The sequence below is a fragment of the Erythrolamprus reginae genome, chromosome Z, assembly GCF_031021105.1.
Source record: "Erythrolamprus reginae isolate rEryReg1 chromosome Z, rEryReg1.hap1, whole genome shotgun sequence".
NCBI classification, from domain to species: domain Eukaryota; kingdom Metazoa; phylum Chordata; class Lepidosauria; order Squamata; family Dipsadidae; genus Erythrolamprus; species Erythrolamprus reginae.
In genome coordinates this window covers 8595334-8739512 of record NC_091963.1, presented here as the reverse complement: position 1 = coordinate 8739512, position 144179 = coordinate 8595334, and positions in this window count along the sequence as shown.

Below are 144179 nucleotides of genomic sequence, written 5' to 3'. Positions count from 1 at the left end.
ATTACCACACTGTGGGCGTGACTTATTTTGTGGGTGAGTCTGGATGGTCATGTGACCAGTTAGGAGTGACTTGCTGGCCATGTGACCAGGTGGGAGTAGCTTGGCGATCATGTGACTTGACCAAGGATTTTCCAAGAACCTCAAAACAGTGCCCATATAAATGGACTCAAAACAAGCAGGCCATCGAATTCCCCCACATCTTAGAAATGAGCAGCTGTAGAACAGTGCAACGACAAAAACATCTCACTTAGAATTTTGAAAGCACATTTTCAGCATTGTCATAAAAGTGCCTTCATGATTAAAATTGCCACTCACAAAATAATCACTTACTCAAAGGCAACAATCTAAAGTGTTCCCTGCTACTTTCACAGCCTAAAATCCTCCCTTCCACATAACAGTCTTAACCCTCCTCCTTGCAGACTACCGAACAAAATCAAGGTTTCTGGCAAAACATTAGGTTTCAAGCATTATTCATTTTACTTTTTTAGAGTAGGGGTCACCAAACGTGGCAACTTTAAGACTTGTGAATTTCAACTCCCAGAATTCTCCAGCCAACTATGAAGACCTCTGTTCTAGAGAACACCATAGCCATTTGGAAAGGAGGGGGAGGCAGAAACCCAGGTCACATTGAAGGCATGCAGCCTTCCTTCAGTGGGTCGCCCTCAAGGGAAGGCACTGCATGCCATGATTGTCACATCAGAATGAAATGACAGAGAGAAAGTTTTCTCGATGGGAGGACGACCTCAAATAGATCAAGGTCTCTCCTATTTATTGTGTATTCACAGTTCTGACATGTGGTACAGAATAACCAATTGCGAACGCCACATACATTAAACCATTCTCCAGCAACTATTTACTTTTGTACCTTATAAGGCAAGCTTCTCAGAAGCTACATTCCTTGCCTTTTCCCTTGATTGTGTGATTGCAAAGGAATGTCAATAATGCATACCTTATATGGAAGTTTAGCTATAGGTTTTTCTTCACATTGCATACCAAGTCCATACATGGTCTGCAGCTTGCTCAGCTTGGGCTGCCTTTCCATAGAGGAAGAATTAAAGTTTTATTCAGCACACAATTTAGGCTTAAAACATCACTCTCCAGCAATATTTTATTTCCAAATTCCAGTGCTTAAAAACCTATGATTACAACATCAGATAGACTTAATTCCAAATTTTATCTCCTTATACTTTTCCTAAACACTTTGGTTTGTAGCAGAATCGCCGGCTTTGGGTTTTTTAAATGCTTTCAGGAAGAACACAGAGGTTGCCCAAACAGAACACCCTGCATTTTCTTTCAACATCTTTCGGTGCAAATTGGATGCTCTGGGGTGGTGCTCAATTTTCGCTACCCCACTATGTGTCCCCCCCCCCCAGTCCGGGCAGCAGTCCACTTCTGGAGTGGTGTTTAAGAAAGGACATTTCCGAAAGAAGACGGCTAGGATCACAGCAGGGTTACTTTTCGTTTTCCGCTGTTTAATTCTCACATGCGTCTTTTGCTAAGTTCCAGTTCTTTGGGTGTTGAATACCAAGCTGCAGCTGTTCTCTTTTAACACCTGAAACTCACCTCTAATCCATCTGCAGAACGTTTTATTGATTCTCCAATAAGCTTGACACAATGAAAAATTATTTTCTTTGCTGCTGAAAGTCCTTGATGGAAATGGAGAGAAACGGTGGGGCTTCCTGGAGACATTTGGCTTTTAAAGCATTGACAAAACTGAAGCATCAGAGCAGCTGGGGGTTCAGGTTGAGAACACACAATTCACGGGGATGGGGCTAATTTTATCCTTGCTGGTTTCTCTTCAGTTTTACTGCTTTGGGGATCAGTGAATTCAATTTGAATTGAATTTATTAGATTTATAAGCCGCCCTTCTCCAATGGACTCAGAGTGGAGTACAAGGGGGAAAACATTATACAGTCAATAAAACCCCATAAGAATAGAATAGAATAGAATTTTATTGGCCAAGTGTGATTGGACACACAAGGAATTTGTCTTGGTGCATATGCTCTCAGTGTACATAAAAGAAAAATATACATTTGTCAAGAAACATGTGGTACAAATTACCTCTATAACTGTCTGGTTTGCTTCTGCAACCCACCAGGTTCAGAGGATAATCAGAACTGCAGAAAAAACAATGGCTGCCAACCTGGCTTCCATTGAGGACCTGTATACTGCAGGAGTCAAAAAGAGGGCGGGGAAAACATTTACTGACCCCTCACATCCTGGACACAAACTGTTTCAACTCCTACCCTTAAAATGTCGCTACAGAGCACTGCACACCAAGACAACCCAGACACAAGAACAGTTTTTCCCCGAACGCCATCACTCTGCTAAACAAATAATTCCCTCAACACCGTCAGAATTTTTACTAAATCTGCACTTCTATTGCTACCAGTTTTCTCTCATCATTTCTATCACCCATCTCCTCCCACTTATGAATGTATGACTGTAACTTGTTGCTTGTATTCTTAAGATTTTTATTAATATTGATTGTTTCCTCATTGCTTATTCTATGACAATAATTAAGTGTTGTACCTCATGATGCTAGACAAATGTATCTTTTTTCTTTTGTGTACGCTGAGAGCATATGCACCAAAGACAAATTCCTTGTGTGTCCAATCACACTTGGCCAATATTCTACTCTACTCTACTCTACTCTACTCTACTCTACTCTACTCTACTCCTCTACTCTATTCTAAACCATTCTAAATAAAACATTCACCAGTCAATCATTTATCATAAAACCTTGGTCATAATATAAAACATTCATCATAAATACATTCATCTATCAATCATTCATCGATTCAAGAAGCAAGAAGCAATGAGTGGCAGATGAACAAGGAGAGAAGCAACCTAGGACTAAGAAGACATTTCCCGACAGTTAGAACAATTTATCAGTGGAACAGCCTGCCTCCAGATGTTGTGAATACTCCAACACTGGAAGTTTTTAAGAAGATGTTGGATAACCATATGTCTGTAGGTTTCCTGTCTAAGCAGGGGGTTGGCCTAGAAGTCTTCCAAGGTCCCTTCGAAATCTGTTATTTAATTATTATTATTATTATTATTATTATTATTATTATTATTATTATTATTATTAGGATTCAAGTTGGAGCAGTGTGTTGTTGCCCAACAGCCCCAGGCATGGTGGCCAAGCAATGTTCTTAGGTCCTTTCAGAAGGCCAGGAGGGTGGGGGTGGTGCCGATCTCTGGGGGAAGCTGGTTTCAGAAATCTGGAGCACCCACAGAGAAGGCTCTCCCCTGTGGTCCCACCAGCCAACACTATTTGGTCAACAGGTCTCGGAAGAGGCCAACTCTGTGCGACCTGATCAGTTGCTGGGACATTTTATTTATTTGTTTGTTTTGTAAAGAATATATTGGAGTATGTAAAGATATAATAATATTCATATACATAGTACTAGTAAAAAAAAAAAAAAGAAGAAACATTAGGACATTCTCTTCTCTCCTTTCCTCTCCTCTTCTTGTCCAGTGTCTGTATTTTTGCAAACATTCTGAAGTGTAGTAACACCTTGGGGGCGCAAACAAGAATTGTGGAAGGAGAATCTCTTTGCAAGCAATTTGTGAGAAATTCTCACAGCCCAGGTGACTACTGGTCTATTCAAACAAAGTGTGTTATTTGTTTCCTCCTGCAGTATTTGCTATGATTGAAGTGGGTGACTATTGCTCTGGAACCTATATATTGGAAGAGATCAAAGTAGAGGAATAATTGGTACACACCATCCCCAGAAAAAACTTGTCTGAGACATGAATTGAATACTATTTAGCTGTTAGGCTCACAAATGTCCTGTAATCTTATATTTAGAGTTATGTTGAATATTATTCTCTACATTCTAGAAAGAGTGCAGAGAAGAACAATAAAGATAGTTAGAGGACTAGAGGGTAAAGCACATGAAGAATTGGGTATGTCTGCGGTAGTTTAATGAATTGGGTATGTCTAGTTTAATGAAAAGAAGGACTACGAGAGACGTGATAGCAGTCTTTCAATATCTCAGGGGTTGCCACAAAGAAGAAGGAGTCAACCTATTCTCCAAAGCATCTGAGGGTAGAACAAGAAGCAATGGGTGGAAACTAACCAAGGAGAGAAGCAACCTGGAACTAAGGAGAAATTTCTAACGGTGAGAACAATTCACCAGGGGAACAACTTGCCCCCAGAAGTTGTGGATGCTCCAATACTGGAGATTTTTAAGATGAGGTTGAACAACATTTGTCTGAAATGGTATAGGGTTTCCTGTCTGAGCAAGAGGTTGGATTAGAATAAAGTGGTACCTCTACCTAAGAACACCTCTACTTACGAACTTTTCTAGATAAGATCTGGGTGTTCAAGATTTTTTTGCCTCTTCTCAAGAACCATTTTCCACTTACAAACCCGAGCCCCCGAAACTGTAACTGGAAAAGGCAGGGAGAAGCCTCTGTGAGACCTCTCCAGCAATCTCCTGGGAGGAAACAGGACCGGGAAAAGCGGGGAGAAGCCTCCGTGGGATCTCTCTAGGAATCTCCTGGGAGGAAACAGGACCTGGAAAGGTGGGGAGAAGCCTCCGTGGGATCTCTCTAGGAATCTCCTGGGAGGAAACAGGACCGGGAAAGGCAGGGAGAAGCCTCCGTGGGGCCTCTCTAGGAATCTCCTGGGAGGAAACAGGACCGGGAAAGGTAGGGAGAAGCCTCCGTGGGGCCTCTCTAGGAATCTCCTGAGAGAAAACAGGGCCAGGAAAGGCAGGGAGAAGCCTCTGTGGGCCTCTCTAGGAATCTCCTGGGAGGAAACAGGGCCGGGAAAGGCAGGGAGAAGCCTCTGTTGGGCCTTTCTAGGAATCTCCTGGGAGGAAACAGGGCTGGGAAAGGCAGGGAGAAGCCTCCGTGGGGCCTCTCTAGGAATCTCCTGGGAGGAAACAGGGCCTCTACTCTCCCTGTGGTTTCCCCAATCGTATTATTTGCTTTTACATTGATTCCTATGGGAAAAATTGCTTCTTCTTACAAACTTTTCTATTTAAGAACCTGATCACGGAACGAATTAAGTTCGTAAGTAGAGGTACCACTGTACCTCTAAGGTCCCTTCCAACTTTGTCATTCTGTTGTATAGAAGAGTGGATTTTATATACTCCTGCATTGACTAGTTAGTCTATGGTTTATGGTTCATTGCAGGGATGTATGTAAGGTTGCAAAACCTCCCTGGAAGGACTAAGAAGAATAAGGAAAGAAAGTTTGGGGAGGAAGAACTACATTATTTTTCCAATTCTGGCTGTGACGCTGATATGAATTATCCCCAGAAGTTATGATCTAGAAAACAAAACCTGATGGGCTGTCTCATCTTCTGGTCCTATTTTGGTCTGGAGAACAACTCTTGGCTCAAGGAATGTGATGCTCCATGCTTTGGGTTCACTGCCCTTCCCTTAGGAAGCATAATTGGGTTACACTGATCAATAAAGTATCCTTGGAGAAAGTGACTCCTTTGTTATTCGTCCAGCCAACAATCTCCTGTCTTTGGTTTGACTGAGATCCACCCAGTGAGACTTTGAAGTATGGCATTCCACCAGTAACGGGCTGCTACCCCCATGGGTGGGTGGGACACAGTGGAGGTAGTAAGTTTATGCACTATTTATTGAATACTTAACAGCTTTTTTTATTGTCCTTCCTTCTCTAGTACCTTCGTATAATCCTTAATTACTTTTAAAATAGGAAGTAATTAAATAGTATGCTTTTACCCATAAACATACAATTAAAATCAATCATTTTAATCATTATCTAGAATTTAAACATTTATAGCAATTAAAGAAAATTGAACTACTTGCCTAATCTGTTATCATACTGAACCTTGTGGGTTCAGTACAAAAATGTTACTGTACTGCTCAACCAATAATGCTGTCTGTCATTTGCCCTTTTTGTGGCGATTCAAATAATGTGACTTAAATCCACTGAAAAAGAGTCCAAGCACCTACTTGAAAACATATCTTGGTCGGAAAGCCTACCCAGAAAGTCACATGACTTTTAAGGCACCTCCGGTCACATAATTGTCAAGCCACTCCCACCTGGTCACACGGCCAGCAAGCCACTCCTTCCCAGGCACATGCTACACCCGGAAAATAAACCACACCCACAGTGTGGCGGTGAAAATGTTGGCAGCCTATCACTGTCTCCCGCCCACTTTTTGTGTGCATTGCTGCCATTTTGACTCTTTCAACCTTACGTGCAGATGCCCCCTGCTGGATGAATATGTGCATAACAGCTTGCTAAGGGAGAAGTTGGCCTTAAGTCTGATAAATTATGAGTAAGATCCAAGGCTCATGGGCAAACACAGGCGGGTTTTTGCTATTTAATCCATGCACCTTACTCTGTGAAGCTTGACCCCCCCTCTCCTTTGTTTAATTTTAGAGAAGAAATTAATTAATCCGAGAAGGTGCGAGCTGCAGGGGGGGGAATAAAAAACGCAGTGTATAACCTTGAAGGAATGAAGATCTATTCATCAGATTCCCTCCCCCCTCTCCTGGGTCGGTCCTTTTGCAAATAAGATTAATGTACTCTCCCGCCATTTGTCTCCTCCAGCGCCCCACGAAAGGAGAAGGAAAACTTAATTAGCATTTTAAAGTGGGCAGCCTTGAAGCTAATGATATTCAATAACGAAAAATTGTTTTAACCTTATTTGCACTTTTCAATTTACTTATTACAGGCCATCTGTTAAAAATTTGCACAAGTGCCATGGAGAAGGAGGGTCCTTTCGATGGTTAGATGAACCCCGGGCAAGAAGCAAATGAGGTCGGTGAGAGGGGCACAGACCCCACCCTGCCAAAAAGGTCTGCAAGCTGCATTTCAGCCATTGGTCATTGGTCACCCCCTTTAGGTTCCTGGTCAAAGTGACAGGCACTGTAATTTCACCACTGTAATTTCACCCGCACCCTTTTGATTAACGTAATCTTTTTCGGAGATTCCATCAGAGGTTGTGTTGAACACAAAACAAAATTTTTCTATGTCCATTCTGGAAACAGAATAACTGAATTGGAAGGGATCTTGGAGATTTATTTTATTTATTTTATTCGATATTTTTATGCCGCCCAGTAATGGCGAACCTTTTTTCCTTGGAGGCTGAAAGTGTGTGTGTGTGTGTGTGCTATTGTGCATGCGCGAATGCCCACACTCATAATTCAATGCCTGGGGATGGTGAAAATGGCCTCCCTCAGCTCCACTGGTGGCCCTCTGGAGGCCTAAAACAGCTCATTTCCCAACCTCTGGTAGGCCCGTTTCTCGCCCTCCCCAGGATCCAGAGGCACAAATGCCCTTCCCCATCCCTCTGGAGACTTTCCGGAAGCCAAAAATGCCCTCCCGGAGCCTCTGAGCAAACTGAAAATCAGCTGGCTGGCATGCACATGCCCACTGGAGCTGAGCTAGGGCAACAGCTCGCATGCCAGCAGATATGGCTCCACATGCCACCTATGGCACTCGTGCCACAGGTTCACCCTCACTGCTGTAGACGACTAGTTCCTAATGTGGGGCCCAAGCCCCATAGGGGGTCAATTTGATTTTTAATGGGGACAATTGGAACCCTGTTTAAACCAAGTTAATGGCCTTCTAGGCTTCCTCTGAGAGAGTAGGAGTTCACTTTTTGAATAGTAAGAATTATATATGAGCCAGGGTGGCGCAGCAGGTAGAGTGCTGTACTGCAGGCCACTGAAGCTGACTTGTAGATCTGAAGGTCAGCGGTTCAAATCTCATCACCGGCTCAAGGTTGACTCAGCCTTCCATCCTTCCGAGGTGGGTAAAATGAGGACCCAGATTGTGGGGGCAATAGCCTAGCTCTGTTAAAAAAGTGCTAACATGTTGTAAGCCGCCCTGAGTCTAAGGAGAAGGGCGGCATAAAAATTGAATGAATGAATGAATGAATGAATGAATGAATGAATGAATGAATAAATAAATAAATAAATAAATGTCACAGAAGGGGCCATCAGGATTTTAGAGATGCTTAGGTGGGGCATGGCCAAAAAAAAAAGGTTGGGAACCATTGCTCTAGACCCACAATGGTGAACCTATGGCACGGGTTAGCCATATCGGAGGACATGTGAGATGTTGCCCTATGTCAGCTTTAGCATGCATGCATGCATGTGCTAGCCAACTGATTTTCAGCCTTGGGAAAGGCCATCTCACTCTTCAAGGAAGCTTCCCTGATGCCCCAAAGGGCAAAAAACCCCAAAACTCCAAATGAACAAATCGGAAGTACGGAAAACGGACTTCCGGTTTGCCCCTTGTGCTGTTTTTTGCACTCCGGAAGGTTCAGGGAAGCTTCCTAAAGTCCCAGAGTGCAAAAAACAGCACAATGGGCAAACCGGAAGTCTGTTTTTCTCAACTTCCTGTTTGCCCGTTTGCCCGTTTTTTCCCGTTTCAGGCTTCAGTGAGGCCTATGTGCATGTGTGAGGGAGGGAAGGGATGTGGGAATGTGTACGCATGCCAGCACACCCGTTTTGGGCACATGAACCAAAATAGGTTTGCCATCACTGCTGCAGACTATTTCAGAGAAATGACTGCCCGGTCTTTTCTTAAAGCCGCCCCGAGTTTGCGGAGAGGGGCGGCATATAAATCCAATAAATCTAATCTAAATCTAAAAGTCTTCAGCGATGGAGCACCAATACAATATCTGAAGGAAATCCGTTCCACAGATTAAGATCAAATTATCACAGATAATCCCCACTGGGTTAAAGACCTTGGTATATTAATAACAAAAGACTTAAGTGCCAAAGCCCACTGCAACAACATAGCCAAGAAGGCTTCAAGAGTTGTAAACCTAATCCTACGTAGCTTCTGCTCTGGCAATCTCTCATTACTCACCAGAGCTGACAAAACTTTTGCCAGACCCATCCTCGAATACAGCTCATCTGTTTGGAACCCATATCGCATCTCAGACATTAACACCCTTGAAAATGTCCAAAGATACTTCACCAGAAGAGCCCTTCACTCCACCACTCGAAATAGAATACCCTATGAGACTAGACTTTCAATCCTGGACCTAGAAAGTTTAGAACTTAGATGCCTTAAACAAGATCTAAGTATTGCCCACAAGATCATATGCTGCAACGTCCTGCCTGTCGGCGACTACTTCAGCTTCAACCACAATAACACAAGAGCACACAACAGATTTAAACTTAATATTAACCGCTCCAAACTTGACTGTAAAAAATATGACTTCAGTAACCGAGTTGTCGAAGTGTGGAACTCATTACCGGACTCCATAGTGTCATCCCCAAACCCCCAACACTTTACCCTTAGATTATCCACGGTTGACCTATCCAGATTCCTAAGAGGTCAGTAAGGGGTGAGTACAAGTGCACTAGAGTGCCTTCCGTCCCCTGTCCTATTGCTCTCCTATATCTCCTATACCTTTCTTCTATTCCTATATCTCTTCTTCTATTCTTTCATTGATATGTTCTATTACTACACCTTCTTTTCTATTCTTTCTTAGATATATTTTACTATGAGTATATCCTCTATAACCTTCACCATGTATTTTACTATGTGTATATAGATATATGTACCCACTAAAACCCTCATTGTGTATTGGACAAAATAAATAAATAAATAAAATAAAATAACTGTTCTCACTGCTAGGAAATTTCTCCTTAGTTCTAGGTTGGATCCGTCCTTGATAAGTTTCCCTCCATTGCTTCCTGTCCTGCCTTCAGAGGTTGACCCAACTCTTTTGGGTGGCAACCCCTTAGACATTGAAAGACTGCTACCGTATCACTTCTATTCCTTCCTTTCAGTTAAGCTATACATAATCAATTCCTGCAACCATATGTTTTAGCCTCCAGTCTTCTGATCATCTTTTTTTTTGCTCTTCTCTTTCTTGTTCTATCAGAAAAGATGCCGAGTCCCTCCCTTGTTTGAAAGCACTGGAAAATGACCTCGAATTTCTAGTCCCAAGTCACGAAAAGGATTCCACAAGTATTGTTGAAAATCTGTTTAGCAGAGATGGCTAAATTGACTGCTTTGATTAAAGAGAAGAAAAAACCCCACAATTACTTTTGTTTCTAATTGAAAACTGCTTTCACACTTAGTGCTTGAGGTGGGGAAAAAAAATGAAGCCAATTTTGTGTTTTACCAATTGGATAGGTTTGTTGTTATAGCAATGTCTAGTTTATATTGTCATGTAAAAGTAAACATGCCTTTTCTCTGTTTTTCCACTTTTACCTACCCTTTCCCTTTCTCTATCCTCTGCTTTCCTACTGTTTTATTTTGTATTTCATATTATAAAGATAATTTTAAAAAATAGGGGCCAGGGCCCCTGATGATATCCCTTTATAGAAGCATTGGGGCTACAGCTACCCTAAAATAGATTTCTTCTTCATGTGTCTAGTGCAGTGTTTCCCAACCTTGGCAACTTGAAGATATTTGGACTTCAACTCCCAGAATCCCCCAGCCAGCAAATGCTGGCTGGGGAATTCTGGGAGTTGAAGTCCAAATATCTTCAAGTTGCCAAGGTTGGGAAACACTGGTCTAGTGGAAGGAGCCTTTTGAAATTAGCTGAACCTTTTTCAATCAGGTATTCCCAAGATGCACTGGGGACTCATCTATCAGAATTCCTATTCCCCATGCTGGCTGGAAATTGTACAGGTATTGCAGCTCCAACCTCTGAGTTTTATTCTTAATCTCCTGCTATTGTGAGTGCTCCTTGTCCACCTCAGGTCATTTTTGATCCTGAAGAGGATGAGCCAGACCCCTCTGGATACCCTGGGCCAGGTGGGTTGCCAGCTGATACAGAGAGAATGAGGGAGAAAGTGACCTGAGTGAGCCTGAGGAACCACTAGAGGGGGCTGATGTGACAATGGGGGAGTGGTCCTAGTCAGAGGATGAGGAAGACATTAGAGTGGAAAGTCAGTGGATAGACCCTCGCTATAGGAAATTGTTGAGAAGGCAAGAGGAGTTGCATAGTAAAAGGTATTAGACTTAGCCTCTTTGGGGTGTGATGTCACTTCCAGGCAGTATAAAGGCAAAGGATCTTGGGAAATTGGGTGTGACGTTTCAACATCGTCCAGTGGAAGAGATAGGGGTCTAGAAATCAAGACTTATGAAGAGAGACTGCGGGAACTGGGCATGGATAGCCTAGAGAAAAGGAGGGCCAGAGTGGACATGATAGCAGTCTACAGGTATACGAGGGGTTGCCACAGAGAGGAGGGGATCACTTTACTCTCCAGGGCACCGGAGGGCCGGACAATGAACAACGGTTGGAAGCTGACCAAGGAGAGATTCAACCTGGAAATAAGGAAGAACTTCCTGACAGTCAGAACGATCAACCAGTGGAACAACCTACCAGCGGACGTTGTGAACTCCAATACTCTGGACATTTTAAAGAGGAAATTGGACTGCCATTTGGCTAGGATGCTATAGGGTTCCTGCTTAGGCAGGGGGTTGGACTTGATGACCCGCATGGTCCCTTCCAACTCTAACAATAAATAAATAAATGAATGAATGAATGAATGAATAAATAAATAAATAAATAAATAAATAAATATTAGACTGGGGTATGTCATTGAACAAGGTTATAAAAATATGATTTCTGCTTCAAAAAGACATTCTCTGCTGGATGCTTGTTGGCAAGGACTTTGGTGAGCACTTTCCTGGACATTGTTTATGTTTAGCTCCAAAGAAAGAAATAACTCATTTTCCCTTGCAGTTTCAAATCTGCTTTTCGTTATGCATGCTTATATCAATAAAGAGTTTGATTTTATTATGACATAAAGGATTTTTGAGTCGATGGGTTAGCTCTGTGGGCTGTGCACAGAACACCTACTCAAATGCTCTTTTAAGAATGGATGCATTTATATATGTGCATGTATATATTTAAATAACAGCATTAGGAGGGACCTTGGAGATCTTCTAGTCCAACCCTCTATTCAAGCAGGAGACCTTATATAGTTTCAGAGAAATGGTGTCCCAATCTCTTCTTAACCCCCACCCACAGCCAGTGGTGGAGCACTCACAAATTCTGGAGGCAAGTTGTTTCGTTGGTTAATTGCTCTCATTGTTAAGGAAATTTTTCCTTAATTCTGTTCTGTCTAGATGGGTCACCGATCAGAATTAAAAGCCACACACAGTCAAAGAATAGTATATAAAAAGTATATTGCTTACAGCTAAATAATGGTTAAAAGTTCTAAATTAGTCCATTCTGGCAGTGTTCACAGCTTAATGTCTCTGAGATAAGAACAGGTCCGGAAAACTCATTAGGATTTTCCTTTGAAGTGATTCGGTCAATCAACCAGACTTACATTTCACCATAGTCCTTCAGATGATTTAGATTACATGGGCTAGAGTGATCTGAAAGCAGGAAAGCACTTTTAACTCCAGCTCATACACGGCCATGATTTTAGGAAAGTTGTTCACCATGCCCACTGCTCACAAGGCTGTCACTTATATAGTGACAAGGCGTGGCCAAGTGTTCCATAGAGCTACTAACACAAAGATCCCTTCCTTCACAGATACTCCTGTCTGGCCATAGTTCTCCTCACTCTTGCGTCTAACATGGGCCCCTCCCCTATTTCATCTTCCTCCTATGACTCACTCAATACCATAACTGGGTGTGCTACAGTCTTGGTTGGTCCTCATTCTTGTTGGGCCATTTTTTGCCTTCTCTCAGCTTCAGGAGACTTCCTTGAAGTCTGGGGAGAGCAAAGAATGGCCCAACGGGCCTACTGGATGTTTGTTGGCCTGAAGGCCTAAACGCATTCATTTGGGGAATATAGGGGGATTGTGCGTGCACGCATGGGGGTGGTGGGTGGTATTCCATTATAGGTGTGGGCACATGTACTTTTGGCAACAAAGCAAAACAAAAGTTCAACATCACTGGTATAGGGTTTCCTGCCTGAGTAGGGGGTTGAACTAGAAGACCTCTAAGGTCCCTTCCAACTCTGTTATTGTATTCTATTATAATTGTACTCTAGAACATGGCGGAGGAAGGGAAAGAAGAAAGGAATTACTTCTTTTGGCCATGCCCTAACAAAATTAAGTCAAAATTTTGGGGATTTCTCCAAATCCCCCCAAGTGCTTTGCTTAGATTTTCATTTCAATTATTCCAGCATAAAACCTTATTCTCCCAAAAACCAGAATTCACTGCTTGCAATTTGGTGCTGCAGGATCCAATCAATAGCTCACAACAAAATGTTATTCCAAGGATGTTGACATTTTGAGAGCCCCGTGATTGATTGCTTTAATTCCTGCCATTTTGACTGCATGTGTTGGTGGATGTGAGTGAATTTGTTTTAAAATGCAGCCATCTCTTGACTTCTTATCCCCTATTTCTTTTTAGCGCTGGTTAAGTACAATGACATATTTATTATGTCAGATTTATTTGACAGATGGCGGCGTAGCGTGTTCCATGCAAGTGTTTTCATGCAGAGATAAACATGTCTGTGAATAGAATATATTGCTGGGTGTAATCTGCATACAGTTATGCGCCTATCTTTGTATGCATCCCCGGATCCCTGTTTCTTAGAAATGAACAATTCTGCTCTCACTGCTTTTACAAAATGCTTTGCTTTTGGTTCAAAAAGCATGAATTAAGCAGGAAAACGTTGCCCATTTCTAACCACACTTTTTGAAATACAATTTGTTTTTGTGAGCCTTTTCTCCAAATTAGGCAATGGGTGAGTAAGGCAAAACATTCCTTTTATGCTCCTTTTATCTATTTTTGCCACTTTTATCAGTGTTCTGTATGCCATGTGCTAAATAAATAAATAAATAATAAGGTTAAAAAGACAAGAGCGATCCTAACAATAGATTGTCAGCCAGGCAGAATTTGATTTAGGTTAGGCAGTTATATAAAAGTTGAATAAATAAATATATAAATAAAATTTTTTGTGATGGTTTGAAGAAAAATTTATTGCATCTGAGATGCATTCCCCCGCTACTATGTGTATTGATGCGCCTATCTATTTTTGCACGGTAAATTGTGCAAAATTCCACAGAAAGGATTATAATGTGCATTGTATACTTTTTAAAATGCACTTGGGAGATTAAATGGGACTTGGGATATGATCGAAACATTTAAATATGTTAAAGGGTTAAATAAGGTCCAGGAGGGAAGTGTTTTTAATAGGAAAGTGAACACAAGAACAAGGGGACACAATCTGAAGTTAGTTGGGGGAAAGATCAAAAGCAACGTGAGAAGATATTATTTTACTGAAAGAGTAGTAGATGCTTGGAACAAGCTTCCAGCAGACGTGGTTGATAAATCCACAGTAACTGAATTTAAACATGCCTGGGATAAACATATATCCATCCTAAGATAAAATACAGAAAATAGTATAAAGAGCAGACTAGATGGACCATGAGGTCTTTTTCTGCCGTCAGTCTTCTATGTTTCTAAATACAGATATTGGTATATTCGGACACTGTAGGCCACCCTTGTTGACTGACAGGGTACCTTGTTGTAATCAGAAAAATGAAGTTTAAAAAAGCTTTTCTTTTTTTGGCTCCATAAATAATTAAGAGCCAATTTGAGCAAGTTCGGTCTAACAGAATAACAGCATGGACTTTGGAGGTTTTCTAGTCCCGCCCCCTGCTCAAGCAGGAGACTGTATAACGACCAGTGTTCCCTCTATTTTTTGGGGGGGGTGGGCGGAAAAGTATAGTGTCTGAGCGGCAGTCCCTTCGGGACTGGGCGGCACAGAAATAATAAACAAACAAACAAACAAACAAACAAACAAACAAACAACCCACCCGCCCTGTTTTGCCTCAGAGAATTTCAAAATAAAATACTGTACTGTGTGTCTATAACAGTGGGCTCATAATAGGGCAACTCTATCAATATCAAAATGCCACTTAAATAGTTGAGCTAGTTTCAAACTAGATTTTGATTTTCTTTCTCTCTTCCTTACTCCCATTCTTTTTCTTTCTCTTTTCCTTCCTCTCTTTTTTCTATCTGTTTCTCTCTCTTCCTCTCTTCCTCTCTCTCTCCTTCCCTCTCACTCTTTCCCTCTCGGCTTCTGGGCAGGTTTGGCAAACTCTGAGTTGATGATGATTTTTAAGTGAGCGATTCAGCTTAGAGGGAACTATGATAACGACTCCTCAAACTTGGCAATTTTAAGACTTGGAGACTTCAACTCCCAGAGTTCTCTATGCTGGCTGGAGATTTCTGGGAGTTGAAATCCACAAGTCTTAAAGTTGCCAAGTTTGAAGATCTTTGCCCTGTACCATTTCAGACTAATGGTTGTCCAATAACTTCTTCAAAATTTCCAACGTTAGAGCTAGAAAGTGTGAGAATGCAAGTTAAAGTTCCACCTTAGACATAAAAGTTAGCTGGTGACTTTGAGCCAATCACCAGGAGTAACTGAGTTCTAGTCCCGCCTTCGACATGCAAACTGGCTGGATGATATTCCGTCAATCACCAGAAGACAGTAAATTCTAATCCCACGTTAGGTATGAAAACCAGCTGGTTGATAGTGAACCAATCACCATGAGACAATAAATTCTAATCCCGCCTTAGGTCTGAAAATCAGCTGGATGATAGTGAATCAATCACCAGAAGACAGTAAATTCTAATCCCACGTTAGGTATGAAAACCAGCTGGTTGATAGTGAACCAATCACCATGAGACAATAAATTCTAATCCCGCCTTAGGTCTGAAAATCAGCTGGATGATAGTGAATCAATCACCAGAAGACAGTAAATTCTAATCCCACGTTAGGTATGAAAACCAGCTGGTTGATAGTGAACCAATCACCATGAGACAATAAATTCTAATCCCGCCTTAGGTCTGAAAATCAGCTGGGTGACAATGAACCAATCACTGCGAGACAGCGAGTTCTAGTCCAGCTTTAGGAAAACCAGCTGGATGAATCCTCTCAATCCAACCTACCTCAGCATTGCACACCAAGACAACTAGACACAAGAACAGTTTTTCCCCGAACGCCATCACTCTATTAAACAAATAATTCCCTCAACACTGTCAGACTTTTTACTAAATCTGCACTGCTATTTCTACTATTTTTCCTGATCATTCCTATCATCCTTTTCCTCCCACTTAGGACTGTATGACTGTAACTTGTTGCTTGTATCCTAACATTTTTATTAATATTGATTGTTTCTTCATTGCATATTTGACCCCTATGACAATCATTAAGAGCTGTACCACATGATTCTTGACAAATGTATCTTTTTCCTTTATGTACACTGAGAGCATCTGCACCAAGACAAATTCCTTGTGTGTCCAATCACACTTGGCCAATAAAATTCTATTCTATTCTATTCTATTCTATTCTATTCTCATGGGGTTGTTGTGGGTAACTAGGTTATAGAATTGCTTGTAAAAATAATAATAATAATTATTATTATTATTTATTGGATTTGTATGCTGCCCCTCTCCGCAGACTTGGGACGGCTAACAACAATGATTTTAAAAAAAACCCATGTAACAATCCAATTTAATAAAACAACTAAAAACCCTTATTATAAGAAACCAAACATACACACAAACATACCATGCATAACTTGTAATGGCCTAGGGGAAGGAATATCCTAACTCCCCCATGCCTGGCGACAAAGGTAGGTCTTGAGTAATTTGCCAAAGACAAGGAGGGTGGGGGCCGTTCTAATCTCTGGAGGGAGTTGATTCCAGAGGGCCAGGGCCGCCACAGAGAAGGCTCTTCCCCTGGAGCCCGCCAAATGACATTGTTTGGTCGATGGGACCTGGAGAAGGCCAACTCTGTGGGACCTTATCGGCTGCTGGGATTCGTGCGGTAGAAGGCGGTTCCGGATGTATTCTGGCCCAATGCCATGTAGGGCTTTAAAGGTCATTACCAACACTTTGCATTGTGACCGGAAACCGATCAGCAGCCAGTGCAGGCCGCGGAGTGTTGCAGAAACGTGGGGTATAAATAAGTAACTATAAAACAGACTCAGAAATTTAATACACATGTTTTTGGTAAAATATGCGCATCAGCCAGAATATTAAAAGAGACCAATTTTGATATTTTTGCCTTTAAAGGATCTTAGATGCAGTGTTGGGAAGGAGCATTTTTTTCTCCTGAATGTTTAAGATTCTGATTGAATCTGTTAGTTTACCAAGGAGACAAGGACATTTTAGCAGCAAGCCCAAACCTTAAAAACTTCCCCCCCAGGGAAATCCAAGAAGCTCCTTCTGTCTATGTTTTTAAACTTTATTTAAGAGTGTATTTTATGATCCAATTTAATCGGGTGAGCTTCTATGCAGCATTTTATTATTTTTCAATTATTGCGATTGCATTAACTATTTAAAAAATCAATTATGTTAGCTGTTAATAGCTTTAATTGTTTTAAAATCCAGTAAGCTGTCCCATACGTAGTTCTGGTTAGAGATCAAGGTGTAAAGGTAATAAACAGTTAAATAAATCCTGTATCTTGAGTGAGATGCTAGAAAACTTTTCTGATAGCTTCTCCTATAATTTGGAACCTCAACTACCAGGTTGCAGCCAGTCAAATATGGTTCATCTGAGAAAACTACCAGGATGGGAGACCACCAAGAACTTCCAGGGTTATATTCGCATGAATCCCAGTGACCGGTTAGGTCCCACAGAGTTGGCCTTCTCCGGGTCCCGTCGACTAAACAATGTCGTTTGGCGGGACCCAGGAGAAGAGCCTTCTCTGTGGCGGCCCCGACCCTCTGGAACCAGCCCCCCCCAGATATCAGAGTTGCCCCCACCCTCCTTGCCTTTCGCAAGCTCTGTCGTCAGGCATGGGAGAAATGAAATTTTCCCTTCCCCCTAGGCTTATAGAATTTATACATGGTATGCTTGTATGTATGAGTGGTTCTTTAAATTGGGGTTTTTAAAGATTATTTTTAATATTAGATTTGTTTACATTGTCTTTTTTATTGTTGTTTGCCGCCCCGAGTCTTTGGAGAGGGGCGGCATACAAATCTAATAAATAAATAAATAAATAAATAAATATTCGAACATAATTTTTATTAATAATTGTTTAATCACAATAGTAAAAACTAGTACACTATAAACTTGGAGAAAGAGAAGAAAATGCAAAGAAAGAATTTAAAAAAGAGAGAAAAAGTAGTATAAAGCAGTGATTCTCAACCTGGGGGCTGGGAACCCTTTGTGGACTGAACAACCATTTCACAGGGGTCTCCTAAGAACATGGGAAAGGACAAATTTCCCATGGTGTTAGGAACTAAAGCTTCTATTCTGGCGCCTTGGAACATATTTTTACAATCTGGCCAATCAGGCGCTTACAGTGGATGTGTCCCTCTGACCTTCCTGCCAATCAGCTTAAAACCCTGTTGGGAGAATTGGCGCTAGACTTATGGTTGGGGATCACCACAATATGAGGAACTGTATTAAGGGATCGTGGCATTAGAAAGCTTGAGAACTCTGGAAAGAGTGGATTTGATCTAGCATCAGGCTAGAAGGCAAGAGAGTTCTAGTCCCGCTTTAGGCATGAAAGCCAACTAGGTGACTTTGGTTAATCACAGGTTACTCTGAGTTTTCTAGTCCACCGGTAGACTGCTCCCTAAGAACTGGTAGTGTTGGTGGCTGGAGGCTCTGCCAACCCGCCGGGGACTCTTCACCCATCCCCCGGGAGGCTTCTGCACATGCGCAGAAGCATCACATGCAAGTAAGTGCCAGCGAACTGGTAGTATTTGTTTATTTTATTTATTATTTGCATTTGTAGGCCACCTTTCTCCGTAGACTAGAGGGGTTTAGAACCCACTACTGTTTTAGTCCTGCCTTAGGCATGAAAGCTGGCTTGGTGACTCTGGGTCAGTCCCTCTTTCTCAGTCCAATCCATCGTCAGACTTGTTGTAGAGAAAATAGGAGAAGGAAGAAGTACTGCATTTGTTTGCCATCTTGAGCTTTATATACATGGATGGATAGATGGATGGGTAGGTAGGTAGATAGGTAGATAGGTAGATAGGTAGATAGGTAGATGATAGGTGGATAGATAGATAGATAGATAGATAGATAGATAGATAGATAGATAGAGGCAGGCAGGCAGGCAGGCAGGCAGGCAGGCAGGCAGGCAGGCAGGCAGGCAGGCAGGCAGGCAGGCAGGCAGATAGATACCATGTTTCCCCTCAAAATAAACCCTGCCCTGAAAATATTTAAATGCGCATGTAGCTGGTCCCTGCCATTTCCTCTGGTTAGGGAGACAGAGCTGGAAATCAGATAAGATATCAAGAGGAGCTGAAGTTGTATTTTCTGCAGTCGAGCTTCGAGTGGTTTAGAATAGAATAGAATAGAATATTACAGAACAGAACAGAGCAGAATAAAATTCTTTATTGGCCAAGTGTGATGGGACGCACAAGGAATTTGTCTTTGGTGCATATGCTCTCAGTGTACATAAAAGAAAAAGATACATCCGTCAAGAATCATGAGGTACAACACAATGATTGTCATAGGGGTCAAATAAGCAATGTGGAAACAATCAATATTAATAAAAATCTTAAGGATACAAGCAACAACTTACAGTCATACAGTCATAAGTGGGAGGAAATGATGAGAAAAAACTAGTAGTAATAGTAATGCAGACTTAGTAAATAGTTTGACACTGTACAGGGAATTATTTGTTTAGCAGAGTGATGGTGTTCGGGAAAAAACTGTTTACATTTCGTTTGAATCTATTACGTGCTTGTGTATTGCTGTGATATAATTTTCACTTTAGTCGTGCCACAGTTTCATAGCAACATAGAAACATAGAAGATTGACGGCAGAAAAAGACCTCATGGTCCATCTAGTCTGCTCTTATACTATGTCCTGTATTTCATCTTAGGATGGATATATCTTTATCCCAGGCTTGTTTAAATTCAGTGACGGTGGATTTACCAACCACGTCTGCTGGAAGCTTGTTCCAAGCATCTACTACTATTTCCCTTTCCCCTTTGAAACTGTGGTAGTGATTGGCATAGCATTCTTGAACAGAGTCAACTTCTTAATCTTGCCACACATGTCTTGGTTTCAGTCTTGGTTTCAGCTGGGAAGCTGTGAGTATTCTAGACCAAGCTAAATCCAAAAACCCGCTAGGTTTAGTCTTTTTAATTCAAAGTTGACCTTGCTGAGAAATTCAGTTTCAATGAAAGGACCTTAGTCAGCATTTCTCAGTGTCACCGACCTTCCAATATCATTGGGAAAGCAAGATGGATTTATTCATTGATTATTTATTGCATGTATATTCTGCCATAGCCTGGTGACTCACATGATAGGCGGGGGGGAAAACCTTGAAATATTCACAGTCCAGTTAAAATGCCATTTGACAATTAAATCATAAAATCCTAGGAACATCCGAAGAGTGTGGTTGTCACTTAGAAGCTGCCCTGAATCCCATTGGGAGTGGTCAGCACAGAAGTCGAATTAATAAATAATAATACATAAATAAGCACAACCTTTTGGCTTTATGTGTCCCCATCTGTTGTGGTTAGCTCTGGCCCAGCTCCTGCCCCAAGGACTGTGGATGTGGGGGAGACATCCACATGCTGCAGGCCTGTTTTGCCCCCGGTGGAAACTGCTGATGAAGGCTCCTCTGACCAAGAAGACATGAGTGACAGGGAGGAGGAGAGTGTGGCAGACAGCTCAGAATGAGATCAATTATCTAGCTCCTCCTTGGATTCAGAACAAGAGTTAATGATACAGCCACGCATGCGGAGAGCGATGCATAGGCAGCAACAACTGAGAGATTATTATCAAAGAAAATGAGGCCACCTGTAGTTGGGTGGGGCTGTGGTAATTAGTGAGGCTGCTATAAAGAGCCTGTGGGTTTGGCCATTGTGGAGGATTATCTGATTGTTGTGTTTCGTGACTGCCTTGCTGACTTTGACCTTTTGTGTGCTGATTTTTCCCCGCTTTGAAACTAAACCAGAGCAAAGTGTGTTTCACTTTGTGAAAGAAGAAGGACTGTGAATTGCCTCACAGCTGCAAGCTAAGTATCACAGAACTGATAAGGGACTTGTACAAATTACCAGTTTGTTTGGAGACGGGTGCTCTTTGCTCTACCAAAAGAGGGCTTGGTTTAAGTGAATTTTCATTATAAAGAACATTGTTTTGAATGTTCAAACGTGTGTGTGTCTGAAATTTGTACCTGTGAATTTTTGGGAGGAGTCTACCAGAGAGCCCGACAGAACACCATCTCTCAAAAGTGTGCACTAACGTGGACCTTCACCTGAGCAATGTTGAAGGTGGAATCAATTCGGGTGGAACACCTGGTTCAAAATGGGTTTCTCTTGATTCGGACCAGTTCTTCCTGAACCATTAGCAGCTTGCTGGCGATGTAATGATGACATCATGAAACCAGTTCAGTCAGTGCTGGTCCATGGACGCTGCCATTAAAAAAAAAAATTGATTTTTTTTTAGAAGGATTTTTTTTAAAATGATTTTTTTAAAAAAAATAATCAAATGTTTCCAGCTTTTTTTCCTCTGTGCATGCGCAGATGGAGAGTTTCCAGCATTGCACAGGTGTTGCCATCTTATTTTTGGCTTTTTTGGTGGAATTATTAAAAGAAATTGGCACACAATAAGCCACGTGGCATAAGTCGACGTGAACCTGCAGCGAAGTAAGTTAGAAAGCAGTGGGATAGCAAAAATGAAGCTCCACCCCAGAATACCCCATTTGCACCGAAAGATGTTGAAAGAAAATGCATAAGCCACGCCCACAGTGTGGTAGTAAAAATGTTGGTAGTCCTTCACTGGTTGTAGGGTACCATGCCAAAACCTTCCCATGTATGCAGTCCAGTGCAGTGAGAAGGGTTCTAATAAACACAGCAGAAGCAATGTATCACAGGACTAGAATTGCTAGTGCATTTTCATTTAAAAGAAAAAGGGATACTCTTTCGAGGAGAATAATATTTAAATTTTGGACAGAGAAAGTACACCTAGTCCTTGACAATTGAGCTCAAAATTTCTGTTGTTAAATAAGGTAGCTGTTGAGTGAATTTCGCCTAATTTTGCAACATGTCTTGCCACAGTTGTTAAATGAATCGGTGGATTGCTGTTGACTTAATGTTGTTGTAACATCAACAACATTATGTAAATCAATTGTTCAGCACTTGAAACCATCTATCCTCCCAGTGGTTGTGCCCAAAACACTAGCTTTCTGTGTGTCTTTGTGTCAAATAAAAAGCAAAGACATGAAAAGGTAGAATTTTAATCACACTATTTTGACATTTTAAACTACACTCTTCAAAAAAATAAAGGGGACACTTAAAAAACAGAATATAACTTCAAGTAAATCAAACATCTGTGAAGTCAAACTGTCCACTTAGGAAGTAACACTGATTGACAATCAATTTCACATGCTGTTGTGCAAATGGAATAGTTGTGCAAATGAAATATTCAATGAGAATATGTCATTCATTCAGATCTAAGGTGTGCTGCTTGAATGTTCCTTTTATTTTTTGAGCAGCATATATTTCCTGGATACCTCAGGAAAGTCAGTTCCACCAAATTCTGAACTGGAAACCCCCCCCCCCCGAAATCCTACTTTCTCCCCCCAAAATTTGAAAATAAAAGCCTCTTCGGATCTATCGTACAGAACAAAGGTGATGTAGGATTCTAAATGAACAGCAATGTACTTATATTTTCAAATACTTTTTCCCCCCAAGAGTAACAGGAGATAGAAAAGATTTAAAAACACCCTTTTCTTCTAATGAAGCTTGCTGGCTTTGGGATTATAAAATTGTAATTTATTGTTTACAACCTTACATCCATCCATCAAAAAAAAAAGAGAGAGAGACATTTATGCCTGTTTGAGCAGTACATAAATTTTACCAGTTAAATGGCGGATGATTACTCAATTTAAACCATTTTAATTGGCTGCCATTCTGAGGTGCTAACTGCTTTTTTCCCCCTTTCTGCTTTGTTTCTTTCGGCTTGGCATGGTCATTGTCAGCAAATGACATCTGCAGGTAGCTGGCAAACCTATTTACTGAGGCATCCTATTCATTTATGCACTTTATTTATGCTATTTATCTGCTGCCTCAATTCTCACGCGCAGCAGGTGATTTAGAGATACTGAAATAGCAATAAAATAAAATTACACTTACATTAAGTGTTGTACCTCATGATTCTTGGCAAATGTATCTTTTCTTTTACGTACACTGAGAGCATATGCACCAAAGACAAATTCCTTGTGTGTCCAAACACAATTGGCCAATAAAATTCTATTCATATTTATTATTATTATTTACTTATTAATTGGATTTGTATGCCGTCCCTTTCCGTGGACTTGGGGCGGCTCACAACAAACAAAGAATACATAATAAAATAATTTGATCCAATTTTATGACTTTCTGGACAAGCAAGGTCAATGGGGAAGCCAGATTCACTTAACAACTGGAATCACCTAATCTCAGCGATTTAGTGGTGCTTCCTTTCTTTGGTCTGAAGTGCCTGTGGATTTACTTACTTACTTACTTACTTACTTACTTACTTACTTACTTACTTACTTACTTACTTACTTACTTACTTATTGTGAATCAGGAGAGGGTCTGGCTAAGATGTTTCTGTAATTCTTCCCCATCATTTGGATTTCAGCAATGTTTCCTTTTTATTGTGTTGATAACAAATCTGTCTCATCATATTTACTTTCTACTATGACCATATAAGTCCTTCCTTCCTTCCTTCCTTCCTTCCTTCCCTCCCTCCCTCCCTCCCCTCCCCAACTCTCTCCTATCCTCTCTCCCTCCTCCCCCTCCTCTCCCTTCCCTTCTTCTCTCCCCTCCCCTCTCCCCCTCCTCCACTCCTCTCCTCCCTTTCCTTCCCTCCCCCTCTCCTTTCCTCTCCTCTATCCCTCCTCCTCCTCCTCTCTTCCCTTCCATCTCCTTTCCTCTTCTCCTGTCCTTTTCTTTTCTTCCCTGTCTTCCTTTCCTTTCCCTTCTCTCCCACTCTCATCTCCCCTCCCCATCCCTCTCCCCTCCTCTCCTTTCCACTCCCCTCCTCCCCCCTCTCCCTCTTCCTCCCCCTCTCCCCTCCCCTCCCCTCTGTCCCTCCTCCCCCTTCCTTTCTCTTCTCTTCCCTCCCCCTCTCCATTCCTCTCCCCTCCCCTTTCCTCTCCTGGCCATATACATCTTTATATAAGTGATCTGTATCTCTTTCAATGATGGCTCTAAGCTGTTCATAGCAAGGCTGGCCAATGAGCACCCACGGACCAGCTGGTGTTCAGGTGGTGCTCCAAGGTAGCTTTCCTGCAGGTCAAATCCCAGAACTCTAATCGGGAGATAACAGGGATCTGAGTGGTTGTCCTCGCAGCATCCTGGATCAGGGGAGGCTGCAGCTGGTGTGCCAGATGGGGCTGAGCAAAAGCCTTTCTCAGCAGAGCCTCTGTTTGAAGGACTGTGCTGGGTGAACTTGCTTTCTCTGGGGAAACACAACCCCATCAGGAATCAAAGATGACTTAGTCTGAACCATTACAGATTCCGTTTCTTGAATCCCTTAATAAATACCACAGTACTACTCTGAAGTCCATTGGAGAGCTCAGCCACTCACTATTTTCAGTTCCCATAAAGCTACCTAAAGCTGCACATTGGGTGGAGAAAGAGGCTTGGAAGAGACACTCCCTAGTGCATAGGAGACAGTGGGAAAATAGCAATTTGTCTTACAATGAAGGTGAATTATTTAGAATGGAATGGAATGGAACAGAATGGATTGGAATAGATATGGAATCAATGGAATGGAACAGAACAGCATATGGAATGGAATGGAATAGAAATAGAATCAATGGAATGGATCAGAATCAAATAGATATGGAATGGAATGGAACAGAACGGGATATGGAATGGAATGAGATAGATATGGAATGGAATGGAAAGGATCAGAATGGAATAGATATCGTGGGTCTAGAAAGCTTAGAACTACGACGCCAAAAACACGATCTAAGTATTGCCCACAAGATCATATGCTGCAACGTCCTGCCTGTCAATGACTACTTCAGCTTCAACCGCAACAACACAAGAACACGCAACAGATTCAAACTTAATATTAACCGCTCCAAACTTGACTGTAAAAAAAATGACTTTAGCAATCGAGTTGTCGAAGCGTGGAACTCCTTACCAGACTCATTAGTGTCAACCCCTAACCCCCAACATTTTCCCCTTTAGACTATCCACGATTGACCTCTCCAGGTTCCTAAGAGGTCAGTAAGGGGCGTGCATAAGTGTACCAGTGTGCCTTCCGTCCCCTGTTCAATTGTCTTTCCTTTATCTCGTATATCTTTTCTTCCTTTCATATATCCTCCCCTATTTTTATATCTTTTCTTCTATCCTTTTCTTTATATATATATTGCTACTTGTCTACTCTCTTCAATGTGCATTGTGTATTGGACTAACTAACTAACTAACTAAACAAACAAACAAACAAATAAACAAACAAACAAACAAATAAATAAATAAATAAATAAGGAATGGAACAGCACGGGATATGGAATCGAGTGAAATAGAAATGGAATGGAATAGATCTGGAATGGAATAGAATGATTGGCCAAGCGTAGCTGAACGCACACAAGAATTTGTCTTCGGTGCATAAGTTCTCAATGTACGCACAAACAATAAGTGACAAATCTTGTTCGTAATCATAAGATTCATTTATTAAAAAAACATTTACTGATCGTCGTAAGATACCAAATCAGCAACCAAAATAAATTATACTAGCATACTAAATAAAACAATATAAATCACAAGATACAAGCAACAAAGTTATAGTCATAAGACGATAAGGAAATAGGTATTTATTTTATTTATTTATTTATTGGATTTGTGTGCCGCCTCTCTCCGAAGACTTCGAAGACTCGGTAACAAGAAAGATTAGAAGAATAATAGTAATACAGTCTTGCTGGATATTTTTGGCAGTGTTGCGAGAATCAGTTGTTTAGCAGAGTGATGGCATGGGAAACTTTTCTCTACTTGTTCTAGTGTGCAATGCCCTATAGGTGAGCTACAGTGGCTGCCCATCTGCTTCTGGGTGCAATTCAATGTGTTGGTGATCACCCCTAAGGCCCTGCATGGCATGGGTTCAGGTTACTTGAGGGACCATTTCACCCACCTGGGACTGGCCTGTTCCATTTGTGCCAGCAGAAAAGACATGCTGTTGGTCCAATCAGTCAAGGAATTCTGGATGGCAGGGTCCAGCAGAAGGGCCTTCTTTGCTGTGACTCCTGCCCTCTGGAAAGTCTTGCCACCCCCATCTGAGGTTTTATTTATTTATTTTATTTATTTATTCATTTGTCCAATACAAAAATACATAGGAAGAAAAATAGACATGTAGTAATATATATGAGGGTGAAAGTAAACTTAGAGGAGAGGATATATGAAAGGAAGAGAATATTTATTTATTTATTTATTTATTTATTTATTTATTACTTAGATTTGTATGCCGCCCCTCTCCGAAGACTCGGGGCGGCTCACAACATGTAAAAAACAAATCATAAGCAATCAAACAGATGTAAAATATTTAAATATTTAAAAAACCCCATTTGCTAACAGTCACACATACAGACATACCATGCATAAAGTAAACGTGCCCAGGGGGAGATGTTTTAGTTCCCCCATGCCTGACGGCAAAGGTGGGTTTTAAGGAGTTTACGGAAGGCAGGGAGAGTAGGGGCAGTTCTAATCTCCGGGGGGAGTTGGTTCCAGAGGGCCGGGGCCGCCACAGAGAAGGCTCTTCCCCTGGGGCCCGCCAACCGACATTGTTTAGTTGACGGGACCCGGAGAAGGCCCACTCTGTGGGACCTGATCGGTCGCTGGGATTCGTGCGGCAGGAGGCGGTCTCGGAGATAATCTGGTCCGATGCCATGAAGGGCTTTAAAGGTCATAACCAACACTTTGAATTGTGACCGGAAATTGATCGGCAACCAATGCAGACTGCGGAGTGATGGTGAAACATGGGCATACCTAGGTAGGCCCATGACTGCTCTCGCAGCTGCATTTTGCACGATCTGAAGTTTCCGAACACTTTTCAAAGGTAGCCCCATGTAGAGAGCATTACAGTAGTCGAACCTCGAGGTGATGAGGGCGTGAGTGACTGTGAGCAATGAGTCCCGGTCCAGATAGGGCCGCAACTGGTGCACCAGGCGAACCTGGGCAAACGCCCCCCTCGCCACAGCTGAAAGATGTTGTTCTAAAGTGAGCTGTGGATCGAGGAGGACGCCCAAGTTGCGGACCCTCTCTGAGGGGGTCAATAATTCCCCCCCCAGGGTGATGGACGGACAGATGGGATTGTCCTTGGGAGGCAAAACCCACAGCCACTCCGTCTTATCCGGGTTGAGCTTGAGTCTGTTGACACCCATCCAGGCCCCAACATCCTCCAGGCACCGGCACATCACTTCCACCGCTTCGTTGACTGGGCATGGGGTGGAGATGTAAAGCTGGGTATCATCCGCATATTGATGATACCTCACCCCATGTCCTTGGATGATCTCGCCCAGCGGTTTCATGTAGATGTTGAATAGCAGGGGGGAGAGGACCGACCCCTGAGGCACCCCACAAGGGAGAAACCTAGGAGTCGACCTCTGGCCCCCCACTAACACCGACTGCGACCGGCCAGAGAGGTAAGAGGAGAACCACTGAAGAACAGTGCCTCCCACTCCCAACCCCTCCAGCCGGCGCAGAAGGATACCATGGTCGATGGTATCGAAAGCCGCTGAGAGGTCAAGGAGCACCAGGACAGAGGATAAACCCCTGTCCCGGGCCCGCCAGAGATCATCCATCAACGCGACCAAAGCGGTTTCCGTGCTGTAACCGGCCCTGAAGCCCGACTGCTGGGGACCTAGATAATCGGCTTCTTCCAAGGACCGCTGGAGCTGGAGTGCCACCACCTTCTCAACAACCTTCCCCATAAAGGGAAGGTTGGAGACTGGACGATAGTTGTTAAGTACGGCTGGGTCCAGAGAGGGCTTCTTGAGGAGGGGGCGCACAAGCGCTTCTTTATAGAGTGATGGAAAAACTCCCCTCCCCAAGGAAGCGTTGGTAATCTCCTGGGCCCAGCTCCGTGTCACCTCCCTGCTGGCCGAAACCAACCAGGAGGGACACGGATCCAGTAAACAGGTGGCGGAACTCACAGCTCCGATGGCCTTGTCCACTTCATCAGGTGTCACCAGATCAAACTCTTCCCAGACAGGTGGACAAGTACGTGCCCCAGTCACCTCGACTGACTCGTTGTCAGTCGACTCTGTTACACAATTGGAGTCGAGATCGGCCCGGATCCGAGCGACTTTATCAGCGAAAAACGTGTTAAAATCCTCGGCACTACTCTGCAAGGGCTCCCCAACTCCCCCCTGGTTGAGAAGGGAGCGGGTCACCCTAAACAGAGCGGCCGGGCGGGATTCCGCTGATGCAATCAAGGCGGCATGGTACGCGCATCTTGCCGCCTTGAGCGCCACTTTGTAAGTCTTAATAAAAGCTCTTACAAGTGTTCGATCGGATTCAGACCTACTCTTCCTCCATCGCTTCTCTAGACGTCTCTTTTGGCGTTTCAACTCCCGGAGCTCCTCGTTGAACCATGGGGCTCTACGGGGTCTAGCGCCATGGAGAGGTCGCAAAGGCGCAATCCGGTCAAGAGCCCCCGCTGCAGCCCTGTTCCAGGCCTCCGCGAGAGACTCCGCCGAACTGTGGACGAGTGCCTCTGGAATAACCCCAAGCGCCGTCTGAAAGCCCTCTGGGTCCATCAGGCGCCTGGGGCGGAACATCTTCATTGGTTCCGCCTCCCTGCGGGGGAGGATTGGAGCCAGGAAGTCAAGCCGTAGTAGAAAATGGTCTGACCATGACAAAGGCAACACTTCTAAGCCCCTTAGTCTCAGACCATTACTCAATTGCTCGGAAAGGAATACCATGTCAGGTGCGTGCCCCCCCTCATGAGTCGGACCCTGAACTACTTGAGTCAGGTCCACGGCTGTCATGGTGGCCATGAACTCCTGTGCCAACCCAGAGGTTTCGCCGAGTGACGGCAGATTGAAGTCCCCCAAGACAATAAGTCTGGGGAACTCTACCGCCAACCCGGCTACCTCCTCGAGTAGCACAGGCAGGGCTCTTGACACGCAGCTGGGAGGCAGGTACGTGAGAAATAAGCCCACCTGAACTCCTAAGTCCAACTTCATCAAGAGAGACTCGCAACCCGCTATTTCCGGAGCAATGAGTCCACGCAGGCAAAGGCTCTCCCTGGCTACAATAGCCACTCCTCCCCCCCTCCCCTGGGGTCGCGGTTGATGCCATATCTGAAACCCGGCTGGGCAAATTTCAGAGAGAGGAACACCTCCCTCCGGGCCCAGCCAGGTTTCAGTAATACATGCCAGGTCGGCCTCCTCATCCAGGATCAAATCCCGGATGAGGAGAGCTTTATTAACCACCGACCTGGCATTCAATAGCAGCAACCTGAGCCCAGGGCCAGAGTTACACTCATCACCAGTACCCAAGATTGGGCTCACAGAGCCAGAACAGGGGACCGTTATTAAGCAACGGTCCCTCGTTCCCCTGGAACGGCTAACTCTGTGGCCCCCGCCATATCTGCCTCTCCCCAGCAACACAGGGATATTCCGACCCCCTGTCACCCCAGAGATCGGTGCCCCTCCCTCTCCTGTCTCCCGGGCGTCAGGTGGGCCAGACATATCATTCACACTACTATCGGTACATTCATTCATACCATACCCCCCCCCGCCCCCGCCCATCCAATCGTACCAGTCATTCCATTCGTAACCACAAGTATGTTTATCCCAGTCATCCATTACTTAAAGCCCCAATTTCGTTAAAAATCAATTAAATTAATAATAGTATAAAAAGACAGTTAACAGGAATTTAAACACTAAAAACATTAGAATATAGATATATAAAATATACGCTAAAATTATAAATTAGTATAAAATTGATATCAATGATGGTATAAACAGATCTTTAAAAACTCTTCAATCATCAGAAGTTAGTCAGTCCAGGCATGATGTTCTTCTGGTCTTCACAGGTCTTAGGTCTTAGTCTAATTTAAAAGGCCTTGATCTTAAAATTTTCTCTCTTTCTGGGTGTCTTTTTAAAAACAGTCCACAAGGGGGCAGTGTTCTTCAGTTTATCCACAGTCCACTGGGAGCATAGTCTTTCAGCAGTAATATACATAGATCACAGAAATTAAGGTTAGAAAGGGGAAGGGGGGGGAAGGAGGGGGGGGGGGGGAAGGGAGTAAATAGAATAGTCCTCAGTTTTTGACTCCCCCTGGCCCCCAGTAGCTCTCACCCACTGGTGCCAACGGGAGGGGGCTAACTTAATTGCCCCTAAATGTCCTCGTTCGTCTGTTGGTATTACAGCTAGCTTCCGACACTGGACTCCATTTCTTCCCCGCTGTCTCTCTCTCTCTCTCTCCCCTCCGTGTTGTCTTTGCCGCTCCCAGTCATCACCGTCTCGGCACCGGACCTCTCACCTCCGGAGTCGAGTTGGGAATCCATCTCAGCAGGGGACTCGGCTCCCTTTGTTCCCCACAACTCCTCTTATCACCTCTCCGCCGGCGCCGCGAGCCTCCGACCTCTGTCCGGTCCCGCCGCCATTCTCCGCGCCGGCAAGATGTTCTTCTGGTGCCGCGCTCTGTCAGCTCTCCCCTCGGCACCCTCGACACCCCCTCGGCAATGGCTCAGCGTTCCTTCGTCCTCTCCCTCTCCCTTCTCTCCGGCAAGGCTGCATCTCACAGGGGTTGTATCCTCTGCGAGGCTCCGCCAAACACCAGACGCCGAACGCCGCCGCCATCTCCATGCCTCAACTGGCCACCTTTCCCTGCCGCGATCTCTTTCAGCGGCCCCCCCAACAGGCGGGAAAATTCCCGACCCTCAGGATCACAAAAGTAGGGGGGCAACGTGGCTAGTGGGCTCCGACCCATCTCCAACCGTCTTAAGCCCGGATTGACCCATTTTTCTGATGATTCCCGTCGTTTCAGGGGAGCAGCGGACCCACCATACTCCTCACCGCTCACCCGGAACCGTGTCGCTCCTTCGCCTCGCGCCGTTTCCCGCCATGTCGCCGCCGTCGAGGGTGCTGAGGCGCCGGCCCGCCCGGCCTCGCTCCCCGCCCGCCGCCGCCGCCGCCGCCGCCGCCTCGTCCTCCTCCTCCTCCGCCGCCTCGTCCTCTGCTGGCAGCGCGGTGAAAGAAAGGAGAGGTGAAAGAAAGGAGAGACAATTGGACAAGGGACGAAAGGCCCACCAGTGCACTTATGTACACCCCTTACTGGCCTCTTAGGAACCTGGAGAGGTCAATCGTGGAGAGTCTAAGGGAGAAGTGTTGGGGGTTAGGGGTTGACACAATTGAGTCCGACAATGAGTTCCACGCTTCGATAACTCGATTGTTGAAATCATATTTTTTACAGTCAAGTTTGGAGCGGTTCGTATTAAGTTTGAATCTGTTGCATGCTCTTGTATTGTTGCGGTTGAAGCTGAAGTAGTCATTGTTGGCCCCATCCCTCTGTAAGATCCTCAAGACCAAGCTCTGGCAGTTGGCCTAGGGCAGGGGTAGGCAAAGTTGGCTCTTCTATGACATGTGGACTTCAACTCCCAGAATTCCTGAGCTAACATGATAGGCTCAGGAATTCTGGGAGTTGAAGTCCACAAATCATAGAAGAGCCAACTTTGCCTACTCCTGGCCTAGGGAAAACAGCATGATGGAACTACTTCATTGTGTAATAACTGATCCCACAATTCCGCTCCTTTCTTCATCATGTCTCCTTAGATTTTAATCATTGGTTTTAATTTATTTATGTTTTGATGTATATGTACAGGTTTTTATGACTAAACACAGCTCCACATTTACTCAATGGTAAGATAGGTGGGCAATGAATTTCATAAACAAACCAATAAATAAATAAGCAGGCAAGCAAGCTCCTGTAGTCATGTTCTCTGGCTGTTCTACCTAGTAAGGCTGACAAGCCATCCTATGTACAGTCTTCTCTTACAACTTGCAGAAAATTGAGATGGGGCCCTTCATATTTATGGTGCTGCTTGAGCGCTCACATCTGCTTCTCCCTACTGTGCTGATAGGAGTGGTCGGTTTCAGCACATTCTGAGCAGTCCTGGAGAATCAATGGAGTAAATTTTGAGTAGTTCAGAGAACCAGTAGAGGAAAGCTTGAGTAGTTTGGAGAACTGATAGCAGAAAGTTTGAGTAGTTTGGAAAACCGGTAGCAAAAATTTTGAGTGGTTTGGAGAATCGTTAGCAGAAAGTTTGAGTAGTTTGGAGAACCGGTAAAGAAAAGTTTGAATAGCTTGGAGAACCAGTAGTGGAAAGTTTGAGTAGTTTGGAAAACCGGTAGCAAAAATTTTGAGTGGTTTGGAGAACTGGTAATGGAAATTTTGAGTAGTGCAGAGAACTGGTGGCAAAAATTGTGAGTAGTTTGGAGAACTGATAGTGGGAATTTTGAGTAATTTGAAGAACTGGTAATGGAAATTTTGAGTAGTTCAGAGAACTGGTGGCAAAAATTTTGAGTAGTTTGGAGATCTGATAGTGGGAATCTTGAGTAGTTAGGACAACTGGTAATAGAAGTTTTGTGTAGTTTGGAGAACCAATAGCAAAAATTGTGAGTAGTTTGGAGAACTGATAGTGGGAATTTTGAGTAGTTAGGACAACTGGTAATGGAAATTTTGAGTAATTCGGAGAACTGGTAAATACCACCTCTGAGTGCCCCCGCCCCTTCTTTTATCTACCTCTGGAATTCCAGCTGATTGGGAGGAAATGGCCATAAGATGCCATTCAATTCTTGCAATTATGAAAAACAATCATGTCACTTTTTTCAGTTCTGTTGTAACTTTGAACGGATTTTTCCAAAGTCGAGGATGACTGTATTCGATAGTTGGAGGAAGTAAAAGAATACTTGTACCATATCTCTGCAAAGCCATTCAAGTGGCCATATTTTGGATCCATCAACATTTTCAGGTGGTCTTCAGAGAACCAACCACACATGGCAATATTCTAACCTGGATAGAAACTACCTCCCAAAATAATTAATATTTTTCTTCTCCTGGCAAGCTTTCGCTTATCTTCACACTTCATGTATTTGTGAAGCTGTGGCATGACCGTGTCCAACTCTGCTAATTCCATGGCATTTGCATAAAAAACCTGAACGTCTGTTAGCGGCCTGAACCTCAAATTAGAAATGTTCTTTTCTTGTCTTCATAATAATCAGGTTTCCATTAACAACCCACTCTGGCATAATCCAATAAAGGGACTTTATAAAGGACGGACTCTAGCACTTGACTGAATCACCGAAGGCTTAAGAGGGAAAATTCAACTGATAATAAGGTTTGCTCAGATATTGGAGCACTAGCTACAGGCTGTTCCAGGGACAGAGATCAAGACCAAAGCCACATCTACACCTCTTGTGTGGCTGTTCTTTCCAAAATCTTTTCACGCAAGAGGGCTGACTTGCGTTTAAATTTGCCCTTGCTTTAGAGCAGGGGTGTCAAACTCAATTTCGTTGAGGGCTGCATCAGCGCTGTGGTTGACCTTGGGCGGGCAGGGTGCGCATGGCTGACTGGGTGGGTGTGGCCAACTGGGAGGGTGTGGCTAGCTTGATGCTACTCCCAATTCCGCTGCTACCAGTGCGCTGTGCGTGCAGCTTTGCTTCTGCTGTGGGTGCGGGCGCACGTCCCAGCGAGATTTTGCTTCTGCGCATGTGTAGGAAGCAAAACTCTCACCAGGCGATATGCGTGGCAATTTTTTTGCTTCTGTGCATGTGCATTTTGCTGGGATGCATGCACGCACCTGCAGCAGAAGCGAAGCTGTGCATGGAGCTCAATTTCCACTACCAGAATGGCATCCTTATCCATTCCAGTAGCAACCCAACACTGGTGCTAGTCCTCAAACTGCAGACATGTTACCTCAAAGACATTGAGACTCTAGAGAAAGTGCAGAGAAGAGCAACCAGGATGATGGGAGGCTGGAAACTTTGACATATGAAGAGCGTTTGGAGGAACTGGGATTGGCTAGTGTAGCAAAGAGAAGGACCAGGGGAGATATTGATAGCAGTCTTCCAATACTTGAGGGGCTGCCACACAGAGGAGGGGGCCAGGCTGTTTTCCAAGGCTACTGTAACACTCTCTACATGGGGCTACCTTTGAAAAGTGTTCGGAAACTTCAGATCGTGCAGAATGCAGCTGCGAGAGCAATCATGGGCTTCCCCAGGTATGCCCATGTTACATCAACACTCCGCAGTCTGCATTGGTTGCCGATCGGTTTCCGGTCACAATTCAAAGTGTTTGTTATGACCTATAAAGCCCTTCATAGCATCAGACCAGAATATCTCCGGGACCGCCTTCTGCCTCACGAATCCCAGCGACCAGTTAAGTCCCACAGAGATGGCCTTCTCTGGGTCCCATTGACTAAACAATGTTGTCTGGCGGGACCCAGGGGAAGAGCCTTCTTTGTGGTGGCCCCGACTCTCTGGAACCAACTTCCCCCAGATATCAGAGTTGCCCCCACTCTCCTTGCCTTTTGCAAGCTCCTTAAAACCCACCTCTGTCGTCAGGCATGGGGGGATTGAAATTTTCCCTCCCCCCCTAGGCTTATAGAATTTATACATGGTATGCTTGTATGTATGATTGGTTCTTTAAATTGGGGTTTTTTAGATTATTTTTAATATTAGATTTGTTTACATTGTCTTTTTTATTGTTGTTAGCCGCCCCGAGTCTTCGGAGAGGGGCGGCATACGAATCTAATAAGTAAGTAAGTAAGTAAGTAAGTAAGTAAGTAAGTAAGTAAGTAAGGCACCAGAAGGCCAGATGAGGAATAATGGATGGAAGATGACCAAAGCGAGATTCAACCTGGAAATAAGGAGAAACCTTCTGGCAATGATGAGAATGATCCGCCAGTGGAGCAGCTTGCCTGCGGAGGTTGTGTGACCTCCAACACTTGAGACTTTCAAAGAGAGAGTGGACTGCCATTTGTCCAAAATGGTGTAGGACAGTGATGGCAAACCTCTTTTACCTCGGGTGCCAAAAGAGAGTGTGTGTTCACTATTGTGCATGCGCAAGTGCCCACACCCATAATTCAATGCCTGGGGAGGGCAAAAACAGCTTCTCCCACTCCCGGAGGCCTTCTGGAGGCTGGAAACAGCCTGTTTCCCAATTCTGGTGGGCCCGGGAGGCTCGTATTTCACCCTCCCCAGGCTCCAAAGGCTTCCTTGGAGCCAGGGCAGGGTAAAAAATATGGCTCCGCGCGTCACTCGTGGCACCCGTGCCATAGGTAGGGGTGCACTAGTGTAGGATCTCTTGCCTGAACAAGGGGTTGGACTAGCTGATTTTCAGCCTTCTGGAAGGTGGGTGGAGCCGTTTTCATCCTCCCCGGGCTTCAGAAAAACCTCTGGAGCCTGTGGACAGCAAAACAGGGGCCCAACGGGCCTACTGGAAGTTCGGAAATGAACTTCCAGCAGGCCCGTTGGGCCATTTTTCACCCTCCCCAGGCCTTAGGAAAACCTCCCGAAGCCTGTGGAGGGTGAAACACAGCCCAGTCCAGAGGCTTCAGTGTGGCTTGTGTGAATGTGTGTGTGAGGGGGGTGGGGCTGCACAAGGGGTTGGGCATGCATGGCTGGGAGGCCATTGCGTTATGGGCCGTGATGGGCTACCCAAATTTTTACTACCTCACTGTGGGCATGGCTTATGCATTTTCTTTCGACACCTTTCAGTGCAAATTGGAGTGGAGCTCCATTTTCGCTACTCCATTGCATTCCCCCCGTCCGGGCAGCAGCCCACCCCTGATTATGGGTGTGGGTATGTGCCTGCACACTATCGCGTGCACACTCACCCTTTTGGCACCTGAAAAGAAAAAGGTTTGCCATCACTGCTCTAGCCTATCGGCACAATACAGTAGAAATCATTGTGATGTATGAGCAAATGAAGAAATCGAAAAAAACCCAGAATTGTATTTATTGGGTATTTTTAATAAGAAAATAGAAAAAGAGGTAAGATACCTAGTTATACATATACTAACAGCTGCCAGAATAGTATATGCCCAACAGTGGAAAACAGATAAAATACCGGAAGAAAACATAATAATTAAAAAAATACTAGACTGTGCGGAGATGGACAGGCTATCCGAAAGATTAGAGGGAAAAGAAGAATCAGATTACTATAAAACATGGGCAAAATTTTATGATTGGCTAAACGAAATAAATAAATAAAAATTTATGCAAAGCAATACGTCAAATAAAATAATTCAAAAATTAATATTATGTAAAAGAAGTGTAATTCTCTGATCAAATATAAAAAAAAAACACCAAAAAATGGGGAAACTTTCATTTCCCAAATGTTGTATATATATGTTTTTATGTATGTTTTTTTTCTTTGTCTTGTATGTCACATTTGTAAAATAAAATAAAAAATCATTGTGATGTAAATAAGCCACAATGGAGAGGTTTTTCATAGAAACATAGAAACATAAAAGTCTGACGGCAGAAAAGGACCTCATGGTCCATCTAGTCTGCCCTTATACTATTTTCTGTATTTTATCTTAGGATGGATATATGTTTATCCCAGGCATGTTTAAATTCAGTTACTGTGGATTTATCTACCACATCTGCTGGAAGTTTGTTCCAAGGATCTACTACTCTTTCAGTAAAATAATATTTTCTCATGTTGCTTTTGATCTTTCCCCCAACTAACTTCAGATTGTGTCCCCTTGTTCTTGTGTTCACTTTCCTATTAAAAACACTTCCCTCCTGGACCTTATTTAACCCTTTAACATATTTAAATGTTTCGATCATGTCCCCCCTTTTCCTTCTGTCCTCCAGACTATACAGATTGAGTTCATTAAGTCTTTCCTGATACGTTTTATGCTGACGACCTTCCACCATTCTTGTAGCCCGTCTTTGGACCCGTTCAATTTTGTCAATATCTTTTTGTAGGTGAGGTCTCCAGAACGGAACACAGTACTCCAAATGTGGTCTCACCAGCGCTCTATATAAGGGGATCACAATCTCCCTCTTCCTGCTTGTTATACCTCTAGCTATGCAGCCAAGCATCCTACTTGCTTTCCCTACCGCCTGACTGCACTGTTCACCCATTTTCTTTGTATATCTAAGCTTGTTAGCCATGAAGACAAACGAGGCTGCAAAATGTTTCCTTGCAATCTACAGTAGATGTTTAAAACACCTACACATCTATGGAGTATCTGTAAAACATCAAAAGTTGACAGCTACACCTGCCCTTCTCTTTACTACAACAGGTTCCCCCCAAAATTATGAATTATCTTTGGCTGAGTATTCTTGCTGGTAGCCCATCCGCGATGAAGCCATGGTTACTGCATGTTTATTTTCCCACACCAATTAAACATTGCTGATTAACTCAACTAATTAACACACACTAGCAATTACTCTCTGAGTATGTAGTAGTTCTTGCCGTTACCAGAAGATCAAACACATCAAGACGGAAAGAAGAAAGAGAAACAATTAAACACAAATGAAATAGGTAGGAAAAAGAAGGAAGGACTACATCAAAACCCATCAATTTTAATTCAGAGACATTGTGGCTACAAAAAATCTTACTTTGGCAGAAAAAGTCTTGGTCTTTTTAAGTGCATTAAAAAGAGAAAAAAAAGGCTGCATTTGTGTCAGCTCAAAACAAATACAGGTAGTCCTTGATTTACAACCATTTGCTTAGTTACAGTAGCACTGAAAAATGTGACTTATGACAAGTTGTCACATGACCATTGTGGTATCTCAAGGGTCATGTGATCAAAATGAACGCGCTTGGCAGCTGGGATGTGACCGGAATTCAGGAGCTATTTGGCATTGCTAGCCATCAACAGCAAGGTTTGGCAAGAGAATCTGGTGATCTGTCAAGGTATAAATGTACAAAAGAGATTTGCCTTACCTGTCACAGAAGGGCTCCAGGTAAGGAATGGGATGGGTTTTGTTTTTTTTTTTAAACTAAACAAAGAAAACATTTTTTTAAAAAAAAAATAGAAAATATGTAAAAAGACAGTGGCGTACTTGACTAATATTGCTCTGTAAAAGCTGTGACTTGATTAAGGACACTTTGATGGATTGAGGGGATCAGCTTTAGTTGATTAAGCTATCGGCTGAATTTGCATATAATTTGCATATTGGAACCCCTCTCCCCACAATACTTTGGAAGTAATGAATTATACTTTGATCCAAGAAGCTTCTTTGCTTATTAATCCAAAGAACCATGGGTTCCACTTTCGACTATGATATGCACAATAATATTGCAAATTTTGTTTAAAGCAACACCACGGAAAGATATTTTAAGGATTAATTGCTTTATATATTTTTGCTTTATATATTTATATCCCAGTGGGTATGGCTAGCTGATGAGGCCAAAATAAGGCAGAAATAGATCTATCCTAGTCTCCCTTAATTTTCAAATTCAGCAAAAAAAACAACAACATGTGACACATACAGATAGAATTGTCGTCTATCAATAAAATTAACTGCCTTGGAAATGGCCCTGGGTTGGGCCGAGAGGCAAATAAGGAGCTGTGATGTTCCTTCAATACACCAGGGTGATTTGACACAGAAATATGTAACCCTTCCCTGGTGCAGAGCTAAAGGGATTGGATACTGTAGCCTAGAGGATAATTCTCTGCCTTACAAGGCAAAGGTTGCAGGTTCAAGTCCCAATGGGTATGGCTAGCTGATGAGGCCAAAATAAGGCCGAAATAGATAATTTTCAAATTCAGCAAAAAACCCCAAACATGTGACATATATATGTATACGTATATGTATATGTCACATTTTTTTTGCTGAATTTGAAAATTAAGGGAGACTAGGTTAGATCTATTTTGGCCTTATTTTGGACTCATCAGCTAGTCATATATATATGTAGTCCTAAACCTATGACCCCAATTGAGTCCAACATTTCTATTGCTAAGTGAGGCTGTTGTTAAGCCGCCCCGAGTCTTCGGAGAGGGGCGGCATACAAGTCCAACTAATAAATAAATAAATAAATAAATAAATAAATAAATAAATGATTCTTTTGCCCTATTTCTTCCCACAATTGTTAAGTGAATCACTGCAGTTCTCAGGTTAGTAACATGATTGTTAAGTCAATTTAGTTTCCCAGTTGCCATCGCTTGTCAGAAGTTGCAAAAGTGGATGACATGACCTTCGAACAATGTAACTGTCATAAATATGAACCGTGACCATGCTGCAGCAATCGTAAGTGCGAAAAGCAGTCTTTAGTCACTTTTTTCAGTGCCATTACAACCATGAATGGACACTAATTGAATGTTTTTTTTAAGTTGAGGATTACCTGAGTAGACATGTCCTTGAAATCTTTAGGAGTTGGATGGTATACTGGTGAAACTTTCCATTCCCATAATTTCTGCTCTCTCTCTCTACAGATTCACCTGTTGTGGCCCACCAAGTGGCCAATGGAGCTGGCAGCAGACTCGGACAGTGAGTAGATTGGGGAGGAACATGGGCCAGTCCTGGAGTCTGGGGAAGGCTCTGATGAATGCTCTAAGTTGGAGGCAGAGATGGGGCCAGGGCTGTCCAACAGTTATCAGACGAGAGAGAGAGAGAAAGAAAGAGAAAGAAAGAAAGGAAGAAAGAAAGAAAGAAAGAAAGAAGAGGAAGGAAGCACCACAAACCCTGGCACTAGACATGGCTTCAGAAGACACATTGTTTATAAGGAATGTCCTTCTGGATTAAGTTTCAAGTGAGGGAAAAGACACTGGATTTATGGATGTTGCTTGGAAAGAAGGCTTAATGGAGGACAGGACCACATGACATGAGCTCCTGAACAGAAAAGATGGCTCACATCAGGGGTGAGTTCCATATTTTTTTTTACTACCAATATGTGGGCATGGCTTCTTGGGGGGGAATGGTCCCAAAATTATTTTTGATGCTCATGTGATGGTGAGCATGGATTTGTGGTCATGTGACTGGGTGGGAGTGGTTTGGCAGTCAAGTGATTGGGTGGGAGTGGTTTGGCAGTCATGTGACTGGGTGGTCAGATATGAGTCATTTTACAACTTTGCCGTATGTCACTTCGACACAATAAAATCTTTTTTGCTTAGCTAGCAATCATCTCCAAGCATCGCTATTAATGAATACATATTTTGCAACAATAATTAGGCAACAATTAATGTACACAGATTACAAACTGGGGAGAGTTGATTTGGGAGAAAATAAAATGGAAAGATAAACAGGCCATAAATATACCAGAAAGCTTTGACACTGCTTGGCAGTACTAAATTGCATGAGGATAGAGAACAGGAATGCAGTTTTCAATTCTGGTCTTTGCCTCCATTATCAGTTTTTGACATATTCTAGATGTCATGAGACACTTAGAATTCTTAGCCAATTTTTAGACACTGGCAAAAAAAAAATATTGTGCTACAGCTATCATGCTGGTTGGAAGTTCTGTGAATTATTGTTCCAATCCAAAACGAATCCAGATGAAACAGTTGATTGTCACAATGATGTTAGACCAGTTTCAAGTGTTATCTTACCCTGGGTCAATATTTTAGGAAGCCCAAAGAAACATTATAATGGATTCCACTTCTTCACTTCGTCTTCATTTGATAGAAAACAAAGTTTTCCAATTTTCCCAACTCTGTAATCAATGATGGTCCTCAAGTCTCAATATCTATGGAGATTCTCAATCATCCAGGTCATGGTTGACCCAGAAATATTTTTGTCCAAAAGGCAACTGAAGTTCTTGGGTATTTTTCCCCTCTCTTTGAAAACATTTTGTTTCTTCTAGGTCTGAAGAAGCTTCTTGGGTGAGAAGTGAAACATTACAACCTCATCTCATAGAATAAATCAAACCATAAATAAACAAGGAACATTACAGGCCTATAAAAGGGTGGATAGCCCTAGTTGCTTGGTACAACACAGTATTCTGGGGCAGAAAAATAATTTCAGCGTTGATAGGAGTTAGTATAAGACAAAAAAAAATCTAAAACAGAGTCAAAAAGCTCAAGAGCCTGAGCAGTAAATAAGATCATGTATTCGTCAAGAGTTTCATGATGGGAGGAAAACATTAGCAGGAGTGTGGATGGAAAGATATATATAAGGGCGCTTCAGATGTGAAGAGCAGCAAGGAGAATTAGACATCCTGAGAAAAAGACAAAACCTACTTCTAATGCATTTCTCCATCAATGACTTTGTTCCGTTCCAAAAGAGAAGCCGAGAAGAAGATTTCAAGCAACCGCTTCTAATTTTTCTTCCCCTGTTTTTTATTTATTTATAGACAATCACTTGTACCTAATTAGGTTGGAAGGTTATGATTGGCTCTCATCAGATTCTATTCATCACTGGGTCAACTTATACTTTGCACCAAGGTTTCATTTGCTAGGATTTACCGGAAAAACAACAGCAAGCCAAATAGAAGTCATAATTGATCAAATGGACGGACTGAAGCAAAAGAAGCGGAGAAATTAGAGCAGTTTAATAGATATGCAATTAAAAGGCATTTGGAGGAAGCTTCATTGGAGTAGTAGATGTCATATTAATTTACAAGGTCAGTCAAGAGTAGTTGGCTTCCCCTTTTGACTTTGATTGTGGGGAACTAATTGTGGTACGATCGCAAATGGTGACCATGTGACCCCCAGGTAAAAACATGCCAGTTGCGGAGTACCCAAATTTTGATCAAATAACCATGGGGATGCTATGATGGTTATAAGTGTGAGGACCACTACCTAAGGTTATAAGTGTGTAAACTAGGGAAGTACATCTGAAGGCATGTGTAATGTTCTAATGTACAGAAGTTATGGTTAAATGTATGGCAGAAAGTGGATTCCCTCTTTCTTTCTTTCTTTCTTTCTTTCTTTCTTTCTTCTCTCTCTCTCTTACTTCCTTTCTCTTTTTCTTTCTCCCTTCCTCTTTCTTTCTTTGTATCTCTCTCTCTCTCTCTCATACACACACACAAACATGCATACACACACTCCTATCGATCTACCTCTGTCCCGGCCCAGCCAGCGGGCCAGTGCCAGCCCCATGGCCATTTGCAGCGCCAGCATGTATAGCATCCAGCAACATGTCCAGCCACCACCATCGGTGCCTCCGCATTGGAGCTTCTGCTCGCAGCCGACCGCCTCGCTGCTACCCAATGGCTACTGCCCGGGGCCGCTCCTGCCGGCGCCCTCCTGCTCCTACTTTGACCCCTGTACATGGTGTATGAGAGAGCAAGAGAGAGAGAGAGAGAGAGATAGCAAGAGAGAGCAAGAGAGAGAGAGAGCAAGAGAGAGAGAGAGAAAGAGAGAGAGAAAGAGAAAAAGGAGAGGAAGGAAGAGAGAGAGAGAAAAAAGGAGAGGGCGGAAGAGATAGCAAGAGAGAGAGAGAGAGAGAAAGAGAGCAGGGGAAAGAGAGAGAGAAAGGGAGGAAGGAAGAGAGAGAAAAAAAGGAGAGGAAGAAAGAGAGAGAGAGAAAGAGAGAGAGAAAGAGATAGCAAGAGAGAGAGAGAGCAAGAGAGAGAGAGAAAAAAGACAGAAGGGAGAGAGAAATAGAGAAATAGAGAAAGGGAGGAAGAGAGAGAGAAAAAGGAGAGGAAGGAAGAGAGAGAGAAAGAGACCGAGAGGGAGGGAAGGAGGGAGAGAGAAAGAAAGAGACAGAGGAAGGACGAGAGAGAAAGAGAGAGAAAAAAAGAGAGGAAAGGATGAAGAGAGTAAGAAATAGGGAGGGAGGGAAAGAGAGAAAAAGATTTTTTTCTTGCGAATTTTTTTTGCGACATTTTTAAAAATCTGGTCACTTTACTCTAGGCAACATTGTCTGGTCAACAGGACCTGGAGAAAGGCGACTCTGTGGGACCTGACCAGCCACTGGGCCATGCTGTGTGGCCCCATGCGAAATATAATATTGCTATGCGCAATATTACTTTCCTGAGATTGATTAATCTGCCTTTGTTCATCTTTACTCCCTTCAATTTATTGGATGCAAACCGCTCAGGAGTTCTGCTTTCTGGCCTTCCATAAACGATGCAGAAATACAGAGAAATCGCTGGGCGAAGAGAGGAGCGTTGCAAGAGAATGCAGCTCGCAAATGAGTTTGTGACAGGGGTAGAAAACTGCTGATGGAAAGGTGGAGGGCGGAACAGCAGGAGAAAAAGGGCTGTGACTTTTGCTATTGATCAGGAATTAATAACCTTCAAGAATGCAGCACAGAGGTTCAATAGGCTAGCGAACACCCAGATTACACCGCTGTCTGGGTGATAAGTTAACCGAGATGCCAGGAGGAAGGGAACTTGCTGATTATAAATGCATCGGGAGAAACCTGAAATTTCAATTTGCAGCACAAATGTCACCAAATGGCATCCATTCCTCCAGGGAATTTATTTATAAAAGCAGCAGAATTCTGCAGTGCTTTCCCTTCCTTCCCTCCTTTCAAAAAAATAAAATAAAAATTAGGAAGACATTCATGGTATCCTCGATAAGACAACCTGGATCAAACACCTCGGTCGCCGTTTAGGGATTCTACAACGTAGGAGCAGTGTGTTGCAAAGAATGAATAGGGGTTGTGATAGTGTGCCTGCGACTTCACTTGTTTGACTCCCTCACCTGCAGATTCCTTTGAGGAGAGGGCCTTCCATCAATCAGAAATGGTCGTGTGCTAGAGTGTACGTTTCTTATACCAGGGTAGGTTCTCCAACTTAGGCAACATTAAGCCTCGAGGACTTTAACTCCCAGAATTCCCCAGTCAGCTTTGCTTGAGTTGAAGTCGCCAGGCTTAAAGTCGTCATGGATGGAAACCTCTGTCTTAGAATGGAATGGAATCGAATGGATTGGAATAGAATAGAACGGAACTGAACAGCGCTCTATATGGGGCTACCCTTGAAGAGTATTCAGAGACTGCAGATAGTCCAGAATGCAGCCACGTAAACTGTCATGAGTGTACCTAGATACACCCATATAACACCAATGCTCCGCGCACTGCACTGGCTACTAATTACCAGATTTTTTGCTGTATAAGACGCACCCTTTTCCTCCCTAAAATAGGCTGGTAATTGTTGTGATTCCGTCCGAGGCCCCTCAGGGAACGGCTGATCTTCTGTCGGTTTCCTGCTCAGAGGGGGAGGATGAGGAACAGGAGGTGCAGGCAGACGAGGAGGAGGAATCCCAGGCTGAGGGAGAGGGGGAACAGCCAGAGGCCCCCGAGAGGGAGCTCTCCCCAGCAAGCAGCCTGGATTCCTTAGAGGAAAATGCACAAGCAATAATCGATCTGCGACAGAGAAGAGCAACACAAAGAAGGGACCAATTGGCTAGGTACTTTCAGCACTAAAGAGGCAACAGCTGGGTTTGGGTGTGGTGCTCTCTGGAAAGGCTAAAAGGCAGACCCACCCTTCCTGGCTTGTGGAGTATTATCTTTGGGAGTCCTGGGACCTGGCTGTGATCTTTGGCGTCTTGGAATTCTGGTTTGTGACTTTGACTACTGAAACCTTGGGGGGTCTTATGCTCTACAGTGGTGGGTGTGCCAGCAAGAAGTTTGCTGTATTGTCTGGACATCAGGACTCTGCTGTAAAGTCTCCTAGCCTGCCTGTTGGGAAGAACAGGTTTTTCTCTGTGTTTATTTTTCAAGCTATAACGTACTTTTGCTTTTACCAGCGTGTCTGGCTGTTTTTTCCAGTTGGTGTTGAGGTCTGGGGGAACCCAGACAGAACAGTAATTAGGGTGTGTCTTATACACTAAATGTAGCTTTTTCCCCAGCCCTAACTAGTTACTAACTATCTTCCCAGCTCTTACCTTGCAGGCTCTTTCACTGTTTCTCTCTGTGAAGAATATTTTCCAAGCCTTAAGTCTTTGCAGGGTTTATTTCATTACTCTAACTTGCTCTGAGTAAATTTCTTTCTAGCCCTAACCAGATGCTAACGATGTTCCCAGCTCTTACCATTTGCAAGTTCTTTGATTGTTAATCTCTGCCAAGAATGTATTCCAAACCCTGCCTTTGATTTTTTTTCATTCTCTATTTGCTCCAAACGTTTCTTTCTAACCCTAACCAGGTACTAATGATGTTCCCAGCTTTTACCGCTTGCAAACTCTTTCATTGTTAATCTAATCTAATCTAATTTAATCAGCCAATCCCAATTTCCTTGTTTCCCTTCTTTAAAATCTAGGTGTGTCTTATAAACTGGTGCATCTTATGCACCGAAAAATACGGTAGTCTCCGGTCACAATTCAAGGTGTTCATTATCACCTATGAAGCCCTACATAGCTTAGGACCAGACTATCTACTGGATTGTCTCCTGCCACATACCTCCCAGAGATCAATAAGATCTCACAGGTTTGGCCTTCTCCGGGTCCCGTCGATTAAACAATGAAGGTTGGCAGGACCGCAGCGGAGGGCCTTCTCTGTAGCTGCTCCGACTCTATGGAACCAACTCCCCCACCTCAATGTCCATTCTGCTCCCACTCTACTGGCCTTCCAAAAGGCTGTGAAGACCTGGCTTTGCCGGGTTATGAATGTTTTGGTGTGTATGATTGTTCTGATTGGACAGTTTTATTGGGTTTTACTGCTTTTTAATATTAAATATTTGACTTTTTTTACCATTGTGTTGTATTTTATATTGCTGTCAGCCGCCCTGAATTCCATGGGATTGGGTGACAGAAGTCAAATAAATAGAACAGAACAGGACAGAACAGAACAGAATGTGGTGTGGTGTGGTGTGGTGTGGTGTGGTGTGGTGGGGTAGGGTAGAGGAGTGGAGTGGAGTGGAGTGGAGTGGAGTGGAGTAGAGTAGAGTAGAGTAGAGTAGAGTAGAATAGAATAGAATAGAATTATTTATTGGCCAAGTGTGATTGAACACACAAGGAATTTGTCTTTGGTGCCTATGCTCTCAGTGTACATAAAAGAAAAGATAGCATTAGACGATTACAAAGAGGTACAACTTGTTTACATGGATACTTTGATAGAACTGGTGCTTGAAAATTAAACTAAACCAAAGCAACTGGAGGTCTACCCAACATATTAGTCTAAAAATGAAACTGGGCCATTTGTGGGTGATAGGAACCCATCCATTACTTCCGCAAGGCAATGATTCCCTGGCCTATTGCTAAACCGCTGATTGCTTCCCTGTTGATTTTGAATGGATGAGGTTACTTCCCACTTCATTGTCTATTTTGTGACTCCAGAAAAAAAAAGTGTTAGCAACCTTTCTCTGCTAGGTTTCCTCAAGAGAGGAAGTGAATCCATCCCAAAGCCTCACAAAATTGTGGCAAAACCAAGCCCAATCTAGGTTTCAATGAGCACAGATTTGGGGGCCCACAAAACCCACAATATTTTACACATAGTCAAATGCATTAAAGAAGAAGAAGTGGTGAAACAGCAGAACAGATCATGGATCTAGCTTCAATCCTTATACGTGTTTACTAAGCTATTAAGTAAAGTCCCAATAACTTAATGGACTGAAAAACCCAGTTTAGCAAACCCACAACTGTGATATGGCACAGGACAGGGCTGGCAAACTGACGTGTGTATGTGTGTGTGTTCCCCCCTCACTAGTGCTCTTAGTATGATTGTGCAACAGAGATGCTCGAATAGCCAAAAACGGTGGAAAGGCCTCCATAATTTATTCATTCTGTTTCCTCTCGGTCCAGAGATGAAGAATTTAAACCACAGAAGGTTTATTAAGTGACTCAGTAAACAGAAATGTTTAAATTCTCCCCGTTAATTGCTCAAATGTAATTGAATTTATGCGGAACACAAAGAAAAGGAAGTCAGTATGGAAAATGTGGAGCTGTGTATTTCTCCCTCTCTCTCTCTCTCTCCCTCCCTCTCCCCTCTCTCTCTCCCTCTCTCTCTCCATCCCTCCCTCCCTCTCCCCTCTCTCCCTCCCTCTCTCTCTCCCTCTCTCTCTCCATCCCTCCCTCCTCTCCCCTCCCCCCTCTCTCTGCATATGCAACATTGTGTCGTTGCTGAACCCTAATGATTGCTCAGATCAGTGCCTACAGGTCTCCTAGCAAGATTTTCAGAGGTGGCTTGTTTCATATCGGGGAGAGAGAGTGACAGAGAGAGAATGAAGAGGGAAGAAGGGAGGGAGGAGAGAGATGAAGAGGGAGAGAGGGAAAGAAGGAGAGAGAGGGAGGGAGGGAGAGAGAGGAGGCAGGAGGAAAAGAGAGAGAGACAGGAGAGAGGGAAGGGGAGAGAGGAGAGAGAAAGAGGAGAGAGGGAGAGAGAGGGAAAGAGGTGGAGAGAGGGAGAGAGCAGAGGAGGAGGGAGAGAGAGAGGAGAGAGAGAGAAAGGGAGGAGGAATGGAGGGAGATGGGGGAGAAAGAAAGAGGGGTAGAGAGGATACGGGGAGAGAAGGTGGGAGGGAGAAAGGAGAGAGAGAAAGAGGAAGAGGGAGTGAGTGAGTGAGAGGGAGAGAGAGGGCGGGAGGGAGAGAGAGATGGGAGAGAGGGAGGGAGAGGAAGGAGAGAAAGGGGAGAGTGGGGGAGAGAGAGAGGGAAAGAGGGGGGAAAGAAAGAGGGAGAGGGAGGGAGAGAGAGGGAGGGAGAGAGAGAGAAAGAGGGAGGAAGGCAGAGAGAGGGAAAGAGGGGGGAGAGAGGGAGGGAGAGAAAGGAGAGGAAGGGGAGAGTGGGGGAGAGAGAGAGAGGGAAAGAGGGGGGAAAGAAAAAGGGATAGGGAGGTAGAGAGAGGGAAGGAGGGAGAGAGAGGGAGGGAAAGAGCAGAGAGAGAAAGAAAGAGGGAGGGAGAGAGAGGGGGGGAAAGAGGGGGAGGGAGAGGAAGGAGAGAAAGGGGAGAGTGGGGGAGAGAGAGAGGGAAAGAGGGGGGAAAGAAAGAGGGAGGAAGGGAGAGAGAGGGAGGGAGAGAGGGGGAGAGAGGGAGGGAGAGAGCAGAGAGAGAGAAAGAGGGAGGAAGGGAGAGAGAGGGAGAGAGGGGGAGAGAGGGAGGGAGAGAGAGGGGGAGAGAGGGAGAGAGAGGAAGGAGAGAAAGGGGAGAGTGGGAGAGAGAGAGGGAAAGAGGGGGGAAAGAAAGAGGGAAAGGGAGGGAGGGAGAGTGAAAGGAGAGAGAGGGAGGGAGAGAGCGGAGAGAGAGAAAGAGAAACATTCATTATTCAAAACTTTTATCAGGAACTCTGCCTGAACTTTGAAGCCTGGCAGAAAGTTCCTTCCTTCAGCACCTTCCTATTTTTAAACAGTCATTGAACTGGGTCAGAACTAGAGGAGGATTCCCAATCCCACTACTACTGGTGCGCCGTGCGTACAGCTTTGCCTCTCCTGCCCCCGCAAGCATCCCAGTGTATTTTTGCTTCTGCGCATGCGCAGGAAACAAAATCTCATGAGGGGAAGTGCATATGGGTGAGATTGCGGCAATTTTTTTGATTCCGTGCATGTGCAGAAGCAAAAAATGGCTGAACTCTTCCTCGCATGCATGCGCAGAACCCAAAACACGCTGAGACATGTGCACGCATGAAGAATGAAGCTGCATGCTCAGCGCAACTCTCGCTACTAGTGTAGTGTCCTTATCTGTACCAGTAGCAACCCGCTCCTGGTCATAGCCAGTGGTGGGTTCCTCCCAGTTTGGACCGGTAGCAACCCACTGGTGGCATAACTGAACAAGATTGCTCTTTTGGGGAAGCTCCAGGAAAAGGGCAGAATAGAAATTAGATAGATAGATAGATAGATAGATAGACAGACAGACAGACAGACAGACAGACAGACAGACAGACAGACAGACCGATAGACCGATAGATCGATAGATAGATAGATAGAAAGATAGACAGACAGACAGACAGACAGACAGATAGAGATAGATAGATAAATAGATAGATAGATAGATAGATAGATAGATAGATAGAAAGATAGATAGATAGATAGATAGATAGAAAGAAAGATAGATAGATAGATAGATAGATAGAAAGATAGAAAGATAGATAGATAGAAAGAAAGAGAGATAGAGATAGATAGATAGATAGATAGATAGATAGATAGATAGATAGATAGATAGATTGATAGATTTAGGTACATAGATGGTTAGGTAGGTAGACAGACAGACAGACAGACAGACAGACAGACAGATAGATGATGATGATGATGAAGAAGAAGATAGATAGATTTACATAAGTAGATAGACAGACAGATATATATAGATGATGATGATAGATAGGTAAGTAGGTAGGTAGGGAGAGAGAGAGAGAGATATTTAGGAAGATAGGTAGATAGATGATAGGTAGGTAGACAGACAGATAGACAGACAGATGATGATGATGATGATGATGATGATGAAGATAGATAGATATAGATACATAGATAGACAGAAGGATAGATATAGATGATGATAGATAGATAGATAGATAGATAGATAGATAGATAGATAGATAGATAGATAGAATCACCAAACAATCTTTATACCATTCCCACAAATTACTGTAATTTCATTGATTTCTTTTGCCTTCATAGGAATACTTCGGGAGATTTTATTACACGTGGCAATCTTTCAAGTCAATTTTAATGTCCCTGTTGTGATGGATGACGGGTTTGCGTGTTGTTACCAACGAAAGACCATTTTCACCCAATTTTGGGTAATTTACCCCGGTTTGAAAAGCGTTGGTCTAACATCTTGCTGGGCTTCTGTCCAACTGGCAGAACCAACCATTCCATTGGCGAGTGCCAAACCCATCTGGCTGGCTCTGGTGAGGAGCTCATCTGAAGCGGCGAGGAGGTGTGAAAAGAACCATCCAGAACTCTCTCTCTCTCTCTCTCTCTCTCTCTCTGTGTAGTAGGGAGGGGCAGGTGGTTTTCTTTTGTTTGGGGGAATAAACCAGGCTTGTTCATGGAATATTAATTAATAATAAATGAACACGCCTGAATTATTCAGGCTCCGAGGCTCATAAAAGTAAATTTGCCCTCCAGGTATAGCTCAAGGCTCCCTTTATTCTTTTCATTCTTTTAAAAAAAATAATAGGGGAGGACGGTTTGCTTAAGGCTGAAGGTTTTGCTGGATCATTAAAGGCCAAATATTCATTGACAATCAGTTGCCATATCAAGAAAAAAAGGGGGTGGGTGGGTGGACTTCCTTTACTATACAGCAGGGGGCACAAGTGAGCAAGTTGCCATGTTTTTAAAAAAAACAATAATAATAATCCAGAATTATTGTTTTTTAAAACGTATTTCTTTTTATATTATACTTACATTTGTCTTCTGCCTGGCCAATAATCCCTATTAAATTGGACCATTTAGATTCAAATGGTGATAGCTACCAAGATAATATATAAAATGCAATGTGATGGATGTGGTGGGCTTCACATACCGTAACAACCGGTTCACCCAGCAATGGAAATATTGTGTATATACGAGTATAAAATTATTGGATAATAGGTAATAGCCTACTAAATGAATAGGTAAAGATAAAAAATGTTTAGGTATAAAAACAATAGCCATAATTAGGAATATGTAGATGGGATGAAAATTCCCATGACGGATAGCTGTATTAGTAGAATTATATTTTATGTACATGTGTTTGTTTTGTAGGTTGTTTTGTTTTTAACTTGTAAAATTGCAATTAAAAGTATTTTTAAAAATAAAATAAATTATTTTATGTTGGACCTATTCTGCAAAGACCTGGCTCTCTTGAGGAGTTGATAATGTTGGAATTAAAAAAGAAGAGACTAGTTATCAGCAGGTTCTTAGTTACCAATAGTAACCTTTGGACAGGCTGGAGGCTCCTGAATGAAGATAGATTGTTCTAAAGAAAATCTCTAAGTGGTTACTAGGAGTTAACCTGATGACACCTGGTTAATCAACATGGTAATTATACCACAACATGGTAAAGTACCATAGTTAAAAATGGCCGTGGACCTGTTCCAGGAACTGAGCCCAGCCAATGAGGAAGCTTACCAATGAACTGCTAGCCAATCAGAATCTATTAGGGGGTGGGCGAAAACCCAAGAAAAAAATGGAAAACAAACTTCTGTTCCCTGAGCTGAAGGCTCCAAGCTTGCACTAGGGAGGAAGAACTAAAATATTTCCCATAAGCATTATTATATATGAATGCTATAAGATATAGTTGGGACTCTATGGTCAAAGCTCACCTATCTTTTAGGGTTTGAAGCAGCGGGGAAACCTAGCCTTCCCTACCGTCTCACACATTTTTTTACCTCTGCACCAGAGGCAGAAGGCTTCGTGCATCTGCAGAGGGTTAAAAAAAGAAAATGGCGGCATCTTGGCAGGTGGGTGGAGCTTCATGCTGCTGCCATTAACTGTTCTCCAAACCACCAGCCACCACCACTACCAGGCCGAAATGGTAGTTTGAAGATCTAGAATGTGTGTCAAGGTTTCCTCAGTGGTTATTGAGGAAGAATTTATAAAAAGAAAATCATGAAGGCCTATAGCGTGACATATATTTCCATTCAAAACGCATCGTTTATTTCATTTTTATTTCTTTATTTATTTTGTCAAGCATGGATTAGATAACAGATATAAGTATAAACATGATTATAAATACCATGGAATGGATATGAATAAGAGGGGACATTAGGACAGGGACAGTCCTAATGCTGGTGTGCTTATGCGAGTACATCACATTATGTACTTATTCAAGTACAACGCTTTAATTTCTTCTGCAAGATGGAAGAATTTGGCATTTTATAGAGGCCCTTTATTTTATTCAGTAAGAGGTTAAAAAATAATATAGGAATGAAATGCGTCTCCATATTGTTCTCTTACAAAGATAAAATGACTCAGAATAGCCTCTGTTTGAAGATTCTTCCTGGACATATGAGGAAGTTTTTAACTCGGCTGGTAAGGATTTATTAGATTGACGTCAGTGCACTTAATAGCAAGGGAAACGTATTTAGCCAGGAAAACTAAATAAAAGCAACGGCTTAAGAAATATTTGGAGTTGACCTAAACTCTTCATTCTGTTTCTAAAACATATGCATCACATTAGTGCAAGCAACTTCATTGAGATAATATAGTTGGCTTGTTCAAGAAAGTCAATTTAGTAAAAAAAAAGAGTTAAGATCTAATTAAAAAAATCAAATGATATTACCATTACCATTGCATTTATTCCGGCTTACTTGGTAAACATTCTCAGATGAGGATATTCCTTTATTCTTCCTTTATTCTTGTTTCCCTTCTGTTGTGCACATTTTTGAGTTGGCTGATCTGGAGTCGAAATGCACTGATCATAATGGCAGCATTCTCCTGATAGGAAATTATCCTCAAGATAAAAAAAGCAAAGGAAGTTGCTTCATGATTATCATGGATGAGCTGGTCACATTATGGGGAAAGAACCTTGTGAAATCAGGTCTCTGCAAACTCTTGCATCCTGGACATAAACTGTTTCAACTCCTACCCTCCAAACATCGCTACAGAGCACTGCACACCAAGACTCAAGAACGGCATCACTCTGCTAAACAAATAATTTCCTCAACACTGTCAAACTATTTACTAAGTCTGTGTTGCTATGACTACTAGTTTTTTTCCCATCATTCCTATCACCCATTTTCTCCCACATATCCTTAAAACTTTTATTAATATTGATTGTTTCCTCATTGCTTATTTGACCCCTATGGCAATCATTAAGTGTTGGTCCTCATGATTCTTGACAAGTGTATATTTTCTTTTATGTACACTGAGAGCATGTGCACCAAAGACAAATTCCTTGTGTGTACAATAATACTTGGCCAATAAATAATTCTCTTCTCTTCTATTCTATGTGTCATGATCAAAAACTCTTGGAGTATGTTAATAGATTAACTGAGTTGGAAGGGAGTTTGCAGGTCATCTATTCCAAGCCCCTGCCCAAGCAAGAGACATCAGCCTCTACCTAGGATTGAACTCACAACCCCCTGGATGTGAGGCAAGAGTTCCACCTCTAGGCCACAGCTGTGTTGCAGTGTATCTCTCCACTCCTTTGTGGTTTGATTCAGTGCTTTGCTTCTTAGAGATGCTTCAGCTCATGCTTTTGTCTAATCAAGACACTCTTTAGAAACTATTTTAATCAGCATCTGCCAGAAATGTGATAATTTGAATTCCTGCAAAGGCAAGAAGTGGACCGGCCCACTCCACTAGTGAAAGAGAAAGGAGAAGACTAAGATCTTTCTTGTATCTATGGTAAATTGTCCTCTTCTCCAATTCTACACCTGCAACGTTAAAGGAAAGGATAGATCCAAGTTTAACTCCAGCCCTATGACAGAATTATTTCTTGGCAGAATAAAATAATCAGCTCAGCCTTCCCACCTGCTGAGGCAAATCTGAATGAAGCATCAGGGCTCTAAACCAGCATTTCTCTAACTTGTATGGACTCTAAGATGTATGGACTCCCAGCTCCCAGAATTTCTCAGGCACCCATGAGGAGGGGAGAGGGAAGAGAAGAGAGAGAAAGAGAGGAGAAAGAGAGAGGAGTGTGGAAAGGATAATGGAGAGAGAAGAGGAGAGGGAGAAGAAAGAAGAGTCTTCGGAGAGGGGCGGCATACAAATCCAAATAATAAATAAAATAAATAAATAAATAAATAATGGAGAGAGAAGAGGAGAGGGAGAAGAAAGAAGAGGAGAGGAGAGAGAGGGAAGAGAAGAAAGAGAGAGGAGTGTGGAAAGGATAACGGAGAGAGAAGATGAGAGAGGGGACAAAGAAGAGAAGAGGGGAGAGAGGAGAGAGAAAGAGAGGAAAAAGAGAGAGGAGTGTGGAAAGGATAATGGAGAGAAAAGAGGAGAGGGAGAAGAAAGAAGAGAAGAGGGGAGAGAGGGGAGAGGGAAGAGAAGAAAGAAAGAGAGAGGAGTGTGGAAAGGATAACGGAGAGAGAACATGAGAGGGGAGAAAGAAGAGAAGAGGGGAGAGGGAAGAGAAGATAAAAGAGGAGAAAGAGAGGAATGAGGAAAGGATAGAGAAGAGAGGAGAAAGAAACAATAAGAAAGAGGGGAGAGGGGAGAAGAGAGGAGAGATTGGGAGAGGAGAGAGGTGAAAGAGAGGAGGAAAGGATAATGGGGAGAGGAGAGAGAAGAGAGGGGAGAAAGAAGGGAAGAGAGTGGAAGAGAGGAAAGAAGAGAAGAGTGAGTGGAGAGATGGGAGGGGACAGGGAAGCGAGGAGAGGTGGAGAGGAGAGAGGAGAAATAGGAGTGAAGACAAGATAGTGGAGAGGGTAGAAAGAAGAGAGAAGGGAGAGGAGAGAGGGACTGAGGAGAAAGGAGAAAGAGAGGTGAGGAAAAGATAATGGAGAGGGGAGGGAGGAGAGGAGAGAAAGAAGAGAAGAGGGGAGGGGAGGGGAAAGGGAAGAGAAGATAAAAGAGGAGGAGAGGAGAAAGAGAGGGGTGAGGAAAAGATACTGGATACAGGAGAGAGGAGAAAGAAGAGAGAAGAGAGGTGCGAGGAGAAATAGAGAAGTAAGGGAAGGAGAGTGGAGAGAGGAGAAGGGAGAAAGAGGAGAGGGGAGAGGGAGGAGAGAACAGAAAAGAGAGAAGTGGTGACATTGAAGGTGGGAAGATATTTTTTCCCAATAAAGCCTGCTGGAACAGAGAGGCAACTTTAATGCTTTCTTGCTAGATTTAATGCCAATGTTTATTTTTCTCTCCTTGGCTCAGTCTGAAAGAGACCTGGTCATTTTGCAGCCCACGGGCCACTTCTGGCCCTTTGACTGCCTCGGTTTGGTCCACTCCAGTCCGAGTTTTTCAAGTGGCCCCCTTGGGAAAATTAATTGCCCACCCCTGGGTTGGAAAAAACCAGGCCCTTGTGTTTCTGCTGAAGTCCATTTAAACAGTGAAAGGCCAGTTTGTAAAGAATTCCATTAGCCAGCCTGAATGGCTGCATCAACAACCCTCCACTCCCGCACAATTCCTGTAGACATTTGTGAAGTTATAAATTATCATCAGGAGTTTTATAAAATGAATTTATTTATTTATTTATTTATACTCAGATTGAATCCGCAATCTGAGTATTGTATTGGCAGTTCTGTGTTAGCAAATACTTCAGAAGAAAAGGATTTAGGGGTAGTGATTTCTGACAGTCTCAAAATGGGTGAGCAGTGCAGTCAGGCGGTAGGGAAAGCAAGTAGGATGCTTGGCTGCATAGCTAGAGGTATAACAAGCAGGAAGAGGGAGATTATGATCCCGCTATATAGAACACTGGTGAGACCACATTTGGAAGACTGTGTTCAGTTCTGGAGACCTCACCTACAAAAAGATATTGACAAAATTGAACGGGTCCAAAGACGGGCTACAAGAATGGTGGAAGGTCTTAAGCATAAAACGTATCAGGAAAGACTTAATGAACTCAATCTGTATAGTCTGGAGGAGAGAAGGAAAAGGGGGGACATGATCGAAACATTTAAATATATTAAAGGGTTAAATAAGGTTCAGGAGGGAAGTGTTTGTAATAGGAAAGTGAACACAAGAACAAGGGGACACAATCTGAAGTTAGTTGGGGGAAAGATCAAAAGCAACATGAGAAAATATTATTTTACTGAAAGAGTAGTAGATCCTTGGAACAAACTTCCAGCAGACGTGGTAGATAAATCCACAGTAACTGAATTTAAACATGCCTGGGATAAACATATATCCATTCTAAGATAAAATACAGAAAATAGTATAAGGGCAGACTAGATGGACCATGAGGTCTTTTTCTGCCGTCAGACTTCTATGTTTCTATTTTTCTTCCTGATTTTTTCGCTTCACTTTCTGACTCTGGTGAAGGCAGCTAGTATATTTAAAGTTCAAAGTCTTTTATTGTCATTGTCACTGTCACTGTCACTGTATTGTATTGTATTGATATTTATTTTATTTATTTTATTAATTGGATTTATACATCGCCACTCTCTGAGGACGCGGCTTACAATATGGAAAGGGAACAATAAAATACAGTGTCTAAATCCAATTAATAATAATAACAACAACAACAAGAATAATAATAATAATTTATTAGATTTGTATGCCGCCCCACTCTGAGGACTTGGAGCGGCTCACAACAACAATAAATACAATAGAATACAAATCCAATATAAACTATATTTAAAAAACCCATTATTATTAAAAACTAGCAATTCTAAAACAATCACACCAATCTCATATGTTAAGTCAGGAAAAGTGAGGGAGAAATTAATTAATTAAAACTAGATCAACTAATCAAAAATCCCCAATAATATTAACTATCAGAGAAGGATTTAGGGGTAGTGATTTCTGACTGTCTCAAAATGGGTGAGGCTCTTATGGAAGGTGAGGAGAATGGGGGCATCACGAATCTCTGGGGGGAGTTGATTCCAGAGGAATGGGCCCCCCACAAAGAAGGCTCTTCCCCTAGGTCCCGCCATGCGACATTGTCTAGTTGACGGAACCTGGAGAAGGCAAACTCTGTGGGACCTAACCAGCCGCTGGGATTCATGTACCACAATGCAGGCAGTCCTCAACTTACAACCATTCAAAGTTAAAATGCATTGAAAAAAGTGACTTTTATGACCGTTTTCCACATGTACGACCTGTGATGGGCTCCTACGGGAACGGTCGGGAATGCAGTCCCGGTAGCAAAATTTGGAGCTCTACCCCAGAGCACCCAATTTGCACTGAAAGATGTTGAAACAAAATGCATAAGCCACGCCCACAGTGTGGTAGTAAAACTTTTGGTAGCCCATCATTGTGTACGACCTTTGCGGGATCACTAACCCTAACCCTAACCCCAAGCTCCCATGATCAGAATCAGGACGCTTGGCAAATGACTCGTGTTTATGACAATTGCAATGTCCCATGATCACGTGATCCCCTTTTCTGACAAGCCAATTCAATGGGGAAGCCAGGTTCACTTAACAACCGTGTTACTAACTTAACAACTGCAGTGATTCACTTAATAAGTCTGGCAAGAAAGATCATAAAACGGGACAAAACTCACTTAGCAACATAAATTTTGGGGTCAATTGTGGTCGTAAATTGAGGATTACTTCAGGATAATGAATGGAATAGTATGTTTGATTGTCTGAATAAGAGTGATTGGTTTTTAAGGAATTAGGGTTTTAGATTAGTTAGTTTCATTTTATAATAATAATAATAATAATAATAATAATTATTATTATTATTATTATTAATTAGATTTGTATGCCGCCCCTCTCCGCAGACTCGGGACGGCTCACAACAATAATAAAACATTGTACAGAGAACAAATCTAATATTTAAAAATCTAAAAACCCATTATTTAAAAGAGCATACAACACAAGCATACCATACATAAAACTATATAGGCCCAGGGGAGATGTCTCAATTCCCTCAAGCCTGACGGCAGAGGATTGGATTGGCAAATTGGATTTAGGATATTTTTATTGTTGTTTTATATGTTGTAAGCTACCCCGAGTCTTCAGAGAAGAGCGCCATATAAATCCAATAAATAAAATAAAATAAAATAAAATAAAATAAAATAAAATAAAATAAAATAAAATAAAATAAAATAAAATAAAATAAAATAATAAAATAACATAACATAACATAAAATAAAATAAAATAAAATAAAATATAAATAAAATAAAAAATAAATAAAATAAAATAAATAAATTTTCCCCCGTTTCTTTTTCTTTTTTTTTAAACAGAGAATTTGAATTCTGTCATAACCAAAAAGGTGGCTGGACTAGGATATAGAAAACTATTAACAACTGTTCTGTCGGGCTCTCTGGTAGAATCCTCCCAAAAATTCACGGGTACAAATTTCAGACACACACACTTTTGAAAATTCAAAACAATGTTCTTTATAATGAAAATTCACTTAAACCAAGCCCTCTTTTGGTATAGCCAAGAGCACTCATCTCCAAACAAACTGGTAATTTATACAAGTCCCTTATCAGTTCTGAGATACTTAGCTTGCAGCTGTGAGGCAATTCAGAGTCCTTCTTCTTTCACAAAGTGAAACACACTTTGCTCTGGTTTAGTTTCAAAGCGGGGAAAAATCAGCACACAAAAGGTCAAAGTCAGCAAGGCAGTCACGAAACACAACGATCAGATAATCCTCCACAATGGCCAAACCCACAGGCTGCTATTTATAGCAGCCTCACTAATGACCACAGCCCCACCCAACCACAGGTGGCCTCATTTTCTTTGATAATAATCTCTCAGTTGTTGTTGCCTATGCATCGCTCTCCGCATGCGTGGCTGTATCATTAACTCTTGTTCTGAATCCAAGGAGGAGCTAGATAATTGATCTCCTTCTGAGCTGTCTGCCACACTCTCCTCCTCCCTTTCACTCATGTCTTCTTGGTCAGAGGAGCCTTCATCAGCAGATTCCACCGGGGGCAAAACAGGCCTGCAGCATGTGGATGTCTCCCCCACATCCACAGTCCTTGGGGCAGGAGCAGGACCAGAGCTAACCACAACAACCACGATACTCCTTTACGTATCTATGCATGTATGTATTTATATTTTTGTTTCTTTAATTTGTGCCCTGCTTCCGTTACCCGTACCAATAACTCACGACACCAAACATACCAACACACCATCCTCCTCCTATTTTTCCCCACAAAAACCACCCTGTGAGGTGGGTTGGCCCAAAATCATCCAACCGGATTCGGTGACTAAAATGGGACTTGAACTCACGGTCTTCTGCTTGCTTCTGCATAAAGCACTTTTGCGTGGTGCCTTAAGCAATTTTCATTGCAAATTGATGAACTCAGCAGGAGCCCTTGTGGGAGTATCAACCCCTGAGCATGTGCAGAGGGGCAAAAACATAGCAAATAATTAAATAGCAGGTGGCTACTGAAAATTAAAATGCTATAATCATCTTAGCCTGGCTGTCAATGAATTCCAACAGGACCTGGTGACTTACAAACTTTTGCTTAGCAGCTGTTCAAAGTTTAAAACGGCACTGAAAAATGTGATTGACGACTGGTCCTTGCATTTATGCCCAGCGTAGCATCTCCAGGGTCACATGATCAAAATTTGAGCCCTTGGCAACTGGCGCTGCTTCCAATATAGCAAAATCAATGGGATAAACTGGGCTTGCCTAACTACCGTGTGGCTCACTTAACAATTGCAATGTTTTGTTTAACAACTGGACCAAAAAAAGGTTATACAATCGGGCATGAGTCAATGAACCTCCCCTTTGCTTAGCAACAGAAACTCTGGTCCTAATTGGGATAATAAGCCAAGGACTGCTTGTATAGATTCTATTCTAAAACTGATATTTAAATAGAGAAATCAGATTCTTGCAAAAACAGAGTGATATGAGAAATGGATTTCTGCAGAATGATGAGATTATATCTGTCTGTCCGTCTGTCTGTCCATCTGTCCGTCCACCCACCCACCCACCCACCCACCCGTCTGTCTGTCTGTCTGTCTCTTCAGAGAGGGGCGGCATACAAATCTAAATAATAATAATAATAATAATAATAATAATAATAATAACAACAACAACAACAACAACAATAATAATAACAATAATAATAATATCCATCCATCCATCTACCCATCCACCCACCTACCCATCCACCTACCTACCTACCTACTAACCTACATACACACACACACATATACACATTGACCCTGTAGTCTAATGGCTAAGGTCGTCACAGGTTCAAGTCCCAGTAAGGGTATGGCTACCTGATGAACGCAAATATGCCCAAAATAGATCTATAGTAGTCTCCCTTCCTTTTCATTATCAGCAAAATATGTTACACACACACACATAGAAAGGGCAGTTTTAGGCTGTACCCACAGAAATATAATTTCCACCACTGGAGATATGATCCTTCCATTCTGTTTTATGTTGGCAATTCCCATTTTCAGCACAACATCCACTACTGGGCTCCACATTTAAGAACAACTCAAAGAAATTGGAAGTGTTCGGAGAAAGACAAGAAGATCTATCAAAGAGAGGGATACAAAATTAAAGATTTAGGGATATTTACCCTTGAAGAAGGATCCTTCCCCTGGAGTGGGGAGGGAATGGTGATTTGGCGGTATCCTTCCCCTGCCACACCCAGTAAGCCATGCCCACCAAGTCACACCACACACCCCAACCCATGCCCACAGAACTGGTAGTTAAAAAAAATTGGATTCGCTGGTTTGAGAGACTGGACAACCACTGGGCATGCTCCAATTCCCAAACAAAACAGGGGATGGATTAGATGACCTCCAGAACTTGACGGTTTTACCATTACAGTTTTACCAGCTACAACCACTTGGAACACTTTTGTGAATGATGAGTTGCAAAGATCATCTCCTTTGTGTGTGCCCCCCCCCGAAACTGATGCAAAAATCTCTTTTGTGTCATTGTGTGGCATGTCTGTACTATTCCCAGGTGAGTGGCTGGATGGCGGGAGGGAAGCAGAGATTTGCAGCTAACAAAAGCCCCTTGAGCATCACCCCCGTGGCTACCATTCATCGCTTTACAAAAAGAAGCAATGAAGCCCTTACTTCTGATTCAATGAAGAGGAATCTGTTTCTCCTCAACTCTTGCATTGCTTGGGTAGGCCTGAGTAGGTAAACAGCAAAGGCTTTGCTAGGCAGGCACTATTGTAGTGTTAGAGTCGCTCCCCACACCCCATAATTACCGGGGAGAAAGGTTGACAGATTTTTCAAGGACGGAAAAATGTGGCTGCGGGGATGAAATTTATCTCTGAGGAAGATAAAAAGCGTGGACATTGAAAGTCAGCAAGGAAAATACCACATGCTAGCGAAGAGTCCACGGGTGGTGCGTCCCAAAAAATTAAAATTAGAATTAGAATTAGAATTAAAATTAGAATTAAAATTAGAATTAAAATTAGAATTAAAATTAGAATTAAAATTAGAATTAGAATTAGAATTAGAATTAGAATTAGAATTAGAATTAAAATTAAAATTAAAATTAAAATTAAAATTAAAATTAAAATTAAAATTAAAATTAACTAAAACTAAAACTAAAACTAAAACTAAAACTAAAACTAAAACTAAAACTAAAACTAAAACTAAAACTAAAAAACTAAAAAACTAAAACTAAAACTAAAACTAAAACTAAAACTAAAACTAAAACTAAAACTAAAACTAAAACTAAAACTAAAACTAAAACTAAAACTAAAACTAAAACTAAAACTAAAACTAAAACTAAAACTAAAACTAAAAAACTAAAACTAAAACTAAAACTAAAACTAAAACTAAAACTAAAACTAAAACTAAAACTAAAACTAAAACTAAAACTAAAACTAAAAAACTAAAAAACTAAAACTAAAACTAAAACTAAAACTAAAACTAAAACTAAAACTAAAACTAAAACTAAAACTAAAAAACTAAAACTAAAACTAAAACTAAAACTAAAACTAAAACTAAAACTAAAACTAAAACTAAAACTAAAACTAAAAAACTAAAACTAAAACTAAAACTAAAACTAAAACTAAAACTAAAACTAAAACTAAAACTAAAACTAAAACTAAAACTAAAAAAACTAAAAAACTAAAACTAAAACTAAAACTAAAACTAAAACTAAGACTAAAACTAAAACTAAAACTAAAACTAAAACTAAAACTAAAACTAAAACTAAAACTAAAACTAAAACTAAAATTAAGACTTCTGCAGCACCCAATCCCAGTGGGTCTCAGGGCTACTTACAACAATAAATAGTATATACAATGAACAAGTCAAATAATTAGTAATAAGAACAGTAAAACCCATAGTAAACCCTCATGAACTATCCAACCAAACCCATATATATATAGAAACCGTTGCAAATCAGACGTGACTAGGTGTTAAATCTCGCTGCCCCAGGGGTGGGCTGCTGCCCTGACCGGGGGATGGGGACGCAGTGGGGTAGCGAAAATGGAGCTCCACCCCAGAGCACCCAATTTGCACTGAAATGTGTTGAAAGAAAATGCATAAGCCACGCCCACAATGTGGTAGGGAAAATTTTGGTAGCCCTTCACTGCACGGCCCCCTGCTGGCAAAGCCAGGTCTTCACAGCCCATTTCCATCTTCTATTACTACAATATCTGGCATACTGTATCATTGTATTGCGTGTGGCACTTCCAAGACATTTTAGGGCCATAGATGTGGACCGTAGTTTCAAGAAAATAGGAGGAGGAAGAAACATTCACTGCCTTGAGTTACTGTATTTTTGGCGTATAAGACACACCTTTTTCCTCCCTAAAAGAGGCTGATAATTAGGGTGCGTCTAATATTCTGAATGTAGTTTTTTCTCCCCGTCCCAGCCCTAACTAGCTGCTAACAATCTTCCCAGCAGGCTTTTTCATTGTTACTCTGTGAAGAATGTTTTCCAAGCCCTAAGTCTTTGCAGGGTTTTTTCCATTGCTCTGCTTGCTCCAAATGTTTCTTTCCAGGTGCTAACAATGTTCCCAGCTCTTACCAGCTTGCAAGCTCTTTCATTGTTACTCTCTCTGAATAAAGTTTTTTAAAAGCCGTAACCAGGGGATAATGTGCTGGCTGAGGATGTTAGCCAGATGAATACCGGGTAAGTAGTTTCTTTTCCCCATTTTTCTCCCCCAAAATTAAGGTGTGTCTTATATTCCAGTGCGTCTTGTACTAAGAAAAATGGGGAAGTTGAGTTGAGTTTGATAGGATGCAGCCTTTCAATTTTCAAATGCTGTAATTCTTTGCTTCTCCTCTCTTTTCCACAGCTCCATCACCCCTTTCCTCTTTTCTATTATGTTTGCTTCTAGATTTTCGGATGGATCCCTCCATCCATCCCTCCATCCACCCACCCACCCATTTACTTACTTACTTACTTACTTACTTACTTACTTACTTACTTACTTACTTACTTACTTACTTACTTACTTATTAGATTTGTATGCTGCCCTTTCTGTAGACTTGGGGTGGCTCACAACAATAATGAAACAACATGTAACAAATCTAATATTTAAAATAATTTTAAAAACCCTTATTTAAAAAACCAAACATACATACAAGCATACCATGCATAAATTGTATAGGCCTAAGGGGAAGGGAATATCTCAATTCCCCCATGCCTGACAACAAAGGTGGGTTTTAAGGAGCTTACAAAAGGCGAGGAGGGTGGGGGCAATTCTGGTCTCTGGGAGGAGTTGGTTCCAGAGGGTCGGGGCCGCCACAGAGAAGGCTCTTCCCCTGGCTCCCGCCAAACAACATTGTTTAGCCGACGGGACCCGGAGAAGGCCAACTCTGTGGGACCTAACTGGTTGCTGGGATTCGTGCGGCAGAAGGCAGTCCCGGAGATATTCTGGTCCGATGCCATGAAGGGCATAACCAACACTTTGAATTGTGATCGGAAACTGATCGGCAACCAATGCAGACTGCGGAGTGTTGGTGTGACATGGGCTTATTTAGGGAAGCCAATGATTGCACAATCTGAAGTTTCCGAACACTTTTCAGAAGTAGCTCCATGTAGAGAGCCTTACAGTAGTCGAACCTCGAGGTGATGAGGGCATGAGTGACTGTGAGCAGTGACTCCCGGTCCAAATAGGGCCACAACTGGTGCACCAGGCGAACCTGGGCAAACGCCCCCTTCTCCACACCTGAAAGATGGTTCTCTAATGTAAGCTGTGGATCGAGGAGGACGCCCAAGTTGCGGACCCTCTCTGAGGGGGTCAGTGATTCCCCCCCCCAGGGTAATGGACGGACAGATGGAATTGTCCCACAGCCACTCCGTCTTATCAGGGTTGAGTTTGAGTCTATTGACACCCATCCAGACCCCAACAGCCTCCAGGCACCGACACATCACTTCCACTGCTTCTCTGACTGGACATGGGGTGGAGATGTAAAGCTGGGTATCATCTGCACACTGATGATACCTCACCCCATGCCCCTGGATGATCTCACCCAGCGGTTTCATTCCGGAGGCTCTCTGGAAGCCAAAAAACCCCCTCCCAGAGCCTCTGTGCGAGCCCAAAATCAGCTGACCAGCACACACATGCACATTGGAGCTGAGCTAGGGCAACGGCTCACGTGCCAGCAGATATGGCTCCGCATGCCACCTGTGGCACCTGTGCCAGAGGTTTGCCATCACTATTCTAGCCGATGCCCATTTCCAATTCTCTGTGAGCTTTCACCCTCACTGAAATGGACAGCATCTCCTTCTTACCCAAGACCTCTCAAAGACCTGGCTATCACGAGCACAGTAACATTCCAGGATGTACACAGAAGATCAGCTTAAATCGTGTCAGACTAATATCATTGAGTTCTTTGACTATGTCACAAAGGTGTTGGATCAAGGTGGTGCCGTGGATATTGCCTACCTGGACTTCAGCAAAGCCTTTGATACGGTTCCACATAAAGAGCTGATAGATAAATTAGTGAAGATTGGACTTAATCCCTGGATAGTTCAGTGGATTTCAAGCTGGCTGAAGCATAGACATCAGAGAGTTATTGTTAATGGCGAGTATTCTGAGCAGAGACAGGTTACAAGCGGTGTGCCACAAGGGTCTGTTCTGGGTCCTATTCTTTTTAATATGTTTGTGAGTGACATAGGGGAAGGTTTGGTAGGGAAGGTTTGCCTATTTGCCGATGACTCTAAACTGTGCAATAGGGTTGATATTCCTGGAGGGGTCTGTAATATGGTAAATGATTTAGCGTTACTAGATAAATGGTCAAAGCAATGGAAACTGCAGTTTAATGTTTCCAAATGTAAAATAATGCACTTGGGGAAAAGGAATCCTCAATCTGAGTATTGCATTGGCAGTTTTGTGTTAGCAAAAACTTCAGAAGAGAAGGATTTAGGGGTAGTGATTTCTGACAGTCTCAAAATGGGTGAGAAGTGTGGTCGGGCGGTAGGAAAGGCAAGTAGGATGCTTGGCTGCATAGCTAGAGGTATAACAAGCAGGAAGAGGGAGATTGTGATCCCCTTATATAGAGCGCTGGTGAGACCACATTTGGAATACTGTGTTCAGTTCTGGAGACCTCACCTACAAAAAGATATTGACAAAATTGAACGGGTCCAAAGACGGGCTACAAGAATGGTGGAAGGTCTTAAGTATAAAACGTATCAGGAAAGACTTAATGAACTCAATCTGTATAGTCTGGAAGACAGAAGGAAAAGGGGGGACATGATCGAAACATTTAAATCTGTTAAAGGGTTAAATAGGGTTCAGGAGGGAAGTGTTTTTAACAGGAAAGTGAACACAAGAACAAGGGGACACAATCTGAAGTTAGTTGGGGGAAAGATCAAAGGCAACATGAGAAAATATTATTTTACTGAAAGAGTAGTAGATCCTTGGAACAAACTTCCAGCAGACGTGGTTGGTAAATCCACAGTAACTGAATTTAAACATGCCTGGGATAAACATATATCCATTGTAAGATAAAATACAGGAAATAGTATAAGGGCAGACTAGATGGACCATGAGGTCTTTTTCTGCCGTCAGTCTTCTATGTTTCTATGTTTCTATATTTCTATTTTGGAGTAGGTAGTTAGGCATTTAAGCCCAATGTAACCCTCTAATGGGGTCTTAGATTGCAAAACTAATTGCCCTGTAAAAGTAACAGTCTATTGGATTTTTTTTTTAATGAACCAGCTTACAATTTCTGTGTTTCCTCATCCTATTATCATTAATCCCACTCCTAACCCTTTCCTGGCTCCTGGTTTTTTCTTTCTTTTTTAATATGGCTCAACGATATAATAGTTTATTGCCCCATCATTATCTGTGATTGCCAATAGGAAATGTGTGGGGAGTTAAGGATGGAAACATCGGCTCACTCATTACTGCAAATGAACAGGTAAATTGTAAAAGTTATTGATTGGCCGGGTTTTACTCCCCATTGTCCTAGCTCAGTAGTTCATATCAGAATGTGGCATACAGACATTTATTCTGCGTTGACTATGGGCTGTCAGTTGTGAAGAGAAGGGTCAAATACTGGTAGTCCTCAACTTACAACCAGCAGTTAAATCTACTTACCTCCCCTACTAGTTCGGAGTTGTGCACGTTGTGTTTCGCATGCGCTTCCGCTTTGCCCGCACCACCATTGTACTCAGTTTTTTTTTACCCACTGCACGTGCGCACAGCGTTTCCTCAATTTACAACTTTTATTAGTGGCCATTCAGTTTAAACCTGATTTTATTTTACTTACTTACTTAGGTACTTACTTACATACAGTGTTCCCTCGATTTTCGCGGGTTCAAACTTCGCGAATAGCCTATACCACGGTTTTTCAAAAAATATTAATTAAAAAATATTTTGTGGTTTTTTCCCTATACCACGGTTTTTCCCACCCGATGACGTCATATGTCATCGCCAAACTAATAATTTTTGTAAATAAATATCAAAAAATAATAATTATTGTTAATAAATAATTATGTTTATAAATATCAGGATCACTAAGTGTCTTATTCAATGGTGAGTACCAGTAATAATGGTGAGTAAATGGTTTTTAGGGAATGGGAAATGGTAATTTAAGGGTTTAAAGGGATGGCTCGTGATACTGTCCATAGCCAAAAATGGTGTATTTACTTCCGCATCTCTACTTCGCGGAAATTCGACTTTCGCGGGCGGTCTCGGAACGCATCCCCGCGGAAATCGAGGGAACACTGTACATACATACAGAGTGACAAGGCTTTGACTGCAGGAGAGGCTAACCTCAAAACAGATGTGTTAAAAGCTATTGAAGATTTGACTTTTATTTTAATTCACATTATTTTAGATTTCATTTTATTTTGTTGTGATTTCCCCCCCCCTGTGGCTGGCAGAAAAGGGATCTTTTCCGCAGATGCTCCCCAGATTGTTTGTATTTCCTTGTTTATAATTTAATCGAGGCGGCCTCCCACTCAACACATGGGTTGCCCAGTGAAAATCACCAGGAAGGGATAAAATATAATAAAAACATATGGCAGAAACTGAGCAACCAGAAAACAAGGACAAACCAAGATTGGGAGACAGTCCTGGTTTTTGGAGCTGCTTGAAAGGCAGCCCAAGATGGGGAGGCCTGGATCTCGGGGGATGCTATTCCGCTGGGCAGGGGGCTACGATGGAGAAGCCACAGCTCCTGGATTCCACCAGGTGACCTGATGAGAAGGCATGTCAACTTTGTCATACCTTAAAGGATGGGCATAAGTAATCAGAGACAGGTAGCACTGCAAATAACTAGGCTCTATGCCAGCTGGACTTCAACTCCCAGAATTCCCCAGCCGGCAAAGAGGGAATTGAAGCCCAGTCATTAAGATAGGTGGACTTCAACTCCCAGAATTCTCCAGCCGGCAAAGAGGGAGTTGAAGTCCAGTCATTAAGATAGGTGGACTTCAACTCCCAGAATTCTCCAGCCGGCAAAGAGGGAATTGAAGCCCAGTCATTAAGATAGGTGGACTTCAACTCCCAAAATTCTCCAGCCGGCAAAGAGGGAGTTGAAGTCCAGTCATTAAGATAGCTGGACTTCAACTCCCAGAATTCTCCAGCCGGCAAAGAGGGAATTGAAGTCCAGTCATTAAGATAGGTGGACTTCAACTCCCAGAATTCTCCAGCCGGCAAAGAGGGAATTGAAGCCCAGTCATTAAGATAGGTGGACTTCAACTCCCAGAATTCCCCAGCCGACAAAGAGGGAGTTGAAGTCCAGTCATTAAGATAGGTGGACTTCAACTCCCAAAATTCTCCAGCCGGCAAAGAGGGAATTGAAGCCCAGTCATTAAGATAGCTGGACTTCAACTCCCAAAATTCCCCAGCCGGCAAAGAGGGAATTGAAGCCCAGTCATTAAGATAGCTGGACTTCAACTCCCAAAATTCTCCAGCCGGCAAAGAGGGAGTTGAAGTCCAGTCATTAAGATAGCTGGACTTCAACTCCCAGAATTCCCCAGCCGGCAAAGAGGGAATTGAAGTCCAGTCATTAAGATAGCTGGACTTCAACTCCCAGAATTCCCCAGCCGGTAAAGAGGGACTTGAAGTCCAGTCATTAAGATAGCTGGACTTCAACTCCCAGAATTCCCCAGCCGGCAAAGAGGGAATTTAAGTCCAGTCATTAAGATAGCTGGACTTCAACTCCCAGAATTCCCCAGCCGGTAAAGAGGGAATTGAAGTCCAGTCATTAAGATAGCTGGACTTCAACTCCCAGAATTCCCCAGCCGGCAAAGAGGGACTTGAAGTCCAGTCATTAAGATAGCTGGACTTCAACTCCCAGAATTCCCCAGCCGGCAAAGAGGGACTTGAAGTCCAGTCATTAAAATAGCTGGACTTCAACTCCCAGAATTCCCCAGCCGGTAAAGAGGGAGTTGAAGCCCAGTCATTAAGATAGCTGGACTTCAACTCCCAGAATTCCCCAGCCGGCAAAGAGGGAATTTAAGTCCAGTCATTAAGATAGCTGGACTTCAACTCCCAGAATTCCCCAGCCGGCAAAGAGGGAGTTGAAGTCCACTCATCTTAATGTTGGAAACACCAGATTTGGGAACTCCTGCTCTATGTGATGAGAAGCTCATTGAGGACACCAACCTCCTCAAAAGATGAGTGACAGCTGGTGCTGTTCATAGAGTAATAGTGTAACATGGACTTTACCCCAGAGTTCACCCATGACCACTTGTGCAGCATTATGGACTATCTACAGCTTTCACAAGGGCAGCTTCAGGTAGATCACATTCCATGGATTCAGAGGAGAGAGGACAAAGACACCAGGAGAAGAAGAAATAGATACAGTGTACACCCCCACACACACTGTGGACCGGATCGTGATGGCTTAGATCAGATCCATGGTAACCATGATCACCCAACAAGCTTCAGGTCCAAGAAGGATACTCTTGTCCCCACCATCTCATCCCTCAAGGACCAACCTTCCAGTCTGGGAGGACACCACCCATCAGAGTCCTTCTGAGTCATCTATTTAAGTCCTGCTTTAGACACGAACATTTCTGGAGGATTTGGGGGCGTCTGCTTCTTTCCAGGAATTAATGCTTCTGGGGAAAAAGATATAGAAAGAGAGAAATGCCATGTACTGAGTCCTTGACAGATGATCAGGTGTGAAATTAAATTAAAAAAAAACATTCCATGGGTTTTAATTGCAGGTGGGGATTATATTTTGCCTTGAGAACAGCTGCACACAAGCCCTCCCGCAGAAGGACAGAAAGGAGAGACGGTCAGGTTTAGACGCTCACCTGTCTGCCTGCCCACCTTGCTGGGTAGCGCCACCTAGTGGCCTGCTTTTTGAGGACGCATTGTGGCAGGTCCTGGGCAAGCTAGAGAGCCTTAGGTGGCGGAGGAGTTCCAAAAGAAGCTTTTGTGTGGAGGATCATTAGGACAGTGCATGTGGCCTAGGAGAATTCAATGAAACAAATGGTCAACAAGTTCATTCCAAGCTTCCTTTTCCTTTATTTGCATGGGCAAAAGGAGGCAGCCTTTGACTGCAGTTTAGAATAGAATAGAATAGAATTTTTATTGGCCAAGTGTGATTGGACACACAAGGAATTTGTCTTATTTATTTATTTATTACTTAGATTTGTATGCCGCCCCTCTCCGAAGACTCGGGGCGGCTCACAATATGTAGTAACAAATCATAAGCAATCAGACAATTTAAAATATTTAAATATTTAAAAAACCCCATATGCTAACAGACACACACACAGACATACCATGCATAAATTAAACGTGCCCAGGGGGAGATGTTTCAGTTCCCCCATGCCTGACGGCAGAGGTGGGTTTTAAGGAGTTTACGGAAGGCAGGGAGAGTAGGGGCAGTTCTAATCTCCGGGGGGAGTTGGTTCCAGAGGGCCGGTGCCGCCACAGAGAAGGCTCTTCCCCTGGGGCCCGCCAACCGACATTGTTTAGTTGACGGGACCCGGAGAAGGCCGACTCTGTGGGACCTAATCGGTCGCTGGGATTCGTGCGGCAGGAGGCGGTCTCGGAGATATTCTGGTCCGATGCCATGAAGGGCTTTAAAGGTCATAACCAACACTTTGAATTGTGACCGGAAATTGATCGGCAGCCAATGCAGACTGCGGAGTGATGGTGAAACATGGGCATACCTAGGTAGGCCCATGACTGCTCTCGCAGCTGCATTTTGCACGATCTGAAGTTTCCGAACACTTTTCAAAGGTAGCCCCATGTAGAGAGCATTACAGTAGTCGAACCTCAAGGTGATGAGGGCATGAGTGACTGTGAGCAATGAGTCCCGGTCCAGATAGGGCCGCAACTGGTGCACCAGGCGAACCTGGGCAAACGCCCCCCTCGCCACAGCTGAAAGATGTTGTTCTAATGTGAGCTGTGGATCGAGGAGGACGCCCAAGTTGCGGACCCTCTCTGAGGGGGTCAATGATTCCCCCCCCAGGGTAATGGACGGACAGATGGAGTTGTCTTTGGGAGGCAAAACCCACAGCCACTCCGTCTTATCCGGGTTGAGCTTGAGTCTGTTGACACCCATCCAGGCCCCAACAGCCTCCAGGCACCGGCACATCACTTCCACCGCTTCGTTGACTGGGCATGGGGTGGAGATGTAAAGCTGGGTATCATCCGCATATTGATGATACCTCACCCCATGTCCTTGGATGATCTCGCCCAGCGGTTTCATGTAGATGTTAAATAGCAGGGGGGAGAGGACCAACCCCTGAGGCACCCCACAAGGGAGAGACCTAGGAGTCGACCTCTGACCCCCCACTAACACCGACTGCGACCGGCCAGAGAGGTAGGAGGAGAACCACTGCAGAACAGTGCCTCCCACCCCCAGCCCCTCCAGCCGGTGCAGAAGGATACCATGGTCGATGGTATCGAAAGCCGCTGAGAGGTCAAGGAGCACCAGGACAGAGGATAAACCCCTGTCCCGGGCCCGCCAGAGATCATCCATCAACGCGACCAAAGCGGTTTCCGTGCTGTAACCGGGCCTGAAACCCGACTGCCGGGGACCTAGATAATCGGCTTCTTCCAAGGACCGCTGGAGCTGGAGTGCCACCACCTTCTCAACAACCTTCCCCATAAAGGGAAGGTTGGAGACTGGACGATAGTTATTAAGGACAGCTGGGTCCAGGGAGGGCTTCTTGAGGAGGGGGCGCACAAGCGCTTCTTTATAGAGTGATGGAAAAACTCCCCTCCCCAAGGAAGCGTTGGTAATCTCCTGGACCCAGCTCCGTGTCACCTCCCTGCTGGCCGAAACCAACCAGGAGGGACACGGATCCAGTAAACAGGTGGCGGAACTCACAGCTCCAATGGCCTTGTCCACTTCATCAGGTGTCACCAGATCAAACTCTTCCCAGACAGGTGGACAAGTACGTGCCCCAGTCACCTCGACTGACTCGTTGTCAGTCGACTCTGTTGTACAATTGGAGTCGAGGACGGCCCGAATCCGAGCGACTTTATCAGCGAAAAACGTGTTAAAATCCTCGGCACTACTCTGCAAGGGCTCCCCAACTCCCCCCTGATTAAGAAGGGAGCGGGTCACCCTAAACAGAGCGGCCGGGCGGGATTCCGCTGATGCAATCAAGGCGGCATGGTACGCGCATCTTGCCGCCTTGAGCGCCACTTTGTAAGTCTTAATAAAAGCTCTTACAAGTGTTCGATCGGATTCAGACCTACTCTTCCTCCATCGCTTCTCTAGACGTCTCTTTTGGCGCTTCAACTCCCGGAGCTCCTCGTTGAACCATGGGGCTCTACGGGGTCTAACGCCTCGGAGAGGTCGCAAAGGCGCAATCCGGTCAAGAGCCCCCGCTGCAGCCGTGTTCCAGGCCTCCGCGAGAGACTCCGCCGAACTGTGGACGAATGCCTCTGGAATAACCCCAAGCGCCGTCTGAAAGCCCTCTGGGTCCATCAGGCGTCTGGGGCGGAACATCTTCATTGGTTCCGCCTCCCTGCGGGGAAGGATTGGAGCCAGGAAGTCAAGCCGTAGTAGAAAATGGTCTGACCATGACAAAGGCAATACTTCTAAGCCCAGTCTTGGTGCATATGCTCTCAGCGTACATAAAATAAAATAGCACCTGCCATTTTAGAAACATAGAAGATTGGCGGCAGAAAAAGACCTCATGGTCCATCTAGTCTGCCCTCATACTATTTCCTGTATTTTATCATAGGATGGATATATGTTTATCCCAGGCATGTTTAAATTCAGTCACTGTGGACTTACCAACCATGCCTGCTGGAAGTTTGTTCCAAGCATCTACTACTCTTTCAGTAAAATAATATTTTCTCACGTTGCTTCTGATCTTTCCCTCAACTATCTTCAGGTTGTGCCCCTTTGTTCTTATGTTCGCTTTCCTCCCGAACCTTATTTAACCCTTTAACATATTTAAATGTTTCGATCATGTCCCCCCTTTCCCTTCTGTCTTCCAGACTATACAGATTGAGTTCATGAAGTCTTTCCTGATATATTTTATGCTTAAGACCTTCCACCATTTTTGTAGCCCGTCTTTGGACCCGTTCAATTTGTATGCCGCCCCGAGTCTTCGGAAAGGGGCGGCATACAAATCCAAATAATAAATAAATAAATAAATAAAATATCTTTTCATAGGTGAGGTCTCCAGAACTGAACACAGGATTCCAAATGTAGTCTCACCAGCGCTCTATACAGCGGGATCACAATCTCCCTTTTCCTGCTTGTTATACTTCTAGCTATGCAGCTATGCTTTCCCTACTGCCTGACCACTGTTCACCCATTCAGAAATCACTACCCCTAAATCCTTCTCTTCTGAGGTTTTTGCTAACACAGAACAGCCAAAACAATATTCAGATTGAGGATTCCTTTTCCCCAAGTGCATTATTTTACTTTGGAAACATTAAACTCTTGTTTCTATTGCTTTGACCACTTATCTATTAAAGTTAAATCATTTGCCCTATCACAGACACCTCCAGGAATATCAACCTTAATGCACACTTTAGAGTCATCAGCAAACAGGCAAACCTTCCCTACCAAACCTTCCCCTATGTCACAAACGTATTAAAAAGAATAGGACCCAGAACAGACCCTTGTGGAACACCACTTGTAACCAGGCTCTGCTCAGAATACTCGCCATTAACAATAACCCTCTGATGTCTACGCTTCAGACAACTGCAAATCCACTGAACTATCCAGGGATTAAGTCCAATCTTCACTAATTTATCTATCAGCTCTTTATGTGGAACCACCTCAAAGGCTTTGCTGAAGTCCAGATAGGCAATATCTTCAAGTTGCCATAGACAACTTCCTTGTGTGATGACTACATTTGGCCTAATAAAATATTTAGTCTAGTCTAAATTAGTCTAGTCTCAAATCTAGTCTAGTCTATTCTTATCTGTAGTCTACACTTTTTAGTCTTTTATAATTTGTATTTTACTCTACTCTAATTCCCTTCTCTTCCCTTCTCTTCCCTCCCCTTCCTTTCCCCTCTCCCAGCAAATATTTTTGGCAGCTGATTCCATGACAGCTGTATGTCCATCAAATTTAGGGATCTGGACTGCCAATACACGGAATAGAATAGCATAGAATGGAATAGAATAGCATAGACTGGAATGGGATAGAATAGAATAGAATTCTTTATTGGACACACAAGGAATTTGTCTTTGATGCATAGGCTCTCAGTGAAGATAAGATAAAAGATACATTTGTCAAGAATCACAAGGTACAACACTTAATAATTATGATAGGGTACAAATGAGCAATCTATGGAGAGGGGCGGCATACAAATCTAATAAATAAATAAATAAATGCACGAATGAATGAATGAATAAACAAACAAACAAACAAACAAACAAATAAATAAATAAATCAGGAAACAATCAATATTAATCATAAGGATAAAAGTAACGAAGTCATACAGCCATAAGTGGGAGAAGATGGGTGATATGAACGATGAGAAGATTAATAATGTAGTAATGCAGACTTACTAAGTCTGCGCTACTACATTATTAGTCTTCTCATTGTTCCTATCACCCATCTTTGACAGTGTTGGGGGAATTATCTGTTTGACAGTGTTAAGGGAATTATCTGTTTAGCCGAGTGATGACTTTTGGGGGAAAAAAACCCCCTGTTCTTGTGTCCAGTTGTCTTGGTGCGCAGTGCTCCATAGCAACTTCCTGCCTGCATCGTTTTTGAGGGTAGGAGTGGGAAGGAGGGAGGTTAGAAGGCAGCAACCTGCCACTCTTGGTTGCTACGTGGGGTTGTGTGCCAGGCCAGGCCGCTTCAGTGGTGCCAATTTCCTGGATCAGATGGCGTCTCTTGAGCTTCCCAAGGCCAACTTACAAGGTCTGCTTGCTTCTTAGGGTTGTATCTGCTCTGCCAATTGCCCTTGCCCATCACTATACATAAATACATAAATACATACATACATACATACATGCGTGCATGCATGCATGCATACATACATACAGTATATAAATACATGCATGCATGCACGCACACACACACACACACACACACAGAGCCTCTGAGGATTTACATACAGTAGTTAGAAATACATGAGCCAGCTGTCTGCCTGTGGCAGCAGGAAAGCAGCAGATGGGCTCGGCAGGAGTGAAAGAATAGTGACTTAAGTAGGCCAGAAGCCCTGCTAAAGAATAAACAGTTCTGCCATGGATCCTAGGAGCTAAACCCATCCCACCCCCCTGGTGCAGCCCCTCCCTCTCCGCTCCCCTGCCCCCACCCGCTGCTCGTCTCCTCCAGAGCACTCAGTCACAAAGAATTAACAGCCGGGGTTTCTGGGTTGCAGATCAAAGAATAGAAGTCCTGCTGGTGGGAGACTGGAGAGGAGCAAAAGCCCCCCAACCCAGCTAATATTTATTGTAACAAGGATGTTATGTGGCCTCTGATGTCAGCTGGAGCCCAAATATTGGTCCGTTCTCTCTCTCTCTCTCTGTGTCCCTTCCTTCCTTCCTTCCTTCCTTCCTTCCTTCCTTCCTTCCTTCCTTCCTTCTCCCCCTCTCTATTTCCTCCCTCCCTCCCTCATTCCTTCCCTCTTATCCGCCCTCCTTCCTTCATTCATTCTCCTCCTCCAAATTTCATCTCTCTCTCATTCCCTCCCTCCCTCCTCTGTTCCTTTATCCTCCTTCCTTTCTTCCCTCTCTCCCTATTTCCTCTCTCTCCTTTCCTCCCTTCATTCCCTCCTCTCCCTCCCCTCCCCCTTCCTTCTTTCATTCCTCTCTCCCTATTTCCTCTCTCCCTTCCCCCCTCCCTCCTTCCTTTCTCCCTCCCTCCTCCTCCCTTCCTCCTTATTCCATCCCTTTTTCACCATTTGCAACCATCCCAGCTGGCTTCCGACAAGAAAAATTAAAGGAGGAATCTGAATTCAGTTAAATATTCACTTAAAAACTGCAATGATCTGATTATTATTACTATTACTATTACTATTACTATTACTATTACTATTACTATTACTATTACTATTACTATTACTATTACTATTACTATTACTATTACTATTACTATTACTATTACTATTACTATTACTATTACTATTACTATTACTATTATTATTATTATTATTATTATTATTATTATTATTATCATCATCATCAGTGGCAAAGAACTGGTGGGATCATAAGCCCGAAAAAGTGGTCGAAAATGAGCAAGCAAAACTACTGTGGGACTTCCGACTGACCGAATTCTGAAGCATAACACACCAGACATCCTGATTGTGGAGAAAAAGAAAGCATGGACCATCGACATTGCAATCCCAGGGGACAGCAGAATTGAGGCGAAGCAGCTAGAGAAATTAGTGAAATACGAAGATCTAAAAATCGAGCTGCAACGACTCTGGCATAAGCCAGTGAAAGTGGTCCCAGTGATACTTGGCACGCTGGGCGCAGTGCCAAAGGATCTCAGCAGACATTTGAAAACCATCGGAATTGACAAAATCTCCGTCAATTGCAAAAGGCCGCTTTACTGGGATCGGCAAACATAATTTGCCGCTACATCATGCAGTCCTAGGTGCTTGGGAAGCGCCCGACTGGTGATGAAATACAAAATCCAGCATAGTGATCTCGTTTGCTGTGTTGTATTGACATAATAATAATAATAATAATAATAATAATAATAATAATAATAATAATAATTTGTAGATTTGTATGCCACCCCTCTCCGAGGACTCGGAGCAGCTCACAACAAGCAATACAAGATACAATCCAATATTAAAAACAATTTTAAAACCCTTATTAAAAAACAATCATAAAACCCAAACAAATCATACACAAAACGGAGTAGCCAAGGGGTATATTTCCCCATGCCTGGCGACATAGGTGGGTTTTCAGGAGTTTGCGAAAGGCAAGGAGGGTGGGGACAGTCCTAATCTCCGAAGGGAGTTGATTCCAGAGGGCCGGGGCTGCCACAGAGAAGGCTCTTCCCCTGGGTCCCACCAGACGACATTGTTTTGTCGACGGAACCTGGAGAAGGCCAACTCTGTGGGACCTAATCAGTCGCTGGGATTCATGCGGCAGAAAGCGGGTCCCGAAGGTATTCTGGGCTGAAGCTGACCAGACTAAGGACTCTAGTCAGATGAATACCTGGTAAGCAAATTCTTTTCCCTATTTTCCTCCCCCAAATCTAAGATACGTCTTATACTCCAGTGCATCTTATACTCTAAAAAATATGGTACAGTATTTAAAAATAATAAAGGTGGGATTAAAAAAAAATCTAAATAAATTGCTTCATCTAATAGCCATCCAGTCGCTTCCTTCCCGAACCTTGCAATGACAAATGTTGAGACCAAAATAATAATAATAAAAAAATCCATTCTCTTTCGCTGCTAAAGCCCCATCGAAGCATTTTCTCGCCTTCTTCTGACAGGATGCAAATAAAATTAACTATTTTCATTTTGCCCACCAGCAAACACATTAACCATTATAATTAATGGCTTGGTCCTGATCACGCATTTGCATGATAGAGGTGGTTGGCTTCTGCATACAAATATCATGGAGTCGCAAGGGTGCTACACCAGCGCTTCTCAGCATTGGCAACTCGAAGACATGTAGACCTCAACTCCCAGGACTCCATAGCCCCAAGAGTGAGGAACGCTGGCTGGGGAACTGGGTGTTGGAAGTCCACACATCTTCAAGTATCTTGGGAAATTGGTGTCAAGATAATGGGGTGTTTATGCACATATTCTGGGAATGCCTGGTAGGGCAGAACTTTCGGAAAGAAGTTCAAGAGGATACTAATAGGATGTTAAACATATAATTACAAAGGAAATGACCTATAAAGCCCTTCATGGCACCGGACCAGATTACCTCAGGGACCGCCTTCTGCTGCACAAATCCCAGCGACCAGTTAGGTCCCACAGAGTGGGTCTTCTCCAGGTCCCGTCAACTAAACAATGTCGCTTGGCGGGACCCAGGGGAAGAGCCTTCTCTGTGGCGGCCCCGGCCCTCTGGAACCAACTCCCCCCAGAGATTAGAATTGCCCCCACCCTCCTTGCCTTTCGTAAACTACTTAAAACCCACCTCTGCCGCCAGGCATGGGGGAATTAAGATTTCTTCTCCCCCTAGGCCGTTACAATGGTATGCATGGTATGTTTGTATGTGTGTTTGGTTTTCTATATTAAGGGGTTTTAATTTGCCTTTAGTATTGGATTATTATTGTATATTGTCTATGATTGCTGTTAGCCGCCCCGAGTTTTCGGAGAGGGGCGGCATATAAATCCAATAAAACTTGAAACTTGAAATGGCGGTATTAGTTAAAAGGAACGAAATGGGAGAATTTAGAGAAATAAAAGAAACAGTGATAGTAGAAAGTGCTCAAGCGGTAATAGTCCTAGGCTGGTAGGATGCGACAAAATGGACGATACAAAATTGGTATCGGTACATGGTGGAGCACATTCAGTTTGAGATAATGGATAAGAGGGTGAATTTGGCTCATGAAACCAATCTGCGGGAACGGATGGGACGACGATGGCACAAGGTAAGAGGACATGTGGTCAGTAGAACTTGAGACCAAGCTACAAAGAATAAATTAGAATCCCTTTATAATATGTAAATAGATATATTGCTCTTGAGTTAAAATGGTATACACGAAATAGGCTCAAGATCAATCCCGACAAGACGGAGTGGCTGTGGGTACTGCCTCCCAAGGACACATCCATCTGTTCGTCCATTACCCTTGGTGTGGGGGATTATTGACACCCCTCAGAGAGGGTTCTCAACTTGGGCGTCCTCCTCACTCTACAACTGACTTTAGAACACCATCTTTCGGCTGTGGCGAGGGGGGCATTTGCCCAGGTCCACCTGGTGCACCAGTTGCGGCCCTATTTGGACAGGGAGTCTTTGCTCACGGTCACTCATGCCCTTATCACCTTGAGGTTCGACTACTGCAACACTCTCTACATGGGGCTACCTTTGAAGAGTGTTCGGAAACTCCAAATCATCCAAAATGCAGCCGCACAAGCGGTTTTGGCCTTCTCAAATATGCCCATATCTCACAATCACTCCACGACTGCATTGGCTGCCGATTGGTTTCTCAACACAATTCAAAGTGTTGGTTATGACCTATAAAGCCCTACATGGCATCGGACCAGATTATCTGTGAGACCGCCTTCTGCCGCACGAATCCCAGCATACAGTGAGGTCCCACAGAGTTGGTCTTCTCAGGGTCCCATCAGCCAGGCAATGCCTAGGGGAAGAGCCTTCTCTGTGGTAGCCCCAGCCCTCTAGAATCAACTCCCCCCAGCAATCCGCATTACCCCCACCCTCCTTGCCTTTGAATTTGAAAACACACTTATGTCATCAAGCTTGGGGTCATTAGACCTCAGCTTCTGCCCAATGAATGTCTTCGATGTGATAGTATGTATGTGACAGTTTGATTTTAAATGTTTACTTTTTAAAGATAATTTTTAAATTAACTATTCTATTAATTCACTTCATGGCACTGGACCAGAATATCTGTGAGACCGCCTTCTGCCGCACGAATCCCAGCGGCCGGTTAGGTCCCACAGAGTTGGCCTTCTCCGGGTCCCGTCGACTAAACAATGTCAGCTGGCAGGACCCAGGGGAAGAACCTTCTCTGTGGCAGCCCCGACCCTCTGGAACTAGCTCCCCCCAGAGATTAGGATTGCCCGCACCCTCCTTGCCTTTCGTAAACTTCTTAAAACCCATCTCTGCTGTCAGGCATGGGGGAACTGAGACATCTCCCCCTGGCCTATATAATTAATGCATGGTATGTTTGTGTGTATATTTTAAAATAATGGGGTTTTTAGGCTTTTAATGTTAAATTGTTATTTTAGACTTTTAATATTAGATTTGTTATTGTATATTGTTTTATCACTGTTGTGAGCCGCCCCAAGTCTGCGGAGAGGGGCGACATACAAATCTAATTAATAATAATAATAATAATAATAATAATAATAATAATAATAGTTGTTGTTGTTGTTGTTGTTGTTGTTGTTGTTATTATTATTATTATTATTATTATTATTATTATTGGCTTAGAAAAGTTTTATATATCATATCTTTTTATCAAAATGTTGTAAGCCGCCCCGAGTCCACGGAGAGGGGTGGCACATAAGTCCAATAAATAAATTAATTAATAAAATATGCCCCCATTTTGGTGGAAGGGTATGAATGTTGTCTGATGGTGGGCACTTAAACACTGAGCACATTGTTATAGGTAGTGTGTATGTTTTATTTTTATTGTTGTTGATATTATAAAAATTAATAAAAATATTTAATTTTTTTAAAAAAAGTTTCTTGGGAAATCTGTTTTGTGATAGAAGAGAAATATCCACTACGTCAAGTTGTACTTTAAAGCAGAGACACTTCTGCGTTAGTAAGGTAAGAACGCCTTAGCTAGTTGCTATAGTGGCCACCCACTGTAACCAACCTGGCGTTGAGGCACTGGGGAGTTAATCTTCTTGAGAAGGCCATTCTATCCTCATGGAGACCGCTAGCTAAGAAGGGTCAGAACATCCTGCATTGGTCAGGCATATTTTTTTTTCTCAGAATTTTTTACTGACATATGCAAAAAGTGCCAGAAGTTGAGTACAACTTGAAGGAACTGTTTTGTTTACTGCTATTACTGTCCAAAGAAAGAGGCCGTTGGTCTCAAGAGGTTATCAACAGTATTTTATCCTTTTAGTTGGGACTGAATGCTCTCAGGAAATGGAACCTGTCATGTCGTTTTGGCATGTCAAGTTAAGCAAAGGCCCATCTCTTAAAAAAAACAAGAAAAAGTATCCGGAGCACAAAAAGTTTCTAGTGAAATTTACTGATTTCAGCAAAGAGCTGAGGTCAATTGAACTTTGTCAATGCATACCCTTGGCAGAACCAGCTACGATTTTTTTTTTTTAAAAAGGGGTCCTTGTTCCAGTTTTTCAAAACAGCAGAACGAAAGACGATAGCGGTCACAGAGGAACCCAGAAGATTGTTTTCCTCAGCATTGGAAGGACTAATGGAGATGCTGAACCTTCTTGAATTACTGTATAGTGGTCCCTCGATTTTCGGGGGTTCGAACTTCGCGAAAAGTCTATACTACGGTTTTTCAAAAATATTAATTAAAAAATACTTAACGGTTTTCCCCCCTATACCATGGTTTTTCCTGCCCGATGACATCATATGTCATTGCCAAACTTTCGTCCACTTTATTAAATATGTTTTTTTAATAAACTTTAATAAATAAACATGGTGAGTAATAATCTAAGTGGTTGCTAAGGGAATAGGAAATTGTAATTTAGGGGTTTAAAGTGTTAAGGGATGGCTTGTGATACTATTCATAGCCAAAAATAGTGTATTTACTTCCGCATCTCTACTTTGCAGAAATTCGACTTTCGCGGATGGTCTCGGAACGCATCCCCCATGAAAATTGAGGGAAGACTGTCTACCATATACCTTTTACTGGAGTATAAGACGCACCTAGATTTTAGGGGTAGAAAACAAGGAAAATAGTATTCTGAACCAAATGGCGTAGTAATATATTATTTAATAAAATACGAGTGTAGCAGAATACTTTTTACAACCATGTACACATTTTACAAATTTCAAACTTGACAGCTTTAAAACTTGTGGACTTCAACTCCCAGAATTCCTCCTCCAATCATGCGAGATGGGGTAATTAAAAGGCAAAACTAGCCTTGTTTTTGTGAAAAATGGGTTGGGTTTTTTGCCCATTTAAAAAAAAAAATTGGGTGAGCAAAGGGTCTGGGAAGCCCGCAGGGAGCTCCTGGATGCTGGGGGAATGTCAAAAATGGCCCTGTTTTTGTGAAAAAAATGGTTAAAAAATGGAGCCATTTTTTGCCATCCCCTAGCACCCAGGAGTTTTCTGCAGGATTCCCAGATTCACTGTTCCAAGTGCGGAGACAGCAAAAAATGGCTGTATTCGGTGTATAAGATGCACCAACATTTCCACCCTCAATTCTTCCCCCCTCCAATCTGAAAGGGAGCAGACTTTCTTTGCCCCACCCCCATTAATCCCTTCCCTGGAATTGGTCTGACCCAGCACTCTCAGGGCGGGGTTCCTTTTCCCCGGCATCTGCCTGCTAAACAGCCAAGGGAGGGTCAGCCGAAGTATTTGGAATGCTGTGTTGAGTTCTGGAGACCTCACCTACATAAAGATATTGACAAAATTGAACGGGTCCAAAGACGGGCTACAAGAATGGTGGAAGGACTTAAGCATAAAACTTAGCAGGAAAGACTTCATGAACTCAATCTGTATAGTCTGGAGGACAGAAGGGAAAGGGGGGACATGATCGAAACATTTAAATATGTCAAAGGGTTAAATAAGGTTCAGGAGGGAAGTGTTTTCAATAGGAAAGTGAACACAAGAACAAGGGGACACAATCTGAAGTTAGTTGGGGGAAAGATCAAAAGCAACACGAGAAAATATTACCAGACTGAAAGAGTAGTAGATGCTTGGAACAAGCTTCCAGCAGACGTGGTTGGTAAATCCACAGTAACTGAATTTAAACATGCCTTGGATAAACATAGATCCATCTTAAGATAAAATACAGGAAATAGTACAAGGGCAGACTAGATGGACCATGAGGTCTTTTTCTGCCTCAATCTTCTATGTTTCTATGTTTCTATGTCCCTGCATGCCCCCAGGGGATCTAAGTCCAGCCCACCTTGAATGCCTTTCTTATCTCTCTCTCATTTCCCTTGACCACTGGTTGATCATATTCTTGTAGAGAGCTTAAGCATACAATAAATCTTTATGCTCATTTGAACTTCCTGAACTTCTTGACTTCCTCGGAGCTTGAGATATGAACAAGGAAGCTGTTCCACTGGTTCATTGTACTGACTGTTACGAAGTTCATCTTCAACTCCTGTTTGTTTTTCTTCTTGATTTGTTTCCATTCCTTGTTTCTTGATCTACCTTATAATGCTTTGCAAAATAAATAGATTTCCCTCTTCTTTGTGGCAACTCTTCAAATACTGCTGGAATACTCCTATCATGTTGCCCTAGTTCTTTTCTCGAGACCAGTGTTTCCCAACCTTGGCAACTTGAAGATATTTGGACTTCAACTCCCAGAATTCCCCAGCCAGCATTTGCTGGCTGGGGAATTCTGGGAGTTGAAGTCCAAATATCTTCAAGTTGCCAAGGTTGGGAAATACTGCTCTGGACTAACCATACTTAGTTTCTGCAACTGTTCCTTATATATGTTTCAGTCTCCACGCCCTTAAATCTTCTTGGTTGCTCTTTTTTGCACTTTTTCCAAAGTCTCAACACTTTTTGGTAATGTGGTGACCAAACCTGAATGCAATATTCCAGGTGCGGTCTTACTAAGGATTTATAAAGCAGTACTAATATTTCACAGATTTAATTCTATGCCTCTGTTTATACTACCAAAGATTACATTAGCTTTTTTGGATGCTGCTGCACACTGCTGACTCATATTCATTATTCTGTAATCTACAACTTCTACACTGCAAAAACATATGGACTACAAAACTGAATCAGGGCAAAGCAATAGAATAGACGCAATTTGCATAGACTTCTGTAAAGTTTTTAATTCAGAGGTACATGACAAGCTACTTCTAAAACCAAAATCCTATGGCATCTCTGGACCCCTAAATGATTGGATAGTTGTGTTCCTGTCAAACAGACAATAAGTAGTCAAAATAGGAAACACCAATTGTTAAATTCTACCGGTTCTAACCGGTTTGCACAAGCTGTGGTGGCGGCTGCACACAGTTTAGTGATTCAGTAGCGGTGATGGTTTGTTTTTTTAAAAAAAGTTGGTCATGCCCACGCAGTCACATAATTCCTCCAACAAGCCATGTCCACTAAGCCACACCCACAGAACTAGTGGCAATTTTTTTTTACATTTCACCACTGGGGAGCGCCCTATCAAATCCTGCACCTGTCAACAGAGGTGTCCCCCAAGGGCCAACACTCTATACTTTTCGTACATGACCTTTGTGATCATTTCATAAACAACTGTGTACTCTTTGCTGATGATGTAAAACTATTTAATACCATCGACAGTGCTGCTACCCTTCAAAAAGACCTTGCTTTATGTCAAAATGGTCAAACAATTGGCAACACCAAATCTCAACCAACAAATGCTCTGTCTTTCTACATTAGCAAAAAGAATCCAAACACAAAATACAAGCTGAGCGGACATCCTCTTGTAAAGGACCCTCACTCTGTCAAGGATCTCGAAGTACTCAAATCTAATGATCTAAGTGCCAAAGCCCACTGTAACATCATCGCTAAAAAGGCATCAAGAGTTCTAAATCTAATCTGGCGTAGCTTCTTCTCCATAATATTACATTACCAACCAAAACATACAAAACATTTGCTTGACCAATTCTCGAACACAGCTCACCTGACTGGAACCCGCACTGCATATTGGACATTAATACAATTGAGCGAGTCCAGAGATATTTCACGAGAAGAATCCTTCACTCCTCTGCTCACAACCTTATTCTACCAACTTGAAATTCTGGGCTTAAACAACTTCAAACCATGCCACCTTTGGTATGGCTTAAGCATAATTCATAAGATTATCTGTCACAGTGTCCTACCTATCAAAGACTGCTTCAGTTTCAACCACAACAATACAATAGATACAAAATAAAAGTAAACAGCCCAGAGTTCGTTGAAATTGGGCAGCATATAAATACAAACAAACAAACAAACAAACAAACAAATAAATAGAAATAATCAATCAATCAATCAATCAATCAATCTGCTCCAAACTCAATTGCAGAAAATATAACTTCAGCAACAGAGTGGTCAATGCCTGGAATACACTAACTGACTCTGTGGTTTCATCTCCAAACTCCCAAAATTTTAACCTTAGACGGTCTACTGTTGACCTCACTCAGTTTCTTTAAGGGGCATACATACATAAGCACACCAACATGCCTACCGTCCCTGATCTAATGTCTCCTTTTTGTTTTTATTTGTTTTTATTCCATACTTATACTCATATATCCCATCTAATATTTGTTTGACAAAATAAATAAAATAAATGTTTAAGTGATCATCCATTAAGACTCAAGGTCTCTCTCCTAGTGACTGCTTTTGAGACAGGTTTCGCCTAATTTGTACCTATACCTTTGGCTTTTCCCACCGAGGTATAAAACATAGAAACATAGAAACATAGAAGACTGACGGCAAAAAAAGACCTCATCATCCATCTAGTCTGCCCTTATACTATTTCCTGTATTTTATCTTAGGATGGATAGATGTTTATCCCAGGCATGTTTAAATTCAGTTATTGTGGATTTATCAACCAGGTCTGCTGGAAGTTTGTTCCAAGGATCTACTATTTCAGTAAAATAATATTTTCTCATGTTGCTTTTGATCTTTCCCCTAACTAACTTCAGATTGTGTCCCCTTGTACTTGTGTTCACTTTCCTATTAAAAACACTTCCCTCCTGGACCTTATTTAACCATTTAACATATTTAAATGTTTCTATCATATCCCCCCTTTTCCTTCTGTCCTCCAGACTATACAGATTGAGTTCATTAAGTCTTTCCTGATACGTTTTATGCTTAAGACCTTCCACCATTCTTGTAGCCCGTCTTTGGACACTTTCAATTTTGTCAATATCTCTTTGTAGGTGAGGTCTCCAGAACTGAACACAGTACTCCAAATGTGATCTCACCAGCGCTCTATATAAGGGGACCCCAATCTCCCTCTTCCTGCTTGTTATACCTCTGGCTATGCAGCCAAGCATCCTACTTGCTTTTCCTACTGCCCGACCACACTTGCTTTCCCCCCCTAACAAGAAAAAACTATGGATGGATAATAGCTTTTTTTTCTCCTTTTCTTTTTAATGGATGAAATGCCTTTGGAAAATCTGTCGTCCGTCCCCCCCACACTTTTTCCTTTTAAAAAATAGTCTTTTTAGCAAACTACTGTGTTTTCTTCTCTTGCTCCACCTCATCATCTAATCATCATCTAATCATCATCCCCTATACTTCATGTCTGTGAAAGTGTAGCCCCAATCCAGGTCAGAGTAGTGAATATTCCAGTTGTTGTTGTTTTTTTAAATAACCATATAGGCCAAAAATAATGTCCGAACAGAAAATAGAACAAAGCAGATTTTTGAAGATTCATTCGTACTTAGATAGGGCCAAGATTCTACTGGATTTGCCATTTTGCCCCCCAATAGGCATGCATTCGATAGCAGAAAAGATTTCTCTCCGTTCATAAGCTATTCCCCTGTTCCCAATTGCTTTAAAATACAACTCCAGGATTTGATTTACTACAAACTCTTTGCTTCCCAGTGGATAGTTGGAAATATGCAACCATAATTAAGCCCACTGAGTATTATCTTGGCATTTGTAGCTTGAATCTCTCTCCAAGCACTTCTTCCTTCCTGTTATCTTGCTGGTGTTTATTTCCATGATACTACTTTGGGGAGGGGGAAAGAAAAACCCTGTAGATAGATGGGGTTGAAATAAATTTTTAAAGATATTTGGGGGGCATGATGGATTGATAGAGAACTGATTCTAATCCCTGTATGGATTATTGACAGACAGATGGGGAAATGGCTTTCAGATTTTTGAATCTCATCAAACTAAGCCTACCTTCCCTGCCTTAACACTTGCCATGTTAGTAGATGTTGCGAACATTAATTTGGGGCATTGTGGAAAAAGACTTCCAGTAGTACCACTTTCGTATATTTAATGAATATATGAGAAATATATTCTTGTCCAAAGTAAAGGTAGAAAAGAAAATATGGGGGGGGGGGGGGGGGGAGAGTGAGAGTGGAAGGGCCCAAGTTAATTCAATTCCCAAATGGGTATTTCCTGGAAATCCTATATATTCCACATCAAATATCAAACACAAACCAAAAATGGATTGTCAAAATTTTACATATATCCATATCCATCACTCAGTTCCCTTCTGGAGTAAGAGGCATTAAGTAAACTATTTAATATCTACATGAAACCGCTGGGTGAGATCATCCAAGGGCATGGGGTGAGGTATCATCAGCATGCTGATGATACCCAGCTGTACATCCCCACCCCATGTCCAGTCAACGAAGCAGTGGAAGTGATGTGCCAGTGCTGGAGGCTGTTGGGGTCTGGATGGGTGTCAACACACTCAAACTCAACCCTGATAAGACGGAGTGGCTGTGGGTTCTGCCTCCCAAGGACAATTCTATCTGTCCGTCCGTTACCCTGGGGGGGATTATTGACCCCCCTCAGAGAGGGTCCACAACTTGGGCATCCTCCTCGACCCACAGCTCACATTAGAGAACCATATTACAGTGATGGCGAGGGGGACATTTGCCCAGGTTCGCCTGGTGCACCAGTTGAGGCCCTACCTGGACCGGGAGTCACTGTTCACAGTCACTCATGCCCTCATCACCTCGAGGTTCGACGACTGTAATGCTCTCTACATGGGGCTACCTTTGAAGAGTGTTCGGAAACTTCAGATTGTGCAGAATGCAGCTCCGAGAGCAGTCATGGGCTTCCCCAGGTATGCCCATGTTACACCAACACTCCGCAGTCTGCATTGGTTGCCGATCAGCTTCCGGTCACAATTCAAAGTGTTGGTTATGACCTATAAAGCCCTTCATGGCATCGGACCAGAATATCCCCGGGACTGCCTTCTGCCGCACGGATCCCAGTGACCGATTAGGTCCCACAGAGTGGGCCTTCTACGGGTCCTGTTGATGAAACAATGTCGTCTGGTGGGACCCAGGGGAAGAGCCTTCTCTGTGGCGGCCCTGATCCTCTGGAATCAACTCCCCCGAGAGATTAGGACTGCCCCCACCCTCCTTGCCTTTTGTAAACTCCTTAAAACTCACCTCTGTCGTCAGGCATGGGGGAATTGATTCCCCTGGGCCGTTTCCGCTTTATGTATGGTTTGTATGAGATGTATGTCTGTTTTTATATTAATGGGTTTTAAATTGTTTTAATTTTGGATTTGTATTGTTTCAGTTGTTGTGAGCCGCCCTGAGTCTTCGGAGAGGGGCGGCATACAAATCTAATAAATAAATAAGTAAGTAAGTAAGTAAGTAAGTAAGTAAGTAAGTAAGTAAGTAAGTAAGTAAGTAAGTAAATAAATAAAAAATAAATAAATAAATAAATAAACAAACAAACAAACAAACAAACAAACAAAGACAAGGAATAAGAAATAGCAAGAGAGATTTAAGATATGAATTGCCCCCCCTCATCTATCTGTCTGTCTGTCTGTCTGTCTGTCTGTCTGTCTGTCTGTCTGTCTGTCTATCTATCTATCTATCTATCTATCTATCTATCTATCTATCTATCTATCTATCTTTCTATCCATCTGAAGGTAAGTAAGTAAGTAGATAGATGAGTAGATAGGTAAATAGGCAGATAGGTAGATAGATGATAGAGATGATAGTGATATAGATACATATGGTTGATAAATGATAGATGACAAAATATAGATTACAGATTGATAGGTAGGTATATGTGTGTGTGTGTGTGTGTGTGTGTGTGCGTGAGAGAGAGAGAGAGATATGAAAAAGGACTATGTAATTTTTAGTTTCAGGTATTATGGCAATCAAGGGTCTCTTTTCATGTGACATTATCCATGTCTCACATTATCTAGAAAAAAGGTTAGCTTTGGGCACGTATTCTGCTAAACTAATTGAGTTGTCTGTTGTGTGAGCCACAGAAGCTAAAAGAGGCTATTCACTAGTGTTGATGGAAAAAACTGTTTTTTGTATGGATCCTTTCATAGTTTTCCTGTCTCCTAAGGAAGAGACGGATGTTATAAAATCTCCTATGCAGGACTGTGAACACAAACACATACACAACACCAATGACATTTCCAGCTTCTAGAGTCATTAGCAAGGGATCAAATGAACTCTTCAGCTGTTTTGCCACATTGCAAGTTATTTTTATAAAAACCTGTATCAAGTGGAGGAACTGGGCAGCCTTGGGGTGATGAATTGAATCCAGCCTTGATATAATTGACAATAAATATCATACAGAGGACATTGTGCGGTATTTCAACCCGAATTCCGATTCAGCATTTGTACTGCTTGGAAGGATTGATGCTAGTAAATGTTAGGGTAGAATCCCCAAAACCATTTCACTATTTTTTTTGTCCTATACTCCCTTTCCTTCAAAGGGGAAAAATAACAGAGAAAAGAATTTATTTATTTATTTGATTTATTTATTTTGTCAAGTACTATGCAAAGATATAATAATATTCATATTCATGATACTAGTAAAAAAGAAACATTAGGACAGGGAACGGAAGGCACTCTGGTGCACTTATGCAGGCCCCTTACTGACCTCTTGGGAATCAGGAGAGGTCAACAGTGGATAGTCTAAGGGTAAAACTTTGGGGGTTGGGTGAGGATACTACAGAGTCTGGTAGTGGGTTCCATGCATAACCTACTCAGTTACTAAAGTCGTATTTCCTGCAGTCACGTTTGGAGTGGTTTACATTACGTTGTGTGCTTGTGTGTTGTTGTGGTTGAAGCTGAAGTAGTTGCTGACAGGAAGGATGTTGTAGCAGATGATTTTATGAGCTATGCTTAGATCATGTTTAAGGCGACATAGTTCTAAGCTTTCTAAACCTAGGATTGTAAGGCTAGTTGCGTAGGGTATTCTGTTGCGAGTGGAGTAGTGAAGGGCACGAATCCCAGCGACCGGTTAGGTCCCACAGAGTTGGCCTCCTCCGGGTCCCGTCGACTAAACAATGTCATCTGGCGGGACCCAGGGGAAGAGCCTTCTCTGTGGTGGCTCCGACCCTCTGGAACCAGCTCTCCCCAGAGATTAGGATTGCCCCCACCCTCCTTGCCTTTTGGAAACTCCTTAAAACCCACCTCTGTCGTCAGGCATGGGGGAATTGAAACATCTCCCTCTTGCCCATGTAGTTTTTGTGTATGATTAGATTATGTGCTTGTTTTTTTTTATATATTGGGGCTCTTTTGGATTTTTTAAAAAATTTAAAACTGTAATTTAGATTGCGAAATATTAGATTTGTTACTATGTTTTGTTTACCATTGTTGTGAGCCGCCCCGAGTCTACGGAGAGGGGCAGCATATAAATCCAATAAATCTAATCTAATCTAATCTCTTCAGGTGAAGTATCTCTGGACATTTTCTAATGTCCGAAATGCATTGTGGGTTCCGGACAGATGAGCTGTGTTCAAGTATTGGTCTGAGGAAAGTTTTGTATGCTCTGGTTAGTAGTGTGAGATTACCGGAGCAGAAGCTACATAGGATTAGGTTAACACAAGTCTTGAAGCCTTTTTGGTGATGTTGTTGCAGTGGGCTTTGGCACTTAGGTGCCAAACACTTATGAGATGTAGAATAAGGAAAGAAGCACATGTGTCTGAAATTATTTTTCAGAGCCTTAATACAATTTTTAGAGACTTAATACAATTAGGAGCATGAACATGAAGTGGAATCCAGAGTATGATACCTGTTCTGTCTGGGTTCCCCCAGACCTCAACACCAACTGGAAAAAACAGCCAGACACGCTGGTAAAAGCAAAAGTACTTTATAGCTTGAAAAATAAACCCAGAGAAAAACCTGTTCTTCCCCACAGGCAGGTTATGAGACTTTACAGCAGAGTCCTGATGTCCAGACAATATAGCAGCCTTCTTGCTGGCACACCCACCACTGTAGAGAATAAGTCCCCCCACCTTTCCCCCCCAAGGTTTCAGTATTCAAAGTCACAAACCAGAATTCCAAGACGCCAAAGAGCACAGCCAGGTCCCAGGACTCCCAAAGATAATACTCCACAAGCCAGGAAGGGTGAGTCTGCCTTTTAGCCTTTCCAGAGAGCACCACACCCAAACCCAGCTGTTGTCTCTTTAGTGCTGAAAGTACCTAGCTAATTGGTCCCTTCTTTGTGTTGCTCTTCTCTGTCGCAGATCGATTATTGCTTGTGCATTTTCCTCTAAGGAATCCAGGCTGCTTGCTGGGGAGAGCTCCCTCTCGGGGGCCTCTGGCTGTTCCCCCTCTTCCTCAGCCTGAGATTCCTCCTCCTCGTCTGCCTGCACCTCCTGTTCCTCATCCTCCCCCTCTGAGCAGGAAACCGACAGAAGATCAGCCGTTCCCTGAGGGGCCTCGGACGGAATCACAACAGATACCATGGTCTTTTGAGACTGGAGGATGCCAATGCAAATACAATTAGGAGGAAGTTTCAGCTGACTTTTATTAATCAACTTTGTTCCAAGATCTCATTAACTTCAATGTCCATTTTACACCTCCGGTCTCCTGAATCATGAAAGGCTGATGGCTATCATGAGATGTTGTCTTCTATGGGTTGTCATTTTGTGAAACAGGTAAATCTTGTGCAGATATCAAAATGGCAACCAGTAGATGAATCTACAGAAGTCTCTCTCAACCTTTTTTTTTTTCCTTTAGAGGAATGCCTAAAATTGATTTTTGTCTCTTGCTTCCTTTCATTTTAAGACCAGACTTGGAATACTACATCTAGTTTTGATCGCCACAATGCAAAAAGGATGTTGAGACTCTAGAAAGAGTGCAGAGAAGAGCAACAAAGATGATTAGGGGACTGGAAGCTAAAAGATACGAATAATGGTTGCTGGAATCTGTCTAGTTTAGTGAAAAGAAGGACCAGGGGAGACATGATAGCAGTGTTGCAATATATAGTGGTACCTCTACTTACAAACTTAATCCGTTCTGTGACCAGATTCTTAAGTAGAAAAGTTTGTAAGAGGAATCAATGTAAAAGCAAATAATGCATGCAGTTGGGGAAATCACAGGGAGGTTGGAGGCCCTGTTTCCTCCCAGGAGATTCCTAGAGAGGCCCCATGGAGGCTTCTCCCAGCCTTTTCTGGCCCTGTTTCCTCCCAGGAGATTCCTAGAAAGGCCCCACAAAGGCTTTTCCAGCCCTGTTTCCTCCCAGGAGATTCCTAGAGAGGTCTCATGGAGGATTCTCCCTGCCTTTTCTGGTTACAGTTTGGGGGGTTTGGGTTTGTAAATGGAAAATGGTTCTTGACAAGAGGCAAAAAAAATCTTGAACAACGGTTCTTATCTAGAAAAGTTTATAAGTAGAGGCATTCTTGGGTAGAGGTATCACTGTATGAGGCATTGCCACAAAGAAGAGGGACTCAACCTATTCGCCAAAGAACCAGAACAAGAAGCAATGGATGGAAACTAGAAGAATGGATGGAAACAAGAAGCAATGGATGGAAACTAGAAGAATGGATGGAAACAAGAAGCAATGGATGGAAACTAGAAGAATGGATGGAAACAAGAAGCAATGGATGGAAACTATTCAAGGAGAGAAGCAGCCTGGAACTAAAGAGAAATTTCTCTGATTAGAACAATTAATCATAGGAACAAGCCTCTAGTAGTTGTGAATGCTCCAACAGTGGAGATTTTGGGCAGCCAGTTTTCTGAAATGGTATAGGCCAGGGGTAGGCAAATTTGGCTCTTCTATGATATGTGGACTTCAACTCCCAGAATTCCTGAGCAAGCATGATTAGCTCAGGAATTCTGGGAGCTGAAGTCCACAAGTTACAGAAGAGCCAAGTTTGCCTCCCCCTGGTATAGGCCTTCCTATCTGAGCAGCGGGTTAGACTAGAAAACCTTTAAGTTTCCTTCCAACTCTGTTATTCTATATAATCTATTACCTTCTCATATTCTGTTTCATAGGTAAGAAAAAAAATAGCCTGTAGTAGATAGGACCCATTTATCTGCTAATTTGTCAGTTTACAGCTTCAAGGACCCAACCTGCCTGTTGCACCGTTTTGGCTTGGAGAAGTAATAAATAAATATCATTTAATCAGTGCCACTCGCGGAGTGCTGTGCAAAGGCCCTGTGACTTGATCCGAAATGCTGGAGATTGGGTCTTTTGGCTGAGCACCAAAATCACCGTGCTTTTCCACATGGACCGTTGTCATAAAAATGTTCTGTTTAAAAAAAAAAAGTTATTCCTCCGTCGGTGCTGACAATCTATTGGTTTCCGTGGCTGCGTGCAACCAGATGACATCGTTTCAGTAGATTTCAATTTATTTGGAATGCAAAGGTCTCAAGGCAGGATTGGAAGCGTAGCTAGAGAGCGTTAAAAGAGACCCATTTCTGACGGGGAATGCTAGCTGTGATTATGCAAAACGAGGCTCAAAAGAGACGTTCTGGGGCTGCGGTGCGCAAAATTTCCCTTCCACTCTCTTGGCCTGCCACGCAGAAGTGAATTATTACTTTTTGATCATCTGCAGAGGCAGTAGAAGAGATATTTGAAACCCACTGCACCATGGGGGTTCGCCCAGCCAATGGGTAGCCAAGGTTATTCATAAATCTAGGGCCAAAAGAGCCTTGTTCCGTGAAAACACCAGCGAAAAACGTATCACGCATTTGCATTGCACAGGTCACATAAATCTCTTCCATTTGCATCATTTGATTGGAATGCAAGGGAAAATGGTTTGGGCTATCAGGCTATCGGAGAGACAAGGATAGGGCACTTGGATGGGAAAATGCTTGAAAACACTGACACTGCTAAGTAGCCAAGCACATATTTTTTCCACGCAATTTCTGGATCTATATCTCTGTTTTTTCAGGAAACCCACCAAGGTTGGTCAAGACCTTGGGGTTTGGATCAGCCTTGGATAAGCTGGTGTTTTCCTACGCAATCTTGTTTTGCAATGCTTATTTTAATTCTGCTCATATTATTGGGAAATAATCAGATTCCACTGAGTGATGGATAGCTTTCAAGGTTGACAGTTTCTCCACAAGGGAATTGTATGTGGATGGGTCTAATAATTTTGGAAAATAGTACACAGACATATTCTGCTAAACCCCAATCCACATGCACAGAATACACTCTCAAAGATCAACTCATCGACAATAACCAACAAAACCAAATAAAATAGAGAAGGAAACAATGAATAATCCAAGTCTATGACATTATAGCAAATATTTAAACACTGCATAAACATTCATAAGCAATAACACAATAAGAAAACAAAAAGATTCTTTTGTAGTAAAAGTCATGAGATTTGTGCCAAAAGGGAAAATGTTATAGTTAATTTTATTCCTTTTGATGGGGGGGAGGGGGGGAGGTTGACTTTTTAGTAATTGATAAATTATACATACATCTCCTCGATCTAATCTTTAATAGGCAGAAGAATGTTACTTTTAATTCTCTTGGCATTTCTCCACACATGATATAACAAAGGTCCCTTAAAACAGTTAAATTTAACACTTTTGGAATGTAATTCAATATAATATAGTTAACATTCTGATATTTCCCCATAAATCTACTTAAACATATTAAAATGTTAGTTTAAAAATGTCAATAATTCAAAAGAGAAAATCATGTGACTAAATGACCTCTTGTGATATCTGTTGTCTATGCTTTCAAATATATTCTTTAGGTCATCCAATAAATCTTTTGATATATGCAATTTCCCTCTTAAATCTAATGGGACTGATTTGACATTCTTTAAAATATATGTAAATAATATTGTATTTAATCAAGAGGCAATGTGGATACCCTCCTAATTTCATCGATAGGATGAGAAAATTGAGATATACGAGGGTCGCCCAGAAAGCAATGCACCACATTTTTTTTCTCAGCCTACAGTAATTGTACGAATGTAAAACTTTAGATATACATTATTTGAATTGTCAGAAGTGCATGTGTAAATTTTGTGTTTCTTCAGACAGATAGCGTAGCTGCAGCAGTGTTTTGAAATGGCGTCTGTAAGTGATGTACGATACAAACAGCGTGTCGTCACTGAATTTCTCACTGTGGAGAAAGAAACTGTTGGGAACATTCACAAACGTTTGTGTACAGTTTATGGAGAATCTGCAGTCAACAGAAGTACGGTTAGTCGCTGGGCACAGAGGGTGAGGCCATTAGAGGTGAATTCGCATAGTGCAGAAATGACTTCATGACCAGAACAAGGAGTGGTACCAATAGGGCATATATTAGATTAGATTAGATTTATTGGATTTATATGCCGCCCCTCTCTGCACACTCGGGGCGGCTCACAACAATGGTGAAGAACAGAACATAGTAACAAATCTAATATTTAAAAATGTAGATTACAGTTTTAAATTAAAAAATCCAAAAAAGAAACCCCAATATATAAAAAACAACACACAATCGAATCATACACAAAAACTAAATGGGCAAGGGGGAGATGTTTCAATTCCCCCATGCCTGATGGCAGAGGTGGGTTTTAAGAAGTTTACGAAAGGCAAGGAGGGTGGGGGCAATCCTGATCTCTGGGGGTAGCTGGTTCCAGAGGGTCGGGGCCGCCACAGAGAAGGCTCTTCCCCTGGGTTCCGCCAGACGACATTGTTTAGTCGACGGGACCTGGAGAAGGCCAACTCTGTGGGACCAAACCAGTCGCTGGGATTCGTGCGGCAGAAGGCAGTCTCGCAGATATCCTAGTCCGATGCCCTTGTGTCTCGCTGGAGGAAGGCCATAGAATGGGATGGAGATTGCATGGAAAAATAGAAAGTGTAGAAGAAACATCTTTCTTTCTTGTGTGTAAATTTTATTGTGGTCAATAAATATTTGTTGAAGAAAAAAAAATTGGTGCATTACTTTCTGGTCGACTCTTGTATATTCAAATATTTTCCTCTTGGTAGCATCTTTACTGCATCTTGCAGGAATCTGACCCAGATAAAAGGCCAAATATAACTTAATTATAATAATTATTAATTATATTATATTATTAATTTATTATAATAATAGTAACGATTGGATTAGATGATTAGATTATAATCAATTATTATTAGAGTGGCAGTGGAGAGTGCAGTGACTGATATGGTTAGAAGGCTGGGTTGACAATTTTTGAGCCACGCGTGCAGCAGTGTGGTGGAGCGATCTCCCATCATTCGCTCCAGTCAACGATGCTGCTGCTAGCTGATCCTTTCACCATGGAAACTCTTTGGTACTTCTGACACAGAAGTCTTGCATAGTACAGAGAACCAATTTGGTCTAGCTAGAAATCGTGAGACTGTGAGTTCTAGTCTTCCTTAGGCTTGAAGGACAGTCCAGAGACTCTAGGCCAGTCATTTTTGTCCTCTGGCGGTAATCCATCCCACAGGACTGTTGTGAGGGAAATAGGAATATATGAATGTTATGTACATTCACTACCCTGTTTCCCCGAAAATAAGACGTACCCCGAAAGTAAGGCATGTCAGAGGTTTTGCAGAATTTGCTAATATAAGGCATAGTCAAGTTTACATACACTACGGTGGAAAAACATACGGTACCATTCAAAGCTGTTCATAGCGGTACCGTAATAATGTGGCGTCCCCTGCTGGCCCCTTCCATTGCTTTGTACCATCCAGTACAGCAGACACAGTCTGCTTACTGTCTCACCGCCATTACAGTCTCCACCACAGTGCATAGACTATAGTTCCTCTGGTGGCCGGAAGCTGCAATAGCGGGAGTATACTGTTGTACCATATAAGTGCTGTCGTTTGTGTGTGTGTGTGCCATACTGACAGGTACCGTACCGTAATCAGTGTACCGTACGGCACACTTTCTTTGGGGGTGTCAGCTTTTCTGCCTGTGAATTTGTCTTATTTGAGAAATATAAGGCACCCCCCGAAAATAAGACGTAGCACAACTTTTGGAGCAAAAATTAATATAAGACAGTGTCTTATTTTGGGGAAAACACAGTATCTTGAGTTACCGGTATTTGTAAAAATCATAGAGGTGAGACACAAATAAATAGCAAAAGCACCTAGCCCTACTTATTGATTGGTTGGTTGGATTTATATGCTGCCTCTCTCCGAGGACTCAGGGTGGCTTACAATGTATAAAAACAACAGAGTACAATTGTTAAATCCCATTGATTAAAACTAAATGAACAATCTAAGATCCCCAGTTGTACTGAAAGTCAGTCATATCCATTCAAACAACAACCCTACAAACATTCGTCAGTCAGGAGGCTGAGATCTAATCGCCCCAGGCCTGGTGGCATAAATGAGCCTTAAGACTCTTGCAAAAGGCGAGGAGGTTGGGGATGGTGCGAATCTCTAGCGGGGGGAGCTGATTCTGCGGGCCCCCTGCAGAGAAGGCTCTTCCCCTAGGTCCTGCCAAACGACATTGTCTAGTTGACGGGCCCCAGAGAAGGCCAACTTTGTGGGATCTAACCAGTCGCTGGGACTTGTATGGCAGAAGGCAGTCCCGCAAGTAATCTTTCTTTCTTTCTTTCTTTCTTTCTTTCTTTCTTTCTTTCTTTCTTTCTTTCTTTATTTATTTATTTATTTATTTATTTATTTATTTATTTATTTTGTCTGTCCAATACATAATACACATTGAAGAGAAAGATATGTAATAATATAAGTAAAGAAAAGAATAGAAGATAAGATATAAAACTATAGGTGAACATATTTGAAAGGAAGAAAAGATAAATGAGATAAGGAGAGACAATTAGACAGGGGACGGAAGGCACACTAGTGCACTTATGCACGCCCCTTACTGACCTCTAAGGAACCTGAAGAGGTCAATCGTGGATAGTCTAAGGGAAAAATGTTTGGGGTTAGGGGTTGACACTACTGGCCCAATGCCATGTAGGGCTTTATCCCTGTCCCACTTCATAGTGCCTTACAGCTCTCTCTGAGCCTGTGATGGTGAACCTATGGCACGTGTGCCACGGGTGGCACGCAACGACATATCTGATGGCACACAAGGCTTTGCCCTGTGCCAGCTCCAGTGAGCACTGACCAGCTAATTTTGACCTCCCAGAGGGTGAGGGAGGCTGCTTTCGCCCTCCCCAGGCTTCAGGAAAGCCTCCAGGGGATGGTGAAAAATGGACCCAAGGGGCCTACCAGAAGTTCAGAAACAAACATCCAGTAGGCCTGTTGGATCATTTTTAATGTCATTTGGCGGGTCCCAGGGGAAGAGCCTTCTCTGTGGCAGCCCCGGCCCTCTGGAATCAACTCAACTCAGATTAGAACTGCCCCCACACTCCCTGTCTTTCGTAAATTACTCAAGACCCATGTATACCACCAGGCATGGGGGAGTTGAGACACCTTTCCCCCAGGCTTTTTTATATTTATGTTTGGGTATATATATGTTGTTTGCTTTTTTAAATATGATAGGGTTTTATGTGCTTTTTAATATTAGATTTGTTTTCACTGGAATATTGTTTTTATTATTGTTGTGAGCCGCCCCGAGTCTTCGGAGAGGGGTGGCATACAAACCTATTAAATTGAATTGAATTGAAATTGAATTAACCTTACACAGGCTTCAGGAAAGGGCCCAATGGGGGAAATGTGAAGGCTTCATTGAGGTCTGTGCGCATGCATGCAGGGTTTGTGTGCAGGGTGTGTGTGTGTGTATGTGTGCATGCCCAAGGGGAAGGCATTGCATTTGGGTGTGGGCACATGTCCGTGTACTATCGCGTGGATGCCCGACCTTTTGGCTCCCAAGCAAAAAAAGGTTCGTTATCACTGCTCTAAGAAGTTTACAGACTCAGCCTATTGCTCCCAACTATCTGGGCCCTCATTTTACTGACCTTGGAAGGATGGAAGGCTGAGTCAACCTTGTGCCAGTCAGGATCGAACTCCTGGCAGTGGGCAGAGTTAGCCTTCGATACTGCCACGTGGCGACAGTTGTGTGTGCACCACCACTTTAAATATAGATAAATACAAAAATGATCACTCACAGCTGCAACACTCACTTGAACGTTTGTGAATCAAGTTCTGAGTGAACGAGTGAGATGGGCGGGAAGTGTTTTTGTTTGACTTGTAGCTATTTTTCACAAGTGCAGGCAGCAAACTTCAGATCGTGCAATGCAGCTGCGAGAGCAATCATGGGCTTCCCTAGGTATGCCCATGTTACACCAACACTCCGCAGTCTGCATTGGTTGCCGATCAATTTCCGGTCACAATTCAAAGTGTTGGTTATGACCTATAAAGCCCTTCATGGCATCGGACCAGAATACCTCCAGGACCGCCTTCTGCTGCTCGAATCCCAGCGACCGGTTAGGTCCCACAGAGTTGGCCTTCTCCGGGTCCCGTCGACAAAACAATGTCGTCTGGCGGGACCCAGGAGAAGAGCCTTCTCTGTGGCGGCCCCGACTGTCTGGAACCAACTCCCCCTGGATATCAGAGTTGCCCCCACCCTCCTTGTCTTTCGCAAGCTCCTTAAAACCTACCTCTGTCGTCAGGCATGAGGGAATTGAAATTTCCCTCCCCCCTAGGCTTATAGAATTTATACATGGTATGCTTGTATGTATTGGGGTTTTTTTAGATTGTTTTAATATTAGATTTGTTTACATTGTCTTTTTATATTGTTGTTAGCCGCCCCGAGTCATCGGAGAGGGGCGGCATACAAGTCTAATAAATACAAATACAAATACAAAATTCCAACTTTACTCCCCCGTGCAAATTGTCACACGAGCATCATCTGGTCTTGTGGGCATAGCCTGATATTGCCGGATGTGCAGAATTAACTTTTAAGTTTCATTATATTTACCGTAATGTAGAAATTACGTAGGAGAGAGGGAAAAAGAGGGAAATATACCAATCTGTTAAGCAAAAAATGCAACCTGTCACTTTCAATTAACTTGCTAAAAGGTTGTTAATGAATAAATATTGACTTTTGGAGGAAATGCTGCTTAATCGGATTCAGAACCATGTGTATGATTTGACAAATGATCAATAAGAAGTGAATGCATTCACGCTAACGCGAGGGGAACTGCCTTGGAAACAGGCTCCTGTTTTTATGGTAAAGGAAGCTGAGTTACATTTATTCTTCTATATTTAGAAGATGTTGTCATAGAAGGGTGGATAAACTGCAAGCTATCATACACATGATCCAGAATTTCCACCAAGCAAAATCCAAAGCTTGCAATTGAAATTTAGCCTTCAAATTCTAAAGCAATGCCTCTGGCTAGCCAACGAGGATTGCAAGGGTGAAACTTTTTCTCAGGTGACTCAACACAGTAAGCCAAGCCTTATGCAAACTTTATGTTAAGATTGAACTACTTTGCCTTTCTCAAACCTGAATGATATTCAACTTGCCAATGAACTGGGGAGAAAGGTGGTTTGATTCTGCTACCCAATGTGTGTACTATATACTATGTGTATATAGATATATACCCACTAAAACCCTCATTGTGTATTGGACAAAATAAATAAATAAAATAAATAAATAAAACCGACACAGACTTCAGAGGATAATCAGAACTGCAGAAAAAAATCAATTGCTGCCAACCTGCCTTCCATTGAGGACCTGTATACTGCCCGAGTCAAAAAGAGGGCAGTGAAAATATTTACTGACCGCTCACATCCTGGACATAAACTTTTTCAACTCCTACCCTCAAAACGTTGCTACAGAGCACTGCATACTGAGACAACTAGACACAAGAAGAGTTTTTCTCCCAAACACCATCACTCTGCTAAACAAATAATTTCCTCAACATTGTCAAACTATTTACTAAGTCTGCTCTACTATTACTACTATTTTTTTCTCATCATTCCTACCACCCATTTCCTCCCACCTATGACTGTATGACTGTAACTTGTTGCTTGTATCCTTAAGATTTTTATTAATATTAATTGCTTCCTCGTTGCTTATTTGACACCTATAATAGTGTTGTACCTCGTGATTCTTGACAAATGTACCTTGTCTTTTATGTACACTTGTCTTTTATGTGCACCAAGACAAATTCCTTGTGCGTCCAATCACACTTGGCCAATAAAGAATTCTATAAAGAATTCTTTATTTATTTTATTGTTTAACTATTGTTTCCTGCATTTGTGCAGAAAAATAAGACCTGGTTTTGATTCTTCCGTTCCAAAATCATGTACCCAATAAAAGTTTTACTTTTGGGAATTTAAACCCCTGAGAGTGTTTCCTTATTTTGGGTTCACTAGTCGGATAATTGATAGTTCATTGAAATGATCAACCAGCTAGGATGTTAAACATACGATGGACAATTACAAAGGAAATGGAGGTACTAGACAAAGAACGAGATGGAAGAATTTAGAGAAATATAAAGAAGCAATGTTAGAAAGTGCTCAGGCAGTAATAGTCCTAGGCTGGAACAATGCGACTAAATGGGCAATACAAAATTGGTATTGGTACATGGAGGATCATATTCAGTTTGAGATTATGGATAATAGGATGAATTCGGCCAATGAAACTCTGTGGGAACTAATGGGACAATGGGACAAGGTAAGAGGATATATGGTCAGTGGACTTCGAGACCAAGCTGGAACCCATACCACATCTCGGACATCAACACTCTTGAAAATGTCCAAAGATACTTCACCAGAAGAGCCCTTCACTCCTCCACTCGAAACAGAATACCCTACGAGACTAGACTTTCAATCCTGGGCCTAGAAAGCTTAGAACTATGATGCCTAAGACACGATCTAAGTATTGCCCACAAGATCATATGCTGCAACGTTCTACCTGTCAATGACTACTTCAGCGTCATCCACAACAACACAAGAGCACACAACAGATTCAAACTTAATATTAACCGCTCCAAACTTGACTGCTAAAAAATATGACTTCAGCAATCGAGTTGTCGAAGCGTGGAACTCATTACCTGACTCAGTAGTAACAACCCCTAACCCCCAACATTTTCCCCTTAGACTATCCACGATTGACCTCTCAAGGTTCCTAAGAGGTCAGTAAGGGGCGTGCATAAGTGCACCAGTGTGCCTTCCGTCCCCTGTCCAATTGTCTCTCCTTTATCTCATATATCTTTTCTTCCTCTCATATATCTTCTCCTCTATTTTTATATCTTTTCTTCTATCCTTTTCTTTATATACATTACTACATGTCCATTCTCTTCAATGTGTATTGTGTATTGGACAAAATTAATTAATTAATTAAATAAATAAATAAATAAAATTACTCTATAATATGTAAATAGATATATTGCTCTTGAGTTAAAATGGTATATAGAAAATATGCCCCCATTTCGGTGGAGGGGTATGAATGTTGTCTGGGTGGCAGGTACTTTGAACACTGAGTACATTGTTATATGTTGTGTTCCATTGTTATAAAAATCAATTAAAAAGAAAAAGAAATGATCAACCAGTAGTGCTTTTTGCCACCAACAAGCTATGATGCAAATGTGTCACCACAAGTCAAATTCCAACCTGTCTTTAAAAAAAAGGGAGGGGAGAAGCACCATTAGGGTTGATTGCATGGTCAGCCAGCTGTTTAAACTAGATTTGGCATGTTTACCCTTCTAGTGAGTCCTTCCCACATGCTGTTTCATAATAGCAAAGATATCATTGCAGTATATAAGTTACTCAGATAAAGATGGTAATCTTGTGTTGGGGCATTCAAGGCGTTCAAGTGATGCTCCATAAGTTTTGAAATTGTACCCGTTGGCGCCTGTTCCTATTGACACTCTCTTTACTTCCTTCTTCCTTTGGTTTCTTTTGTCACTTCTATTTGCAGGTCTTGATATTCTGTGATTTTTCTCAAGTCCTTTCTTGTCTCTTCTGCTCTCACCAAGTACTTCAAAAACCCACTTTAAACTTTTTTGTCTTATTCACAATTTTAAGTCTGGGGTGTTATGCGGTAAGTGTTTGTGTATTTGAGTCTAAGAACATTTTAGTTGTCTGTTCTGTAGTTCCACCAGCTCTTGCTTGCAGAGAAATGATTTATCCAGTGCACATATAGTACATAATTATATAACTATCTTATTATATTAAACCTAAATAATAATTAATATAGCTTAAAATATGATTACCGGTACTGTTTACATTATAATTATTGCACTCCTTTTTAGCGGTGATGGGTTTCAAATAATTTTTCAGATTTTCAGATCTTCATATTTCGCTAATTTTTCTAGCTGCTTCTCCTCAATTCTGCTATCTCCTGGGATTGCAATGTCGATGATCCATACTTTCTTTTTCTCCACAATTACAGTGTCTGGTGTATTATGTTCCAAAATGTGGTCAGTCTGAAGTCCTACAGTAGTTTTGCTTGCTCATTTTCAATGACTTTTTGGGGATTATTATTATTATTATTATTATTATTATTATTATTATTATTATTATTATCTCAATACAACACAGCAAACGAGATCACTATGCTGGATTTCATATTTCCTCACCAGTCAGGCACTTCCCAAGCACCAAGGACTGCGTGATATAGCGGCGAATTATGTTTGCCGATTGCAGTAAAGCGGCCTTTTGCAATTGACAGATGGAGATTTTGTCAATTCCGATGGTTTTCAAATGTCCGCTGAGATCCTTTGGCCCTGCGCCCAGCGTGCCAAGTACCACTGGGACCACTTTCATGGGCTTATGCCAGAGCCATTGCTGCTCGATTTTTAGATCTTTGTATTTCACCAATTTCTCTATTGTTGTTGTTGTTGTTATTATTATTATTATTGTTGTTGTTGTTGTTGTTGTTGTTATTATTATTATTATTATTATTATTATTATTATTATTATTATTATAGTGCTGTTGAGTTTTGTCCAAACCACTCCCTTAGATTTTGAAGCCATGATGTTCTTCTTCTGCCTGAACCTCATTTACCCTCAATCTTTCCATGGAGGATTAAGTGAAGTATACCGTATTTTTCCAAGTGTTGCATCACATATCCCAAATATTCTAACTTTCACCTTTTTAATGATTTTAGAAACATAGCAACATAGAAGATTGGTGGCAGAAAAAGACCTCATGGTCCATCTAGTCTGCCTTATACTATTTCCTGTATTTTATCTTAGGATGGATATTATTATTAATTAAATTATTTATTTATTATTATTATTATTATTATTATTATTTATTAGATTTGTATGCCGCCCCTCTCCGCAGACTTCGGGCAGCTCACAGCAACAATAAAACAATGTACAACAAATCTAATAATTTAAAAAAACATTTAAAAACCCTTATTAAAAGCAAACATGCACACAAACAAACCATGCATAAACTGTACAGGCCTGACGGCAGAGGTGGGTTTTAAGGAGTTTACGAAATGCAAGGAAGTTGGGGGCAGTTCTAATCTCCGGGGGGAGCTGGTTCCAGAGGGTCGGGGCGGCCACAGAGAAGGCTCTTCCCCTGGGTCCCGCCAAACGACATTGTTTAGTCGATGGGACCCGGAGAAGGCCAACTCTGTGGGACCTAACCAGTCACTGGGATTCATGTGGCAGAAGGCGGTCCTGGAGATATTCTGGTCCGATGCCATGAAGGGCTTTATAGGTCATAACCAACACTTTGAATTGTGACCAGAAACTGATCAGCAACCAATACAGACTGCGGAGTGTTGGTGTAACATGGGCATGCCTAGGGAAGCCCATGATTGCTCTCGCAGCTGCATTCTGCATGATCTGAAGTTTCTGAACACTTTTCAAAGGTAGCCCCATTAATATCATAGCATTACAGTAGTCGAACCTTGAGGTGATGAGGGCATGAGTGACTGTGAGCAGTGAGTCCCGGTCCAGATAGGTGCACCAGACGAACCTGGGCAAACGTCCCCCTCGCCACAGCTGAAAGATGGTTCTCTAATGTGAGCTGTGGATCGAGGAGGACGCCCAAGCTGCGGACCCTCTCTGAGGGGGTCAATAATTCCCCCCCCTCCCAGGGTTAGGGACGGACAGATGGAATTGTCCCTGGGAGGCAGAACCCACAGCCACTCCGTCTTAGGGTTGAGTTTGAGTTTGACTCTGTTGACACCCATCCAGACCCCATATATGTTGATCTGTGGCATGTTTATATTCAGTGACTGTGGATTTACTACGTCTGCTGGAAGTTTGTTCCAAGCATCTACTACTCTTTCAGTAAAATAATATTTTCTCATGTTGCTTCTGCTCTTTCCCCCCAACTAACCTCATATTGTGTCCCCTTGTTCTTGTGTTCACTTTCCTATTAAAAACACTTCCCTCCTGAACCTTATTTAACCCTTTGACATATTTAAATGTTTCGATCATGTCCCCCCTTTTCCTTCTGTCCTCCATGATGATTTTCCTTTACTTTCCAGGGCGGCTTATCACCTCCTCATTTCTGATTTTGTCAACCCAGCTTATATGAAACAGCCATCTGTAAATCCATATTTCAAACGCTTCTAGTCTCTTCAAGTGGCTTTCTGACAGAGACAGCAAAGCAGAATGGAATAGATGTAGCATCTGACAAGTCTTTGGCTTATATTGTGAATGTTTCAGTTTGCTATCATGTACACACAAACACATATATATATCCAGTTTGAAAGAATAGGTATTTATATAAAACCTTTGGGGAGGGAGATTTTTTTTCCCTTCAAAATATTTCTTAAGCTTTTCAATTCTTCAGCTCAAAAACGATTGCAGGATGAGTGTTTTCTGAGTGTTTTTGGGTTTTTTTTGAGAGCGGTGGCCCTAGATGAATTGATCACAATGTTAACAGAGGAAGTAAGGGTCCGAATTCACAGATTTCCTCTCCCTTCCTCTATTTCTCAGCTTCGTCTTAGATAAAGAAAAGAGAAGGGTTAACGTTATACTTTCTTTTAACATTTTTTAAAAGTGAAGGACCACACCGCTATTATTCTACAAGCATCCACCCTGTTTTTCCAGGGCGACTCAAGAAAGAGACTTAACACTGCAAAGCTAACACATTTCTAGGATATGTGTTACGCAAAGACATTCGGAATCTTCCTTTTCTCTAGAAAGAAAGATGAGGGTTCCAATACCCCTCTTTCCTCTTTTGGAAATAGGAGAAGAATAAGGTGACATTTGAAATAGAAAGACTTTATCTGGTTTATCTGATGATAACTGCCACTTTTCCATTTCCATGAAGGCAGAGCGAAAGTCAAGTTTAGATTTCTCTATTTGAACTTTGGAGCTCACTTTTAAATATATCATAGAAACATAGAAACATAGAAGACTGACGGCAGAAAAAGACCTCATGGTCCATCTAGTCTGCCCTTATACTATTTCCTGTATTTTATCTTAGGATGGATATATGTTTATCCCAGGCATGTTTAAATTCAGTTACTGTGGATTTACCAACTACGTCTGCTGGAAGTTTGTTCCAAGGATCTACTACTCTTTCCGTGAAATAATGTTTTCTCACGTTGCTTTTGATCTTTCCCCCAACTAACTTCAGATTGTGTCCCCTTGTTCTTGTGTTCACTTTCCTATTAAAAACACTTCCCTCTTGAACCTTATTTAACCCTTTAACATATTTAAATGTTTTGATCATGTCCCCCCTTTTCCTTCTGTCCTCCAGACTATACAGATTGAGTTCATTAAATCTTTCCTGATACGTTTTATGCTTAAGACCTTCCACCATTCTTGTAGCCCGTCTTTGGACCCGCTCAATTTTGTCAATATCTTTTTGTAGGTGAGGTCTCCAGAACTGAACACAGTATTCCAAATGTGGTCTCACCAGTGCTCTATATAAGGGGATCACAATCTCCCTCTTCCTGCTTGTTATACCTCTAGCTATGCAGCCAAGCATCCTACTTGCTTTTCCTACTGCCCGACCACACTGCTCACCCATTTTGAGACTGTCAGAAATCACTACCCCTAAATCCTTCTCTTCTGAAGTTTTTGCTAACACAGAACTGCCAATGCAATACTCAGATTGGGGATTCCTTTTCCCCAAGTGCATTATTTTACATTTGGAAACATTAAACTGCAGTTTCCATTGCTTTGACCATTTATCTAGTAAAGCTAAATCATTTACCATATTACAGACCCCTCCAGGAATATCAACCCTATTGCACACTTTAGAGTCATCGGCAAATAGGCAAACCTTCCCTACCAGACCTTCCCCTATGTCACTCACAAACATATTAAAAAGAATAGGACCCAGAACAGACCCTTGTGGCACACCGCTTGTAACCTGTCTCTGCTCAGAATACTCGCCATTAACAATAACTCTCTGATGTCTACGCTTCAGCCAGCTTGAAATCCACTGAACTATCCAGGGATTAAGTCCAATCTTCACTAATTTATCTATCAGCTCTTTATGTGGAACTGTATCAAAGGCTTTGCTGAAGTCCAGATAGGCAATATCCACGGCACCATCTTGATCCAACACCTTTGTGACATAGTCAAAGAAATCAATGAGATTAGTCTGACATGATTTGCCTTCAGTAAAGCCATGCTGATTTGGGTCCAATAAGTTATTGTTTTTTAGGTGCTGATTTATCCTCTTTTTGAGTAGAGTCTCCATCATTTTAACTATAACTGATGTCAAGCTAACTGGCCTGTAGTTACCAGCTTCTTCTCTACTGCCCTTCTTGTGGATAGGCACGACACTGGCCATTCTCCAATCCTCAGGAACATCTCCTGTTAACAGGAATTGGTTAAACAAATCAAACAAATATCCATTAATTTAACTAAAATTCCTTTTCTTTTCTCACTTCACTTGCTCTTTCTTACTATATGTAGTAGCAGCATGTGACCCTGTCTTGAGATCTGGAAACATTTAGGTAGGAGATTTCAGAAAATATATTACCTGACTCTGTAGTTTCCCCCAAACCCCAAAACCTTAAACTGTCTACCATTGACTTCACCCCATTCCTAGGAGGTCTGTAAGAGCCAAACATAAGTATACCATCATGACTACCGTCCCTGTCCTAACGTCCCCATATTTTCATAAAATATCATGTCCATGCTTAGAATACACTACCTGACTCTGTGGTTTTATTTCCCAAATCCAAAAACTTTAGCCTGTCTACAGCTGACCTCTCCCTGTTTCTAGGGGGTCTGTAAGGGGGTTGCATAAGCACAGTATTGTGCCTACCGTTCCTGACCTAATGTTGTCCTCTTTTATCATTACTTTTTACTTACGTTATGATTATACAAACTACTAACGATTCACGTTTGACAAACAAAACAAACAAACAAACAAATAAATAAATAAATAAATAATAATAATAATAATAATAACAATTATTATTATTATTATTATTTATTAGATTTGTATGCCGCCCCTCTCCGTAATTCTTATATATTCACAATCATGCTTATACTTTGTATGTAATCATATACACGATTGGTCGTCGTTGTCAGATTAAACATAGAAACATAGAAGACTGACGGCAGAAAAAGACCTCATGATCCATCTAGTCTGCCCTTATACTATTTCCTGTATGTTTATCTTAGGATGGATATATGTTTATCCCAGGCATGTTTAAATTCAGTTACTGTGGATTTACCAACTACGTCTGCTGGAAGTTTGTTCCAAGGATCTACTACTCTTTCAGTAAAATAATATTTTCTCATGTTGCTTCTGATCTTTCCCCCAACTAACCTCAGATTGTGTCCCCTTGTTCTTGTGTTCACTTTCCTATTGAAAACACTTCCCTCCTGAACCTTATTTAACCCTTTAACATATTTAAATGTTTCAATCATGTCCCCCCTTTTCCTTCTGTCCTCCAGACTATGATTAACAACCAATGTGTGGGAACAACGTGGAACAAGCTTTGCTGCAAAGCTCAAAGTCTACCGAGCGGTTATACTAACTACTTGGTTGTATGCCAGTGAGATGTGGACTGTATGCAGGAGACATGATAGGCAATTGAACCACTTCCACATGGCCTGCTTCCATAGAATTCTGAATATCTGGTGGCAGGTTAAGGTGCAAGACACTGAGGTCCTCTCCAGAGCAGGCTGCTGATATAGAGCCCAGACACGCTGGGTAGGCCATGTTGCTAGGACCATTGCAATTCCTCTATGGGGAGCTGTCTAAAGGAAAGCGATCGCATGGGGGTCGAAGGAAGCGATACAAAGACATGTCGAAAGCCTCTTTCAAGTCCCTCGATATCGACACCACCTCCTGGGAAACCCTGGCACAAGATCGACCAACATGGCGCATGCTGATCCACCAAGGCCGCCAGACATCGGAGGCCAGAAGAACATTCCCAGCAGAAGAGAAGCGAGCACTCCGCAAAGCCAGAGCTGCAAATGATGCGACAAATGGTGGCCACACATGTCTGCCCAACATGCGGCAGAACATTTCGTGCCCGTGTAGGCCTTACCTGCCACCTGTGGACATATCGCGTACAGCCCACAACCCGTTAGATGTCAAAGTCCTCTTCGAACACGACGGAAGAACATCATACAGGCTTGAATAAATAAATAAATAAATAAATAAATAAATAAACGAACGAACGAACGAACGAACGAACGAACGAACGAACGAACGAACAAACAAACAAACAAACAAACAAACAAACAAACAAACAAAACATCTTAACAAACTTGAGGAGTTTAAAAATAGTGTACAGGAATGACCAACTAATTCCATTGTGTTATGTCTCAGATAAAAATGCATAAATCTTCCATTGGGTGATGGTGGCAGACAACTATAATTTTTTTTTTGACATAGTCAAGCTTTGGTGACAGTGGCAGCCATTTTAATTTTTTTAAAAAAAATTAGTTGGATTTTAATTGGCTGATGATGGCAGCCAATTTACCCTTTTTGACCCCAGTCCCACTTTGATTGGGTGATGGTGGCAGTCAGCTTGATATACATATTTTTTTTACTTGATGTTAGTAATGGCGGTAGTCAGCCCAACCTTTTTGACTCCCCCTGTCACATGTTTACCTCAATGTCTTCAAGGGTAGGCCAAATGTCTGTACCATCATGGCGATTCTCTTAGCAGAAATCCACAAATTCCTCCAAAATGACCACTGCACCATGGATAGTCGGAACAGCTCCTTTGAGAGCAGCCATTTTGTATTTCTCACTTTGAAGGCCTCTTTTTGTGTGTGTGTGTGTGTGTGTGTTTCCGATGACCTCTCTTTGAAGGGCATCCACTGTTATTCTAACCAGATGCCTCCCATATAAATCTCTGCTTGTTTCTTAAAAGCTACCTCAGCTGCCTGGGCCAGGGTTCTATTTTATGAGGCTCATTATTTTTATATTGATGTTTCTTTTCTGAAAATAGTGCGAAAGCTAAATGCATAGAGCCCCCTAGAGAATTTAACAAAACCATATTTCATTCCCTCTATTGATTCTCTAAGGCAATATACACAGAAAGTGAATGTTAACAGTACAGTATGTTAACCTAACAAAGGCCTAGAACTGTATTTCTCAACCTTGGCACCTTTCCGATGTGTGGACTCCAAGTCCCAGAATTCCCTGGCCAGAAATGCTTGCTGAGGAATTCTGGGAAGTGGAGTCCGTACATTCGAAAAGTTCAAGATTGAGAAGCACTGGCCTAAAACAACATTTAGCAGCAGCAGCAGGAACAAGAATTGCAACTTCCTTTGTGGTGTTGGAAGTATAAACCCCCCCCCCCATAACTTCCCTGGATAATAATTTGCTTTCATGAAATTAGACGTGATCTGTACCTGGATGAGACAACTTGTTTGTTTGTTTGTTTGTTTGTTTGTTTGTTTGTTATTTGTCAATCAAGTATAGGATAATAGTTTATATAAACTATTTATTTTAAAAAGTAAGTAATGATAAAGGAAGACAAATCAATTACTCTCCATCTAGAAACTAATAATTTGCTCTCTAACAAACAATTTGGTTTCAGAAAAAAACTATCCTGCAACCTGCAGCTCCTCCACTGCAAAAATATATGGACAACTCATCTAGATCAAGGGAAATCTACAGATGCAATTTATATTGACTTCTGCAAAGCCTTTGATTCAGTGGTCCACGACAAACTACTCCTAAAACTCAAATCCTATGGCATATCAGGATCCCTCCATAGTACTGTATTGCCCACAAGATCATGTGCTGCAATGTCCTGCCTGTCGGCGACTACTTCAGCTTCAACCACAACAACACAAGAGCACACAACAGATTTAAACTTAATATTAACCGCTCCAAACTTGACTGTAAAAAATATGACTTCAGCAACCGAGTTGTGAAAGCGTGGAACTCATTACCGGACTCCATAGTGTCATCCCCGAACCCTCAACACTTTATCCTTAAATTATCTACGGTTGACCTATCCAGATTCCTAAAAGATCAGTAAGGGGCGAGTACAAGTGCACTAGGGTGCCTTCCGTCCCCTGTCCTATTGCTCTCCTATATCTCCTATACCTTTCTTCTATTCCTATATTTCTTCTTCTATTCTTTCATTGATACGTTCTATTACTATACCTTCTTTTCTATTCCTTCATAGATATATTTTACTATGAGTATCTCCTCTATAACCTTCATCATGTATTTTACTATGTGTATATAGATATATACCCACTAAAACCCTCATTGTGTATTGGACAAAATAAATAAATAAATAAATAAAATAAATAAATAAATAAATAAATAAGACAGTAGGACAGGGATGGTAGGCACAATGGTGTGCTTATGGATACCCTTTACGGGCCTCTTAGAAAAGGGGACAGATCAGTTATAGGTTGAAGATTTTGGTTGTATACGAGATAATGGAACAGAAAAAAGAAGCCAAAATAGCCAAATAATTTTCATTCATCTCCAGTTTTCTTCTGCTTTCAGATAAGTGAGACATCATTGTCTTCTGGAACTCTACACCATATACTCATTTGTAGGATATTATGACATGTACAAATGGAACAGCAATGGTATTACAATGGTGTGTAAAAAGCTATGAATAAATCTGAGAAATGGGAGGAGAATCAGATAGATGAGTCACAGCGACACAGTGGTTAGAGTGTGGTACTGCAGGCTACTTCTGCTGGCTGCCAGCTGATTGCAGTTTGGCAATTCAAATCTCATCAGGTTCAAGATTGACTCAGCCTTCCATCCTTCTGAGATGGTTTAAAATGAGGACCCAGATTGTTGGGGGAAATAGGCTGACTCTGCAAAACACTTAGAGTGGACAGTATATGGTGCAATTGCTATGAAAGAAATCTGAGCAGATAGCAAACATCCAATTTGAAAAATTATCTCAGATTTGAACCTCTCTAGATCTCATGGATGTAAAGCCAGGGAGGTGGGAGGTGCATTCACACCATGATTATGTTGCTATAACTTTATAATAAAAGTCCTTGATTTATGACTGGTCAACGATCAATTGAAGTTATCCAGGATTACTTACAACTAAGATTCAAAGTTTTCCCAGTGGTCAAATGATTGCATTTTGTGTACTCAGCATTTGGTCCACATTTGTACACATATTTTAAAAAAGCCAGTGGTGTCACTTGCACAATTGTGACCATTATTTTGACTTTATTTGTGTTTGTGTGTATGTGTATAACATATTTTTGCTAATAATGAAAAGGAAGGGAGGGTAGTATAGATCTATGCCAAACTATTTTGATCTCATCAGCTAGCCGCACCTTTACAGGATTTGAACCTGGACAGCAAAAATATGTTACATATATAGAATATATTTATTTATTTTTATTTATTTATTTTGTCCAATACACAATGAGGGTTTTAGTGGGTATATATCTATATACACATAATAAAATACATGATGAAGGTTATAGAGGAGATAATCATAGTAAAATATATCTAAGAAAGAATAGAAAAGAAGATAAAGTAATAGAACATATCAATGAAAGAATAGAAGAAGAGATATAGGAATAGAAGAAAAGTATAGGAGATATAGGAGAGCAGTAGGACAGGGGACGGAAGACACTCTAGTGCACTTGTACTCGCCCCTTACTGACCTCTTAGGAATCTGGATAGGTCAACCCTAGATAATCTAAGGGTAAAGTGTTGGGGGTTTGGGGATGACACTATGGAGTCCGGTAATGAGTTCCACGCTTCGACAACTCGGTTACTGAAGTCATATTTTTTACAGTCAAGTTTGGAGTGGTTAATATTAAGTTTAAATCTGTTGTGTGCTTTTTTGTGTAGTTTTTTGTGTAGTTTTTGTCGGCTATAAAAATTAACTGCCTTGAATGGCCCCCAGAGGGGTCAAGTGGCAAAAAGGAAGCAGTGGGCTCCCTCCCATGTTTGGGTATACCAGAGTGGGTTTGACAGGGAAAACATGTCTGGTAGAGGCTAAGACAGGAAAGAGCCCGTGGTCTAGAGGTTAAAGCTACTGCCTTATAGGCATACAGCCCAGGTTCAAATCCTGGTAAGGGTGTGGCTAGTTGATGAGAGCAAAATAGCTTAACATAAATCTATACTAGTCTCCCTTCCTTTTTATTATCAGCAAAAATATTTTACACACACATACACACACACAACCAAAAAAAATTATCATATCCCATAATGGGAACAACACTTGTGCCAAGGTTAAGTTGTGTAGCTCTGAATGGCTTCCTGTGATTTAGAAACGCTTCTCCTATTGATCATAATCCTCCCCACTCCTTTTCACCGAAGTCATTTGAAGATCTACAAAAATTCCGAATCCAGGCCATGAAAAACCAAGTCCTTACCCAATCCCATTCAGCAAAGCTACAGCTTTGCAAAATGCAAAATGCCAAACACATAAGAAAGCCAGCCTCCCTCCCCCGCCACTCCTTTCAATGCTTCAAATTTTATTATCTGCAGGAATCTGTAATTATTAACTGTGCAACATTTCATGGCCCAATAAATGTTAGTTATGGCGTGTTTGGTGGTTGCCTGAATTGTAATTAGCATTCCGAGGCTAGATGGTACTTAAAGAGTTCTAGCTGCAGTAGATAAAGTCAATTAAATACCCATCCTTGATAAAAGCTTTAGCATAAACAAATAAAAAATATTGGCGTTGGTAGGGGAAACCATATACGCCGAGGCCTTTGTGTAGGAAGGGAAATACGTAGAGCTTAGAAAATTAATCATCGGTTGAATGCCCAGTTTGGTGGGATATATATTTTGGTAGGATATATATAACATTTTGCTGGAGGGAACAGCCCAGATCACCAATATTTTAGCAGCTGCATGACTGGTAGGTGGAGAAAGGATGCTCTTAAAATATGAATTTAGAGTGGGTCAGTAGGAGGAGGACATTGTGCAAGCTTGGAGGGAAAGCTTTCCCCTTTTTTCATTGGGGAGATTTCTATTGAGAATAATAGAATAATAGATAATAATAGAATTATTTATTGGCCAAGTGTGATTGGACATACAAGGAATTTGTCTTTGGTGCATATGCTCTCGGTGTACATAAAAGAAAAGGATACATTTGTCATGAGGTACAACACTTGATGATTGTCATAGGGGTCAAATAAGCAATGAAGAAACCATCAATATTGTTGTGATTCAGCCTGAGGCTGCTCAGGGACCTGCTGTGTCTCTGCTGGCTCCATGCCCAGAGGAGGATGACAGCGAAGAGGAGGGGGCTGAACAGTCGGACGGGGGGGGGAGGAAAATCAGGAATGGGATGAAGGAGAACAGCATGAGAGACCCGGGGGGGGGGCTCTCCCCAGCCAGTAGTTTGGAGTCTATAGGTGATGAAGCTCAAGCCGTCATTGACATGCGACAGAGACAGTCAGATCAAAGAAAGGAGCAATTAAAGAAGTATTCTCAGCACTGAATTAGGAACAGCTGGGTTTGGGTGTGGTCCTCCTTAGCAGGGTTTAAAAGGCAGGCAAGCCCTTGAAGCCATGTGGAGTGTTATCAGTTTGGAGTTGCGTTATCCTGTCTTGTTTCTCGGCGTCTCTGTTCCTGGCTTGTGGCCCAGCAGCTTTGGAAGACCCGTGGGAGGTGTAGGTCTGCTATCTACAGCCTCGGCTTGGCAGCAAGAATTCTGTATTGCTGCATGGACTTTTGGCCTTCGTGGATATATCTGAAGATACAGCATTTTCCTGTTTGTAAGGACATTTTCTGTTACCTGTGTTTTTCTTGAATTTTATAAAACTGCCTTTGCATTTTACCAGTGTGTCTGGCTTCTCTTTTTGGGTTGGTATTGGCTTCTGGAGTGACCCAGACAGAATAAATATTAATAAAATCTTAGGGTACAAGCAACAAGTTACAGTCATACAGTCCTAAGTGGGAGGAAGAATGAGGGACTGAACCAGGGGGTGGCCTTCAAAAATTTTAGTGAGGGGTTCTCTGCCCAGTTGCTGGGTGGGGATGGACATGGTCTCATCGGCCTCCTGCAGCACGGGTTGTGTGTGTGTATGTGTGTGTGTTTGTGTGCGTGTGTTGTGTGTGTCTGGATGTGTGTTTTGTCCTGCCCAGGCTCCAGAGGCTGTTTTTGAGCCTCCCGGAGGGCGAAAATGGCCTCCCCAGACTCTGGAGGCCAAAACCAGGCCTGTTTCCGGCCTTCCTGAACTTCCAGTAGGCCCAATTTTTACCTTCCCAAGGCTCTGCGCAAGCCCTGCATCCCAAAAAGGTCACATGGGGACTTCTGGAAGGGCAGGACCAGTATTGGGTTCTTACCTGGACGGAGGAGGGACATTGTTTTGGTAGCAAAAATGGAGCTGCACGCCCAGCTCTGGGTGACTGGTGAGTGGGCGCACACACCCAAACCAGATTTTGCTTCTGCACATGTGCAGAAAGCAAAATCTTATGACAGGACACACAGGCACGCAAGATTTCGGCGATTTTTGGCGACGTTTTGCTTCTGTGCATGCGCTGAAGCAAAAAACCCTGCTGAAATCTCACGTGTATGTGTCCCCTCTTGGGATTTTGCTCCCTGTTTGTACACAGAAGCAAAATCTCTCACACACCTGCCCACCAGAAACACAGAGTGGAGCGCGGAGCGTGCCGGTAGTGCCGAGAGCTGGCAACTAGTGTTGGGCGAACTGAACTTGCAAAGTTTGGGTTCGTGCCGAACTTTGCAGTGTTCGGCATGCCGAACCCGAACTTTTTAAAAAATTCGGGTAAAGTTCGGTTTTGGGCTTGGTGTTTGGCATTCGGCCAAACACCCCAAATTGTCGCTGCCCGAGAGGAGAGTGGGGAATCCCATTGTGGGATTTCCCACCTCCTTTTGCTTGCGGCGCTGCAAGCAAAAGGAGGTGGGAAATCCCACGAGGGGATTCCGGGGGCGGGGCTTTGACGTCACGGAGACTACTTCCTGGCCTTCTTGAAGTTCGCTCACCACTACTGGCAACCTTTCACTGGGCAGGGTGGGTGGGTGAATCTAGCCAGGAGCTGGATTTGGGGGAGGATGTGTCTCCGAACTGCACAGAATTTTAGCTAGAAGTTCTCCTCTGTGAACCCTCAGCAACCCACCCCTGGTCTGAACCCAGAGCTGGGCTACTGCCCCCATGGGGGGGGGGCGACACAGTGGGGGTAGTAAGTTTATGCACTATTTATTGAGTGCTTAATAGTTTTTTATTTCCTTCCGTCTCTAGTAGCTTAGTATGATCCTTAATTACTTTTAAAATAGGAAATAATTTAATAGTATGTTTTTACACATAAACACTTTAACTCATTTTAATCATTCTCTGGAACTGAACTTTTATAGCAATTAAAGAAAATTGAGCTACTTGCCTAATCTTCAGTACAAAACCTTAAAATATTACTGTGCTCCTCAACAAATGACGCTCTGTATCATTTGTCCTTTTTTGTGGCTATTCAAATAATGTGACTTAATCAACTGAAAAAGGAGTCCAAGCATATTTGAAAACTTATCTTGGTCGGTAAGCCACTCCCACCCAGTCACATGACCTTTAAGCCACCCCCCTAATCACATGGTTGTCAAGCCACTCCCAGCTGGTCACATGGCCGGCAATCCACTCCTACTCAGTCACATGACCATCAAGCCACACCCACAAAATAAGCCACAGCCATAGTGTCGCAGTAAAAATTTTGGCAGCCTATCGCTGGCTGAACCCATCTGAACTTCTTCTATTTCCTGGGGTGGCAGATTGGTACAAAGTGACCTCATAGACCAGGGTTTCCCAACTTTAAAATTGGTAGAGGGCTTCAACTCCTGGAATCTCCTGCCAGTATGGGTATTGAAATCCTTCCATATCTGTTTGCAATGACTGGAAAACTTGCTGCTGATTGTTTGCTGGCTGGATTCTGCTTTAAGATTTTTCTGCTGAGAAAAAAAACATTTTCCGCAAATCTTTTTTCCTAGCTGTTTTTTTTTTAAAATCCTGACAGCCTGCTAATCAATCACTTAGAGGACACATCTGCAATCTGCTGTATAGCGACCTTGATACCAAAGTTTACCAAGATATAGTGGAGCAAAACAACATTAAAATATCAACAGATGTTCCTTTACGCATTAGATTCCTGGAATCCAGGCTTAGTCGCTGCCCTTTTCAGTTAACTATGTTAAGGTCCGGACATCCTGTAAAATTATTGTTCTCCTTATTGAGTTACTGAAGTACCAGGCTATAGAGAGAGATTGGAATGTAGATCTCAAATCTATAGAATCCAAAGCATCTGAAAATTGGATTTTATAAAAGGTTACGCAATGCCTTGATGGGTCATAAGTTCAGAAATAATTACTGTACTTATATAACTGGAGAAACAGAATGAACAGGAGTGGACAACAGAGCCATGGAGGCAGAACTGACTTTTAGCTGACAGCCCCATTGACTTTGCAGGTGGGAATATTCCTTCCTTCCTTCCTTCCTTCCTTCCTTCCTTCCTTCCTTCCTTCCTTCCTTCCTTCCTTCCTCCTGTCCCTCCCTCCCATCCCTCCCTCCCTCCTTCCCTCCCTCCTTCCTTCCTTCCTTCCCTCCTTCCCTGCCTGCCTGCCTTCACTCTCCCTCCCCTTTCCTCCCCTCCTCTTCCCTCCTTTTGTCCCTCCTTTCCTCTCCCCCTTCCCTCCTTTCCCTTCTCCTCTCTCTCTCTCCTTCTCGCTCCCTCTCCCTCCTCTCTTCTTCCCTCCTCTCCTCCTTCCTTCTCCTCCTCCCTCTCTCCATTCTTCCCTTCTCCTTCTCTCCCCTTCCCTCCCCTCTTCTTCCCCCCTTTCTCCTTCCTTCTCCTTCTCCCTGCCTCCCTTCTTCCCCTCTCCCTCCTCTCCCCTCCCCTCTCATCATTTCCCCTTTCCTCCCCTCCCCTCCCTCCCTTCTTCCCCTCACCCTCCTCTCCCCTCCCCTCTCCTCATTTCCCCTTTCCTCCCCTCCCCTCCCTCCCTTCTTCCCCTCACCCTCCTCTCCCCTCCCCTCTCCTCATTTCCCCTTTCCTCCCCTCCCCTCCCTCCCTTCTTCCCCTCACCCTCCCCTTCCCTCCCTTCCCTCCCTACCTCTCTCCCTTCCTTCATTCTGTTATCCCCCCACCAGTCAGAGCTTGACTCTGACAATTTGCTGGCTGAGGAATTCTGGGATTTGAACCACATATACGTCTTAAAGTTGCCAAGTTTGAAAAACATTGATTTAAAGTATCAGCAACCCCTCATAGTTTGGTGTCATTTGTAAATGTTATGGGCCCTCGGTACCTTCATCCATGTCCTTGATGAAACTGTTGAATAGCACAAGGCCAAAGACCAACCTATCTCAAATTCTCTTCAAGCTAAAGTAGAGCTACTGAGAATTCAATTCAATTCAATTTATTAGTATGCCACCCCTCTCCGAGGACCCAGAGCGGCTCACAACATGAAATACAAACAATATGTGTACAAATCTAATAGTTAAAAAAACAGTAACTAAAATCCCATTACATTAAAAACAGTCAGTCTACTCAATCACATCCATACATAACATTTAACAGTCAGAAAAGAAGGGGGTGTGAGCTAGCTGCCCCATGCCTGGCGTCATAAATGGGTGTTAATTGTCTTGCAGAAGGCGAGGAGGGTGGGAGCAGTATGAAACTCCGGAGGGAACTGATTCCAGAGGGCCAGAGCCACCACATAAAAGGCTCTTCCCCTAGGTCCCGCCAGATGACATTGTTTGGTCAACGGGACTGGAGAAGGCCAAATTTGTGGGACCTTATCGGCTGCTGGGATTTGTGTGGCAGAAGGCAGTCCCATAGGTAATCTGGTCCCATGCCATGTAGGGCTTTATAGGTCATCAAAAACACTTTGAATTGTGTCCTGAAACCAATCGGCAGCCAATGTAGGCCACAGAGTGTTGAAGAAAGATGGATGTATCTGGGTAGACTCATGACCACTCGCGCGGCTGCATTTTGCACGATTTGTAGTTTCCGAACACTCTTCAAAAGTAGCCCCATGTACAGAGTGTTGCAGTAGTCAAACCTCGAGGTGATGGGGGCATGAGTGACTGTGAGCAGGGACTCCTTGTCCAAATAGGGCCGCAACTGGTGCACCAGGTGAACCTGGGCGAACGCCCTCCTTACCACAGCCAAAAGATGGTGCTCTAACATCAGCTGTGAATCGAGGATGATGCCCAAGTTGTAGACCCTCTCTAAGAGGGTCAGTGATCCCCCTCCCCAGGATAATGGACAGACAGATGGAATTGTCCTTGGGAGGCAAAACCCACAGCCACTCCGTCTCGTCAGGGTTGAGTTTGAGCCTGTTGGCACCCATCCAGACCCTAACAGCTTCCAGGCACCAGCACATCACTTCCACTGCTTCGCTGAGTGGATATGGGGTGGAGATGTACAACTGGGTGTCATCAGCGTACTGATGGCACCTCACCCCATGTCCTTGGATGATCTCACCCAACAGTTTCATATAGATATTAAATAGCAGGGGGAGAGGAGCGATCCCTGAGGAACTCCACAAGGGAGAAACCTAGAGGTTGACTTCTGACTCCCCACTAACACCGACTGCGACCGACCGGAATGGTTAGAGGAGAACCACTGTAAAACGGTTCCTCCCACTCCCATCCCTTCCAGCCAGCGCAAAAGGATACCATGGTCGATGGTATCAAAAGCTGCTGAGAGATCAATGATAGAGGATAAACCCCTATCCTGGGCCCACCAGAGATCATCCATCAGCGCGACCAAAGCAGTTTCTGTAGTGTAGCCGGGGCTGAATCCTGACTGCTAAGGGCCTAGATAATCGACTTCTTCTAAGGACCACTGGAGCTGGAGCGACACCACCTTCTCAACAATCTTCCCCCTAAAGGAAAGGTTGGAGACTGGACGGTAGTTATTAAGTACTGCTGGGTCCAGGGAAGGCTTCTTGAGGAGGGGGCGCACAAATGCCTCCTTGTAGGGAGCCGGGAAGGACCCGCCCTCAGAGAAACATTGACAATCTCCTGGACCTAGCTCCATGTCACCTCCCTGCTGGCTGAAACCAGCCAGGAGGGACACAGGTCCAGCAAACAGGTGGCGGAACTCATAGGTCCAATGGCCTTATCCACTTCATCAGGTGTCACCAGGTCAAACTCCTCCCAGACAGATGGACAAGTACATGCCCCAGTCACCTCAACTGACTCATTGTCAGCCGACACTGTATTCCAATTGGAATCCAGTTCCGTCTGGATCTGAGCGATTTTATCAGCAAAAAACACATTAAAATCCTCGGCACCACCCTACAAGGGCTCCCCGACCCCCCTCTGATTTATAAGGGAGCGGATGACCCTAAACAGGGCGGCCAGGTGGGATTCCGCTGATGCAATCTTAATTCTCGTGCGCTCATGAGATTAGTTCAGTGCTTCTCAAATAATGGGGCGTGCCCACCAGGGAGTGCGCATAACAATACTAGGAGGGGGTGCATGTGAACCCAGGAAGCCCGCATGGTTTGGCTCGATTGAAGCTTTGTTTTATATCCTGAGAAGCTGGGTAGTTTTCACTCCAGTCTGACGAGGAACTCAAGCAGGTAAAATCTGATTGGCTCCTGATTTAAAGGTCTCCCTATTTAAACTCCTGCCAATAGCAGGATCTTGCTAATGTTTGCTCGCTATGACCAATAAAGAGCTGAAGTCACTAAACCGTCTCCTGCCTCTTCAGTAGAGGGACTTAACACTTTGTGCAAAAATCAATGGCACAATGGAAGACGCAGTGCTGGTCAATGGTGATAGACTAGGAGAGGTTAATAATGGAGGCTAACTATCACTGCTACTGTTTGTCATTGCATTGATTTCTTTGTCAACAATACTGAACAAGTCAGGCTATCAAACATCAAAAAAATCCACCAGGCTATCCCACCTCCTTCACACGAATAATCTGAGACTGTATGGGAAAAAATCTATTTGAAATAGAACTGCTGCTCAACACAATTCATACATACAACCAGTGCTACCACACTGTGGCCGTGGCTTATTTTGTGGGTGTGGTTTGCCAGCCATGTGACCAGGTAGGAGTGGCTTGACGATCATATGACCAGGGTGGCTTAAAGGTCATGTGACTGGCTTAAAGATGGCTTACTTGACGTCACTCACATCAAGGGTTTCGGTTAGGGTTAGGGTGCCTGGCCTTTCCTCGCCTCAGAGATACAATTTCCCTACCTATTTACTATTACTGAACATCCAAAATACAGTGATACCTTGTCTTACGAACTTAATTGGTTCTAGGACGAGGTTCGTAAGGTGAAAAGTTTGTAAGATGAAACAATGTTTCCCATAGGAATCAATGGAAAAGTGATTAATGTGTGCAAGCCCCAAACTCACCCCTTTTGCCAGCCGAAGTGCCCGTTTTTGCACTGCTGGGATGCCCCTGAGGCTCCCCTCCATGGGAACCCCACCTCCTGACTTCCGTGTTTTTGCGATGCTGTGATTTCCTTGAGGCTCCCCTCGCTGGGAAACCCCACCTCCGGCCTTCCATTGCCAGCAAAGCGCCCGTTTTTGCATTGCTGGGATTCCCCTACTGGGATTTCCCTGCAGCATCGCAAAAACAGAGAAGTTCGTAGGTGGGGTTTCCCATGGAGGGGAGCCTCAGGGGAATCCCAGCAGCGCAAAAACGGGTGCTTTGCTGGCAATGGAAGTCCTGAGGTAGGATTTCCCAGCGAGGGGAGCCTTCGGCTGGCAATGGAAGTCAATGGAATCTTAAACCCCAGGTTCGTATCTTGAAAAGTTCGTATGACGAGGGGTTCGTAAGATGAGGTATCACTGTATACTCTTTAATTCTATGTATATATGTCATATGTGTACATACATATTACACAGAAAAATATACATTATCTACTATATAAATTGTATTTGTATGTACACACGTACAAACGCACACACATGCACGTACAGCTCTTCTAAAATTATACACATTCAACCTCATTTACTGCGATAGGAAAAACATACCCAGGGCCCAGAAGGGAAAAAAAGAAAAAAAAATCGAAATTTTCCTACCATTTCTATGTACCTGACCAACATTTTTCTACCAGTTCTGCGTACCTGACCATACCCATAGGAGCCCAGCACTGCCTACAGCCAAAATAACCCTAATGGAATATGAGTGTAACATTCCATATTCCAATTCTCCAAAATAATTTGGACGGCATAGATATGCTACCCTTGCCAACAACAGGAGAAAAATAGTGGGGGTGGTGTGGGGAATAAAGGAATCAAGATGCCTTAGGAAATAACATCAAGAGTCTGCCAAAGATTACCACAAATAACTGGGCAACCTTCAAACTTGATGAAATCAAGAAGGATACTAGAAGTGAATTCTTTTTTGTGTGTGTAATTTTTATTTACATATCTACATTAAAACAATAACAACTGACAATACATTTACTTCAAAAGAAAAGGATTTAGGGGTAGTGATTTCTGACAGTCTCAAAATGGGTGAACAGTGCAGTCAGGCGGTAGGGAAAGCAAGTAGGATGCTTGGCTGCATAGCTAGAGGTATAACAAGTAGGAAGAGGGAGATTATGATCCCACTATATAGAATGCTGGTGAGACCACATTTGGAATACTGTGTTCAGTTCTGGAGACCTCACCTACAAAAAGATATTGACAAAATTGAATGGGTCCAAAGATGGGCTACAAGAATGGTGGAAGCATAAAACGTATCAGGAAAGACTTAATGAACTCAATCTGTATAGTCTGGAGGACAGAAGGAAAAGGGGGGACATGATCGAAACATTTAAATATATTAAAGGGTTAAATAAGGTCCAGGAGGGAAGTGTTTTTAATAGGAAAGTGAACACAAGAACAAGGGGACACAATCTGAAGTTAGTTGGGGGAAAGACCAAAAGCACCATGAGAAAATATTATTTTACTGAAAGAGTAGTAGATCCTTGGAACAAACTTCCAGCAGACGTGGTATATAAATCCACAGTAACTGAATTTAAACATGCCTGGGATAAACATATATCCATCCTAAGATAAAATACAGAAAATAGTATAAGGGCAGACTAGATGGACCATGAGGTCTTTTTCTGCCGTCAGACTTCTATGTTTCTATGTTTCTATGTTTACATCTAAACAATGCACAGTACACACACGAAACTTAAAAGACGAGTATATTTTATCTCCTCTCCCATCCTACGGCTGGCTCTATTGATACTAGAAGTGAATTCTTCATGAGAGTAAAGAGCATCTTAAAATCCAAACTCAGTGGGGAAATACCATCAATATAATGAACATACGAGCAATTCCAGCCATTACATACACAGTTGTAATAATAGACTGGGCTCAAACAGAATAAAAAGCCCTGGCTAGGAAGACCGCAAAATAGTTTTAAATTGTCTAAGCCCAAGAAAAGTAAACACAAGAAAAAGGGGGCACCATCGGAGGTTAGTTGGGGGAAAGGTCAGAAGCAACGTGAGAAAATATTATTTTACTGAAAGAGTAGTAGATGCTTGGAACAAACTTCCAGCAGACATGGTTGGTCAATCCACAGTCACTGAATTTAAACACGTCTTGGATAAACATATATCATTCCTATGATAAAATGCAGGAAATAGTATAAGGGCAGACTAGATGGACCATGAGGTCTTTTTCTGCTGTCAATCTTGTTTCTATGTTTCTAAAAATTCAATTTTGGTGGCATAAGGTATTCTGCTGTGAAAAGGGGAGTGGAGGACTTTTCTCGTGAAATATCTCTGGACATTTTCAATTGTATTAATGCCAGATAATATAAATGCCAAATTGACTCATCCTTCCATCCTTCCAAGGTGGGTAAAATGAGGACCCGGATTGTGGGGGCAATATGATGGCTCTGTTAAAAAGTGCTAACATGTTGTAAGCCACCCTGAGTCTAAGGAGAAGGGCGATATAAAAAATCAAATAAGTAAGTAAGTATGTGAGTAAGTAAGTAAGTAAGTAAGTAAGTAAGTAAGTAAGTAAGTAAGTAAGTAAGTAAGTAAGTAAGTAAGTAGTGTAAGTAAGTAAGTAAGTAAGTAAGTAAGTAAGTAAGTAAGTAAGTAAGTAAGTAAGTAAGTAAGTAAGTAAGTAAGTAGTGTAGGTTCCAGACAGATGAACTGTATTCAAGAATTGGTCTAGCAAACGTTTTGTATGCTCTAGTTAAAAGTACAATATTACCAAAGAAGAAGCTACGCAATGTTAGATTAACCATTCTAAATGTCTTTTTGGCAATGTTGTTGCAGTGGGCTTTGGCACTTAAATCATTAGAGATGATTATTTCAAGATCCTTAGCAGAGTGAGGGTCGTCTTCAAAGTTGTGTCCATCCAATTTGTATTTTGTGTTCTGATTTTTTTTGAGGGGGGGCAATGTGTAAGACAGAGCATTACTTGGTTGAGACATTATATGAAGTACAGATATCAGGAATGACAAAATGCACACTATGAATAATAAACTGAAATTGTGAACTTCAATAAAAAAAATTTAGAGGAAAGTGACTGAGTAAAAAACAAAAGGAAAAAATATTTAAATGGAGGTGTAACAGTATTAAAGAGAGCTGTTTCCTTAACATAATGGTTCCTAACTACAAGTCAGTGTGTTTCACCTTGCATCATCTCCTACCACTCGTAAGTAGTGGTGGGCTACAACTGGTTTAACAACCGGCTTGGTGATTGCGTGCTTCACGCAGGTGAACACCTAACATGCTTGCATTCAAAATACAGCAATTTGAAACTCAGCTACTTACCTTCAGGGGTCTCCAACCTTGGCAACTTTAAGACTTGTGGACTTCAACTCCCAAAGGTCCTCAGCCAGCTTTGCTTTGCTTTTGCTCAGCTTTTACTGGCTGAGGAATTCTGGGAGTTGAAGTCCACAAGTCTTACAGTAGCCAAGGTTGGAGACCCTTGTTCTAAGGCATCCCCAGTAAATAGAACAGCACAGCTGCAGAAATCACCTGTACCATGCAAATCAGCTGAACCAGAAAGAAGGAAATATAGGACGGGATAAGGTAGAGCAGTGTTTCCCAACCTTGGCAACTTGAAGATATCTGGACTTCAACTCCCAGAATTCCCCAGCCAGCATTCGCTGGCTGGGGAATTCTGGGAGTTGAAGTCCAAATAACTTTACTGTTATTCTATTTTAAATATACTAGTATCTAGTAGTTATATTGTAGTAGATGATGATTATTCACAATACAAATGTAAACTCCTTTTTTCTTCTACTTTTTTCCTCCTTTTTTTCTTCTATTTTAGTTTAATTTAAACTATAATTTTAAATTTTTTATATACGTTCCTAAATACTTTAGATGTGTTTCTATCTATCACCTTACAATTGATATTTTTAAGTATTTTATAGACGGTGTTAAACAACGACAAGATCTTTTTTTTCACTTTTTTTCACTTTTAAATATAAAGATGACTTCTACTCTGAGCGGAGCGACTGTAGCTCCACTAAGTGTTGCATGTTATGTATGTCATGTTTGTCTATGCAATTTAATAAAAATATTTTAAAAAAATTTAAAAAAATAAAGTTGCCAGGGTTTAGAATCACTGGCAATCTAGAACGCCAATTTTTGAGAAGACTTTATGAGGCACTACGTCAGAATTTTCTCTTTGTTGCCAGGTTTTTAATGCGTTTTAATATATTTATGTATTGTGCTGTTTTATTATTGATATTGCTTCAATTGCTTATTGAGAGCTGCCCAGATATAAGATGGGCACCTATATAAATGTTTTAAGCAAGTAAAATAAATAAATATGTTTCCAACCACATCCTACTTCGGTTGCTTAGGTCTTGTTTAGATTTTCCTGGTGTTTTATCTCGGGCATTTCAGTAATTTATTTATTTATTTTTAAAGAAAAATAAAAGCAACAACATAGACATTAAAGTTGATCTTTTGAAGCCTTTATTGATATTCAGATCTTTTATCAGCGGGTACAGAGAAGGCTGTGTTCTAATTTTGCTGTATCTGAGGTGCGTGGAGACATAAGAAATAGAGTTGCTGCTTTGACTGTCATTTTAAAAGGTTTCCTTTATTGATTTTTGGATGAGACCAAAGCTGGGCAAAAGCAAACAAAAAAGAAATAATAATAAAAATAAAAAAACACGAAACATCGCCTTCCAGATTGCCACTATATTTTATTTATTTATTTTATTTATTCATTTGTCCAATACACAATACATATGGAAGAGAATAGACATGAAGTAATATATATAAAGGTAATATGTAAAAATAGAGAAGATATATGAAAGGAAGAAAATATATATGATATATGAGATAAAGGAAAGACAATTGGACAGGGGACGAAAGGCACACTAGTGCACTTATGCACGCCCCTTACTGATCTCTTAGGAACCTGGAGAGGTCAATCGTGGATAGTCTAAGGGAGAAATGTTGGGGGTTAGGGGTTGACACTATTGAGTCCGGTAATGAGTTCCACGCTTCGACAACTCGATTGTTGAAGTCATATTTTTTACAGTCAAGTTTGGAGCGGTTAATATTAAGTTTGAATCTGTTGCGTGCTCTTGTGTTGTTGCGGTTGAAGCTGAAGTAGTCATTGACCGGTAGGATGTTGCAGCCTATGATCTTGTGGGCAATACTTAAATCGTGTTTTAGGCGCCGTAGTTCTAAGCTTTCTAGACCCGGGATTGTTAGTCTATTTTCGTACGGTATTCTGTTTCGAGCGGAAGAGTGAAGGGCTCTTCTGGTGAAATATCTTTGGACGTTTTCAAGGGTGTTGATGTCCGAGATGTGGTATGGGTTCCAGACAGATGAGCTGTATTCAAGGATGGGTCTGGCAAAAGTTTTGTAGGCTCTTGTGAGTAGTGTGAGATTGCTGGAGCAGAAGCTACGTAGGATCAGGTTAACAACTCTAGAAGCCTTTTTGGCGATATTGATACAGTTTCTATTTCTACCCTTAAATCACGAGCTACTTAAAAGAAAACTATGTTTAAGTAAACTCTAAAGTGTGAAAATCTACAATGCGTTGACTACTAACAAGCATTTCTCAACATTTCAACCCTTTGTCTGACAATCGTTCAAAATTATGAGGGTTGCCCAGAAAGAAATGCACCACATTTTTTTCTCAGCCTACAGTCATGGTATGAATGCGAAACTTTAGATATACATTGTTTGAATTGTCAGGAGTGTGTAAATTTTGCATTTCTTCAGATAGATAGTATAGCTACAGCAGTGTTTTGAAATGGCGTCTGTAAGTGATGTATGTTACAAGCAGCGTGTCATCATTGAATTTCTCACTGCAGAGAAAGAAACTGTTGGGGACATTCACAAACGTTTGTGTACAGTTGATGGAGACAGAAGATTGGTTACTTGCTGGGCAAAGAGGGTGAGGCCATTAGAAGAACAGAGGGTAAGGCCATTCGAACAAGAAGTGGTACCGACAGGGCATTCCTTGTGTCTCTCTGGAGGAAGGCCATAGAATGAGATGGAGATTATGTGGAAAAATAGGGAGTGTAGAAGAAACATCATTCTTTCTTGTGTGTAAGTTTCATTGTGTTCAATAAATAATTGTTGAAGGAAAAAAATGTGGTGCATTACTTTCTAGGCAACCCTCAAATAATAACTGAAAAAAATTGACACAACACTGGTCCTCACATTTATAACCAGGGCAGCATGCATAAATTTTGGGTGCTTGGCAACTGGCATATATTTACAGCTGTCATGTGAATGCAGTTTGCAACCTTCGTAACAAGCTCCCAACAAGCAAACTCAATGGGGGGGAGTGGGTTTTGCTTAATGACCGCATGATTCACTTAATAACTGCAGTGATTCACATATCTATGGCCAAGACATTTGTAATATGAAATTTATGGCGACATTTCGACAAGGTCTCACACGTCATCTTCAGGCTGGTGTTTCTGTCCTTGTTCTAAGGCGAACACTGCGAGACCTGAGCTGCCTTCCTTCTATAAATACTGGTGGCTGGGTGTGGTTTGATGGCTCAGCAATTGCCTGCTGTGTAGAAACTTCCTGGTGAGTCAGTGGGGTAACAATTGGGGTCTGAGTTGAGGTGTGCTTCTGTCCTGTAGCTGAGGTATGCTGATTAGTTAATGGTTCTAGATTAGGCGTGATATCCTGAGTAGTTGGAACTTGCAGGCTACTTGATTGTTTTACAATGTGTGTTCTGAGTCTGGTTTCTATGGCTGGGATACGTTTGAGGGCTGGTTTCCAGATGTCTGGTAAGCGGGAGGTATCATCCCGCTTGTTCATATTTTGGGGATGTTTTTCTATCTCGATGGCTTCCATGATTATTCTTTTGCTGTAGTGTTCTGTTTTGGAAATTAATTTGGTACTGTCAAAATCAATTTCATGTCCTGTAGTTTTGAAGTGTTGGAAAAGGGAGGAGGTTTTTTCTTTTTTCTTTAATGCATTCTTATGTTCTGCAACACGTGCATTTACTCTCCTGTTAGTTTGTCCAATATATGTGGCTGGGCAGATTTTACACGGTATTTGATAAACTCCCTGGTTTCCTAGTTGGATATTGTCTTTCGGGTTTCTTAGGATGTTGGCTATTTTTTTATCTGTACCAAAGGCTGTCTTGATGTTGTGTTTGCGGAGAATTTTACTGATTTTATCTGTGGTGCCTTTGATGTAAGGGAGGAGGGCAATGCCATTGTCCTGTTCTGTGTCTTGGTTCTTGGGGGGATGTCTCTTTTTGGATTAAGTTGTTGATTGCCTCTCTTTGGAATCCATTGGAAATTAATACATTTGTGAGACTGTGTAATTCAGGTTCCAGGTGGTCTTTGTCGGCTAGGCGTTTAATTCTGGAAATGAGGGTCTTGGCTACGGAATTGATCTGTGCGGGGTGGTGGTGGGATTTTGCGTTCAAGTAGCGGTTGGTGTGTGTCTTCTTCTGGTAGACGGTATGTCCTAGGGAGCCATCAGGTTTTATGTAGATTAGGACATCCAGGAAGGGAAGTTTGTTGTTGGTTTCTATTTCCATGGTGAATTGTATTTTGGAGTGTAGGCTGCTGAGATGTGTGAGAAAGCTGTCCAGTTTTTCTTTCCCATGTGGCCAAATTACGAAGGTGTCATCTACATATCTAAGCCAGAGTTTGGGTTTGTATTCAGATTTGTCCAAGGCATTGGTTTCAAAATATTCCATGTATAAGTTTGCGATGATGGATGACAGGGGTGATCCCATTGGGGCTCCTTCTATCTGTTTGTATCTTTGTCCATTGTGGATGAAGTATGTATTCATCAGGCAGTGGTTGGTCAGATCTAAGATGTGCTTCTGTGCTTCTGTGGCAACCCCTCATATACCTGTAGACGGCTATCATGTCCGCTCTGCCCCTCCTTTTCTCTAGGCTATCCATGCCCAGTTCTCTCAATCTCTCTTCGTAAGTCTTGGTTTCAAGTCCCCTAATCATTTTGGTTGCTCTTTTCTGCACCTTCTCCAGAGTTTCAATGTCTCTTTTGAAGTGTGGTGACCAGAACTGGATGCAGTACTCCAGATGTGGTCTGACCAGGGCGTAGTAGAGTGGTATTAATACTTCCCTGGTCTTGGAGTGTATCCCCCTGTTGATGCAGCTTGGGATAGTGTTGGCTGTTTTGGCCGCTGCGGCACATTGCTGCCTCATGTTTAGTTGATAATCCACCAAGACTCTGAGGTTTATTTTGCAGTCACTACTGTGAAGCGGTATATACGTCTAAAGTGCTAAATGCTAAATTTATGAAGCTTAGCAAGTTGCAGAAATCTAGGTGTGCAGGGGCTTTAACACTTCTAGTTAAGAGAGAAGGGTGAATGTTACCAAAATGAAGTGAAAAACTGAAAGGTATCCTAAAGGATCATTTCAGTGTGGCAAGTTGTATGTTATAAAATGTTTTAATCTGAATAACAGAATAATAGAATTGGAAGGGACCCTGGAGGATTTCTAACCCAAAATCCTGCTCAAGCAGGGTCACTATTGAACTATTTCAGACCAATGGTTGTCCAGTTTTGTAAGTCACATTTATTCATTCATTCATTCATTCATTCATTCATTCATTCATTCATTTATTTATTTATTAGATTTGTATACCACCCCTCTCCGTAGACTTGGGGCGGCTCACAACAACAATAAAACAATTCAAGACAAATCTAATAATTTAAAAACATTAAAAGAGAACACCATTATTAAAGCAGACATACACACAAACATACCATACATGAATTGTATGGGCCCGGAGGAGATGTCTCAATTCCCCCACGGCTGATGGCAGAGGTGGGTTTTAAGGAGTTTACAAAAGGCAAGGAGGGTGGGGGCAGTTCTAATCTCAGGGGGGAGCTGGTTCCAGAGGGTCGGGGCCGCCACAGAGAAGGCTCTTTCTCTGGGACCCGCCTATCTCTGTATATTTTGGGTGTGTGAAGGTGTGTGTGGGTGTGTGTACAGGGTAAATTTATCTATACAGATGATCAAATATCCCCTGTGTATTTGTGTGCCTTACATACCCAGAGCAAAACACAGCCTTCTGATTTTATGTGAATATCAATTCCAAGATCTGTTAATCAATGCACACCTACAGTTTTTCAGCTTAGACATTTTCTAAAATACTCCATCATTTTCAGAAGAACATTCTACCAGGAAATGTCTAAGGAATAAATACCACGGGTTTATTTTTAACCTTTTATTGTGGAGAGGAAAATAAGAGAGGAAAAGAGATAGGTAATGATCTCACTGAAAGGGATAATTCACATTTGTGCAATGCAGAAATTGACTGCTCTTGGTAAAAGGTGGCCATTGCGATCCTCTCTAAATGCAAGCAAAACACAAAAAAATAATGGAGTGTAATCCACCTATTCATTTCAATATCATAATTCTCAACTTTATGCCCCAGAGAACAAAAAATGACAGCACAAAGGCAAACCGGAGGTACGTTTTCCTGAACTTCCGGTTTGCCCATTGGGAGATTTTTTTTCACCTACCAGGCTTCAGAAAGGGCTGTGTGTTTTAAAGTGTATTAAGTGTGTTAAAGTGTATTAAATGGGGTTTATAGATTTGTAAATCAAAATATTTGTTTTTATTGCTTAATTTTCAGCTTATCAAGAGGTGGCTTGATGAAATGTAATAATGGCATAATAATAAGTAATGAATTTAAATGTTTGTATTCATTTGTTTTTTAAATTGATAAAGTATATAATTTTTACATAGATAAGTTAAGATATAAGGGTTTTTAGTTTGTTTTGAGATTTTTACTAGAGGGAAGAAGGCTATGAAATTAAGATTATAAGATCCGAAGGATTTAGATTTTACACATAGTTTAAGGAATATTAACGATATGAATTGAGATTTATCTGGATGACGAAATTAGAAAGAAAGGAATAAGGGGTGTGTGATGATAACCAAAATCAAATAGACGGGATTTAAGAATGTATAATTTGATTATACAAGATGTACTAGTCCAAAACTATTTTATTATAACAAAAGAGAAAGTATATGATTTTTTTGTAATTTATGATGTGGAAGAAAAAAAATAAAAAAATGTACTCAAAAAAAGAGAGAGAAAGTTGTGTGCATGTGCAGAGGGCATCTCAGAGGGGGGTGCATATTCATGGGTGGGGGAGGAAAGGGGTGTGGGCACATGCACGCAAGCTAGCACACCCACACAAACCCCTTTTGGCAAGCAAACCAAAAAAGGTTCGACATCACTGTCCTAGGATGATGAATTCTATAATACAGTGTTCCCTTGACTTTCGCGGGTCCGACATCGCGAAAAGTCTATACCATGGTTTTTCCAAAAATATTAATTAAAAAAAAATACTTTGCGGGGTTTTTTTCTATACCACGGTTTTCCCCGCCCGATGATGTCATATGTCATCGCCAAACTTTCATCTGCCTTTAATAAATATATTTTTAATAAACTTTAATAAATAAATATGGTGAGTAATAATCTAAATGGTTGCTAAGGGAATGGGAAATTGTAATTTAGGGGTTTAAAGTGTTAAGGGAAGGCTTGTGATACTGTTCATAGCCAAAAATAGTGTACAGTGGAACCCCGACATAAGAGCTGCTCTACTTAAGAGCAACTCGAGATAAGAGCTGGGAGGGGAGAGATATTTTTGTTCTACTTACAAGCCCAAATTCGAGATACAAGCGCCAAGGAGCTGTCTCCTGAAGCCAAACGCTAACTTCCGCGTTCGGCTTCAGGAGACAGCTGCGAAGCGGCGCGCGTGTTTTAAAAGGTTGCAGCCAGCCTGGGGGGCTCGGGGGGGGGGGTGCTTGCAGCTTTCTTTCTTGCTCTTTTTCTTTCTCTCTTTTACCTTCCCTTCCTCTATTTCTTCTTTTCTTTCTCCTTCCCACCTTCTTCCCTCCCTCCCTCCCTTCACTCATTCCTCTCTTACTCTCCCCTTTCATAAGTTTCCTTGCTTCCTTCCTCTGTTCCTGTCCCTTCCCCCTTTCTTTCTTTCTTTCTTTCTTTCTTTCTTTCTTTCTTTCTTTCTTTCTTTCTTGCTCTTTTTCTTTCTCTCTTTTACCTTCCCTTCCTCTATTTCTTCTTTTCTTTCTCCTTCCCACCTTCTTCCCTCCCTCCCTCCCTTCACTCATTCCTCTCTTACTCTCCCCTTTCATAAGTTTCCTTGCTTCCTTCCTCTGTTCCTGTCCCTTCCCTCTTTCCTTCCTTCCTTCCCACCCTCCGTCCATTCATTCACCCATTCCTCTCTTGATCGCTTAAAGCCGGTCCCTGGTGCAAAAAGGGTTGGGGACCTCTGTCCTACAGGATTGGGTGGCAGAGAAGTTGAACATATGTAAATTTAAAAGTTTAAGAAAGTTTACAAGTTAAGTGAAAGAAACTTCATTATTCATTTATATGTACATGTACATTTCTTCATTAAAAACATGTCTTTCTGCATAATTTAGACTAACTTTGTGAGTTTTTTGAGGGCTGGAACCAATTAAAATTATTTACATTAATTCCTATGGGGAAAAGTCGTTCGAGATAAGAGCTGCTCGACTTAAGAGCCCAGGTCCGGAACGAATTAAACTCGTATCTCGAGGTACCACTGTATTTACTTCCGCATCTCTACTTTGAGGAAATTTTACTTTCGCAGGCGGTCTTGGAACGCATCCCCCGCGAAAGTCAAGGGAACACTGTACTAAACAGCTGAAGAGCTGCAGATTGCTGGCCAATGTTTCCCTCCAACTAATTCACTTCCCAGATCAATGCAGAGAGATTTGTCTTTGGCTTAATTACATCCCTTCGTCAATCCAACCGTTTCTAAGATCATAAATTTTGGCCCTTATCCTTAATAATTATCTCTGCTTGCCAGCATTTGCAGGAGAGGGGTGTCAAAACAGGCAAGTATAGGGTCTTCTGCTTGAGCGGGGGGCTGGACTGTAAGACTTCCAAAGTCCCTTCTAGCGCTATTCTGATTGGTTAAGTAACATAGTAACATAGAAGTCTGACGGCAGAAAAAGACCTCATGGTCCATCTAGTCTGCCCTTATACTATTTTCTGTATTTTATCTTAGGATGGATATATGTTTATCCCAGGCATGTTTAAATTCAGTTACTGTGGATTCATCTACCACGTCTGCTGGAAGTTTGTTCCAAGGATCTACTACTCTTTCAGTAACATAATATTTTCTCATGTTGCTTTTGATCTTTCCCCCAACTAACCTCAGATTGTGTCCCCTTGTTCTTGTGTTCACTTTCCTATTAAAAACACTTCCCTCCTGAACCTTATTTAACCCTTTAACATATTTAAATGTTTCGATCATGTCCCCCCTTTTCCTTCTGTCCTCCAGACTATACAGATTGAGTTCATTAAGTCTTTCCTGATACGTTTTATGCTTAAGATCTTCCACCATTCTTGTAGCCCGTCTTTGGACCCGTTCAATTTTGTCAATATCTTTTTGTAGGCGAGGTCTCCAGAACTGAACACAGTATTCCAAATGTGGTCTCACCAGCATTCTATATAGCGGGATCATAATCTCCCTCTTCCTGCTTGTTATACCTCTAGCTATGCAGCCAAGCATCCTACTTGCTTTCCCTACCGCCTGACTGCACTGTTCACCCATTTTGAGACTGTCAGAAATCACTACCCCTAAATCCTTTTCTTCTGAAGTATTTGCTAACACAGAACTGCCAATACAATACTCAGATTGAGGATTCCTTTTCCCCAAGTGCATTATTTTACATTTGGAAACATTAAACTGCAGTTTCCATTGTTAAACTGCAGTTTCCAAGTAGTTAAGTGAATCGTTGTAGTTTTTTTTAAAAAAAAATTAGTAACCTGGTTGTTAGCAGAATCGGGCTTCCCCATTGACTTTGCTTGTCAGAAGGTGGCAAAAGGTGATCCTGGAACACTGCAACTTTTATAAATACATGTCAGTTGACAAGTGTTCGAATTTTGATCACATGACCATGAGGTTGCTACAATGGCTGTAAGTATAAGTTACTTTTTTCAGTGTAACTTCAAATGGTCACTAAACAGACTACAGTGATACTTCGTCTTACAAACCCCTCGTCATACAAACTTTTCGAGATACAAACCTGGGGTTTAAGATTTTTTTGCCTCTTCTTCCAAACTATTTTCACCTTACAAACCCAAGCCACCGCCACTGGGATGCCCCGCCTCCGGACTTCTGTTGCCAGTGAAGTGCCCGTTTTTGCACTGCTGGGATTCCCCATAGGCTCCCCTCCATGGGAAACACCACCTCCGGACTTCCGTGTTTTTGTGATGCTGCAGGGGAATCCCAGCAGCGCAAAAACAGGTACTTCGCTGACAACAGAAGCCCGGAGGTCAGGTTTCCCAGCAAGGGGAGCCTCAGCGAAATCACAGCATCACAAAAACACGGAAATCCAGAGGTGGGGTTTCGAGGACTTCTGTGTTTTTGTGCTGCTGGGATTCTCATGAGGCTCCCCTCGCTGGGAGGTCTTCCATTGCCAGTGAAGCACCCGTTTTTGCGCTGCTGGGATTCCCCTGCAGCATCACAAAAGCACGGAAGTCCGGAGGTGGGGTTTCCCATGGAGGGGAGCCTCAGGGGAATCCTAGCAGCACAAAAACGGGCACTTCGGCTGGCAAAAGAGGTGAGTTTTGGGCTTGCATGCATTAATCGCTTTTCCATTGATTTCTATGGGAAACATTGTTTCATCTTACAAACTTTTCACCTTACAAACCTCATCCCTAAACCAATTAAGTTCATAAGACAAACTATCACTCTACTGCATTTTTTGAAGTATAAGATGCAACTTTTTCCTCCCTAAAAGAGGCTGAAAATTTGGGTGCATCTTATTTATTATTTATTTATTTATTATTTGGATTTGTATGCCGCCCCTCTCCGAAGACTCGGGGCGGCTCACAACAAGTGTAAAAACAAATCATAAATAATTCAATTAATTAAAATATTTAAAGATTTTAAAAACCCCATATACTAACAGACACACACACAGGCATACCATGTATAAATTAAATGTGCCCAGGGGGAGATGTTTAGTTCCCCCATGCCTGACGGCAAAGGTGGGTTTTGAGGAGTTTACGGAAGGCAGGAAGAGTAGGGGCAGTTCTGATCTCCGGGGGGAGTTGGTTCCAGAGAGTCGGTGCCGCCACAGAGAAGGCTCTCCCCCTGGGGCCCGCCAACCGACATTGTTTAGTTGACGGGACCCGGAGGAGGCCCACTCTGTGGGACCTAATCGGTCGCTGGGATTCGTGCGGCAGGAGGCGGTCTCGGAGATATTCTGGTCCGATGCCATGAAGGGCTTTAAAGGTCATAACCAACACTTTGAATTGTGACCGGAAACTGATCGGCAGCCAATGCAGACCGCGGAGTGATGGTGAAACATGGGCATACCTGGGTAAGCCCATGACTGCTCTCGCAGCTGCATTCTGCATGATCTGAAGTTTCCGAACACTTTTCAAAGGTAGCCCCATGTGGAGAGCATTACAGTAGTCGAACCTCGAGGTGATGAGGGCATGAGTGACTGTGAGCAATGAGTCCCGGTCCACTGCTTATACTTTGAATGTAGCTTTTTTGAAGCTTCCACACACACCCCAGCCCTAACTAGGTGCTTAGAATCTTCCCAGCTTCCTACTCTCTCTGAAGGTTTTTTTCCAATCCTAAGTCTTTGCAGGCTTGTTTTCATTCCTACTCCCTTTGAAAAAAGAACTTCTCCTCCGTTCCAATTGTCCTGCATTCCAGCTGTAGAAAGGCCCAGAAAGTCAGTTGGGAAAAGTAAAGAGAGATGAACAAGAACAAAAAAAAAAGAACATCGGGGAAGGAAGATTGAAGGCGACGGAAGAAACTAATCCATAAATGAAAATATCACCTCGATCCTTTGCATGGGCTTTTTGACATTTTCAAGAGTGCATTAATTCCAGCAGCTCAAGAGGCTTCGTTAATGAAGTGGCCAGGGCGCTCCACATGCAGCGCCAACTCTTCCCTCTTGGGCGAAAGGCCTAGGTCGATACCTTTATTCCGCCTGGCCCAGTCTCCTTGGGGAACGTATTCAGAAGGAATTACTACAGCTTTGGCAAATTTCCAAGGTTCCCAGCTCTTCACAACAGATTTAAAACCAGAAACAAAAAAGTGATTCTTGACTCTGCACAGACCAATTAGGTGATGCGAGAAACACTCATGGCCAGGTCAGGCCCTTGATGTTTCCGTGATCAAAAGAAAACTTCTAGAAATTAAGAGTCTGGCAGGAACTTTCAAGACCAGCAAATGTTATTTTAAACCAGAAGTTTGTCTGCCTCCCTCTTAGCTTGCTCTGAGCCTTTCTCCACTGCTGATCATATATTTTCTTCAGCAGAATTCAAGGATAAGTAGTCTTCGACTTATTGACCACAACTGAGCCCAAAACCTATGTTGCTAAGTGAGAAATATGTTAAGTGAATTTATAACTTTTTTGCCACAGTTGTTAAATGAATCACTGAGTAGTGATAGTAGTATGGTTGTTAAGTGAATCTTGTTTCCCCATAGGTTTTGCTGGTCGAAAGATCTCAAAATGGGATAACATGACTCTGGGATGGTTCACTTCCTCCCGCGCATACGCAGTGCTGAAAAAAATAAAACAACCCCGCCCCCAAATAGAGCTGAAAACAAGATAGTGATGCACGTGCAGTGCTGGAAACTTGGTTTCTGCTCATACGCAGAAGAAACAAAAGTAACATTCAAAAAAATCCAAAAGGAAAAAGATACTGTAGATCGAACTGCTTGCAGAGTTTACCTGCAATACTGCATTCTAACCACTAGAGCTCATGACAATTTGAAGCATGCCGAGGTCATGTGACTACATTTCATGGCGGTTTTGCTGAAACTGTAATTTACTTCTGAGAGTGGCGGCATACAAATCTAATAAATAATAATAATAATAGCAAATCGTTGCCCTTAACAACTGTAGCATTCGCTCAATGAATATAGATTCAATTAATGACTAATTAACTAATTAATGAACAATGAATGACTATGGCGATTCAGTCACCAAAAAGGTTGTAAAATTGGGTCAGTCACAATGCTGATTCGATTTATAACCATGATTTATTACAACCATGATGAGCAGACTCTCTTATGTTTGAAACTTGAGGACTACCAAGCTAAATATTTATTTATTTATTTTATTTATTCTTGTTGTGAGCCGCTCCGAGTCCTGGGAGAGGGGCGGCATACAAATCTAATAAATAATAATTCAGGTTTTTTAATGCTGCCCTTCTCCTTAGACTCAGGGCGACTTACAACGTGTTAGCAATAGCACTTTTTAACAGAGCCAGCATATTGCCCCCACAATCATTTTACCCATCCATTTCAAAATAGAATGCTAAAATAAAAGCTCTCCTTTCCATGGCCCTTCACTTGCTCTGCTGTACACGCAGTCCTCGAACATTCATTTAGTGACCATTCAAATTTACAACAGCCACTGAAAAAAAGTGACATTACTGTACTATGAGGGGTGGCATACAAATCTAATAAATAAATAAATAAATAAATAAATAAATGAATGAATGAATGAATGAATGAATGAATGAATGAATGAACGAACGAACGAACGAACGAACGAACAAACGAACGAATGAACGAACAAGCAGACAAACAAACAAACAAACAAACAAACAAATAAATCTTATACTCTGAAAAATGCGATATGTTCTACAATATATCTCCTCTCCCACTCCGGTAACGCTCCACGCCGAGACTGAGGCTCCACGCTGAGACTGAGGCTGGCGGGACGAATGAAGGAGTTTGGGGCGAGTTCTGTAAGCCAACAAGCCGGTGAGTCGGGTGAGCTGAAGGAGTTGATCTGTGTTGGAAGAGAACGCTCTGGAGGGAAATGCGACCAGCCAGGCAGACCCGGGACGCCGAGCAGCTGTGCGGTGGGTGCGCTCGGCGTTGGAGGAGACCTGGCAGATGGAGGACCGACCATTGTGATAGGAGAGAGGAGACTGAAAGGAGACCAAGAGAGGGCTGGTAGATCAAGGCCTGGTGGTGGGAGAGTCATACAGATATGGACACCCCCCTCCCTATTTTTGGGGGGGAAGAGAGATACTGAATGACCTTGACTTGAATAACCTCTGCCCCTGAGAACTTGGCACTTGGCACTTTGAGAAATTTGACACTTCTGAGAACTCGCCACTTGGAAAAAACTTGGCATCTTGGGAAACTGGCACTTTGAAAACTTTAGCACTTTTGAAAACTTAGCACTTTTTATTAGCTGCTGCGGACCGGATTTCCTAAATGAACTGAATTATTCATTTTTACCTATATTTGTATTTTCTACATTTTTTATTTTTATATTTAGCTTTAATGGTGTTTTAATATTGATATTTTAATTTTTAATATATTTTTTACACTTTTATATTAACTTATTACTCTAATTAATCTATTTTAAATTAACTGGGGGGGGGTTAAATTGATGTATAACTGGGGTGGGTGCAACAATGTGTATGGGAGGAGTGATTGGTATGAGTGGGATGATTGGAGTGGGTGGGGTTATGGGATAAATGGGAATAGTATGAATGATTTATTTGGCCCACCTGACGCTGGAGAGGTGGGAGGGAAGGGGGCATCGATCTCTGGGGTGGCAGAGGGTCGGAATATCCCGGTGTTGCTGGGGAGAGGTAGATATGGCGGGAGCCACGGAGTTAGCCGTTCCAGGGGAACGAGGGATCGCTGTTTAATAACTATTCCTTGTTCCGGCTCCGTGAGCTCAACCCAGGGCACTGGTGATGAGTGTAACTCTGGCCCTGGGCTCAGGTTGCTGCTGCTCAATGCCAGGTCGGTGGTAAATAAAGCTCTCCTCATCCGGGATTTAATCCTGGATGAGGAGGCTGACCTGGCATGTGTAACTGAAACCTGGCTGGGCCCGGAGGGAGGAGTTCCTCTCTCGGAAATCTGCCCAGCTGGGTTTCAGATATGGCATCAACCTCGACCCCAGGGAAGGGGGGGAGGAGTGGCTATTGTAGCCAGGGAGAGCCTTGGCCTGCGTGGGCTCGTTGCTCCGGAGATTGCGGGTTGCGAGTCCCTCCTTGTGAAGTTGGACTTAGGGGTTCAGGTGGGCTTGTTTCTCACGTACCTGCCTCCCAGCTGCGTGTCAAAAGCCCTGCCTGTGCTACTCGAGGAGGTAGCCGGGTTGGCGGTGGAGTTCCCCGGACTTATTGTCCTGGGGGACTTCAATCTGCCGTCACTCGGCGAAACCTCTGGGTTGGCACAGGAGTTCATGGCCACCATGACAGCCATGGACCTGACTCAAGTAGTTCAGGGTCCGACTCACGAGGGAGGGCACGCACCTGACATGGTATTCCTCTCTGAGCAACTGAGTAATGGTCTGAGACTAAGGGGCTTAGATGTGCTGCCTTTGTCATGGTCAGACCATTTCCTACTACGGCTTGACTTCCTGGCTCCAATCCTTCCCCGCAGGGAGGCGGAACCAATTAAGATGTTCCGCCCCAGACGCCTGATGGACCCTGAGGGCTTTCAGACGGCGCTTGGGGTTATACCAGAGGCACTTGTCCACAGTCCGGCAGAGTCTCTTGCGGAAGCCTGGAACAAGGCCGCAGCGGAGGCTCTTGACCGGATTGCGCCTTTGCGACCTCTCCGAGGTGCTAGACCCCGTAGAGCTCCATGGTTCAACGAGGAGCTCCGGGAGTTGAAACGCCAGAAGAGACGTCTAGAGAAGCGATGGAGGAAGAGTAGGTCTGAATCCGACCGAACACTTGTAAGAGCTTTTATTAAGACTTACAAAGTGGCGCTCAAGGCGGCAAGATGCGCGTACCATGCCGCCTTGATTGCATCAGCGGAATCCCGCCCGGCCGCTCTGTTTAGGGTGACCCGCTCCCTTCTTAACCAGGGGGGAGTTGGGGAGCCCTTACAGAGTAGTGCCGAGGACTTTAACACGTTTTTCGCTGATAAAGTCGCTCGGATCCGAGCCGACCTCGACTCCAATTGTAAAACAGAGTCGACTGACAACGAGTCAGTCGAGGTGACTGGGGCACGTACTTGTCCACCTGTCTGGGAACAGTTTGATCTGGTGACACCTGATGAAGTGGACAAGGCCATCGGAGCTGTGAGTTCCGCCACCTGTTTACTGGATCCGTGTCCCTCCTGGTTGGTTTCGGCCAGCAGGGAGGTGACACGGAGCTGGGCCCAGGAGATTACCAACGCTTCCTTGGGGAGGGGAGTTTTTCCATCACTCTATAAAGAAGCGCTTGTGCGCCCCCTCCTCAAGAAGCCCTCCCTGGACCCAGCCGTACTTAACAACTACCGTCCAGTCTCCAACCTTCCCTTTATGGGGAAGGTTGTCGAGAAGGTGGTGGCACTCCAGCTCCAGCGGTCCTTGGAAGAAGCCGATTATCTAGGTCCCCAGCAGTCGGGTTTCAGGGCCGGTTACAGCACGGAAACCGCTTTGGTCGCATTGATGGATGATCTCTGGCGGGCCCGGGACAGGGGTTTATCCTCTGTCCTGGTGCTCCTTGACCTCTCAGCGGCTTTCGATACCATCGACCATGGTATCCTTCTGCACCGGCTGGAGGGGCTGGGAGTGGGAGGCACTGTCCTTCAGTGGTTCTCCTCCTACCTCTCTGGCCGGTCACAGTCGGTGTTAGTGGGGGGCCAGAGGTCGACTCCTAGGTTTCTCCCTTGTGGGGTGCCTCAGGGGTCGGTCCTCTCCCCCCTACTATTCAACATCTACATGAAACCGCTGGGCGAGATCATCCAAGGACATGGGGTGAGGTATCATCAATATGCGGATGATACCCAGCTTTACATCTCCACCCCATGCCCAGTCAACGAAGCGGTGGAAGTGATGTGCCGGTGCCTGGAGGCTGTTGGGGCCTGGATGGGTGTCAACAGACTCAAGCTCAACCCGGATAAGACGGAGTGGCTGTGGGTTCTGCCTCCCAAGGACAATCCCATCTGTCCGTCCATCACCCTGGGGGGGGAATTATTGACCCCCTCAGAGAGGGTCCGCAACTTGGGCGTCCTCCTCGATCCACAGCTCACATTAGAACAACATCTTTCAGCTGTGGCGAGGGGGGCGTTTGCCCAGGTTCGCCTGGTGCACCAGTTGCGGCCCTATCTGGACCGGGACTCATTGCTCACAGTCACTCATGCCCTCATCACCTCGAGGTTTGACTACTGTAATGCTCTCTACATGGGGCTACCTTTGAAAAGTGTTCGGAAACTTCAGATCGTGCAAAATGCAGCTGCGAGAGCAGTCATGGGCCTACCTAGGTATGCCCATGTTTCACCATCACTCCGCAGTCTGCATTGGTTGCCGATCAATTTCCGGTCACAATTCAAAGTGTTGGTTATGACCTTTAAAGCCCTTCATGGCATCGGACCAGAATATCTCCGAGACCGCCTCCTGCCGCACGAATCCCAGCGACCGATTAGGTCCCACAGAGTGGGCCTTCTCCGGGTCCCGTCAACTAAACAATGTCGGTTGGCGGGCCCCAGGGGAAGAGCCTTCTCTGTGGCGGCCCCGGCCCTCTGGAACTAACTCCCCCCAGAGATTAGAACTGCCCCTACTCTTCCTGCCTTCCGTAAACTCCTTAAAACCCACCTTTGCCGTCAGGCATGGGGGAACTGAAACATCTCCCCCTGGGGACGTTTAATTTATGCATGGTATGTCTGTGTGTGTGACTGTTAGCATATGGGGTTTTTTAAATATTAAATATTTTAAATTTGTCTGATTGCTTATGATTTGTTTTTACATGTTGTGAGCCGCCCCGAGTCTTCGGAGAGGGGCGGCATACAAATCTAAGTAATAAATAAATAATCCTTTCAGCAGTTCCAAAAATATTCCACACCCATTTGCATTATTCAGGTGGCCCTGCGGGCATAAATAAACATTATCTGATATTAAGTCTCACAGAGAGAGTGCTAATGACCAGATAACTGTAAACCTTCTATTCTCTACCATTCACTCAGACCCGAAGAAGCTTCTTGATTGAGTAGCGAAATATTTTCAAGGAAAAACAAGGAAAATCCAGCTGCCTTTTGAAAAAGTACCTTTATAGCATGATTATTGTATGCAAAAAGGTTGGGGGGGGGAAACAGCGAAATATCTGACAGTAGATTTATAAAATCAATTCTGAACTTGCAGAAATGGACAATGAACCATTTTGGTCAGAGAAAAAAATGTCAGAGATCTTTTTGAAAGACTTAAACTTTATATAAACTTTACATAAACGATTATTGTATGCAAAAAGTTGGAAAAAAACCAGCGAAATATCTGACAGTAGATTTATAAAATCAATTCTGAACTTGCAGAAATGGACAATGAACCATTTTGGTCAGAGAAAAAAATATCAGAGATCTTTTTGAAAGACTTAAAACTTTATATAAACTTTTTGTTGAAAGAGGAAATCATCAAATTGATGATTTTGAAATTTGGGAACTCAAAGGGCATGGCAAGTATAGGAAAAAGGTTAGAGGATAATTATTATTCATTATCGTTTAATCTTTTTAAAATTCCTTACTGTGTTTTTCTTACTTTCTGTTTTTGTTTATTTGTTTTCAGTGAATTTAAAAATTCTACTAATTAATTAAAAAAAAAAGATAGAGCTCAATTCAACCAAAGAATCACCAAGATGGAGCAATGGGTAGTGTGCAGTACTGCAGGCCACTAAAACTGACTGCTAAATCTGCAGGTCAGCGGTTCAAATCTCACCACCGGCTCAAGGTTGACTCAGCCTTCCATCCTTCCGAGGTGGGTCAAATGAGGACCTGGATTGATGGGGGCAATAGGCTGGATCTGTTCAAAAGTGCTATTGCTAACATGTTGTAAGCCGCCCTGAGTCTAAGGAGAAGGGCGGCATAAAAATCAAATAAATAAATAAATGAATGAATGAATGAAGGAATGAAGGAAGGAATGAAGGAAGGAAGAAAGGAAGAAAGAAAGAAAGAAAGAAAGAAAGAAAGAAAGAAAGAAAGAAAGAAAGAAAGAAAGAAATCTGGAAGAATCAATCTCAGAACACAGATGGAGGATTTGGGCTGAGATAAAAGGTTTTTGTTAAATCAGAGGCTGGAGGCCGAGGAAGAGGGTAACAGCTCTTTATTCAATAATCAGGAACATTAAAAGTGACCAGCTCGCAGGCAGGTAGTGACTTTAAGACAAGCGGCCCAAACCACACCTTATATACTTTATTACCAGCGCTGGGATTGGTGACAATGTTTCAAGACTTTGTGCCGGGGCTTCCTATTGGTTGCGCTCGGCGATTCCTTACTGGTCGTGCCTTGGCTTCCCATTGGTTGCGCTTGCAGGCTTCTCATTGGTCGCGCCTGCTCCAATCAGCGATCACCTTTATTCTAACAACTTGCAAACATAACAGTTTTGTCACAGGGTTTTGCAAGCCTAAAATACTGACCAGCTGAACTTGCCTATTTTCTCTCTCATTTTCAACTTGTTTGCCCTTCACTGTGCAAACAAAGAGGATACGTTGGTTACCTTTTCATGCCATAATGTAACCAAAACATTGCAAAATACAGCAATACTTCACACATTTCTTTAACCCAGTATTTCTCAATCTTGACCATTTTACAACAAGGGGACTTCAACTTCCAAGCTGAGTTATTTTATTATTTCTTACCTATAGGCAACATCTTGATTGATTGATTGATTGATTGATTGATTAATTAATTAATTGATCAATTGATCTATCTATCTATCTATCTATCTATCTATCTATCTATCTATCTATCTATCTATCTATCTATCTATTCAATTTTTATGCTGCCCTTCTCCTTAGACTCAGGGCAGCTTACAACATGTTAGCAATATCGTCCCCTGTCCAATTCTCTTTTCTTACCTCTTTTATCTTATATATTCTCTCCTCTATATATATTCTCTTCCTATCCACTTCCCTTCTTTTTACTTCCTATCTTTATATATATATTCCTAATGTATATTCTCTCTCATATGTATTGTATATTGGACAAAGAATAAATAAATAAATAAATAGCCCTTTTTAACAGAGACAGCCTATTGCCCCCACAATCCGGGTCCTCATTTTACCCACCTCGGAAGGATGGAAGGCTGAGTCAACCTTGAGCCGGTGATGAGATTTGAACTGCTGACCTTCAGATCTACAGTCAGCTCCAGTGGCCTGCAGTACAGCACTCTACCTGCTGCGCCACCCCGGCTCATTATTGCTAGACTAAAGACCGCTATCTGTATCTACAACATATCATGTGAACTATATGGAGGGTTGGTCTTCACCCTCTTTCTGTCAGATACAATCTCTGAGTTAACTTCCCTCTTACTCCTCTGAAATTCACCCCTTCACACCTAGGGATCCACCTCCTCACCACATTGCTTCACAAATGGTGCCATTCCATATATGCAGATTTTACCCCTCCACCCCCCAAATGCTGAACATTTATAGATCCAAGCACAACCTTTTTTCCCAATGGGAACATATCTGGTGACATTAAAACCATGAATCAAATCTTTGTTCCAATTAGCTTGGCTTAATGTAGAGAAGCCCTGCAAATGTTTAGATTTGTGGTTGAGGGCATGGCGGTTCTCCATATAAAGTACAAATAATCTTGACTGTATTATAATTTTGCATTGTGTTTAGACATCAGCCGCTCTTCAGCTGGAATGAGAGTGATTGCCCAAAGGACATTCTTTATATCTTAAATTCATCAAAGTGAATGACTCCTTTGTTGACAAAAGCTACAATTCGGCAGAAGGTCGTGGGCATTTCAATTGTGTTGAAGTCAATGGGATTTACGGTACTTGTAAAATGTCTGCAAGATTGCAGCCAAGGTCTTGGTTTTGAACCTGGTCTATTGCTCAGGACTGGCTTCCTTAGGAAAGCAAAGCCTGCTTAATCTAAGCAAAACTTCACATGGGTTAGAGCCACACATATGATCTATCTTTATTTATCTTTATCTTTACTAGATAAATGGTCAAAGCAATGGAAACTTCAGTTTAATGTTTCCAAATGTAAAATAATGCACTTGGGGAAAAGGAATCCTCAATCGGAGTATTGTATTGGCAGTTCTGTGTTAGCAAAAACT